General features: G+C 37.8%; 2 protein-coding genes across 2 annotated transcripts in view; both read left to right on the forward strand.

Moving 5' to 3' along the window:
- The window catches only part of LOC127526606 (soluble guanylate cyclase 88E-like), a 123,587-nt gene extending 115,741 nt beyond the window's left edge, over positions 1-7,846 (forward strand). Inside the window, exons 18-20 of the mRNA XM_051922490.1 lie at positions 3,049-3,205; positions 4,473-4,582; positions 7,368-7,846. Of these exons, the coding sequence (XP_051778450.1) occupies positions 3,049-3,205; positions 4,473-4,582; positions 7,368-7,538 (438 nt within the window). The 3' untranslated portion in view covers positions 7,539-7,846. The remainder of the gene's footprint in view (positions 1-3,048; positions 3,206-4,472; positions 4,583-7,367) is intronic.
- A 32,954-nt stretch (positions 7,847-40,800) lies between these two features.
- On the forward strand, positions 40,801-119,823 carry tnfaip8l2b (tumor necrosis factor, alpha-induced protein 8-like 2b). The gene is made up of 3 exons (XM_028793963.2): positions 40,801-41,035; positions 115,353-115,675; positions 118,993-119,823. The coding sequence occupies exons 2-3, from the start codon at positions 115,358-115,360 to the stop codon at positions 119,233-119,235; spliced, it is 561 nt and encodes a 186-aa protein (XP_028649796.1). The 5' UTR covers positions 40,801-41,035; positions 115,353-115,357; the 3' UTR covers positions 119,236-119,823.
- Positions 119,824-122,663: the final 2,840 nt, after the last annotated feature.

Below are 122,663 nucleotides of genomic sequence, written 5' to 3' on the forward strand. Positions count from 1 at the left end.
TTGCATTACTATAAGAATAAGAGTAAAAATGGTTATAAATAATTAAAAGGTTATCACAAAACATAATGTAGAAACAAATGTCATTATCTATCTATCAACAGATCGATCGATGTACTGTATTATATTTTATATATATATATATATATATATATATATATATATATATATATTATATATATATATATATATATATATATACAGTATATATATATATTTTAATACATGCCAGCCATATTCTGAAATATTGGAAAACAAGACAGATTTTGATTTTACCCAGAAATTACTAGGATTTTATTATGAACACATACATGTAAATCCCATTTTTTCCAAAAAGGCGTCTTAAAGGCAAACAATATAAAAGTGTTAGAGGTACTACAACACTTCTAACATTAATACACATCCGTTTATATTTTATAAATGGCTTCAATTAACATTTTTCAAGGGAGTTTTTCCTACATGCAATATAGTTGAGATTTCAGATGTGATTTAATGTTTATAATTATACACTGCATTATGCTGCTTCATTGAAAATACTTCAAACAGGATGTTAAATTATGAGTCATTGCTCCATTGATGCTATTTGCACCAAGTAGGAATAAGAGTGGACATGTGTAGTAGTTAGCACTAAACATGTGGGCATGATGACTGCTTTCTGGAAATGGAACCTTCTCTCCTTGTCTGAAAAGGGTTTTTTTTCCCCATGTCTCAAACATATTCCTATTTGCCTATTTGTCCGATGCCTTTATCCAAGGTGACTTGCAAAATTTATGATACAATTGGTTACATTTCTTTTGGTTTTGCAATTGGTGACTCTACCTTGGCCTAGTGTGAGTGACTGTGGGTTTATCCTGCTATGAACTGGCTACCTATGAAGGACTGATTCTTAACTTGTACCCGGCGCTGCTCCAGACCCCACATCACTGAACCTAAATAACTGATTTCAAAGAAATGGATTACAACTTATGCACTAGAGATCCCTCTAAAAACTGTGTAAAAGGTAAATGCTGCCTGTGCCGTAAATAAATGGTAAATGTTCTCTGTTTTACTTTATACTATTTTGCATTTAATATGTTAGAGTAAAACATGCCACTATTTTGGTTTGAAATAATGTCATTTAGAATTTTAAAATGCACAAGAGCTTCCAAATATACCAGGTATAAATTACCTTAATATGGTGTGTGGTCATCACTCATCACTGGAAGAGATTTCATGTACTTTGGCATAGATACAAGAAGTATACTGGTGGGGGGGATTGGGGGGGGGCATCTTCCATGAAAAATTTGCCATTTTGAACAATATAGGATTGAGCTCTAGTTACTGGACTTTTTGCCCTAGAATATTAAACTACTATCAGGACATAAATTCTTTATAGTAGGATGAACATGAGAGATGACTGGGACTGCACCTTATTAATTGACTTTTACCTTGCCGTGAGAACCCTAACTACAAAGAGGACTATTTCATTTATGTTAGGTAGAATGCCCAAAGGGGACTGGGTGGTCTCGTGGCCTGGAACCCCTGCAGATTTTATTTTTTTCTCCAGCCGTCTGGAGTTTTTTTTTTTTTTTTTCTGTCCACCCTGGCCATCAGACCTTACTCCTTTTCTATGTTAACTAATGTTGTGTTATTTTAATTTCTTATTTTGTCTTTTATTTGTCTTTTCTTCATTATGTAAAGCACTTTGAGCTACTTTTTGTATGAAAATGTGCTATATAAATAAATGTTGTTGTTGTTGCCATCTGAGGGGAAAACAGTGAACCAAAGATATGCCAATAAAACGCACCCCACATCATAACACAGATGCCTGAAACCTTCACTGTACTAAACAAGCATACAGGCCTTTAGATTTGTTTTGGTACATTTGATGTGCATTACACATATACTTTCTGAGAACAATGTGAAGGGTGATTCATCTGGCACAATAGTATTTTTCTATTGTTTGTGTTCATTGTACCAATTACCTGCAAAAGGGCATTTTAGATGAAAAGGAGTTTTTGTAGCAAAACCGAACTACCATACCCATATCAGTGATTGTGTCAATTGAGTGATCTTGCAGAAGTGTTCAGATCCTGCCTTTCAAAGATATTTACAGTCAAATTATCCAGAGGTACTTGTCCATATTTTCTTGCATCTTCAATGTATGAATAGCATCAAGGAGTTCACACATTTGTTCACAGCTCCCCCCCCCCCCCAAATTGATTACATCTTTCCATTTGACACCCATATTAATATCAGCTTAGACACTGCTGAGCAGCTTTCATCACTGAAACCTTTGTTAACTATCATCTCTGTCTCCAGTTACTGAGATCTCTTATTTGAGCCATATAAAGAGCAACTGGGTATGCCCAGCCTTTTTGTAAATGATCTTTAGGCATAGTAGGATTGCTTAATATTCTTAATTGTCACACCACTGTGATGCCTCAATTTGCAAAAAAATAAATAAAAATGATTCCTCTATTACTCACCTGTTTCTTTTACTTTGTCATTTACCTATACGGTATGGAACTATTAAATTATGCAACACCTTAAAATGAGAATTTGAAATGAGCTAATCTTAGTTTTGCATTGATTAATTATAAAATGGATTGAAACAGAAAAAAGTTCAGATGTACTCTAAGTGGGAGGGTTTCCCGTTCTGGTGAGTCAGGAACGGCAGATAAAAAAAAAACCAAACACCTTAAGTGATTTCAAAGTGTTCATTAGTAATTCTTATGAACACAAAAATTTGAACTGTAAACCAGCAGCGACAGTGTTCCTCCAGGAAGTAATTTGTGTTTAAGTGAGATCAAATTAAATCAAAGGTAATAATGTACTACAACTACTATACTATACAATGCTGTATTATGCAATACTATACTATACTTTAGCATTTATTTTCTCAGTATCCTAGTTTTGTCTCTTATTGCATCAACTCATAGCTTTGAATTTGCCATACACAAAATATGATTGTTTTATAAAACTTTTTATAATTATTCTTTATCATTTGGTAATTAATATTGTGTTAAAATTTATTATAGAATAATTTTCAAACATGATTTCTACCCACAGGTGGAAACAATCAGAGATGCCTACATGGTGGTAGCAGGAGTTCCCAACAAAACTACTTTTCATGCCCACCACATCTGTGACATGGCATTAGATATGCTGAGTTCTATTGATCATCTTAAAGATCCATCCACTGGGGATAACATCCAAATACGAGTTGGTATGTTTCAGAGAGCACAAGAATGTGACTTACAGAGAAAATTGTGCAATACAAGCTAAAAAATTTATTATTTGAACAGTCCTATTATAAACACAGCTGTTATACGTTGATCTATCCATTTCTTCCATTTTTACAAGTCCAATAAATCATAACATTGAGGGGTATCTGGAGTCCACACTGTCAGGAGGTTTTCTTGAACCAAATCTTAAGCACTAGTGCTCATGATGGCATTGTTTTACATAATGGGAAGAAGCATGGCCTCAGAGAGAAAACTTCACACATTGAAGTCCTCACAGCCCAGATAGAAGAGCAGTGTTAAGATCAAAATTAATACCTTCTCTTACATGTGATGTGTAAAATGTTTAAATGTATGGTTATTATTTAATTTTTATTTATTTTGACCATACTGAATTTAGGGTATTCCTTAACTATTTAGTAATATTTTATTATAGAAAAAATCGGGAGTGGTCTCCCCTAGACTTTGACGTATACTCAGATATGGAGATGGATATTTGAGGAGTAAACCACAAGACAATGATTATATTTTTATATTATGTACATTAAAGAACCATCAACAACAAATCTAATCAAATTAAAAATATATTGACCAATTATTATAAAGTAAAGTTGAATAAATCAGACTCTGCAGCTGCATGATTAAAAAAAAATCGAGTATGTGTTCAGTGCCACTTCCGGTTGATGGATTTGGCCCAAACGTTAATACAGATCTATAATTTTGGTGTAACAACAACATGACAAATTTCATCAATGTATCTCATTGCGTTTCTGAGGTATTGTGGTTACACACACACACACACACACACAGACATAATTCCAAAAAACAGTATTTTCGGACTCAGGGAGGTCTAAAACATCAAGATTAATCAAAGACTCAAAGTCAAATTTTTTCATTACTACTATACTTTGTATACGATAAAGTAAAAAATGCAAGCCTAAAATTGTACAGGAATAGACAGTGCAGAAGCTTGCTGTATTCTCCCTTCTCTAAACTGCATATGTTTAGCTTTATTATCATGAAAATATTAATACCTTCCATATACTCTTGATTTCCAAGCTACAATTTGAAGACTACTCCATTGGGATACTTTACGATAACACTTACAGACTACATATCAAAATGCATTAGAAAGTCATGCACATCACCTCAAAAGTATTTTAGATGAGTTACACCTATAATTTTCAAATCTTGCAGTGTGGCACATTCTAAATGCATTATAAATGCATTCTGTCAACAATTTATTCCTAGGAATCCATTCAGGCATGGTTGTTGCTGGTGTTGTTGGTCTGAAGATGCCCCGATATTGTTTGTTTGGAGACACAGTCAATACAGCTTCTCGAATGGAAAGCAATGGAGTGGTGAGTAAAAACTGCTGCCAAGCAATTTCAGGCAAAGTCTACGCTGGTGTTAAGGATATCAGTTGTGCCAAATCATTATTTTTATTTTTTATACATGCTAAGTACTTTCTAAGTATTATAATTCATGTAGCTTTTTCAGATTGCACATTTTGACAAAAGTGAGTTCTTTGAAAATGTTTATCAGTTCGGTTCCTTTTTTGTGTAGAAAAGTTCTTTAAGATGCAATTTTCAAAGTAACAACTGGCATGAACCCTACTTAATCCCATCATTATTAAACACATTTATCAAATCAGTCCTTAATGTCTTTTTTCTTAATATAAAAACTTAATATTTTCTCCTAGATTGTATTGTTCAGTCCTGTCTAAACTTTCATCTATGGACATCTATGGACATTTTCTTGTGCTGTTATGTCTAAAGCTGCCCAGTGTATTCCAAAATGGCCTCAAACTTCCATACACAGCTCTAGCATAATATTTTTTGAATTTTTTTGTAGACAGTGTGGGCAATGCACAGTTCACCATTCTTCTTAGTATTTGCCTAATTCTGGATTACACATTTTCTAATGAAGTCAGATGTTTTAAGTTCCTTTTTTAAAGATGTTACATTTATTTAGATTAAACCACATGCTGCCCTATGCCAAAATGTTGGCCAAGTTATTACCCAATTAGGATCTTATCTTTGACTTTAATGTGCTTTCTATGATAAAATCAAATTTCTACACATGGCGCCCTGCTTCTTGTGTTTTGATGATTAGTCTCTCATTATATTCATTGTCAACATTTTTTGAAAGTTAAGGTCACATAATTTTAGATATAATACTATAATTCTTTTTTTGAATCTAAGGGATATGACTAAAATATGATCATCACTGGCGAAATGCGTGCTGGCTATCAACTAACACATTAGTATTGAAAAAGCAGCTGCCAGTCTAGTCTTTAGCAGTTGTAGCCATCCATTGTCTTGTAATTCCCATTAATCTAGCTGGCACATACAGTAGTTGACATGCTCGGCCTACTCAACTGTGATTGAAAGAAGTTAAAAAATAGTATATATGATTATTATCTCCTTCCTATAAATGTTAGATGTTTTTGTGTAACTTATTTATTTTTATTCTCTTTTTTAACCATTACAACACTTTGTTCTTCACGTTTGTCAAATCATTTAGCATTCCCACCATATTGCTTTTAGCTTCTGGCCTGTTATTATTCACAGGTGAACCACGACTGTACATTATAAACTTTATGTATTTCTTTTAACCTTCCTATTTTTGATATACCACCTTCAAGCTTATTCCCTTATAGCACTTAAAGCTGGCTTTTGCATTATGAGCATTATTCTTCTGCAGCTGTCTTTCAACATTTCAGACTTGCTTTCCAGTGTTGTCATGTTCTCATAGATTAATACTAGGGTTACTTTTCTTATATGAAAATTACTGCACATTCAAAGAAGATATTTGTTGGGTTTACAATTATTCCTAATTATTATAATAAACATTTTCTACATTTTATGAAGTATAATTGAAAATCCACCCCTTTGCTTCTGTACCTTGTCCACATTTAAAACTTCATCTTAATTTTTTCAGTTAAAGCTTTATTGAATTGGAGTTACTCACTTAAAATGAAAACGTAATAAAAATTACAGCTAACATTAGAAACTTAATTACTCCGGCTATCTTCCAGCACTGCCAGAATGAAAAGCCCATTATGTATAAAAGCTAAGAGCTTCACATTGAACCAAATGATGCCTGTTAATGATCCACTCAGTAGTAAATAAAGCTGTTAAAGTTATTGGCATTACTTTAAGCTCAAAGCTACTTAGATAAATACACTATTTACTCTACTTTAGTCCATTCATGATGGTTTCACCTTTTTCCATAAATGTGTGCTGCTAAGGTCAAGGAAACAGACTGGGAGATTTTAATAATGAATGTTAAATATCTTTGAGAACTTTTTTTAATACTTCATCCAATTAATCCCTAAATTACAGACATGAAAATTAACACAAAGGATAGTTACAGTGCAAATTTAATCAATAAACATATTTTGTATTTTTGGTTGTGTGCAACTTACTTAGCTATAAATTATGTTAAAAAGAAACCTGAAGTTATTTTAGTACGTCATATTTCACAGATGAATAACTAGTTTAGTGGTGCTTTGTGTCATGGACACCAAAAGAAGACATTTTGTTTGTAATGCAGAAAGTAAAACTGCATACAGCATTACAGATGTAACCTTGTAAGTGCTGCTCAGGTATAACATCTTTATTTTCATTTCAACTATATTTAATGTATAACTAGCCACTAGCGAGCATTACAGTCTCACAGCAGAGTTGTAGGTTGAAATCTCACCCTGGACAACCATTCTGTCTGCATAAGCCTGAATGTTCTTCTCATGTCTGAAATGGTTTGGTCCAGCTACTCATCTCCACCCACATCATAAAGGTCTGTAACATATGTTGATTGAGGACTTTAGATGTTCCCAGTGTGAGTGAGTGTGTCTGTATGAGTGACCACTGCCTACAGCAAGTCGATGTCCCATTTAGGGTTGGCTTCTAACTTGCATGAATAAAAAAGTAGTTTCTGACTCCCAAAGGCCCTGTAATTGAATAAGTGGTTTTGGAATATGAATGAATGAATAGATAAAATGAATTATTTACAAATGTCTGAAGAACTTTTAAGCTCTATTTAATTTAAATTTTTTGAAATCAGTTTTAATTCTGTATAATATTAAAAATGCAAATGAAAATTAATCAAAACCTTAATATCATAATTTCTCTATCACTGCAGGGAATGCAGATCCACATAAGCCAGACTACTAAGGACCACTTGGAGCATGAACCATATATCATCGAGGAGAGAGGCAAAATCTTTGTTAAGGTTGCAGTGGCAATATTTAATAAACAGTTGTTGGAAATTCTACAGAATGTTCCCTTTATATTCTCTTTTGAATTATCTTAAGAGAAAAAATGTACAGAAGTAAACCAATAATGATAAATTTCAAAAACCTCAGAAATCGACTTGGAGACACACCACTTTCTGTTCCTGTGATTTATTTTCTCTGTTTTTCTAAATGAAAATATTCTCTGCATGTCTGTACTGTATGCCTTTTGCAAAGCATGGGAACAAATATCAGTTTAGGTAGCATTTCAGTTTTTTTTGACAAACATATGTACAAGGGTAGGATAAATTTCAACTTTAAAAGAAATTTTAATGAATCTGCTATAAGCTGTGAATAGGCTGATGATTTAGAAGAAAATGCTGATATAATGTACATGTTTGTTGTCAAGCTTTCTGTCCTGAGTAATAGGAACACCTTTTGATAGGAATTATATATATAAATATAAACTATGAAAATGTCAATAATATATGGTATGGATACTAACAAAACCCAAATAAAGAAAACATTTTTCCTCTTTATTTAATCAATGGTACATTCCAGCTTGTATTTGTCGCCTGTGTCTAGCTTCATTATAATTTTTCCATGAAGGTTTTGGTCTTATCTGAGGCTACCAGTTTTGTGTGACATGTACCTGCTTGCCATGCATATTTTTTTGGGAATGATTGGGTTTTATAGACTGCACTAATCATGGTAAGGGTCATTATAAATTTGGTCTGTCTAAAAACAAATATAGGTCTCAGCAGGTACGAGTTCAATTCTGTTTCTTCAGTCCTCCTCTAAAAATGACAGGGTTGCTTCCTTTAGATAAGGGTGAGAGGTTTCCCCCTATTGAACGGAGTTCAAGTATTTCAGGATATTTTTGACAAATCGTGGTAGCGTTAATTGCAAACGTGACCAATAAATCAGTGCAGTAAGAGCAGTTCTGTGAATGTTGTACTGGACTATGGTGGTGAAGCAAGAACTACATCCTTGGATTAATCTTTTAATTTAATAATCAGTCTACACTTCCATCCTCATCTTTGGTTACACGCTCCGGGTAGTCAGTTATAAAATTAAATTACAAGTACAAGTTTGCAAAATGAGGCTGCTGGGCTCACAGGTCATAAACTCAATAACATGGAAGGACCTTGGAGTAGAACTATTGCTCCCTTGGATTAAGAGGAACCAGCTGAGAGGGTTTTGTCACATACCCAGGATGCTCCATGGCATCTCCTATGGGAATTGTATCATGCATGCCCAGCTGGGAGAAGACGTAGGATCATTGACAGGATTATAGTTCTTGACTGGCCTGGGAGGGCCTGGATATTTTCTATGAAGGGTTGGAAGGATTTGCTGAAAATTAAGTTGCTTATTCTGTTTAACTCATTGTGTTAAGCAGATATAAGCCGAATGAACGTAAGGTAGTTAAATATTTTGAGTTTAGAAAAACCTTCACTCTGTTACTAGTTTTTAATCCAGTCTTTTAGCAAAGACAATGCCTTAGGTGCTATTTAAACATCAGGTGTAATTCACTATAATATATGTTTATATTGCAGTTGGAAAAGGAATATTTTTTCATCAGTGAAAATTAAATACTTTTCTTCCAAAGCATTTTATACATAAACCTTTATATCGACGATGTGCAATAATGTCAGACAATCAAATCATTTCTTGATATGATGTGTTGGAAGTTAAAATCTTAGCCCAAAATGATGTGCAAATGATTAATTGGATTAAACATTGGAGGACAATTGGGTCTGCCATATTATCTAAATTCCCCACCATTGTTGAGTTAATATTGTATCTGAGTGCTCCGTCATAGGTTTTTCCCTTTTTCCTTTGCATACTTGGCATTCCCTAATGCAGTTAGTTCTAAGAAAAGTGGCCATTGTGAAATACATTAAGAGCAAATGGTTGTCTTAAACTATGTGCACACCACTCAAGCTTGCTTTCAAGTTTATATTATGTAAGAGAGTTTCCTTTCAGTATTTGCGGAATTTTAAAATTTATTTTTTCTTTTTGTCATCAACAGGGCAAAGGTTATATGAAGACATATTGGCTAAAGGGAAAGAAAGATCTGTCATTTAAAACTCCCGCAGAGCTGAGGTACAGCAGTGAACAAAAAGAATCGGAAAACATAAGCACAAAAAGGTAAATACTTCAGCTTCAATTAAACCTGTTGACAGTAGAAAGATTTTAAGTTATTTAGGCATCCTTATCCTTAATGGATTAATACATAAAGTAGACGGAGAGGGCAGATTCTGTTTGAAAGAGGATAGCATATCTTTACTTTCCGTTTTGTCAGAATATTACCACTGCCTTAAAAACCTTACCTTTACCTTTTGATCACAAAACACTCTTGATACCTTCTTCCAATTGTTCCATCCACACCGCACTCTGGGGGTTATCTCTGTGTCTACTTTTCCATCTTAGGCTACTCCTGATCCTAGATATTTAAATGTATCCACTCTTTCCAATAGCTCTGACTTTTAGCTCTAACTTCTGAATCCTGATCATCATTAAAACTCATATATTTTTTCTTCTTCATATCTATCTTCAACCCTCTATCTTTCAAAGGACTTCTCCATTCTTACAACTTCCTCTACACTTCCTCTTTTCTGGTGCTTTGCAACACAATATCATCAGCAAAAAACATGCACCATGGGGACTTGTGTTTTATTCCATTACTCAACACATCCAAAGAGATAAGGACTTAACATTCCTGGTGAAGACCTAATCTAACTGGGATCTTGTCTGTTACCCCAACACTGCTTTTTACCACTCCTCACACCTTCATACATATCCTGGACAAACATCACATACTTCACTGATACTCCTTTCTCCGTGATGTACCTTGACATGGTACTCTATTATAAGCCTTCTCCAAATCAGTAATCACCATATGCAAGCCTTCCTGTTTTTCTTGATGCTTCTCTATCAGCTGTCTCAATGCAAAGAGTACATCAATTGTTCCTCTCCCAAGCATAAAACAACACTGCTCCTCCCCAACATTGATTTCTTCCTTAAGCCTTTGATTTATAACCCTTTCCCTTTTGTTCTCTGCCCATCAGAAATGATCACATTTTAACATTATTTGCTGGTTTGCTACATCTTAATACTTTATTTAAACTGCAATGAAAAATAAAATGAAATACATAATTGTTTCATTCATTTTATTACTGAAACATGTCACAAGAGCAGAAATAAAGGTGATTTTTTTAAAAATATACAGCAGATAGTATACAAAGCACATGTCCAATTCAGGGGGAACATCTATTGTTTTTTTTGCTAGCAGTATGTATCAAGAAAATATATTTTGTATGTAAAATTGAATAAAAAATTATTTTTATTGCAAATTAGCATAAACTGATATTGATATCCAGGTAATACATGCATTTTCCAGAGGTGACATGATCTTTTTAAAAGATTACAGTGATTCAGAATAATTAAGTAAATATTACTTTAAAAAATTGGGAGTGGTCTCCCCTAGACTTTCTCATATACTCAGATATGGGGATGGATATTTGGAGGAGCAAATAGCAAGACAATGATTATAGTTTTATATTATGTACATTAAAGAACCATCAACAACAAATTAAATCAAATTAATAATATATTGAACAATTATTATAAAAGTAAAGTTGAATAAACTGAACTCAGCTGCTGCCTGAGTAAAAAAGTACCACTTCCGGTTAGCAGAGATAGCTCAAAAGTTGATAAGAAAGCTAAGTTACAATATACATGTATATATAGTACAGATAATGCTAATGGTTCATCAAGTTTACAGTGAGGTAATAATTATAAGTACAAACAGCTCTACTTGGAGCACTTGATGGACTGATTGAATGCATTTATAGTACTTGGGATGAAACTGTTTCTGAGCCTCGAAGTCCATACAGGAAAGGCTCTGAAGCATTTGCTGGATGGGGGAAGTTCAAATAGACTGTGGCATGGTTGAGTAAAATCCATGCAGTTGCTGGTGGCTTTCCTGAGGCAGCATATGCTATAAATGTCCTCCAGGGCTAGAAGTTGTATCCTCTGCTGTAAGCTGTAATCCTCTACACTCTCAACACAACCTGTGCAGCTGTGATATCACACACAAATACAATAAACGGGTTAAAATGCTCTCTTTGGTGCACTGAGAGTAACAATGCTAAAGCACTATTGGAATAGTTTGGCCACTAGTATGCAAAATTTGGTTGACCTAAGTGGAAGCGTATTCAAGTTATCGTGTTTACATACACAAACACACACACACACACCCACACAGACACAGACATAATTCCAGAAAAGGTATTTTCGGACTCAGGGAGGTCTAAAACATCGAGATTCATGAAAATCTGAAGGTCGAATTTTTGGATGATTACAATTCTTTCCCTATACTTTGTATATGAGAAAGTACAAACAGAGGTAAAATTTCCCATCCTGAAGAATCTGTGTATGATCTAATATACTTATGTTAATATATATTTATATATTTTTCAGCTCAAATTCAAGTACAGCTAAACGCTCTACTTCAAATCTCAACAATCCAGTGGATGAGGCTGGAGAGGGCAAACCTTCTGCTGAGCTACAATCTGACTCTCCTCCTGTGCTGGAAGCTGCTAATAATAATCAGCCACTTCTGACAGAGCATCGTGACAAGGAAAGAGGGAAGAAAACTAAGAACAGCAAAGGTAATCGAAAAGAGGTGGGCACATGTCACAGCAACTCACAAGACATTGGATCACCCCTGGCAGGAGCTTCTGACAACACTGACGTACCCCTCTGCATAGGCAAGACATCTCAACGCCATAGCCACCAGCGCTATCTTGGGGGATTGCCTCTCCGCAGCGCCACCTGTAGGCTGCTGTAAGAAATCATTCCCAGGACTCTATAAAGAGGAATGCTTCAGCATTCATTGACTAAGAAATGCAGACTCTTAGGTAGTTAAATGACTGAGATGTTTTAACCAATCATCATGTGATCTTTCTTACATACCTCTGAGATGTGGTAGCAACTAAAGCATGGAAGATAATTGGAAACTTAAATGAAAAGCATTAGGTTGTAAGTACATTGTTTACTTTAGTCCTAATGTTTTTTTGAAATGTAATGATTGTTTTCCAAAATCTAGGTGTATTACTTATTTTAAATAATAAAAAAAACAATTTTGCAAAATGTTGGGTGAATTATTCGACTTGTTTTATTTGACTTGATATTTCATTTCTAACAGTAACCCAACAATATTTTGTCAATGGTAAGATCCTTACATCTGTCAGCATTAATATAAAGGCAATGATAAAATAAATAACAAAAAATACACGCTACAGTACATAATATCTTTACAGATGTTCAAAGGGAAACTCCTTGATTGGTATTTATGTCTTGCTTCTGTTTCAAGTTCTAAAATACATGGAAAGATCAACAAGTAAACTGACAAACGTAGGCTGTTATGGGACTCAACAAGAGAATGATAAGAGTTTAACTTTACGCAATGTGTTTGGCCCTGTCCACTACAGTCCTGAATCTACATCAGACATTCCTGACTATCTCCAAGGGAGACATCACTGCCCTAAATAACCTTGCTGAATTGTAGGCTTCCTGAACAGAAGATGTCTGGCATCTTTTATTTCCTCCTTTTCGGCATGCATTGTGGTCAAGAAGTCAAGGATTTCTAATCACAAAGCTAATGCTCATCTCAGACTGTGCAACGTTTGACTGGGCCCTATAATGGATATGTAGACTGTTCAGTGTTGGTTTCTTCTTTGCGCCTGATGCTGTCAGTATAAGTTTGCATCCCCACTTAAATTAAATTAATCAGTTTTCAGAATGTTATGTTATGTTGCTGCTTCTACAAGACCAAGTGAGACGCAACACATTCACAAGAAATGTAAGGGTCACTTTGATTTGCAGGATCTCCCATTCAATCATAGCATTGCCAGAAGTCAAGTGGTGCTGGTCTGCACATACTTGGCATGGCAAGCAAGGGTTACTTCTCTACAAACCTACACAGCTAATTATATGTGTTACACATGGTCTACAGTATACCAGCAGGAAATCCAAAATTAAACTTCGATATTTATGCATTTCAAAAATTGTAGCACAGAGGACAAACATGTTTTTATGATTACATGCCTGACTCTTCTTCCAAATGCTTGCACTGTAGCTTTCATTATGTGTGGCATTCTTCATCACCTTTCATGTGTCAGTATCAAACTCTGAGGTCATTATTTATAGCTTTGAGGACTGCAGTCCATCGTTTGATGTCATCATCACAGGTTTAATGGGCATTTTCTGGGTTAACCCAAAAAGTTGAAGGTAGTGTTAGGTCTTGAAGGTGAATGGCTGGCAGAACTGTGCAACATCTTGTGTGTTAAAAATGGATTCCTGAACACTGGAAAAGTATTTTAATTATTCCAGTATACAAATGAAAGGGTAATCAACTGTGTGGGTCATACTGTATCAAGCAAGCAAACTTTTGGAGTACATAATGAAAGACGTTGAGAAAGTGCTAGAGAAATTAATACATGATCATGTAAAACTTAACAAAATGCAATTTAGATACGTGTCAAGAAGGATGCAACAGATGCAATGTTTCTTGTCAGGCAAATGCAGGATCAGGAGAAGGAGTTTGACAGGGTGCCATGAGAGGTGGTGAAGTGGGTTTTGAGAAAGTTAGGTGTGGATAAATAGTGACTGTGGTGTGAAAGTATGAAGAAGCATGAATGGTATTCAGAACTAAAGATGGGAATGGTGAAAGTTTGGCGGTTAGGTGGAGATGCACCAGGGGTAGATTCTCAGTTTGTCGCTTTCTATGGTAGTGATGGATGTGATGACCAGAGAAGTGTTTGATGGATTGCCAAGGTAGGTCCTGTAAGCTGATGATCTCATTTTGATGGCAAAAATGGAGCAGAATTGAAGCAGAAAACACTGAAATGGAAAGCTAATTTGGAAGTGAATGACCTCAAGGTAAATGCAGAAAGGACCAAGGTGATGACTATAGGCAAAGGGGCAGGGGGTGTGGAAGACCTGGCTGCATAGCTGTACACATGTGTGGTAAAGGTGTTGGGAAAAACTCAATCCAACACGTTTCTTTCTGAAATGATCTCTGGCAGAGGGGCAAACTTTATTTGTTGAGGATTGTTGAGGGGTGGAGAATGCTTAGTGTAAAATGTAGATATCTGCAATGGAGTTGTTTTGGAGAAAGTAGGGACGTTCTGCTACATAGATGAGATGTTGAGAGCAGTCAGAGGAGCAGGCATAGCAGTGACGGAGCTGGCCATTCTGACTTCTAAAGAAGCCCCTCTGGCATTGAATGGTAAGGTTTATGAAAGCTGTGTGAGGAGTAGTATGCGCTGTGTGAGAAATGGCAGATTATAATGGGACATGAACCAGCTGTGGATGTCAGATAATACATAATATACAGTATAAACAATTAATAGTTTACTTGTGACAATGAGGATGTCAAAATGGAAATGTTACACATTTATACATTTTTTGATTTTCTGTCAAAGAACCTACAGAACAGAATTGGCCATAGAAATCTAGTAGATATAACAGTGGTAACTGCTACATTTTTATTTATTTACTTAGCAAACTCTTTTATCTAAAGTGACATAAAACTGCTACTATAGCATTTCCTACAAGATACAGTCATGTCAAGTTCTTGTACCAACTTCATAAAATAAAATAACATTTTCAGTTCTGCCTAGTTCAGTTCAGGGTTGCAGGAGGTCATAGCTAATTACTACAATAAAAAATATTGCTGCACATTCGTAAGCACTTGGTTAGCTGTCACTGTTACTTTGCTTTACATTATATGACTATAGTAATTGGACTGTCAACACCTAACACTAAATTAATTCTAATTTTACTGATGAATGTTTACTTTCTACTACAGGTAAGTCTGACTACTTTATCCTGAAATTATTTTTTTACTTTAACATTCTCATTCCAAAAAGTTACCATTACATAATAAATCAGGCCATGCATGGCTTCTTCCACGCTGCAGTGCTACATTTGCCAATACTGTTTGTCACCTTGCAGCTTATTCACATATCCTTCTACTGTATGTAATGCCTGTCGGTTGTGGATGAAGGTTAACAATTACAAGGAAGGTTTGAGTCTGGTTAACCACTAACATGTGCAAATTAATAAATCCGTACTTATGAAGACTGTGACACTTCCTTTAAGATGTAGTTTTATGTCTGCTTTATTTCCGCAATCTCAACCTCAGTGGCTCTGAAACGTGAACAGTGTAACCCAGAATTTTTAAGAAGTGTACAACATCAGCACATTTTTCTGCAACTATGTCTTTCGAATCTGCCACTGCTTTTTCCTTTTTGTATATTTTTTATGAAATGATTTCTAGCCAAGACTGCAACCAGATATAATTTATTACTTAATGTTACATGTATTCATTTTTGGTAGAACAGCACAGTAAACCCTAATGCCAAATAGTGAGATCTAAACCCACGCTAAACAATAATGCAGGCCTAATAAAGAATTTATTTTCTGTCATTCTTTTTCTATTTTTCACATATGCACAAATAATCAAGAACGCTCTTTGTTGTATAATTGTAAATCAATGAAACAGGAAATGAAGAGGCGTTTTATGCATGAAGATTTCTTCCATGGAAACTGTATATATTTATTAACAAATTCTAATATCTGCATTTTCTTACTGTAATTCATAAAAAGATAAGTATGGTCAAACAGTGGTGGTTTAGCTGCTGACCCGGACGGGATGTGAATTGTAGGCCAGAGAAGGTAACATGCAACACAGGCACAGCCTTACAAGGCCCCAGTAGAAAAAGTGAAAGACATGCTGGTAAGCACAATGTGTGTTGCCATGCCAGTGTGAGCAGATGACCGCTAACAGGGTGATATGTGAGTGTGGCAAGGGGCAGAGTGCTAGCCTAGGAGACAGAGCCTGGATGGTGGCAGCCAATTTTTCCCCAGGATGAAACTGAATTGGAAAAACAACAGCTGCCAGATTTGCCTATCTCAGTGTTCAGAGTATTATAATTTTTTAAAGAAATTATTATCCCATATCCTTTAGCTCTGTTAGTGAAATTCTGTATCAACAAGTGGGTTTTTGGGGTCATACAATTGAATTACTAATAGTTATATATTGTTTACATCTTTATCCGACGACATCTTTGTTTTTTCTGCCATCGCTATTTTGACCATCAATTGCTGTGTTGTTACTATTCAACAGCCCATGGAGTTGTGCGGTGCTGAGGTATTGTGGTGATGGGATAATAGGTTGGCACTGTGCACTTCCACATAATCTGAATTTGCAGATAAACCTAAAGACTTTGCCTGGTGATTGTTTTTTGATTATTCATTGTTAAGATCCTTCTTCTGGCTTCAATTTTGATTTTTGGTTTAGGATTTAGGATTTAATTAGATAGTACAAATTTTTTTGTTATAACCTTTTGGCTTGTATTTTGTTATCCTAGTCACTTCCGTTATCCTATAAATATGCAATTGCCGTGGGTACACATAACAGATAAATAGAAAGAGAGAAAGAAGGAGAGTGAGGCCAAAAACATCTTACTTATACTAGAAGGCAAATGGTTCCTGTAAGGAAAATATGAAACTGCGCCGTCCTTCAAATTTTACACACACTAGTCAGAGGCTGCCCTGAAGATCTGTCCATTTAAGGTCAAATGGTGGGCTTGAGGGGAGCAGAGACAACATGGACCACTAGGTGGAGTCTAAGCTGTTGTCTCTTTTGCTAATATTGGGTCTTCCCAACCCAAGGAGTTATTCTGGGCTTGGCTTGAAGGAACACTGTAATGGAATTTAAAGGCCTGAGGCCTGCTTAGAAGGGAGTCGGGAGGAGATTTATGGCAAGAACTGATGGGATAAAAGTAAACTGGGATGGTGAGAAATAGGGAAAGAGAGACAGAGAACAAAAGACAGAAGGAAATAAGCGGAGCGCAAGTGAGAGCTGCCGTCAGTAGGCTATACTGGCTTGCCTCTGAATGATCCTTAGTCCATGTTTTTGTAGTTTTTCAGCAGTAAATCATGGTATTCATATTAAAGATGGTGTGGAAGAAACAAAACCAAATTATCCATTAACAAAACAGGAAAAAAAATAGCAAAACTAAATGAAAAATAGCCTGAAGGGGGTGCTAGTGAAATATATGAAAATAGTTTCACTGCTATGCCACTAGATGTCCCCGTTGAGCAGAGCAAAGGACTTTCGGACAGCGTGTGACATTTGCAATGCTTCTGGTAGAAGTGTATGAGATTTCCAGCAGGCACACGTGGGTTTAAGACCCAATTTGGGAGGTCCTGTGAGACAGCGTTTTTATGTGTATTTACTGTCATCTGCTCCCTTTTATGTAGCACTTTCCTGAGTTTATTTGTAATGAACACTACATGTACAAACTTTCTGTTTTCTGATTGATCAGACACCTGACTATAATCCTACAAAATCCCTGACTTTGTGCAAGTGTACCTATAAGAATTGATGCTGGTTTGAAGGCAAAAGGTAGTAACACCAAATATTGAGTTGATTTAGATTTTTCTTTTGTTCACTCACTTTGCATTTTGTAAATTGATAACAATAAACAATCATTATTTATATTTCTGAAAGCATTCTTTGTTTACAGCAATTTTTCACTCCTGCCTAAAACTTTTGCACAGTACTGTATATATATTACAATCACAATTATAATATCATTTGAAAGCAAAACATCTGAGCAACAGCAGCATTTATTTCTACAGGAAGTAGTTTAAAGTGCAAGATATCAAAGAAATAGTTACAAGCAAAGAAAAACATGTTGGAATCAAGTAGGAATAATAATCAATAAATAATGTACAAAAAATAAATCAATACGCACTGAAATAAAATAAGTAGGAGAGGATAATCATATATATATATATATATATATATATATATATATATATATATATATATATATATATATATATATATATACACACAGTATATATATATACAGAGAGAGAGAGAGGTATTTTTTAATTCTCTAAAGATGAGTTCAAAGATAAGATCGGATGGTTGAGCAGGACTGAAAAAAATTTAATATTTCTATAAATAAGCTTGAGAAAAAAACCTTAAATTTGCCGAGGTTCCAAGGCTAAAAGATTGTCCTTCACCCAGTGGGCATTTCACCTAAGATAAATATACTTACTGTAAGTTTCTCCTTATGTTTTTTTAGGCCAGATGATTCAGTGCGGTGGGTCTCAAGGACAGTTGGGGCATCTTCCTTCAATCAAGCATCACAGGCAACTGCACAGGATTTTGATCAGGTGGTCCACAGAAAAAATGGAAAAGAAAGCACAAGAAATGTTAGTAAAGATTGTAAATCCATTAATAATATAATGATTTTATGAATATATAGTCTGTTAGGAATAGCAATAAAATGTACCTACAAAAAGCCTAATTAGAAAGTGTTTTTTTTAAGTTCCACAGTATTAGCCTGATGTATCTCTGTTGTTAAAAGTATTCCATATTTTTGGTGCATAACAGCAAAAGGTTGCCTCACCACTTCTTTTATGTTTAGCTCTTGGAATAATAAGTGGATCACTATTAGATTGTCTAATGTTACGACCTGGAATATTGGGGGACAGGACTTCCAAAATGTAGGAAGGAGCAAGATTATTTAAAGCTTTATACAGTACACCGTTAGTAGCACTTTAAAGAGAATTCTAATGAACATGGGTAACCAGTGTACTGATGCTAAAACTGGCGAGATGTGTTCAAATTTTCTTTTTCTAGTTAAGGCTCTTGCTGCTGCATTGGGATGTAATTGCTTAGATAATCCAGTAGGATTTCATTACAGTAATCGTCCAAATGAGAACAAAAGCGTGAATTCATTTTTCAGCATCTTGTAAAGTTATAGCAGGTGCACATTTTGCAGTGTTCCATAAATGCTAAAATGAAGTCCTAGTAATGTGGTTATGTTCAAAATAGGAAGGAAGTGGTTGGGAAGAACTTTATGTTATATATTTTGGATATTGGCATCCTCTGTCTTTCTGACTTTAGCTGCATTTATAGACTTACAAATGTTTTGCTTCTTGTTTTGGTATTGTTTTCTTCATTTACCAGTTATGATGATTGTTTTCTGTCTTTAATCTGTTCATTCAGCTTCCCTTTTGCTGACATAACACTATATACCTTACTTAACAACACCATATAAAAATTCCACAAAAGGGTGATGGAACAGAATTCAAAATGGTGTCTAAGAAATAGCTCCAAATAGTTATAAATAGTCTAGAATTATGTTCTAGTATGGTACTAACCACTTTATTGAATTCTGGAACCACTGAAACCTATATGGATTAAACGTACACAATAAAATAAACATGCACAGAAAAAATAAGAAAATACCAGCCAAACTGTGGCATAGCATACGCCGCATAATTATGTATTGATGGGTGAACACTTCCTGAACGACACAGTTGTCCAATCGCTGTAAACAGAAGTGAAAACAAAATCGAGCCTGGTGCATTCTTTAACTGCCTTGTGGTGTAGTGGTAGTTTTGCAGTAAGGAGACAGTGGAAGATTGTGGGTTCGCTTCCCGGTTCCTCCCTGCGCTTTGAATACTGAGACCACCACTATATCAATGTAATGAAGTATTATTATTCTTATGCGTCCAGCCCCCCCCCCCCCCCCCCCCCCTCTCTCTCTCTCTCTCTCTCTCCACGTGTTCCTGCAGGCATACGCCGCATAATTATTTATTGACAGCTGAACACTTCCGGAAAGACAAAGTTGTCTAACGGGGTGGGTTTGAGGATACAACAGTAAGTGAATGAAAAGATGGAACTCTGGAGAGAGCAACATACAATTATTGTCCGTGACTGAAAACTGGTTTTGGCAGATACATGCATATCATTTTGAAAGTTTGGCCCTGTGCCTTATTAATTGTCATCGCAAAGGCCAATCTAACAGGAAATTGTCTTCATGTAAAAGTAAAAGGCAAATTATCCGCGACAAACAAACTGTTTTACACGCTGCATACCAACCCGCAGCGTAGCATACGCCGCATAATCACACCGCTTTTTTAATGTTTATTAAGCAGAGGGACAATATTGAACATTTGCAGAATCCGTAATTTAATAAACCACCAAGAAAAGTATGCTACGAACCAACAAACAATCATCGTTCAGTACGCACTGCCTGCTCATGTGCCCGCCCCCAACTCCTGACCTGAGTCGCTGTCGTCTGTGCACCTCTGAGCCACGTTGTCCTTTCATTGTTCTTTGTGGTTCCGGCTGCTTTTCTATATATAATCCATCAAGTCACCTGACCATAGTAGTAGGTTGGGGTGGGGTGCGTACACAGGGCAGGGACGTAACCAGAGCGAGCATATGACCCACACTTACTGCGTATTCCGCGTTTGTGGGGAACAATTGCAACCCCCGGCCCCCATTACAAATGGGGTTCAATGGCTTACCCACACCTGTCAGCGCCGGGTAGACACACATTGATCCATTCAGTGTAGCGCGCGTGCAGTACCGGATATCCACGGGCATCACATACCTGTTAATTAATCTCACGTGGCTGAAAGCCACTTGTCCCTCTAAGAAGTTGGACGCCTACCGCTTGGCGATCGCGTGACCATTTAGCAGTGGGGAATCTCATTCGTTTTCAGAATTAACCAGACTAATTGCTCCACCAACTAAGTCTGGCCATGCAACACCACGCACAGAATCGAGAAAGAGCTATCAATCTGGCAATCCTCTCTGTGTCCGGGCAGGGTGAGGTTTCCCATGTTGAGTCACATTAAGCAAAATTTGTGTGTGGTGAGTTGTTGCATCCGGGCACATGAGCAGGCATTGTGAATGCCTTGAGAGCGTGGGTGGACGCGTGCCGGGGAATAATGAGTATCTATATATCTTCTTAGATATAGACAGAGTCTGATAGTTGTGATGGTTTTACACTCCAGTACATTGTGGTAAACGCTGGTAACAGTCAGGCGGGCAGGCGTTCTCGTCCCATGCTCTTAGAGTTGGTGGACGTGTCTCTCTATCGGTTCGAGTTGTTGGGCGGTGCTCTGTCGTTTGTATCCCATGGTTGGACGACTTGGTGAATTATATATGGAAATGCAGCCGAAACCGAAAGGAATAATGAGAAGTCAACGTGGCTCAGTGGTGCATGTGTACTGTAGCAGAGACGAAAGCGAGTTGGTGAGTTGTTGCATCCGGGCACATGAGCAGGCACTGTGAATGCCTTGAGAGAGTGGGTAGACGCGTGCTCGAATTGGTGGCCGTGAGTTGGTGGGCTGGGCTTTGTGAGTTGACAGACATGGCTATTTTTTGCGTATCCCATGGTTGTCTTCTGGCAGTTTGAATGTCTCGAGAGACAGGGTGTCCTTGTTTGGTGAGTTGTTGCAGTTTGTGAGTTAAAAGCTGCGATGGTTTTACACGCTGGTAACAGTCAGGCAGGTGGGCGGGCAGGCGTTCTCGTCCCATGGTCTTAGAGTTGGTGGGTGTGGCTCTGTGAGTTGTCAGCGTATCCCATCGTCTTAGTGTTGGCGGGCTAAGAGTGGTTTATTTATCGTGCGTATCCCATGTTTTACATGCTGCATACAGCGATTCACATCCGCGATAAACATGCCTCTTCTTAGATGGTCCTGCCGCGTCCACCCTCGTTCTCGAAGCATACACACCGCCTGGTCATGCACCCGCTCGCAAGAGCAACTCACAGAGACCCGCCCACCAACTCTAAGACTATGGCGTGTAAAACAGTTTACGATGGTGGACGCGGTTGTGCATCGTAACCGAAAAGAATAATGAAAAGTCAACATGGCTCAGAGGTGCATGTGAACTGTAGCAGAGACAAATGCGAACGACGCCGTGTTTTGTGAGTTGCTGCGTCCGAGTTGGTGGGCGTGGCTCTGCGAGTTTTCGTCGTATCCAATGGACTTAGAGTTAGTGGGCGTGGCTCCGTCCTGCATGCTTTCATGGGTGTCTTGCTTGCACTGGCGGCGGCTTAGTGAATTATATATATAGATTACCAATCATAACAGTCTTGTTATACATATAATGGCTGGGAACGCCCATTTACAAAGAAATCTTTTTCCTCTTTTTTCGGCTGCTCCCGTTAGGGGTTGCCACAGCGGATCATCTTCTTCCATACCTTTCTGTCCTCTGCATCTTGCTCTGTTACACCCATCACCTGCATGTCCTCTCTCACCACATCCATAAACCTCCTCTTAGGCCTTCCTCTTTTTTCTCTTACCTGGCAGCTCTATCCTTAACATCCTTCTCCTAATATAGTATCTCAGCATCTCTCCTCTGCAAATGTCCAAACCAATGCAATCTTGCCTCTCTGACTTTGTCTTCCAACTGTTCAACCTGAGCTGACCCTCTAATGTCCTCATTTCTAATCCTATCCATCCTCTTCACACCCAATGCAAATCTTAGCATCTTTAACTCTGCTACTTCCAGCTCTGTCTCCTGCTTTCTGGTCAGTTCCACCGTCTCCAACCCATATAACATAGTTGGTCTCACTCCTGTCCTGTAGACCTTCCCTTTCACTCTTACTGATACCCGTCTGTCACAAATTACTCCTGACACTCTTCTCCATCCATTCCACCCTGCCTGCACTCTCTTTTTCACCTCTCTTCCACAATCCCCATTACTCTGTAATGTTGATCTCAAGTATTTAAACTCATCCACCTTCACCAACTCTACTCCTTGTATCCTCAACATTCCACTGACCTCCCCCTCAAGAAATCAAAGGAAAAAAAAGGGAGCCTTACTGGAATATTTTGACTTTACCAAAAGAAAAGCTTAACATCCATCAATCCATTCCTTTTCTTTCCCACAATGCCACTTAATAACATTAGCAAACCTTCAGGCATCTAAGGAATAATTATCTATGGCATGGATATTGTTGTCACCATTTAAAAATAAACTTCTTAATTGTATCTTTTGTGATGCAGTAGTTGCCAGTCTGGAACATTTAAATCTTGTGGTTTATTGCGCCAGGAGGACACTTAATGCTTTCTGTGACTTTGTAGTTTGGATTTTCGTAAGTATGAACACCTTGTTTCTTTTCATAAGGATTATTCTTCTGATGTGAATGAATCTTGTGATGAACCTTTTGAATTGTGTTTGCAAAGATTTAGAAAGAAAATTCAAAAATACTGCTTCCAAAATTGGTGAGAATATACCTCCAGTACAATAGTAGCTTTTCAAAAGGCAAAATGTTATTTCTGAATGTATTTTCATATGAAGATAACTTCCTGATGTATTTCTTTTCCTTACAGGCTCATATTCTTGTGGTGTTGCTATGAAAGCCAGATATTTTTGTGGTAAATAATTTAATGTTATTTAAATATCTGATTAAATGCAAAACCCGATGTATGTATGTTTATTTAGTGGGCGATGCAAAACACTTGCTCGCTTCTGATGCTTGATATTTTTTATTTCTGCAATTTCCATAATCACTGAAGTGTGTCCTTTTTAAAGATTCAGGTTTTAATATTAAAGATGTGGTGTCCTGAATGAATGGGATAATATCTTTTTCAGGACTACCTGGAGAGAATTCAAAAAGAGCATGGGACTAACTCCATCAGCCACAAACCACAGTCTAGGGGGGATAAAACTGTGGTTTTGAAGAACAGCTTCTCCAATGAGGAATTTGGAAAATGTGCAGTAGTACAGTGGAGCTGTCCCCTCCTGAACAAAATCTCTGTATAATCTGCAAAAAAGAGGGATATAATGCCCATCGTGCTGCTGCTTTGGCACTCCAATGCCAGTTCTTAAATTTTATCTTCTACAAAAGTGCTTCAAGCAGATAATGAGGTTATGCTCAGGCCAAGAAGTGCAGGATTAATTTCTAATTGGTTTTGGAATGATTATGCTGGAAGATGCAGTGACCCCAAGGGGTAAAAATAAGCATATCAGATGCTGTCAACAGAAAATCTCTGTAATGAATGCTGATTACTGTGCAGCTCTTGGTTCTGTTCTTGGATCAGAATGGATTTTTAAGAAGGAGTTATTAAGTAAGGAGCCAGCAACTTAAAGACAGACATGTCTGCATAAGGTGCACAGTGGTGCAGTTGTTAGTGTAGCTTTCTCTGAACTCCAAATGACACAACATAAATACTAGTTTAGTTAGTGTCTGTTTGTATTTTTCATTAGAAAATTAGAACATTTGAACAATCTAGATGACAACAGGCCATTCATCCCAACAGAACTCACCACTTCTTCTTCTAAAAAACATCAAGTCTAGGTCTGAAAGTCCATAAAGTCTTACTGTCTACCACACCCCCTGGTAACTTATTTCATGTGCCTGTACTTTTCTGTGTAAAAAAAAACTTCTTCAAGTTTGTGCGAAATTTACTTCTTAACAAACTTTCAACTGTGTCCCCCCGTGTTCTTGATGAACCTTTTTTAAAATAACAGTTTCAACCCGCTATACTAATTCCCTTCATGCACTTCATTCTCTTCAAACACTTCAATCATGTCTTCTATTAATCTTCATTGTGTTATATAACCTAATATTCTGTTTGCCTTCTTAATGGCTTCTGAACACTGTCTGAAAGTCGATAGTTTAGAGTCCACTATGACTCCTAAATCATTCTCATGTACTTTTGATTTTCAAACCACGCATTGTGTATTCAAAACTCACATTTTTACTTCCTATGTGTAATACTTTACATTTACTGACATTAAATTTCATCTGCCACAAATCTGCCCAAGCCTGCATGCTATCCAAGTCCTTCTGTAATGATATACAGTGGTGTGAAAAACTATTTGCCCCCTTCCTGATTTCTTATTCTTTTGCATGTTTGTCACACAAAATGTTTCTGATCATCAAACACATTTAACCATTAGTCAAATATAACACAAGTAAACACAAAATGCAGTTTTTAAATGATGGTGTTTATTATTTAGGGAGAAAAAAAATCCAAACCTACATGGCCCTGTGTGAAAAAGTAATTGCCCCCTTGTTAAAAAATAACCTAACTGTGGTGTATCACACCTGAGTTCAATTTCCGTAGCCACCCCCAGGCCTGATTACTGCCACACCTGTTTCAATCAAGAAATCACTTAAATAGGAGCTGCCTGACACAGGGAAGTAGACCAAAAGCACCTCAAAAGCTAGACATCATGCCAAGATCCAAAGAAATTCAGGAACAAATGATAACAGAAGTAATTGAGATCTATCAGTCTGGTAAAGGTTATAAAGCCATTTCTAAAGCTTTGGGACTCCAGCGAACCACAGTGAGAGCCATTATCCACAAATGGCAAAAACATGGAACAGTGGTGAACCTTCCCAGGAGTGGCCGGCCGACCAAAATTACCCCAAGAGCGCAGAGACGACTCATCCGAGAGGTCACAAAAGACCCCAGGACAACGTCTAAAGAACTGCAGGCCTCACTTGCCTCAATTAAGGTCAGTGTTCACGACTCCACCATAAGAAAGAGACTGGGCAAAAACGGCCTGCATGGCAGATTTCCAAGACGCAAACCACTGTTAAGCAAAAGAACATTAGGGCTCGTCTCAATTTTGCTAAGAAACATCTCAATGATTGCCAAGACTTTTGGGAAAATACCTTGTGGACTGATGAGTCAAAAGTTGAACTTTTTGGAAGGCAAATGTCCCGTTACATCTGGCGTAAAAGGAACACAGCATTTCAGAAAAGAACATCATACCAACAGTAAAATATGGTGGTGGTAGTGTGATGGTCTGGGGTTGTTTTGCTGCTTCAGGACCTGGAAGGCTTGCTGTGATAGATGGAACCATGAATTCTACTGTCTACCAAAAAATCCTGAAGGAGAATGTCCGGCCATCTGTTCGTCAACTCAAGCTGAAGCGATCTTGGGTGCTGCAACAGGACAATGACCCAAAACACACCAGCAAATCCCCCTCTGAATGGCTGAAGAAAAACAAAATGAAGACTTTGGAGTGGCCTAGTCAAAGTCCTGACCTGAATCCAATTGAGATGCTATGGCATGACCTTAAAAAGGCGGTTCATGCTAGAAAACCCTCAAATAAAGCTGAATTACAACAATTTTGCAAAGATGAGTGGGCCAAAATTCCTCCAGAGCGCTGTAAAAGACTCATTGCAAGTTATCGCAAACGCTTGATTGCAGTTATTGCTGCTAAGGGTGGCCCAACCAGTTATTAGGTTCAGGGGGCAATTACTTTTTCACACAGGGCCATGTAGGTTTGGATTTTTTTTTCTCCCTAAATAATAAAAACCACCATTTACAAACTGCATTTTGTGTTTACTTGTGTTATATTTGACTAATGGTTAAATGTGTTTGATGATCAGAAACATTTTGTGTGACAAACATGCAAAAGAATAAGAAATCAGGAAGGGGGCAAATAGTTTTTCACACCACTGTAACAGATTCCAAATTATCTGCTAACCCACCTATCTTGGTATCATCTGCAAATTTAACCATCTTGTTACTTACTTTCTTATTTAAATAATTTATATATATTAAAAATAGCAGAGGCCCTAGCACTGACACTTGTGGAACACCACTCTTAACATCAGCCAACTCTCCTGAGGTTTCATGCACCATAACCTTCAGTTTATGCTCTTAAATAAATAGACGAATAAATTCAAACTTTGGGAATTTGGAGTTCAGTGAAAGATGATGTTGCCCTCTTTGCCTCATCTGACTATGCACTCAAGCAATTTGCTGGCAAGTGTGAAGTGTGATGAGGATGAACACCTCCAAGTCTGAGGTCTTAATTCTCTCAGAAAAGAGTGGATTGCTCTCTTCAGGTAATGGGGGGAACAATTTCCCTTAGTGTAGGAGTTCAGGTATTTTTTAATCTTTTTTATGAGGACACACTTGATGGATTATATCTCTCAGCTTGCTTGGGAACACTTGTGAATTCCCCAGGAAGAGAAATCTCGAATGGCCTGCTGCCACAACGAGATCAAGAAAAGCAGTTTCAGAGAATGTGATGAGATGAGTTCAGTGAATGAGGATGTACAGCAAACGACAGGACATTTGGTGACATTGCTCTCCTACAAGTATATTGATGTTCTTTTGATACTGCATTTGATTTATTATTATCTACACATTGTGTAATATTTTGTTAAAGAAATATTTTGTCATTAGCGTACTGTATGGTCATTTAAAAAAAAGTCGCCCAAACCAATATCCCACATTTATGTTCCAAAAAAGTATTCATTAGGTTTTACATGGAATTTCTGAATATTACATTCATAGTAAAAAATATGCTTACCAAGAACTGTATGTGAAAAGCATTCACAGGAAAATAATAATCATCACACGACTCCCTCTCTTGACTCCTGTAAAACCAACAGAAGGAAATATGCATGGGGCTCCTTGGTCTGAAGGAAAAACTGACATCAGCTAATGTAGCAGATCATTTCACTTTGTGTTGGATAGGATGACACAAGTCGCATGATGGTAGGTAAATGCAATCCCTGTCACTGTCATAAACTGATTGCACAGCCATCCATTTTATGGATCTGTTTCACTACAAGGTCAGGGGGAGCCAAATCCTAGTGTGCCAACACTGTCTGCAAGGCAGAAACCAATCCAGGAAAGATGGCGGTCTATTGCAGGAGTCATAAGAACATAAGAAATCTGACAGACTAGAAGAGATTATTCAGCCCATCAGGCTCATTTGTCATTAACATACACACTGACACTCACATAATGATGAAATTTAGAGTCTGATATTAACATAATATGCATATGATTGGGATGTGGAAGGTCATCACCATTTAGACAGAGGCCCCTATATAGCCAGTAAACTCACATTTATTGTATATTAAGGAAATCACATAAGACTGAAAGTTGAACAAAGAGCTACTTAAAAGTGTTGCAGAGCTTGAATTGGAAAACATAAAGAAAATAAACAACTTTGATCTTCGTTTGCATTTTTAAACTAATAATCAGCCCTCTCAGTCTCAATAAATAACATTTCATAAGTTACAGTTTCTCTGCGCTCTTGTCTGAGATATCACCACTTGATAAAGAGGAAGCTGACAGGAAGCTGTTTGGTTGCCCTTCCTATGGTTGCCTGGGAGACAAAATCATTGCCATCGCTGAAGCAACAGCGAGTGAACGACACAGTCGAAATCACCTTTACTCAGGGGCCTGACAACGTTAAAAACTAAACATGACTAACTGAAAGAATATGAGTGACTTCAAAATCTGCTGAAAGGCATAACCAAAAACAATCAGGAGAATCTTTAGAGCACAGAAGTGATTTCTGATAATAGTGGGTAAGAATGTTGTGGGTGCCCAAGATATATCAGATTGTTATACGCCTAAGATATGTCAGATACTGTATGTTTTCACTATAATTGGTTGATATCATTTGTATGTGTTCCATTTTGTTGTTTTATTTTTCTTTTCTTTGTTAATACATTTTTAGGGGGCTGCTATTTTGGGGTGTAGGATGCTGTGTGTTGCATTGGCATATCTCTGCTATAAAAGATTCTGGTACACACAATAAAGTGTCCAGAGTCCAAAACACAAACTATTAAATGAGTGACTACATGAAAGGTTTTTTTTTTTCTTGGCAACTAAAATGTATTAGAAGAGAGTTTGGTACAACTTTTGTTTTGTTACAGTTTCAACTTTAGAGTAGCATGTGATAGTCGTCTCTGCCTTTTGTTTAAGGGTCTTCCTTGTGTTTTCATAACCACTTTTAACGTAGACAACTTATCTGCTCCCAGGCTTAAGCATATTTTCCATCATTTTGTCATATCTATTATTTTTTAATAATTATTTTTCACATATTTTTGTCTTTTTGTAATTATTATTTGAAAATTATAAAGTGTTAATGTATTGTGTATACTCTGATTAGTCACAACACTAAAACCACTGACAGGTGAAGTGAATAACATTGATTATCTCGTTTCAATGACACCTGTCAAGAGGTGGGATATATTAGGCAGAAAGCAAACAGTCAATTCCTGAAGGTGATGTGTTGGAAGCAGAAAAAATGGGCAAGTAAGGATCTGAGTGACTTTGACATTGGCCAAATTTTGATGGCTAGATGACAGGGTGTACTCCAAAATGACACATCTTTATTTTTGGGTAGTACCTACCAAAGGTAGTGCAAGAAAGGACAATCAGTGTTAGGGCTCGTTTATACTTGACGCTCAGAACGCAGACATGCACGCATCATGGCTGCCACACATTCCCAGCATTCATTTGACGTGTCCTCTGAGCAGGTCCTCAGAAATTAACACGATGCATGCGTGAGTTGCAGTACCAGCAAAAAGTTGGGGGGGTGTAGTGTGATAAAAGTCAGATTGTGACATCAGTGTCTCTGTTTACTATCTACATGTCACAGAAAGCCTCTGTGCGGATCCTATGGGATTGATGTGCCTGCTTCAATGTTTGATGAATGGTTCGATGTGCTGAAGCCAAATACCGACATACAGATGCATTTGTGGTGCTTTTATATTCAAGCACTGCATATTCCTGATCGTAATGACATGATACATTTTAAAAGTCTCACATACCATCTTTTGTGCCGTCTTTTTTTTTTTTTGCAACTTCACAACAGCAACATAATGTACAGCTCTGTATTTGAGCCACAGAGAAAAAAAATTAAGGACACAGTGAAAAGGTGTATTTTGTGATTAAAGTGGAAATTTCGGCTTTAATCTCAAAATGTCCACTTTAACCTCGTAGTTTACTTTATCATTAAAGCAGACCATCGTAAACATCATCCCAGTTTTTAATCGCTATGAGCTTCTTGGACTTCCTTCTGACCTGACAGCAGTGGCAAGCAGCAATAGATCACCACACAGAACACATTAAATATATGATATTCCAACTTTCTGCAAATTTAGAATCTTTAGATTTATACTTGATATCACTTTCATGATGAAATGCATTAAAGTATGTATGTTACATTTTACAGATAAATTGTTAATTTCGTTTAAATAATGAATACTGTTAATAATTACAAACATGGGGGTGACATGGTGGTGGAGCGGTAGCACTGCTGTCTCGCAGGGAGTCACTTCGCTGGTATTTTCTGCTTGGATTCCACAGTGTGCTCCGGTTTCCTTCCAAAGATATACAGATTTGGGGATTTGGTGCCACTAAAATGACTACAGTGTATGCGTGTGCTTGTATTCACCTTGCGATGAGCTGAGGCCACGTCCAGGGATTGTTTCTGCCTCGTGCCCAATGCTTGCTGGAATGGACACATCCCTGGATTGATGGATTTAATCATTAAACATCCTTTTCAGAGATATTGTGGTAAAGTGTCATCAGAATTTAATGGGTGTTCTAGGCAATTCACAACACAGAGAATCCGAACCCGTTCTCACCATGATAATATCTCGCACTACCACCTGCTGGATTCCTCCAGATTTCCGTAAAGTACACGCGCAAGTATAAACAGTAAAACGCTTGTTTAGCAGGAAGGTCCGCTGCATTATCTGTCGCGTCGTGTTGCATGAAGTATAAACCCGAACTTAAAGTCAGAGATGCATGATGGTCATTGACGTGGAAAGAGAGTAAAGGCTAAACCATCTGGTCTGATCCCATGGAAGAGTTACTGTAGCACAAACTGCTGAAAAACATAATGCTGTCCGTGAGAGAAAGGGGTTACAATACACAGTGCACACTGCACAATTTACAAGAATTAATCTGTAATCTGCTATATATTTTGGACAACTGAATAACCATATTGTTCACAGTTGCTGTGGCAATTGCCAGTTATGTGACTCCATCATGACCATGGGTATAAAACATGTGGCACTCTCTGAATCCTAGTTTTGGCATATTTAAAATCAATCTTTTGCTTTTTTGATTACTAGGGATCCTTCTTGTTAGTTTTTGGCTTTGACTTTTCCTGCAATGCTGTTAAAGTACGCCAGTAGTTCAAAACCTCCCTCCTGGGGACTGCCTGTGGCTGCAGGCTTTTGTTCCAACCAGTTTCACAAAAAGAGTAATTTTACTTCTAATTTGTCATTTTACTCTTTTCTTATCCTGCATTTGAAAAAAAAACACATTGGGATGTTTACATTTTTAATATATTTAGAAATATGTGCATTTTTGTGAAAATTCTTAACTCCCTCTCTCTTTTGTTTTCCTATTAATTCACCATTTTCTGTGTAGTTTGCTCCCTTAATTGTATCCTAATGGTGATATTTAAAAATGATTAGAGTAGACAGCAGGAAAATGACACTGAATGGTCAAAGATTGCAACAAGTTTAACGTTAAACCCACAAATGTGCTCATTAATAAATAATGGATAAAATAACCAGAACAACTGGAAAAGCAAAATCAAATCATGTTGAAGGCAAGAATCTTAAAAACATATGCTAATAAAAAATAATTTAGTTTTGTAATTTTTACATTGACTTCAAAACAAAGAAACTGGGAAATAACAGCTTGTTTCATTAGGCTGGAAGTCCAACTAAAAACAGGAGATGCTTGGAACAAAAACTGGCCGTCATATGCGGTCCCCAGGTCTGAGTTTCAGGACCTCTGAAGTTTACCATGAGGGCTAAAAGCAGAACAATGTCATGACCAATTGCCTCAAAAAGAAAAGAACAATAACATGCCTGAAAATATTTTAACAGGGAAAAACAAACAAAGGAGAACTTTGTGCAAAAGAACTCTTACAATGAATGAGTAGTAGTTTGTTTCACACGTGATGCCTGCCTAACACAATCTAGTTCCTAAAGAGAAAAGCAAAACTCCTCCGAACTGCATAAAGAGAAAGGAAAAGTGGAGCAAAAACTGAAAGACAAAAAGGAGCATTAAACAACAGTATTAATAACCAAACAACCAATGCACAAAATTTACACAAATAAAAGAAAAAAGAAACAAATTGCTAAAGAAATGAAATTCTTATTTTTCTAGCAGGATCAGAAGAGCTGATGGCTTTACCATTGATCCAGACATGCTGTTACACAGAGAAATGTAGCTGCCATCTTAAGAGACATGAGCTGACACACCCTACAAATACTTACCGTAGTCTAAATACAAAACATACAGTAACATGCATTTTTATTTGTTAATCTATGTTGCTATATACAGTATATTTACATGATAAAATTAAATAACTGTTTACCTAACTACTATCAAATGCAATTTAATTATTTTGGTTACGACAGTCGCTGCAAAGAATAAGAAGAGCAGCACTGTTGAAATCACTTTGACCTAATGACCAGTAAGAGTTTGTAGTTCTTTTGTGTGTTTTAACAAGTTTATCTGAGGATCTGATGCATCTAACAGGATATCCTTGAACTGAGGATTCTTTTTGAGTAGAGCAATTGTTGAATAATGTTGATCTTGTGGTGTTCCGCATTGTAACTGTTGTCAGCTTGTGGCACAGGTAAACAGAAGAACTGTTGAGATTCAGTGTGATGTGCTGTGGTGACAATAGTGATGACCTGTAATTTTTGAGCCATTTACTTCCATGAAACTGTAGTGTCAGGCCTTTGTAGCTAAGTGATACTTTGCAGGCCCTGGTCATAGTTATCTAATAGAACAATATATCTCAACAGGGTGGTTTTACTTGTTAGATGGTAAGTTGCAAGGTGTTATTTTTAATGTTTTCAAAAGATGAAGATCAAGAAATTACAAATGAAGGAGACAACAGATACGAGTAAACATACCAAGAGGAAAAGAAGACAAATACTTGATGATATGGCTACACAAGAGAAATCTGGCCAACTGTTCATCTGGCTTTTCTGTGGACATTCTAAAATCTAACATGCTAGTGCTCATACATTTGTTAGACTCCTGAAATCATCTGGTTTTACATTTGCCATTAATTATGATTTTTCACACATAGTTCTTGCATGCTTATGATTAAAAAGGTATTATTTGCCCAGGGGTCACTGTTACTGTTAGGATCTGAGTGAAGATCTAAGAATATCCACTTTTTATTTAGGCTGCTTAATCCAATTTATGGTTATGGTGCAAAATACATTTTCATTAAGATCATACAGAGCTACTATATAGTATGTCCTACAATTGTGCAAACTGGCTGATCAGTTGGCATGAAAATGAAGGTGTAAAGAAAACAACCAGTCTTGTAATACAAGGTTTTGCTTAAAAAGGAAGGTACAAATAACCACACTACCAAATGGAAGAGGATTACAATAATGAGAAAAAATATTACAAATGAAATGAATAAGATATGCACACAACGAAACACAGATTAATGTGAGTAAACAATAAAGGATAAAGGACGACAAATAATGGTGTGAATAATCATAATATGTTACAAAAGAAGTTGTAGAGATAACATATTTAACTCTTTCAGGGCTGATGTTGACTTTTGTCAAAATTCGGGGTAGAGGACAGTAATTGGCTGTAAACTATGACAAAACTCGCCCTTATGTTTTAGTTCGACTCTCTTTGCTTGAAGGAAAGTTACGTACCTTTGTTGATTTGACCTCGATTCCCTGCATGTGCATGAGTAGTGAAGAGCAAACAGCCTCTAAAATGGCAGTGACATCTTAAAGCAAACGTGCAAAGCAGAATACTCCATGGATGTTTTACGTATTATTTCTGAATCAGACTTTGACTTTTCGGACTCTTGAGTTTGATGCAAGTGATCTGGAGATGGAAAACGAAAATGAGATAACTGCATCAGACTATTGGTCCCCAGTTGATTGTTGTGCTGAACACATTCGTGTAGCGGATACACCTAGAGCAGCGTTTGCCTAGGAGGACCACCACTTATGATGACAAACTATATTGCATCACACTGCAATTGCCACCACTGCCCACCTGCTTTTCTAAGACAGATTGGTAGCTGGCCTGAAGTACATTCACGCTGGCCATTGAGGTGCCCCTGCACAGCCACTGCTGCCAGAGATGCCAAACAGATGCCAACAGCAACCACAGCACGTAGCAACAGACATTTTATGTTGATTTCTGTGTGAAACCAGTGCATTGTGTTGAGTTTTTTGGAAAAAATATTCAGCCCTCAAAGAGTTAAAAAGTTCATATTGTTACATATATACAGCAATACAGACCAATCACCCAGAGTTCATAGGTGAGTAAACCCATATTCTTCATGTGCTGTTTAATATTATCTGGAAAAAGGGTCCATGTATGGACCCATCCCTCTACAATATCACAGTCTGAAGCCAGTTACAGTGAGGATATGTATGTTCTGACATTATACAGGACTGTATGTATTTTTTCCACAAAGGCAAAAAAGGGCAAAATAAAAATTAAAACCATAAGGCCCAGGTAATAAGAAAGCACAATATCAAAAAAGAGGGGATTACAAAAAGCCAAATTGTTAACAAAAGTTGAAAGCACACAAAAACCTTCACTCCCTAAAAAGATTTTTGCTAGTTAATGCACAAAGGTTTTGATTCCCAAATATCTGCAGGGAGTTCATCGCGGGATGTCATGGGTAACTACTCCTGGCCGTCACATGATGAAGATGCACAAAATGGCGGTGAATGGATTAGAAAACCAAACGCAAAATGTAAATCATGTAAAAATAAAAAACAAGACAGTGCCACAAAAGAGAATATAAAAAAATTCTGCACATTACAAAATCCTAACAGTATGTATATTAACACTACAAAAACTCTTTGGGATAAAATAATTTTACAAGGCAAAGAACTATTATCAGAAAATAAATAAATACATAAATTTTGAAGATCAAACAAATCTAATGATCACTGTTGCAGTCAAGTTACAATTCAGCATATGAAGAATTATGTACATGTACAAAGTAATTACTGTACTGTACATACTCAGATGTAGAAAGACACACTAAATTGTGACGTCTTTGCAAAAATGGTCGTTAGTAGTTAAGATGGATCCAGTTTTTAACAACAATGAATTACACTTTTTTGGTTCATATTTTGTTGTTTTTATTAAGCAAAATAAACAATAATTATCAGTTCTGGCATAACCTGTTTCAATAACAGAGTTATTAATTAATACTTAATTCATAAATTCATAAATAAATAAACAAATAAATAAATAAATAAATTTATTTATTAATTAATTTAATAATTAGTACTTAATTAATAAATCCAAAATCATCAAACTGACTATTTTTACTGAGTTTTGAAATCCAAGTACAATCATTCCTCATTTTGTTTGCTGTTACAGCAGCCATGGAAGAAATGAATTAGAGATTTCCTGCATGCATTAAGAACGGATAGCTTCATGCTGTAAGGCAGACCTCTCCCACAAATTTGTTGCTTCTGGCAAGCGTTCAGGAAACTGTTAAAGTTAAGTTCACACCTTGTCAGTTAATCGACCTTTGGGTCCATTCTTTATGTTGAAAAAATCCAAAATAGCAAAAATGTGAGAATTTGCTACAGTATATTGTCCAAATTCATGGCTGAATCAGACGTGCTTCTGCTGTGCTTAGCTTTAATTTGGTGGAAATTGTAGATCACAAGGAAGCTTGTCTTGGCTTTGCAATATTTTTAATGCAAAAATGGTGAAACCACTTCACCAGAAAGCCTGGCATAAGCAGGAAGAGAAGAGCAAATGATTTGCACCTTGAATCAACCTAGAACTGCTGCGGAGCTGGATTATTAATTCTCAAAATCCTAAAATCAATATTTTTTTCAGTAGGCAAATTTCTAAATTGTATTGTACAAAAATAATCAATGTAATAATAATAATGATGATAACTACTCCAAGGTAACAAGATATGTAAGTTTATGCACCCTTAAATAAAAAATCAATCAATGGGTCTCCTAAAAGGGCTCTAGCCTTCAAGCTGCAAGGCAAAAGTAAAATGATCATGCTGCACATACACACACATGAACAAAAGTCTTCCTAGAACATTCTAGGATTGTTGGCCCTCATCCGTCAGCAGAGAAATTAATAGCTACTAGAGATGTAGTGTACATGGAACACTTGCATTTCAGCCAACAATAACAAAAAGAATATTTAAAAATAAAAATATTTTCTTTCCTACCTTAATCAATTGTATAAATATACCCAGTATGGAGAAGGTGGAATGAATGCACAGTGAGTCTTAAGAAGTGTTGGGATGCCAGTTTTAATTCCAAACAAATGCAAAGCAAAAAAAGCACACAAAGACGCAATACAGAAACAAGAATAATCTATCCTCTACTGCTTCACTAAAGTTGATAGCTCTTAAGAGTGGGAACTCTGTTCTTTGACAAGTTCAGGTCCAAATGAGACACTGACATTTGGAGGTGTTTGAGTTTTATAGCCCTTCAACCAGAAGGGGTGGGGTCAGTCTCCCACTAGGCACGTCTTCTCGCTGGAGCAGAGGAGAGAAAAACTGAGACTGTCAGCAGTGGCGCCCTCTCTCACCCTAGGGGGGTATTGTGCATCTGTTTAACTTGTGTGACATCCAACAATGCAACTACTTCAGCTACTATAAATATGGTAACTATATATACTATATATCCATCCATCCATCCATCCATTTTCCAACCCGCTGAATCTGAACACAGGGTCACAGGTGTCTGCTGCAGCCAATCCCATCCAACACAGGGCACAAGGCAGGAACCAATCCCCGGGCAGGGTGCCAACCCACCGCAGGACACACACAAACACACGCACACACCAAGGCCAATTTAGAATCGCCAATCCACCTAACCTGCATGTCTTTGGACTGTGGGAGGAAACCGGAGCGCCCGGAGGAAACCCACGCAAACACGGGGAGAACATGCAAACTCCATGCCGGGAGGACCCGGGAAGCGAACCCAGGTCTCCTAACTGCGAGGCAGCAGCGCTACCACTGCGCCACCATGCCACCCGGTGATATACATACATATATATATATATAGTGGTCAAATGAAAGAACTTCATATCAACACTGAAAAATGTGCCAAACCAGTTGTCTCAGTTTATTTACTACAAAAAATATTTCATTTAAGTCAAACAAAAATTAGGACTGCTACACGCACCAAACAGAAACGCTTCAAAAGTAGATTGCCATCAGGCTAGGTGATTGCAAGGAAGAAACCCCGTCTTGTGTTGGGTTCAGTGCAAGACTGAACACCTCCACACATCAGCTATAGGATTTATAGCTTGGGGACCAGAAGGGGTGGAGTTAGTTGTCCTTACCGGGTGTCTTCTCTGTGCTGCACTGGGAACAAGAGAGGAGAATGTTAGTGTCAGTGCTCCCTCTTGACATGGAGCTGTATTACATACCTCTGTTGAGCCTGGAAAGTGGTCCATAGACAGGAATGCATGAACATTTATGTATGTATAAATATATATATATATATATATAGTTATGTCCATAAATATTTGGACAGAGACAACTTTTTTCTAATTTTGGTTCTGTACATTATCACAATGAATTTTAAATGAAACAACTCAGATGCAGTTGAAGTGCAGACTTTCAGCTTTAATTCAGTGGGGTGAACAAAACGATTGCGTAAAAATGTGAGGCAACTAAAGCATTTTTTGAACACAATCCCTTCATTTCAGGGGCTCAAAAGTAATTGGACAATTGACTCAAAGGCTATTTCATGAGCAGGTGTGGGCAAGTCCATCGTTATGTCATTATCAATTAAGCAGATAAAAGGCCTGGAGTTGATTTGAGGTGTGGTGCTTGCATGTGGAAGATTTTGCTGTGAACAGACCACATGTGGTCAAAGGAGCTCTCCATGCAGGTGAAAGAAGCCATCCTTAAGCTGCGAAAACAGAAAAAAACCATCCGAGAAATTGCTACAATATTACGAGTGGCAAAATCTACAGTTTGGTACATCCTGAGAAAGAAAGCAAGCACTGGTGAACTCAGCAACGCAAAAAGACCTGGACATCCACGGAAGACAACAGTGGTGGATGATCGCAGAATCATTTCCATGGTGAAGAGAAACCCCTTCACAACAGCCAACCAAGTGAACAACACTCTCTAGGGGGTAGGCGTATTGATATCCAAGTCAAATAATTTTTACTTACTGAAACTTTAGTCTCCTTCAAAGTACTCTCCATGTGAATGAATGTACTTGTCCCAATGGTTTTCCCACTGGTGGAAACATTTTTGGAATTGCTGAAGAGGAATGTTGTCCAGTGCCTGCAGCAATTTTTCCTTTGACTTCCTCCTCCATGGTACAAAAATGCATTCCTCTGAGTTCTTTATTCATATGCGGAAACTATAAAAAGTCGCATGGAGTAAGACCAAGTGACGTTTCCCGTTGTTTGAAATGCAAAAACCACTCGTAGACCTGTGTTTTACTTAAAGCTTCCTCTTTAAAAGCAGTTTCAAGCATCACTACAGTTTCAGCAGCAGTTTTCCCTAAGAGAAAACAAAATTTAATGCAGACTCACTATTCTTTATGAGCACCCATCACAAAAATTGCAGAACATGTTTAATAAGTACCAAGAAAAACTTTACACGGAATGTCATATGAACAATACAGAGCAACACCATTTGGCAAACTGCCACAAAATACTTTAAGTATGCGACACCTAGCAGTGAAATTTGCAACTAAGTTTGGATTGCGCCCTAGTACAGATTCTGGTTATTTTTGGCCACCTCATATATACTGTGTATACTATATATATATATATATATATATATATATATATATATATATATATATATATATATATATACACTGTATATATTGTCAATAAATGGACACTTGAGGGCACTGTTGCCCCATGAAACCCAGCAAACAGATGCAGACACAGGTTTAAAAGCACCAAGAATTATTTTAATTTTCTTCTTTAAAGTGCCCCAAAGCTCCTCCACCACAAAAAACAGGCAATATCTATAATAATCACACAATACAGTACTGAAACACTGGCTCGGTTTGCTGGGTCTCCACCAGTCCTTTATACAGTCCTTGACTCGGAAGTGCTTCTACTCTTCTGTTTACATGACTTGTCAGCACTTCCGGGTCAGATGGAGGATTACATTTTTCTTCAGCCCGGAAGTACTTCTGTCCTTCCATCCCCATGACTTGGGAGTACTTCCGGGCTATATTGGAAATGGACATACCCGTGTCTCCCTGCAGCGTCCCCTGGCAGCACCCACGGTACCCAACAGGGCTGTGAAGCCAAACTCCATCTCCCATAGTGCCCTGTGGGATTCTGGGGCACAGCTAAGCTGCAGGGAAGTCTCCATCTAGCATCTCGGGGGTTTCGGCCAGGTTGAGTTGCCGGTCGTCCATCACAATATATATATATATATATATATATATATATATATATATATATATATATATATATATATAAAACTGCATATTTATATGAAAAGAAACATCCATCCAGTCTCTTACCTTTCTAATCTTGCTTAGTCCAATACAAGGGTGTCAGGGTTCAGATACGTCTAATAGAACATTGTATGCAAGGCAGGAGTTACCCATGGCATGGAATCCAGTCTATTACAGAACACTCTCACAAATTGGCCAATTAAGTCTTCAGCCAGCTTAAGATGTACTATCTGGTAGAAAATCACAGAAGATTGAGAAAATACTCATACAGGAAGAACGTACAAACTTCACACAGGCAGTGACTTAATAATGATATAAACCTGAGTTTTTTTGATGCTTGGATGCGAAAACCTGAAGAATCTAAGAATTTGTTTCACATATTGCTTTAGTGCTGAACAACCAAATGCTAGTTTAGTAGTCATCTTTATTTTCTCAAATTGCCATCTTTTGCAGCCATGCTAGCTTTCCACCCTTTTCATCTTCCACCTTCCCTTTCCTTCTCCATCCTTTTCTCACCAGGTTCTATTGTTACTCCACTCTTACTAAAAACCTAATGAAGTTTCCACAGTTGGAAGCTTGTCTTCCTAACTGTCATATTTTTTCCTGTATGGAATTAACCTAAACAGCCTTTTCAGTTTAATTCTCTATTTTTGCTTGCTTTTTCCCTTTAAGTCCATATTCTTGAGCTGGCTAGAACTCAGAATGACTGTGATATGTACACTATTGATACAGCTGAATACATAACTGGGTGAAAACTATAATAAGAACTGAATCATGGCTGAGGAAGTAGAAATACTGATTGTTTGACAGTATAATATTGAAAGGTGTAAACAGATTAACAAATACAATGATAAACATACAGCATAAGCATAGCTTACTATTAAAAAGAACAGATGTTTTATATTTCTGGCAGTGTCTTTTTTGAGCTGGATGTTAAATGGCTGAGTGTTCTTCTTTCACAATTGTAAAATAAGGCAGGGAGAAATTTCCAGCAATCCTGGCAACATTTGTTACATGCCCTCTGTTTTACTCTTTCTTTCATTTTAAAGAGACTTTAGCCTGTTTTTTCACTCTTCTTTTTTCATCCCCCTCATTGGCAAAAAGGAAAGTAATAAACAGGAATATAGACTCCAAAAAAAGGATTAGCTGAGTGTTCTTGCCTCTGAAATCCTCTCGAGTTGCCAGTAGCAAAATCACATCTAACGTGCTGTACGAGTGAGGACAAGTTTAGAAAGGAAACTTAAACGGGGCTCCAGAAAAACAACATCAGTCTGTAGTGAGTGAAAAAGGGAGTGAGACACACATGCAAAAAAAAAAAAAAACAGACAATGGGCGGGGATTTTTATCAGTTCCTCAAGGAAGTGTAATTCACATTATCTCATACAGAAAAAGAGCAATTTTCATAAGCAACTACCAACAAGGAACGTGCATGCAGTTCTTCTAGCTGAACTAACTTTTCTGGAGGCAAAGTGACAAGGACAACAACACAGGTAAGAAGAGAGCAGTTGCTTATACCTCCAAAGAAGGGCAGTTTGCTACTGATAGATAACTTGTTTTATCGCGTGTACTGTTTTACTCTTATCTCCTTCATCAGTAATTATACCCTGGCCTCCTGATGCCGGCAGTCCTGCAGGTCTGTAAAGCCTTTGAAGCACTGAGTTACTTTCTACTTCAATGCCAAATGACATGAATGGCAGATTTTGCTAAGAAAGAAAGAAAGAAAGAAAGAAAGAAAGAAAGAAAGAAAGAAAGAAAGAAAGAAAGAAAGAAAGAAAGAAAGAAATGTGCTTTTGTGTAACTACAGTTAGCATTCAAAAGAAGCAGGAAATAAAACAATTGTGCAAAAAGTGAAAAATTAGCAATTAAAGTACCCACTGAGATCTGTGATTAGCATCTTCTGTAGACTTCGGGTTAAGGATTATTAAATGTGGCCTAATGATTAAAGTATCAGCCTATTAACCACAAGCTTTTTAATTCAAATATAACCTCCTACTTTACTATATGTGGATGAGTCTATCAAGTATTCACCTGTGCATCAATACTAAAATAAAATCTCTAAAATTATGTGTAATTGCAGCTACTGTACATTAAAAATAGAACGCCTGTTATAAAATAGTATGAATGTTGAAAATAAATATATTACCATTATGTTGTTGTCACGAATATTGACTTGCTTGAAAAGGATGCTCAGCTGGACACATAACGACAGTTTGCCTAAGGAATAGCTGAAGATGAAACACAAGCTATCATACATCTCAGTACACCACATAACTTCTGCATTTAAGCTTTGTTGTTTCCTGTAAGGCTGCCCTTAAAAAAAAAAAAAAACAGAACATCTTGCAAAAAGAGTTTCATGGCAAGCTAAGGAACTTGAAACCACGTGTTAATAGTTAGGTGTGTTAGTATTACAGTAAAGTACACACCACCATAAACTTGTTTTCTCCAGCATACATATACATATACATATACATATACATATACATATACATATACATATACATATACATATGAAATACACTTTTCTAAGAAAAGAAAAAAAAAATCAGAAGATGCTATGCTCATTCTCAGCCTAGGATTTCATATTTGACCAGGTCTTAATGACCAACTAACTTTTTAATCTCTCCCTTCGTCTTTTCTAATGGAAACCTTTTCTCATCTACTCTCACATTTTCTTCTTTCATCTATCCTGACTTTGTTTCCTTCTTCCACTCCTATATTCAGTATGTTACTTGCTCTTTCCTTTTCAGTTGCACACCTGATGAAGGCTAGACAGCTGAAATGTTGCAGCTTTTACCTTCTTTCCTTTTCAGAATGGAAAATGTCCTCTAATTCTTTTTCCTTAAAAATCTACATCTACATCTATATCTGCATTTACATCTACATTTGCATTTACCTATACATATATACAGTACAATACATATACAGATGAAGACACAGATACAAATACAGATGCAGCTACATATACATATCGACAAGGGGAATCATTGTGGTATATTGGTTAGTGCTGTCACCTCGGGAAATCTAGCGACCTGAATATGAATCCTGCTCTAGACTGCTTTCTGGGTACAGTTTGTACATTCTCCTAGTGTGTTCTCTTGGCTAAATAAGCTCAATGTGTCAGTGTGTGTCAGTGGTCCAATGATAATAATAATAATAATACATTTTATTTATATAGCGCCTTTCCCATGCTCAAGGCGCTTCACAGAGTCTTAGAAAAAACAGTGGTCTAGTTCTTCATCCAGGGTTGGCTCCTACTGTGGGGGTTAGGCCCTGAATTGGCTTAGACAGGTTTGAGAATGTTACGATGTAATGTTAAATTATAATAATCAGATTATTAAATTGTACCATTTTAAGTATTTCTGTCTGTGATGTTACAAGCTTTCATTAGAACATTTCAGGTGAAACTTGTTGAATATAACATTCATTGTGATCATCATTGCTGCTGTTGATTAGTCAACCTAAATATAAATTTTAAAAATGTGTTACTTTTGTTTTATAATATTTTGAATAGTCTTTAACAAACATTGTTTCTCTTTAAGATATGGTTGAGGGCTGTACTAGAATTAGGCTGTTACTTGCAGTTGTAAATTAATAATGGAGTATAAGAGGATTCTCAGATACTCTTCGAGCTTCAATATAACAAAGAAAGAAGGCTTGGAATTCCCTACAGTGGACTGGCACTCCTTCTGGGTTGCTTTCTACCTTTTAAACTCAGTGTAGCTGATGAAGGCATTAATACCCAAAAACTCTGAGTTGATCAAAGCAGATTTGAAGATGGATACATGGAAGGATCTGTATGATTTATAATATTGGAACTGGATGATCCTTACATCCTTATAAGGAGGTATATGTGCATCATATTTATTCTTTCTTTCTTATCTATTAAGGGATTCACAGGGACCTTCAACATATTTCACCTGAATTGGGTGCTAGGCATGAAGAAACTTAATAGGAAACCAATTAAAATATCTGTGTGCAAATAGGAGATCCTACACATTTGAGTTTGGGTGTGCTTTGAAGGTGCCATGCAGTGGACTGCTGCTCCATGCACGGTTGATTGGTTACTACATTGTGTGCAGTGCTATAAGGATCTGAATTTTATTAAATTGGTAAGACAGCAAATGGATGATTTAAGCTTTTTTCTGTTTTATTATTTCAAACTTAAAGAAAATTTTCATGTGTAAAAAAGGAGCTCATAGACTTTTATTGTTTTACCAGGACAATATGAACATACCAGTGCAGCACAAATAGTTATATTAGATTTTCTGCTCTGTGCTTTTTGTGACTTTTTATTATGACTTAAAAACTAATACACAAACATTTCTATTCGTAAGTAGCTGTCCTCAGAAAAGTATTTGAATTTTATGTTATAGTATACTGCATCCATTAATGTTTTCCAAAAGATCTAGAGTGGTATTGTCAGGCCCCTCGTAGCTTCATCCCCTCTCAGACACTTCAGACTGTCTGTAGTGTACATCTTTAGATAAGCGTTCAAGCCACAAAGAGGCAGATAGAATTTAAATGCAAGTATTGAAATCAGTCTGTGACAAAAACCACTTTCAAGAGTATATTGAAGCTTTATCTCTTTATATAAATGTGTGTGCTTGATTTTTGACCGATTTTAAAGTAGTCAGCAGTTGCACCCAAAGTTCATACTATGGTTAAGATATGATACTGAGCACATAGGACTTCAGACATAAAAAGCCAACAAATCATTGTTGTCCATGTAATTGCATTAATTAGGCAATGTAAGGATTTATGCAGCAACACCTACTGGCATTCAGGGACATTGCAAATACAGTAGTTAAATAACAAAAAAGTTAACAATCCAAGTAATTGCAAAAGAGCCTGCATTGTAGGAGCTGGTCAGTTGCTTTAATTAATTGGCAAAGAAAAGCAAATACTTCAGATATTTTGAAAGAATTTTGTTTTAAAGACAGTGGAAGAATAAAAAAATATTAACACATAAATAAACAAATAAGTTAAGAAAAGCTGATCATATAAAATCCAGTAAAAATGTAAAAGGAGAAGAGATTTTTGCACTTTAAAAATGGCAATACTAGCACTAGCTCCTGTTATCATGATGAGTATGTAGACATGGTCATATTTTTAAACACTTCTCTGTAGTGCACAACTCCTGTAAGAGTCTTGTTCTGTGCTTGTTTATCAGTAAAATCAGTATTTTTGATACATGTGCCATAACTGAGCCTGTCTTCTTAATTAGCTCATTGATTCGGAGGGTTTCTTTTGAAATGATAGTGTAGAAAATGGCATTGGCCATCGCAATATTAAAGATGATGAAAAGATGTCACTACCCACTTTAAAGGAGTGCAATCTCCTAAGAAGAAATAATTAGCTCTGCCCATTCATGTATAGTTCCTCTGTGTTACGAGACCAGTCCAGCCTTTCATTGACGTGGGTTCCCAAAAGAGCACTTCTTCCTCCACTTCCACTTCTATATAGTTACTGGGTGGAGAGGCTCTTTGGTATGATGAAACTCTAATCAGGTCCTAGCTTTTGGTAATATTGAATTTTATTTGCACTAAGAAACAGTTCTTCTCCAGCTGACTCCTATAGTTTGTCTCACCCACCTGTCAAAACACTCTATTAATGTAAAGTCATCTGAGAATTTCTGAAAGTTACATGTCCTTGTATTATATTTATACTCTGAGATATACAGGGTGAGCAGAAAAGGTAACAGGACCTTTCCTTGTGGTGCAACCAGTGTCTCTCACATCCACATCAGAGCCTCACAAACTGTGATCTGCTGGCTCGTCCACCTGAATATCTTTGAGCTTATTACTTCACAGGATAGCTGGATTTCTATTCAGAAGCTTTAAGAAGCCTAATTATTCATTCATCTCTACATTTTCTCATTTACATTTGTTCAATATGGGCTTATGTGAGCTAGAGCCTACAGGGCACAAGGAAAAATCTAAACTTTATTAGAGGATACCAGTCCATCACAGGGTATTCTTCTTCTTTTCTTCTTTTTCTTTTGGCTGTTCCTGTTAGGGGTTGCCACAGCGGATCATCTTCTTCCATATCTTTCTATCCTCTACATCTTGCTGTGTGACACTCAGCACCTGCATGTCCTCTCTCACCACAGCCATAAACCTCCTCTAAGGCCTTCCTCTTTTCCTCTTCCCTGGCAGCTCTATCCTTAACATCCTTCTCACAATATACTCAGCATCTCTCCTCTGCACATATCCAGACCAATGCAATCTCACCTCTCTGACTTTGTCTCCCAACTGTCCAACCTGAGTCGACCCTCTAATGTACTCATTTCCAATCCTGTCCATCCTCTTCACACCCAATACAGGGTACTCTAATACTCACTAATTCAAACCAGTCTTGTTTAGAGAGCATGGTTTACCTAATATACGTGTCTTTGAGATGTAGAAAACAAGAGGGCCTAGAGAGAACACACAGAGAAAGAAACATGTGCACCTCACATACATTCAGTCTGAACCAAGTGTCATAATAGGCTTCCTGACACACTTCTGGAACTGTTTTTAGTCAAAACCAGTCTCACCTACACACATAACAAATAAGAAACAAAGCTTCATTCTTTGATTAGGAGATATAAATCCTTAGAGCCTTTATTTAACCTGTGGATGAGTCTATCCATTAAGCATCAATTTGAATTTAGAGGTGATCACATATATGAAGGATAAGTTTTGTTACATTTGTAAAGGGTGTGCTCTGAGCAGGCCAGTAGTGGCCTTGTAAATTTACATTAAAAGCCGATAGCATCAGAGCTTTCTCAAGAATATTAAGAGAGACTTACAGTTTATTATTTACTCCTATATGCATTTATCTAAGGCATCTATAGGCTTGCTCCAAATGATATTTCATTGTATTGTACAGTGACAATAAATGTATCTTGCATTTTGCAGTACTATCGGGTGAAATCTTCACAAAGTGTGACACTGTGCACAGACTTATGGTATACCTAGCCAAAGTTTGCTAAAGGTTTACATCATTTTTCACATTTTGTTAATTCAGTGGTCTTTGTCTGCATTACTCTGCAAATCTACACCTAATTCATCTCATTTGCGACAAATGAATTCTTAATGTTTGTTTTCACTGATCAGCATTTTCCTAAAATAAAAGTAATTGCTGAACTCTAATAAAGCTTTAGGAGTAGTATGGGAGCCGTTCATGGAACACAAAGGTACCCCAAGAAGATGAGACAACAACTTTGCAATATGTTTATACATCTCTGCCTAAGAAAACTCTTTAAATTGCTACAATTCATATTCTGTATAATTAAAGAAACATCACTGTTCTGTTGTATTTCACTGTCCTAGTTATATAAATTAGGACTCTCTCTCCAGTTTATGTCACATTATATCTCTGAAGTTCCTGCAGCTTTTCTTGGAACCTTATTTTTTTTTTACTCAGATACATTTCCAGGGGCCTTCTTGGATACGACCTTCTTGGGTGGATCCTTTTTTAGGTTTCTGGTCCATTCCTGAAAGAAAACAGAACATGTTTTGAGACAAATGAATTTCTTCATTATTTACTTTATGGATCTCCCAGTGCTCCAGCTTCTGACCACATAACATAAAAGTCAACATTATCAGAAGTGCTTAATCCGATTCAGGGTTTGGAGAGGACTAGTAGTGTCAGATTCAAGTCAGGAACCAATTCTGGATGGTGTGTCAGTCCAGTGCAGGGCCCACTAAGGCACACACACCCACAGAACCAAGTCAGAAACTTTACAGCAGGGGTCCTAAATCACAGACCTGGAGGGCCAGAGTGGCTGCAGGTTTTTGTTCCAACCCGGTTGCTTAATTAGAAAGCAATTTTTGCCAATAATTTAATTTCATGGCTTGTTAGTGCTTTAACTCTGCTATGTCAGGTAATTTTCATATCCTAGATTTTTTCCCCCTTTCTAAGGATATCATCCAAATGATTTGAAGGCTAAAATGGATGAGTAATTCTCAGTCCTTCACTTTTTTCTCTTCACTTTCCTTCCAAGTATTTAATTAAACGTTAATTAAATGGTAACAAGCTAAATGGAGAAATGCTGGCTACTTTTGTCATTGCCATTTTATTGCTAATAAGGAGCAATTAAAGACTAAAATAAGCAATAAGGGTTCAAAATCTTAATGAGCGAGACAACTAAAGTGACGCAGAAGTGTTACTTGAGCAATAAGTGTTTCTTATTAAGCAAGTGGGTTGGAGCAAAAACCTGCAGCCACTGTGGCCCTCCAGGACCGTGATTGAGGACCCTTGCTTTATAGGCTTGACTTTGGGAAGAAAGTGGGAGTATCCAGAGAAAAATTCCAATGCTGATATGGGGAGAATGTGCAAAATCCACATGGACAAAAACTAGACACAGGATTCAGCACCCTTGATGCCGGAAGCTTTAGGTAGCAGTGCTACTCACTGTATCCTCCTCATTCAAGCAACCTAGGTTTAATTTATATAGTGTCAATAACAGCACACTCAATCACAATTCATTTTGTACAGCAAATTAAATTATAAAACAGCATCCAATCGGTACAATAAAATGAAGACAGCAAAGATAAACATAAACGGAAGAAGTAGTCTCAAGTGTATGCATGAATGTGGTTTGCAGTGTGCTGGTTTCTGCCTTGCATCTGATATTCCTGAGTTTCCTGTGAGAATGCTATGGAAAAATTAGGTTAAAAAATCAATGCATGGATGAGGCTTTACCTATTTTTATTAACATTCATCTTTGTCACTGTATCATTGCTTTTTCAAATGGGTGTTTGTTCACAGCTGATTTCTTTTCAGCAGTCTGCCAGTAACTAATCATCTCACAGGCATCCTATATAATTCTGCTTTGTATTGCCCTTACACACAAAGCATCATTTGTCCTGACAATGTTAACAAGTGATGAATCCAGGGATGAAAGTTGCTCTTATACTATAATAAGCCACTGTAATATCATTATTCTTAAAACCTTTGAAAACATAATTATGCAATATGGTAAAGAAATGTGCTCAACTACTTCTTTTTCTGAATATCCTTATCAGTTATGCACCAGGCTCTCAACTACGATTAAGTTGCAAAATATGTTTTGTTTCTGTCCATGTCAAATCATGGTTTAAAATGTGATCCACTTATCATTTTTAATTAGATATAATATATCAACAATATACTCATCTTCTCTGATCATAGTTCACAAAGCATTTGGAGCCATGATCTTCTAACAAATGCTTATAATTACTCCATCATTCAGGAATACTAACTCTCTGGTAATTTTATATATCCCTATTATTGATTAGTTGTTGGTGGGACTAAAACTCAATAGAACTTCTCTAGTTAGCATTTAAAAAAAGACAAAATAAGTTTTTCAGGAAGGCCTATTAAGAACACGCCACATAGTTGTTACACCCTTAGCCGAGGGCTGGCACCAGGGAAAATCTGTAGGAGGCATCTGCAATTTTGAAAGATGAGTGATGTTTCAGTTGAAGCTTTACTTTCACTTTCAGTCCCAATGAACAGCAAGGTAAACTACAAATACTCCCTATTAAATTTTGGTATAACAAACTTCATCAGATTATTTATTTAAATAACCAGTATTTCATTATCTTATTAATTACAGTACCCCTGCTCAAATAAAATGGAATATGTTTAAATATTTGACTTCCTCCAACATTCACCTTCTTGAACAGATTCATAGTTGCCACACATTTATTAATGTTAATGCCAGATAAACACACTTTGTATGGAATTACCACATCTATATTGTACTTTGGATACTCAAATTCCATATGAATGGAAACAATACAAATTCAAAAAGAAAACAAAATTACCAGTAATAATTGATACATGAACGTAGACAAATTACTGCAAGAGATTTTTCCAAAAGTATGAAATCCTTTGTTTTTATTCCTACTTGAGGCATTTTAATAAAGTGCAGCGTCAGTGATGGTGTGAACTTGACGGATGTGCACTTCTTAGTGGGTGGGGCTAAACTTAGTGGGTGGGGCAGTTCATTATTTGCCTCAGAGTGGTATCAGTAACACAAAGCCGTATGCACAATGCAGAATGAGGTTATATACGGTATTATAACTGGGCTGGGAACTGAATACAGGTCCCTGAAAATGTAAACCTGTAATGAGAAGCCCTATACCACCATCTCTTACCGCTGAGGTGGAGGGTGTTGGAGCCTACATTTAGAAAAGCAGATACAAGGCAGAAACTCTAGATGCAATGGTAAAAGAGAAAAAAAACTAAGCAAAATAACATTTGTCTCTGACTCCATTCATTCATATTCTGCAAGGCCTACCGTCTCACACATGTCAAAGACTCACTTCTGTTCCACTTAACACAAAGCTTTTATGCTTTCTTCTTTTTTACTTTTTCAGAAGTGTCAATTCTTGAGGTTAAAGATCTTTTACAACAATACACCCTATTTGGCAATTCTGGTCTTTTTTATCTTAAGGAACTGATAAAACCTTCATAGTATCAGTCCATAAGTGTTTAGTGTTTATTAGTAAAAAACAATACAATTTCTTTTAAGCCTTAGAACTTCCATAGATAAATGAATGTTTATTCAAGAACCAAAGCACAAAACACATATAAGGCAGTTTTAAATTAAGGTGCTGTTCCAGTTGTTGTCATTGCTTCATTATTTGTTATTGTTTGATAATGAGTTTTTTTCTGTTTAACAGTAAGTAACATATGAAAATATACAGTATAGATAAAGTATATATTGCCCCAGGGTTGCATGTGGATATCATTCTGACAGAGCAGAGGCTGGCCTACTAACAAGGGCCTAAAGTCCTTTCATACATACCAAGTGTCCTGGTAATTACTTCTTTGGAGAGACAAATATTGGATAGTGGCAATGAGGGATGATAAATAATATAATTAACTTCCCCAGACTGCTATAGAGCAGCATGGGGATCCTGTACATTTTCTATTAGACCCTGCAATTAAAGAACTTTCAGGGTGGGTTCAAGTTTGCAGGAACCCCTACAGCCACTAGAGAGGAGTTCAGTGTCAGGCTCCCTAGCGAGAGGAATACTGACCCCCTTAAGTAGTTATGGAGGTTTACCCAATTTAAACCCATACCCTCTGGGAGTTTGTAGTCTGGAGGAGAGTAAGAGAAAAGCCTCGACTACCGGGAGGAAAAGAGGCCAGAATTCAGCGAAATGAGAGACAAAGACAAAGATGGAGGTAAACGTTGGAGTATTTGGTGCATACAGAGTTGGGTTAATGGGCAGTCGCCCTACCAGGTAGGGCTTTACATGTTCAGTGAGACCAAGAGAGGCAGTAGGTATTTTCTATATTTATTTACCTTGTATTGTATTCACTTTCTGTGTATATCTATCTCTCCTATTATTTCTTTAATAAACCTTGCCATTCTTTGGGTTGGAAATGACTAAAAGTTGCTCTTGTGTTCCACAAAATGTTTAAGAATATATCAATTGTAAAGGGATGCATTTGTATATTACAATAATGTATTAAAACTAATAAGTTCATTTTTAACAGAAAACACATATCATGTAAGTGCTTGATAAATAAATTATCAGTCAACATACCTTTTTGTCATGTTGACATTTAAAGTGGAGTCATTTCTTCATGATCATCATTAAATATTGTTTCCTTACAGACTCATTCAGGATACATCTTTAAAGAACTTAAAATCTTAGCAGTGGAGAATGTGCCACTTTCAGTAACATAAAGAATGAAAAAAAAATCCAGCTATAGACAGAATGGAAAAACTCCTTCTAGATCTCTCCTCTACCTTTCACATGGTCGATTGTCAGATTCTGCGTGCCACCTTCTCTGACCTTTGTCCTACCTCTTGGGCAGATCATACAGACAAACACGGGGGTGTCTTAAGGAATGGTCCTGGGACCTCTCCTCCTCTCTCTATAAACTACTTCATCAAGACCCTGTTCTTCCAGTTTTCTCTTATCAGTGCTATGCTGTTGATCTGCTGCTCTATCTTTTGTCCTCTCCAGAATACCACATGGCGTCAGCTAGAATCTTAGCATGTCTCACTGATATTGCAACTTGGATGAAGGAGCACTATCTCCAGCTCAATCACACAACTATAGACATTCTTGTTATGCCATTACATCCTTCTTTTTAACAGCCGAGCTCTGTTCAGATTGTCTCATTATTACTAACACCCACCAAGTCTGTACACAACCTTGGGGTGGTGATAAATGACCAACTGTCTTTCACTGACCATGTCTTATGTGGTCTTGCAGATTTACTCTACACATCATCTGCAGGATCAGACCATATTTGACAGAGTATGCAGCCCAGCTCCCAGTCCAGGCCCTGGTCTTGTCACATATGGACTACTGTATCTATCTGTTGGCAGGGGAACCGGCAGGTGACACCAACAAGCTGCAGATGATTCATAATGCAGCAGCATGTCTGTTGTTCAGCCAGCCAAGGAGGGCACACGTCACTGCTCTTTTCAGTTCACTACTTTGATTCCCTGTAGCAGCAGCACATATTAAGTTCAAGTCCTGATGCTTGCCTACAGAGTAGTCAATTGGTCAGCACCTAGGTACATGGAGAGATCCTATGTTCCTTCTCACCCACCCAGATCTGCTAAATAACGGAATCTGGTGATGCCACCTCTACGCGGCTTCAAATCTCAATCCAAACACATGTAGCTGCCCACCTCCATTTCAAATTCTGACTCCTACTATTTACGAAGTGTTTGAAGACTCTGTTGTTTGATGAATTTCTGACTAATTGATAATGGCTTTGTTAGGTTTTGCAACCATAGGACTATAACTCACTTTTACTTTATCTGAGGTCTTTACTTGTGATAAACAACTTTGTACCTCTGTCCTGTAACTCTTCCAGACTGATGTTTACTTGATTGTGTAATTTGTAAGTCAGTTTCAATAAAAGTGTCTGCTAAGCAAATAAATGTAAATCTAGTTTACCTTCATATACTTAAAAAATCCATTTAGAGAATTAAGATTTTATAGGAATGTTACTTTTCTCTTCCTTGGAAAAATCTACAGAGTTCTCTGTGTTGATTATGAAGGCTGAATAAAAAGTTTCGTCATTACAATTAAGGCAGTTGATTGACAGACATGCCAAGTGATGGTAGTGTACTGAGGTCAGTCGCATTGATTGCTACTTTATTTGTGACCTTTTTTTCAGCATTAATTGTTTTTAAAATGTAGATGTTGGTTTACTTAGTGCCTTGCAACACTTAATACTGCAAAACCTTTCTTTAAAAACTGTTTTACTAACTATTTTTCATTTGCACAAACAGGAGGAGTGAGAGTGCTGTGGGGAGTTTATAATATTATAGTTACTATCACTACAGGACATCCACTGATTTGGTGGCCTGCCATGCACCGCTTACTTTGGCTGTACTGTCTGATACAAAAAGTTGACAAATATTGGAGAACAAAAATGTTTTAGTGTTCCAAATTTTGACTTTAATTTATTTTTGTTCATTATCCATAGTATATACGTATATGTATTTAAGCTAAATAAATATGACTGTGATGAAGAGATAGACCTCGGTTGTACCGGACAAGACAGTGGTCAGTGCTCCATTCCCATTCTTGCTACTCTCTGTATGTTGTTTACATGGTGTCCTCCAGTTTACTCCCCACGTTATATTAAATGTTGACTCCATGTTGTCCCTGCAGTGGATTGATGTGAGATCCATCACTAGTTACCTCTTTTGTGTTTAATTCTCATCTCGTTGCTATCTTTTTATGGATAATATGGGACAGGCAAAATGAATATCTTCATCTGTTTTATTTTGTTAACTTCTTGCTTCTTCACTCACTTGGAAAATGTTAAATGGGGAGTTTAAAAAGCTTAAAGAAAATGAGTATGAAAAATCTCTAAACATTAATGCCTTCCTCTGTAAGCACACAAAAAGAAATATGCACACTAGTAAAAAAAGTGCTTAATAATATTGTAGAGCTGTTTTTTTGTTGTTTAAATTATTCATTCTTTCATTTTCTAATCTGTTTATCCAATTAAGTGTTGCAAAATTCAAAAATTAAGTTTAAACTAGTAGAATCTTTTGTGAGATTAACTTTACTGTGTTTCCGAAAATAATAGATTGGGTCATACACAGTGAAGTAAAGTACCTGGAATTTCAAGAGTTAGCTCACTGCCAGTTGCTGCTGGTAGGGCAAGCTGATACAGGTAACCTTAATTATATTGCAAGGGCAGTGAAGAGAATCCAGCTATGTGAAGAATTTCTGGATCAATCTATAGTATGGAAGGCATTTCAAAGCTGAAATAACAGACAGCACAGAAACGTTAAGGTTTTAGTTTTGCCAGTGTTACAGTTAGACACAGAGGCATTTTAATGTGCTGGTCCAAAATCAGAAGATATCATTCAAGGTGGACCATGCAATTGCACAACAAACAATTCTGATTTATGGGGCAAAAAAGTGGCTGTAAGAAATGCTGTCCAGAAACATAAAAATGGCAGCAAAAAATATGAGCAATAACCAACAAGCAAACATGCTTCATGCAGTGAACAAATTGTTGTTTCACTTCCTTAGACCATAATAATAAATTTTACTGAAACTAGTGATGTGATTTTTAACTTTTTCATTATTCGGCTTACTAAAAAAAATCTTTTTCAACTTATGAACTTTATAGTAGAGATTCATCTCATGGTAGCCCATGTATGAAACCTCTGTCAAGCCACTTCCCTCGGTGAAGGAGATTCTCTATATGTGTGGAATCATCTGATCCATGATCTGTATATAGCAGGGCATCTAAAAATTACAAGTACTTGGATGTTTTTCATGGATGTTCTCTTGGTGGAGGGTCTGATGCTAACTTTATATGTTTGCAAAAGTGAATCCACCTGGCATTAAAACACTTGGTGTATGTCACCCAGGGATAATTCTAAAGGCAGAGATGTTCTATGAGTGACAGGCCATATATGTAATGCAGAATCTCCTTTGATGCCATCATAGTGCTCAAGCTATCCCTCTATAAGGTTATACAGTAGTGAGAATGCAAAGTTTAATACAGCTCTCAGTTTAGTTTTACGTTTGTGAGATCAAAGGAACTGACAAAGCAGAGAACAGGTAAACAGTGCACTAGACAGTGCACGCTTAAATGTGGAGACATGAAAAGTGCAACAAAAACAGAAATTAGGGGAAAAGTCAAAGTTTACATAGTCAGTTCAGCATGTTTAATGAATTTATAAGGTTGAGTAGACCATGGAGCTAACACCCGAGGTGAAACAATGTCTGAAATCTCTGCTGTGAACATTTGTGACCAACTAGAATGTCTCTCCAAGGAAGTCTGAAAATGCAAACCATGCATTAAAGAAGGGTCAATTGATCAGACAAACTTTCAGAATAGTAGTTGTGAGTGCTTTCTTCGGTAATCTAATTTTTTTTAAATTTTACTTTTAATAACTTTTTATAAAAAAGTCATAATTTAATTCTCAATAAGCCTGTAACCACCTGCTTAAATACCTCTAACACATATCAAATGGATGCTGGTGCAGTGGTGGAGCTGCAGCTGGAAAGCATGCCTATGAACCAATGCAAAACTGGTACTGAATGATGGCATGAAAGAAGCAATGAAAATAAGAATAAAAATAATTTTCAATAAAACAAATCAGGAAAAAAAAGCCCAAAACACTCCAAAATACTCTTAAAACAGTTGCAGATTTTGACTTTCAAAACAACAGCAATTCAGTCATAGATAATATTAAAGCTCCTGAAAGCATCAATTATTATCTCAGTTATAACAATAGAACGTGTTTATTGAGTTACAGAAAATAAGTGACAGTGTGCATTACAGATCTGTGGTCAGCACCAGCACTCATGAGGTCATCCAGGTCATTTCTTTATTTATTTTTTTTGGCTGTGATGTTTTTTGCGGTAGAAGAAGCTAAAACATCTACTAAGGTGGAGGTTAATGTTGAAATTATGATTTTATTACACATGCACAAAGTTGTTCTCTTGTGATTAAACCTCTTTGAAGAAATACAAATGTGTAGTGCTACTTTATTCTATGGGCTCGATGAGAGTTATCAAGATAAATTAAATTAAAAAAATGACAAACTCTGTCTGCTGTTTCCCCAATCACTTAATCTCCTAAGTTTTGATTTCTCTAAATGTCCTTCTCAGTTATTTTTGGATATACAGTAAATCTATGTATAACGTTAAGTCTATTTCTCTTTTCCCTCCAGAAAGTAACTTTCTTTTGCTGATGCATGAAATGGTTTATGGTTAGCTTTTGCTATTTCTTTGCCTACTACATTGCTAGGTGTTTTTCATGTACTGTGAATTATGGTATATTTTTCAAAACATTGGTGAATAATTGCCAAATTTTCATAGCCTCACTATGACATTGTCTGGCTTGAGTCTCGAGTACAAACAGACATCTTAGATATAGGAGTAAACCTCACAGTTAATAACAGTGTCAAAAGTTATATGTGGCATACATGTGAGCAGAGAGTATCGTGGATAACCGATGTGGATGTGTGGTCGTAGAATGTATGGCAGTGATTCCCAAGTTCAGTTCTGTGGCTGCAAGTTTTGTCCCAACCAGCTGCAAGTTTTGTACACAATCAGCATGTGATTCCATCTCTGATTGACCCAATTGTGAAACTGTCATTTCTCCTTCTTTTATTCTGCATTTAGAAAAGTACTGTAGCTTTAGGGTGGCACCGTGGTAGCACTGCTGCCTTGCAGTAAGGAGACCTGGGTTTGCTTCCCGGGTCCTCTCTATGTGGAGTTTGCATGTTCTCCCCGTTTCCTCCCACAGTCCAAAGACATGCAGGTTAGGTGCATTGGTGATCCTATATTGTGCTTGGTGTGCCCTGCGGTGGCCCTGTGTTAGGATATAGCGGGTTGGACAATGACTGACTGTAGCTTTATGAGGAATTTTTGTGTCACTGTTTTAAATCTTTAACTATCTTTTAGCACTGTTCTATTACTCCTTCTGTACTGTGTTTCTTCAGAGAATCCTTGGGTACCATTGGTTTGACTTTGTGTCAGATGAGTCCCGAATGAGGCCCATTATCTGCCGGGGGTGATCCGGCTTGCAGGATCCTCTTTGAGGCCAAGGGGACGCCCATGTAACACCTGGCTGTTGCAGATGGATGGTAATTTCCGAAGGGTGAGACTGGACCGCGTGTCTGCTGTGGGGTTGCCAACCGGAATCCCGAGCTGTTTCATTGTGTGGTGGGTCCAGCAACGTGCTGTACCAGCAGTGTGCTATCCATTATGATGTTTCAAAACCAGGTTTGTACTTTACTGTGTTGCAGAGAACTACAACCTATACCAGAAGCATATATTAAACTAGATTTTCTAGTTAACATAATCACACTTGCTTGGCAAATTTACAAACTTACAGATTTACAGAAAATCACACAGACATGAGAATAATTTACAAAGTGCATGAACAGTGGCCAGTTCCAGAATCAAACTCAAATCTTGACATTATGTCTAACCACTGTGTCACCATGAATCAATCTCCATGATGTACAATGCTTTATAGCATCTTATTGCAATATACTATATACTCATATACAGGTAGTCCCCAGGTTACGGACACCCGACCTACAACATACGAACAGGGCCGCAGCTGCGACACATGCGCCTCAGTAACTACCGCTCTGTCATCTTTGGCCCGGGGAAGCTGCAAGCGGTGGCTGGACGGAGGCTGGAGGGGATTGATTTCACTGCTCGCGCAATGTAGTGTCCGTTGGACGGCTCCTGAAGGCAAGCGGTTTCACTGCCTGCCCCCTGCTGCAAGTGGTGACCATGTTGCGGCTGAACGGAAGCCATTGAGGGTGAACGGGGAGGCGGGGGTAGCATTGTAGTGTGCCTCGGATGGCTGCATGTTGAATGGGGGCGGTGGTGCGGTGGGACACTGTAGGCAGCATACTGTAGTGGAGGTGACCGTGATGTGGGCTGGTGATGAACCGCCCCTCGCTGCCCCCATTCATTCTCAATAGCAAGCCTGCTTGTACTGTTACGCACATAGCAGAAAGTTGTCTCTTGTCAGTACAGGGTGGTCCAGATCTAATTCTGCAGATCCAGGTCCTCTGGATGACTTTGATTTATGCGGGGGCGATTCCAGTTTGGCGCAAAGACAATTCTTCGTGTTGTCAGTTCGCACACTTCTTGATGGTCCGGGATTTTTCGGGTGATTTTCTATGTAATAAACTGAGTAAGTTATAGCGTAATGAAAATTGCATAATTAGATCTGGACCATCAGACGTGTTGACGACTGGTGTCTTCCTGCTGTGATAGCGTGTACAGTGCTGTGCAGAAGAGCTCATCTTAACCTTTTGTCTTCACCCTTCAAGAATGTCTCTGAAACACAAATCTGATGCGAGTGCTGGTGCTACAGTAAAGAAGAGAAAAACCATCACCATTGAAAATAAAGTAGAAATAATAAAAAGGTTAGAAAGAGGTGAAACTCCATCATTCATTGGCAGAGCACTTGGTTACAGTCGGTCAACAATAACATTTATTAAAGTAATGTACCTGTTCCAACTTACATACAAATTCAACTTAAGTACAAACCTACAGTCCCTATCTCGTACGTAACCCGGGGACTGCCTGTACAAGAGAAGATGCGAAGAAGGAGAGAATGCTTAACAGATACTCGGCAAAAAAGTAGGAGTGACTATAAAGTAAAATCAAACCCTGTTTGCCTTTGCATTTATTTGCTCTTATGTTTACATGTTCTTACTTGTTGTAGTGTAAACATGACAAGGAAATGTTGCGGCAATCTGGTTTGACTCCAGCTCACTAACATTTGTAAGGTGCAAAATACAGTGTTATTTATTTATTTATTGTTAACTCAAACTAAATATCCACCAACTAAATTCTTCCAGAAAGGAGATATCAAACAACATAAATGCAAAGAGATTTTATTAAATACTAGCTATGTAAGCCCATGCTGTAAAAAGCCTGGGGTCCTAGAAATTGAAATTATCAGAAAAAAAATTGAAATGTAGAGATGTCAGGTAATTGAAAGGGACTACTGTGGGCATCTCTCTCCTAGGAGGTTTTGTGTTTCCGACGTGCTCGCATCACTTGTGCATTAGCAGAGAGAGGAAAAGTAGAAGGGATACCATTTTTCTGAAGTTAGCGGCTAAGCGACTTTGTCTTTCTTCGGAGGTTTCGTTTTGCTGACATGCTCACATCGCTTGTGGATTAGCGGCGGGAGGAAAAGTAAAAGGGTTACTGTTTTGCCGATGTTAGTGGCTAACCAACTTTGTCTTTCTTCTGAGGTTTCGTTTTGTTCTCATGCTGGCCTCGCTTGTGTTATTAGCAGCTAAGCAAGTTTTCCGTTTCCTCTGTGGTGGATCCCTTACCCTGACTTCACCTCTCACTTCTGGGCTGGACAAACACACACACACTTCCATGCGTAGACGCTTATATATAAGATGATGTAAATAAATGAGAATGAGATTAATGAAAAACATTGAATTAAACACAAAATATACCAAAACACTATATACGTCACCATGCATTACCCTAGCATGGTGACGTTCCAATGTACCACAATCCACGCTACAGTACAAGAGCCTGATGAAAAAAAATGTCAACTAAATGTCCTGATGTCAGCCCCCAAACATATCAAACAATTTTCTCCTGTCATTGAAGGTTTTTTGTCACACGCATTAGGATCTATGGATGATTCCACTAAAATCTTGCAGGTTGTTTGTTAAAGTTACTACCCTAGACGCACTGTAACTCCATGTCTGGTCATTTTAAAATCTAACAAAATTCACTGAATTGTCGATCCTAGGGCTTGGTCCAGCAAACTGTAACAAAAATACTCCTTTCTCTTCTTCTTATTCCTTGTCTTTCCTTTTCTTCCTTGTTCTTTTTATTAGCTGTCACTTTTCAAACACTCTCTCTCAGTGTGTGAAATACTCCATTGGCTCCCTTTAGTGCTCTAGTATTGGCTGAATACGGAACTTTTACTCTGGTATTGTGAAATAAACAATTATTTATCTATAGAGAATGTTATTAGTTAGGATAAGTGTATCACAAGTAGTCAAATCGCATTATACTTGGATATGGCACACAACTTTTTGCTTTTGACCAGCATCAGGCAGAACAGCCACTTTTCACAACATATTTCTTGACTAAAATGTCTGTTTTATCATGAGGATAATGATAATTACAATTCACCACCCTGCCAGAGCAGCGCCTCAGCTCTGGTTCGGTAAGGGCACAGAGGGCAGGTCAGTGTGAAGGTGAAGTGGTGTTCCTGTTCAAACAAGAACACTGTTTACAGCACAGTATCAGCAGTTGCCTTCACTTTTTGCTATCTACCATCCCACTTTTCAGCATCACTCAGTCCAAGCTGAGCAGTAAGAACAGTGTGAAACTCCTGTTTGTATTTCTTTGCTGAAAAGTCTCAGGGCTGTTTCTTGAATCCTCTTGATGCTTGTCAAAGGACACACTTCCATTCCTTGTCAGATGGACTGCTACCACTCAAACATCCATCTCCACACTTCCTTGGAAGGGCTCTCTTTCATGGGCACAGAGTGATTCATGAGCACATAGCATGTTTGTGAAATTTATTCCAAGGTACCCTTACAATTTTGATTTTTCAGAGTTTCAGAATGTCAAAAGGGTTAGTTACTTAGATGGACCCTCCGTTATTACTGACCTTGTTCTTGCTGCATTTCCAACAGAGTGTTTGCCCACATTTGCAGAGTGAGTAAATTAAACTGCTACAAATGAACATAAGCAAAATGAATGTTTGCTTCGGTATGAGTCAAATTAAACTAATCTACAGTAAATAATTTCTTACACATAGAAAGTAAAAAACGTTCCAAGTTCTGTAAATCTAATTTTAAGGGATGTCTGCAGGTAGAAAGCATATCTTAAGAGAAGGAATTGGCACTCCTAATCGACTAATCAATTCCATCTACATGGTGACAGTAAATGGAAGCCTTTAAAAAGACTATCAGGATTTTGAATTATGAAATATTTTATGTGGAATACATCTAATGTATGAGAATATTTAAATTGTGTGCGCTATTGGCCTCCTTATTAAAAAAAGAGCGGATACAGGGAATGACTTGTGAGGACTTATTGAAGGAGTTCAATCTTTTTGGTGTAGCCTCCTTAGCATTATGTTTACCCCTAGAAAAACAAGATGAAAACATTGATTTTTTTTGATTTTTTTAAAAAGAAACAATATTATTATTTGTAACAGAATCACGTAAACACTAAAACCTCAACATAAATAGAGTAGGAAAAGTATGTTTATTGTCCGCGCCTGTAGTAAAACACGTCCTTTGTGTTATATGTTTTGAAACAGTCACCTGTCCACATCTCTACTTTGCAGTCCGGACAGTAGAAGCGTGTTTCTTTTGCGCACTTTTCTTATAATTATATTTTTCCGTTGCTTGTGCCTGAGTGGATAGAATATCAGTGTCTGATGATCAACACGTCCATTGCATTATTATAGGCTACCACATCAAAGGCTTAGTGACTTCCACATTTCCCTTTAAATAAACATTGACATTTGCTAAATTATGAATAGTGCTTAGGGGGCTAACGTCCTCCTTGTCCTTCTACTTAAATCATAATCATTTTGCCCTTTTTTCCATGAAAGTACTTGAACCTCGATGAACCTTCACGGGAACAAATTCTGCTGGCATATCACGGCAGTTTGATCATAAAATCCTGTGTACATTGGCTTTACAATCTGCGTCAACATTTGGTGACAATTCACATCGTCACCACAATTGCTTGATTCTACTAATAGTTCAGTTTCAGTTGGTTCTAAAACTGCCTTTACAGCTTTTCACTTATATGCCGTTGTGTTTTTTGTTGAAGGCTCCGCCTGCCCATAAATATTTATGAGTTACTATTGTGATAAATAACCAAGCCTTGACACAAAAAGAGAATTGTGGCAGCCTCCCATATACTTGGAAATGGCTGCAAAAATTGAAGAAGGAGGTTACAAAATAGTTTACAGACAAGTGTCCAAAACAGAACAGAGGAAGTGATGTCTTCAAGGGTGGAACTGGAAGTGACGTTGAAGCACTTAGGTGGAATTTCCAGTATTTGGTCTGCAGGGAAAAAAGAGAAAGGGTCAGTGCACTCTGCCACCCCCTGGTCTGACCGGGAATTACCTTCTTTCAAGCCCTTCAGCTGCCTCCCGTACGCACGTGTGTGACACGATTCAGTGGCAGAATGCATAGAAAAATGTGTTTTTATTTATTTATTTTTTTGCAGAATTTTATTTCACCTATAAAATGGCTGAAGAATGCTGCCTTGAATGTTATTTGGGCTTTACACTCCATATCTCATCAATATATGCTAACTTGAGTACTATTTGGGATGATCCATATTTACATTGAATTTCAGCCTTGAATGATCCTTGGGGTTAACACCAAGGAGGTTGAGCAAAAAGAGGTTAAGAGGTGACAAGACAGAAATGTTGATAATTATGGAAGAAATATGAAGTGTGCAAGCCAGCAGTTACTTTAAAATAAGCTCAACAAGAAAACTAGAGAAGGAATGGGTGCTGGTTAAGTGTAAATTTTGTACAAATGTTAGACAAAAATTTCTTCACACAGAGAGCACTGTAGATACATGAAACACAATAACTAATAATGCAGTTGAACTTATTACCTTGTAGGCCTTGAAAGTGGAGGTGACTAACAAGCCATGTTGGGTTACCAATTGATTTTGAATGTACATCTTTGGAAAGTTGGAGGAAAACTGGAGTGCCCAAAGAAAAACCTGGCGAGCCATGGGGAGAACACACACTCCACACAGACAGTGTTTTGGCCATCCTAGCACCCATTTTAGCATTCTTTGTTTAAACACACAATTAATATGGAACATAGTGAAGTAAAGTTTCTCCTTTACAGTTTTCTTGCATTTTGCAACTGACAAATCGTTCATTTGACTCAATGTGAAACTTTTCTGTTTTATTTGTTCCCACTTTTAGCCGCTTTCATTCACAACCTACTTTTATGCTTTAAATGTCAAGTGCCTTTTGCTACTATCTGTACGTGTGAGACCCCGGACATAGTCTATCACACAGACACTTTCAGTTCTGCTTAAGTGCTCTTGACATAACTAAATCTTTAGAGGGAAAGCAAAGGCACTGTTAAATGCTAATGTTTAGAAACAGAAGGTCAAAGATGCTATGAAACATCAGATATCTCTCTCTCTGTCCATTTATACTCAGTGAGCACTTTTAGGTACATCTTTGTAGTACCACAATAGTCTGGATTCTTTAAGGCATGGATTCAAAATGTTGCAGGAAAACATTCTTTAGGGTTATGGTTTCAGGCTGACTAGATAGCACAATTAAGTTTTTGTCCACTGCTTCATGCTGCAAACCTCGCACTGTACCTCATTCAAAATTTTCTGAAGTGGATTGAGATCTGAGAACTGTGAATGTATTTGGAGTAAACTGATGACATTGTCATTTTCATGGAAGTAGTCTGTGATGATGTATCCTCTGTGATATGGTGCTTCCCCCTAGAAATTTCTGTTCAAAAGAGGGTCCACTAGTAAATGGGAGCATGTGGTCAGCAAAAATGCATAGTTGTATTATAGCACTCAACTGGTATGAAGAGGTCTAATATGCAACAGAGCATTTTTCGCACCGTTACAGGACCTCCAACAGCCAGTATCATTGGTGCAAGGCAGAATCGATCCAGGGATTCTTGTTCTTTTTAGAAAATTCTGATCCTATCATCTGCATGTCTTACAATAAGTAAAGATTTCTTAGACCAGGCAACATTTTTATAATCTTCATTTGCCCAGTTTTTTGTACATGAATGCCTACTATATTCCCGTTTTCCTGTTATTAGCTGACAAGAATTAAACCTTTTTCTGCTGTAGTCCGTCTGCTTCACGGTCTGACATTTTGTACAGTCATAGATACCCATCTCAACACCACTGTTGTAAAGAGGTGTTGCTTGAGTATTTGTGGCCTTTCTGTTAGCTTAAATAAACCTGGCTATTCTCCACTGACCTGTAACATTTCCACAACTATTTCTTACTGGATTTTGCATGTTTATTTACCACACTATTATCTGTAAACTCTAGAGACAGCAGTGGAACATGGTGGAATCACCATGATCAAAGTTGCATATGTTATCCATTGTACTGCTTGAAGAACGACGACTTAACTTTATTTGAATGCTATACAGTATATATATATAAATATATATATATAAATACAGTACACCCCCAAAATTCGCGGGGGTTACATTCCTAGAGCACCTGCAAATTGTGAAAAACCACAAATTTTGGATGTGGTTAAAAAATGCCTATTTTCATAGTTTAAACCCTAAATATGTCCCCAAAACACTTCAATTTAATTTCAAACTCAGCTTAATACATTACCTAAAGTTAAAGAATGTAACGGGAAACCTGTATACTGTACTGCTATGTCTCCCGCAGTGCTAGATTGTAAAATACCGATGTTACCGCTATATGTACTGTAATTCATGCAAGCATTTTCATTGCCAGAAGCCTTAGACGGTGCAGCTTGTTTCAGCGACATCTTGGGGATTTAACCCTTAAACTGCCATATACTTGGGGGTTAATGCATCCCTGGACGCCAAATACTTTTTTGCTGCACTTTAAGTAAACGTCACAATTAACAAAGAAAAAGTGAAATTTTAATGGAACACTTTTTTCATGCAAAGAGCATCACAGTTACTGCAACACTATCATTTTACACACTGCTAATGAACTATTTAAAAAAAACTACTGGAACAATATGTACAAATTGCAACTGACGCCATGGATGTAAATCACTGAGCCAACTGCACTTGAACTGGCTGCACACAAGTACACAGAGGTAAGCGCTGACTCTGGCAGGCTAGTCTTAGTGCAGCTGCAGGGTCTCACGCTTGGGTCACAGAAACACAGGAGATTGTAGAGACAGGAACTTTATTTAAACACTTCAAAGAAACCTGTCTCTTTCAGAAGTAAAACGAGCTCAGTATGCAGTTAGTTATCGATTAAACAATAGACAAACATCATAGGGGAGCACAACCCCCAACAGGAGCAGAGAATATCTGGGGAGGAGAGAGAAACATAGCAATCAGCCAAAAAGGACAGGTGCTGTTCAGGCTTTTAAGTAAATGGAAAACACAAGAACACTCAGCTGGAGATGTATCACAGTCAATCAGCAACAAGGAGAAATGAATAACGCTGTAGCGGTCCAGTGCTGCCAAGATTCAACCATCAAGAAGACAGTGATTTATTTATTTTTATGGTGGAGATTCCAGGGAGGCACCCAGCCTTGACTCGACCCGTGCGCATTCACAAACAGAGACAAAACAAAGCAAACCAGTAATCAAACAGCAAATAAAGAATGTAATGAAAACAAATGAAATAAGAAAACAACGATGCCCTGTTCCCCTTACGGCGATTACACATTAAATATAACAAAGCACAAACAAAACACACACAGTAAAATCATGAAAAAGTTCATGAAAAACGGCAACAGATGAAATGTAATTATGAGAATAGATAGTCCAGAGATCCGCACGTTAAATGGGAATGTAAAGATAGCCCTACCGGTAGTTCCTGAAATGGTGAAGACGGGTTTAGGAGCGCTCCTTTCTTTGCAGGATGGCCATGAATCCACTTACAGTCCTCATGTACACAGGCAGACGGCAGACAGTCCAGACGCACAAAATGATCCAGGACAAAATGAATAAGTACAGGTAACCCAACAGAGGGCAAACAGACAGGAACTTGAAACACAAATTACAAAAACTTTTTTTTTGCTTTTGGTCACCAGCCCCCTTTTTAAAAGCTGCACTGTCACCCTTTGACCTCAACAGCCACAGCACCCTCAGCAGAAGACCAATCAGATCCACTGCAGGGACTGCTGGGAGTTGCAGTTTCAAATTCTATTGGCTACCTTCACCATCCCAAGCCGCGGTTCTCTCTACAGTACAGTATGAGAGTATGAGAGCCATGAAAAAAGCCATAAATAACTAAACAATTATTAGTTAAGGTATAAGGAAAAATCCGTGAATGACTGAGGCCGTGAACACTGAACCGCAGCTTCACGGGGGTCTACTGTATATATATATATATATATATATATATATATATATATATATATATATATATATATATTCATGACATTCGTAGTCTGAATCACAATCTGATTGTATGGGTGGTTACCTACCAGGTAATGCTTGTGGTTGGGCCACAGTGCCCTATTCAGTTGCGAGAAGCAGATCATAGAATGTTGCATAGTTTATTGTCAAATAATGCAAAGAGTACATGACACCTGTTTCCCCCTAATTCTGGGCTCATCAGGCGTACACACTCACTGCACCCCCTCTCGGGGATCGAACCTCAGATGTCAGCATCAGAAGTGAAGCCTCTTTACGTTGCGCCACAGCATGTGGTTCGTTTATGTGACAGCCATGTAGATCGAGGTAATTACATTCATGACATTTGTAGTCTGAATCACAATCTGATTATATGGGTGGTTACCTACTGGGTAACACTTGAGGTTGGAGATTCGATCCCCGAGAGGGGGTGCAGTGAGTGTGTATGCCTGATGAGCCCAGAATTAGGGCGAAACAGGTGTCGCATACTCTTTGTATTATTTGACAGTAAACTATGCAACATATATACAGTATATACTGTATATATATATATATATATATATATATATATATATATATATATATAGTCACAAAAACGACCAAGCCACCTGTATAATATGCCCTGGCTGCAAAAGGTAATGGTTGGGAGTAGTTCACAGGTCAGAGTCCAAAACAGAACTGAATTAGGTTGTTAAAGATGACGGCTTTATATGCCGAGAATGGAAGTGACATCAGCAGTGGAGCCAGAACCAAAAGTGACACCGTCAATGGTGCTGGAACCGGAAGTGACATCATCAGTGGTGCCGAAACCCTGCGGGTCAGTGTACCTTGCCGCCCCCTGGTCTGGCATGGAATTACTATCAGTCAGGCCCTTTAGCTGTTTCCCAATCACACGTGTGTGACAAAATATATATATATATATATATATATATATATATATATATATATACAGTATGTAAAGGGTGTCCCAAAATTCACGCAAGATTTGAATTTGGCACCATTTGTGCGGTAAAGTGTTGCCAATGAAAAAAAAAGACAGCGTGACAGCTCACAGTTCAGGGTTATTAAAAATGGAGCGCTATACGAAAGAACAATGCGTTTTCATTGTTGAGCAATATTTTAAAAATAATGAAGGTTTGGCAGCTACAGTTCGCAATTTTCGTACAAAATATGGTTGGAATAGTGATTTAACTTCATCAACTGTGAAGAGATTAATTAAAAAATTCAGGGAGACTGGATCAATTAGTGATCTTAGACACTCTGGCCGTCCTTCAACAAGTCGTTCAACACAAAACATCGAAGCAGTTCGTGAGAGTGTTGATAAGAGTCCAGGAACATCAATTCGGCACCGTGGTCAAGAATTGAACCTTTCCAGAAGCTCTCTACAGTGTATCGACAAAAGAGTGTGTATGTGCCAGCAAAGCCGTGGAGGCCATTTACCCGATATGCTATTCCATACATAACCCTATACTGTATACTTTATGAATCAATTAAAAATTTGCAATTTTTAATTAAAAACCTGTGTTCTCTATCAAAATTACTTCTTGCATGAATTTTGGGACACCCTCTATGTCTGTGTGTGTGTACTGAGGCACTGCCTAATTAGCTGTTTAAGGGAGCTAATAAGATGTACCGTAAAAGATGGCCACTGACTGTATATACTGATTGGAGTATTCTCAAAGGATTACTTGCAGTATATAACAAGGTTTATTTTATGTTAAAGTTGACGGATTTGTATTAAACTATTTTTCATCTTTGGATTTCAAGTTCAAATTCAATTTAATTAAAAAACCACAAGAGAGCCAAAACTGTTCTGGCAGCCCTTAGGCAAAAGGCAGAAAAGAACTCTGCATAGAAAACTAGACTTGAGCATGTTTATACACATACCACACACACTTGGCTAATTTCTAAATGCTTTAACAACGGGAGGAAAGCAGAATAGTGAGGGAAAACCCATAATCCATGGTCTGAAAGTACAATCCCAGCCCAGACAAGAGACCAAGCTGAGAATCAAACCTACTGTAAATTTCTGATGCAGTAATTCAGAAGATTGAATTCTGATTATTTTCTTGTTCAATGTGTACGTTAACAATAAATTTTACTTATGGATTGTATGTGATTAAAAATATAAATATATAATGAATATTGTCAGTGAACTGCATATTCGAAAAAATAAGTATTTTATACCTAGCTTTAAAAAACATTTGTAATTGTCATCTTCGTTCTAATTTTGTCCCCACAGGTGTTTCCTACATGACCTTTTCTACAGTAATTTTAGACTTTTTTTGCAAATTTTGGTTATTTTCTTTTCACTGTTCAAATCATTTACAGAGAACTCAAAACTATTTTTTTGTTTAGTAAGTCTTGATCCTTCTGTGCAAATGAATGAGATAATAATTTATGTACACAATATAATATACAGTATAATTATTGTACATTATATTTTTATTTGATAAGCTTAGCTTAGCCTTCTGTTGTCTCTTGTATCCTTTATAACCTCATAGGCTCAATTCAAAAAACTTTGATGTTGTGTTGAATTTTGACCTGAGCTTCTGCTTGTCCCCTCCTTTCATACATGTATGTTTCCTTCCACTGAGCCCATTCACCTTCTAGGTGTCACAGTGCAGTAGGAGTGGTGCAGAATAAAAGAGGACAATGATATTTAAAGAAGGCACATTCATTATGCTCTTTTGCCTTTACAATATCCTTTTGTTTTGCTTCAGTGTCCTGCCACAGCAATTCACTCTTATCGTTTCTTTTTTATATATTAATTTCCTCACTGTTTGTGGGAAAATTTTAAATTATTAACAACCATCTTATTTCCAAATTACCAGGTTAAAATAATATTATTGTTGTACTGCTTAGAGCAGGGGAGTGGCTTTGGGAAAAATACTCTCTAGTAGATGGTTTTGTATTCATTGCCGCAACATATACTTGTAGTAATTACATATTATGCTAATCATTAAATATACATGTTGCAGCAGTTTAAAAATATAATTCACTCTTGGTTATTGCAGATGCTGATGCAAAAAATTGACCTTTTTCAAACTTGGATATTTACTGGTTATGTGGCTACCATGAATCGCACAAAGTGGGCTTACAAAATTAAGACATACATTAAGAGATTATTAAAGATTAACTATGTTAGCTAATTTTTATAATACACATAATGAAATAGACAAAAAGCACCTCTCTGTCATTACATTTGCTCTTAGCTTAAAACAATTTCTATATAATTAAGAAGTCATTTTATTATTACAATGCAAATAGCTTGGCAGAACACTGAAGCAGAGATACGAAAGTCTAGCACCTTTAAAAAAACAAAAAAAAAACAGATAATAATGTCATTAGATGGTTACTTCTTCTTTTGGCTTCCAGATGATAGGGATGTTAACATCTGCTTAAACCAGAAGCACATCATTCATCTTCAGATAAATGCAACAGAGTTAAATAAGGCCCTGGCTGTCTGCTAGACCTTTGCATAGACTACATTTCGGGTGAATTTCCTAAAAGCTGAATTCTGATGTGTGAACTGAAATGAAACCACAGACTTGACCTTTCTTCAGAAAGGAAGGAATGCATGTGTGTATTTGTATCAGAGAGCTTCTGTAACCCCGATGAAGGAGCACAGACAAGTTATTGGTGTGCAGCTCTGCTTGAACTGCTTGTTTGCTGTTTCATAGTATGCAAAGTAAGTTGTAGCTCTCTTGTGGTCAACTTGAAAGTAACACCCATTTCCTCTCAAAGACGTTTGCAGGAGCCTTTCACAAAGAATTGCAGACATCATTTAAGATGTTAAAAATGTCAACTGTACTGACACTACATTTCTCAAAGCACTGAAATATTGAACAGTATTTAATGCCCATGGTTTACAATCATATTCTGTTGTGTACAGGATGTGCAGCTTCTGTTCACAACCATAGAATGAACTACCAGCTTTGATGAATGTTGGTTAAAAGAAAAGTTGTTACACAAAACTATTCTAAATAATGCAGATTTATAAGACATGTTAAATGTCAACAAGTCAAAAAGATGAAGAGGGTTACTTTTTAGAGAAGAGCATCTCTATTTATCAAGCAATGAGACAATAGACTCATACAATAAAAATATAAGGCATCAAGATTCCTTGGACATTGCAGAAAAAATAAATCAATTTGCTTTCTTTGAACTTTTGTATTCAAATCCCATTCATTTATTGTCTCATTTATTGGTACCTCCTAGGTTGGCAAATACTGTATATCGCCTGCATGTCATTATCAAGATTAAAATCTCAGCAATTATATCTATTTATTTATTTTTGTATAGCACTATTAACTGAATGCAGGCTCCGAGTGTATCAAGTTCACAAATAAATGCAATTACAAACTTTACAAATTACTACTCATCGAATCTTACTCATTATAAATAACCCGAACACTGGTGCACAACATTAAGCTTCACCCACTGCTTGTTTTATTACTCCCTGTTTCTCTCCTCCTGTCCCAATTTCCAATGTTCCTTCTCTAGCCCATAATTCCTGTTTTGTTAAAGGAACCTTACCCACTTTCCAACTCGGACACCAAAAAAACAAAGAAATCTCATTAGAACAAGGATGATAATTATACATAATTTTCAAATAAAGGTGACCATCAAATAGTCAAATGAAATAAACATGAGAACACTGTCCCTATAACTTTCATCCAACTGTTTTCACTGTTGTCATGAATTAATGTACAACAAAATCTTTAAGATATTCCGGTGGTCTTATAGTCACTCTCCTTGGGTATCTTGGCTCCCAGAGTCTGATCCTACTTGCTGCAAGGGATCTTCAGAAGTATTGCGGTCCTGCTCACTTTTTATCTCTATTGGGGGCTCCGCCCCCTGCTCACTTCGCTTGCCCACCCCCAGGTTTGGTTTACCAGATATACAATTTAAAGAGATTGTTATTTTCATGGTAATTGTTACATATGCATTATTTTCACTTTAACTTTAAAACTTTTGTAAAAACAATACTTGTCCTTTATTTCCGGCCCCTGGCGTGGTTACATCTCTTTCTCGCAGGACGTATAACGCTGCTCGCGTTGTGAAAGGGGTGTGGTTGAACGCACGCTAAGGAGATGCCATCGGATCATCTGCTGTCTTTCTGCTGCTGGCAAGCTGCCTGTTCTGCTTGTCTCTCTGCCCGATCATTTCAAAGCCTGTACAGCAGCTGTCCTTTTGCCACTTCGTGTCTCTGCCGCTCGCGTTGTAAACAGAAGTGGGGGGGGGGGGGTATGTGATTAGGGTGGCTGAACGCACGCTAAGGAGAAGCGGTCAGATCATCTGCTGGCTTTCTGCTGCTGGCGACCTGCGTGTTTTGCTTGTCATTGTTTTAAGAGCTGGGAGCACATGACGCGTGTCTGCCAAAAGCTATCCAACAACTGCTAGGTTAGATGTCCGTGGACTTGTTTTAAATGATGGCTCACTGCCTTGTCTCACGTGACGTTGTAAAAACAATACTTGTCCTTTATTTCCAGCCTCGGGCATGGTTAAATCTCTTTCTCGCAGGACATATAACGCTGCTCGCGTTGTGAAGGGGGTGCAACTGAACGCACGCTAAGGAGATGCCGTTGGATCATCTGCTGTCTTTCTGTTGCTGCTGCTGCTGTTGCGCTGCCCATTGATCATTTTAAAGCCTGTACAGCTGCTGTCCTTTTTGTCTCTGCCGCTTGCATTGTGAAGAGGAGGGTTAGGGTGGCTGAACGCATGCAAGGAGAAGCGGTCGGATCATCTGCTGGCTTTCTACTGCTTGTGAGCTGCGTGTTTTAAGAGCTGGGAGCAAGTAAAAAGTGTCTCTCATGGGACTTCAAATTGTCTTCTGAGAAGATCACATCTCGTCTCCCTCGTCTGCCTCCCCAAGATTTTTTTATAATAGAGAGATAGGTTCAGATTGAGGAGGAGTGATAGTAGATTTATCAGTAAAATCGAGCACATCTGGCTGAGCTACTGCAGGGCATACCTTTTTGAAATGTGTTATATTTCTAGCCACCACACACTTCCCATGCTGTGCTATAATCATTGTGCCTTTGACTGCAGTTGCTCTGTAGGGGTCCGGGTGAAATGGGGATTGAAATTTGTTAGTAGGACGCAGTCATCTTATTAATACATAGTCTCCCACAACCAAGGTTGGAGGGGATTTGCAGAAATGTTTATCATGATATTCCTTCAATTTTTGTTTACTTTTTGTGTCTTTAACCCTTATGTCTTCATCTGAATTTGTGGACGAGAGGCTTGGTAATCTTGTATGGACTAATCTTCCAAACAGGTTTTCCATTAGAGAGCAGTGTGGAGTTGATCTGTAAGCTCTTAAGAAGTGATAGATGGAGGGTTTTTGCATAATGTCTTTTTTTATTGTCTGCACAAATTGTTTAGCCTCTTCATTAGCTTGTGGCTAGTTTGAGGTGATCTTTCTGTGAGGAAAACCTAAATATGCAGCAAAGTGTGAGTAGTCTTCTGAACTTAGACGAGGTCCATTGTCACTTTTGACAGCCTCAGGAATGCCATTTATCCAATTTTGGAATTGCAGCCTTTTTCAGATGTGTTAGAGACTTTCTCTACCTCTGGGAACCGTGAGTAATCATCCATAACCACTAATAGGTATTCACCGGAAGGTAGTGAACAAAAATCAACGCTTACTTCTGCCCATGGGGCAGTTGACAGTGAGGTTTATTGTAATGGGGCATGAGAATGGGCAGTGTTGATCACTGCCTGGCAGGCGAGACAGGTCTTGATGTGGGCTTGCAGACATGGGTCAGACTCTGTTGCTGCTCTTAGCTCTTGTAGTGTCATGGTGGTACATTGATTGACAATGAAATGCACGAGCCTCAGCTAACTTCAGAGTGTGAATGTCTCCAGTGTCTTGTGCAGTTTCTGGGTGTCTAGAGAAGCAGTCAGATGGATTTCCAGAGCCTGTTCTATTCACTACAGAGAAATTAAACTTTTATAGTTTAAATAGCCAGCACTCTATTCTTGGAGAGGGGGTGGGAAGAGGATGTTTTTTTGAATATTGACACCAGAGGCTTATGATTAGTAATGCCAGCAAAAGAACTGACAGGTAAGTAAAGTAGGAAGTGAAGATTGCCCCAGATGACAGCCAGAGCCTCCCTCTTTGTTTGTGTGTACCTCTGCTCTACTGGTGACAGTGCTTTGCTGGCAAAGGCAAGCGTGTATACCTTTCCATCTCAGTCAGCCTGTGTCAGTACTGCCCCCATGCCTACTTGGCTTGCATCCACCATAATTTCTGTATGCTTTGACACATGAAAGTAGGCCATAACAGTCTCGCTGTTCAGTTTGTATTGAAATATGTGGAAGTGCTGCCTGATGTGCTCGAGACCAATTCCAGTGCTGGTCTTGTTTTGTAAGGTCTTGCAGGGGTTGTGTCAAAGTAGACAACTCAGGAATGAAATGACCACAATATGCAGCAAGGCCAAGAGAACTCCTAACTTCCCCTGGATTCTGTGAGGCTATGGCTTCGATTAGTGTTACAACTTTCTTGGGATCAGCGGAGAGAGACAGAGAGAATATATAATTATTTAATAATTAAACTAGCACTTGGCAGCATTTAACGTTAGGTTGTTCTCTATGGGTCGTAGCAGTATTTGTTCCAGATGCTCATCTTGTTCTTGCTGGGAGGTGCCGTAGACCAAAGTTGGGAAGTAACGAGTTACATTTACCACGTTACATTTACTTGAGTAACTTTTTTCAAAAATTGTACTTCTAAGAGTAATTTTATTGCAACATACTTTTTACTTTTACTTGAGTACATTTGTGAAGAAGAAACGCTACTCTTACTCTGCTACATTGGGCAACACTCTAATGGTGACTTTTTTTCCATTAAATACGCTATGTTTTTGCCAGAGAGAAGCTGCCAGTGGATCTACTGCATGACTGTTTCACCAATCAGACGTAGCAAAAATAATCACAAGACTCTGTTTCACCAATCACACGTAGCAACAATAATCACATGGCTCCGTTTCACAAATCAGATGTAGCCTGAATCAGTCACATGACCACACACAAACTGTGGCGGCATAGTGGCACAAACTTCTCACAGACAGCGGACAGGGAAAGAAAGAATACAAATGGAACCTCAGTTTGCGAGCATAATTCGTTCTGGAAACGTGCTTGCAATCCAAAGCACTCGTATATCAAAGCGAATTTCCCAATAAGAAATAATCGAAACTCAGATGATTCATTCCACAACCCAAAACTATTCATATAAAAATGATTAATGCAAAATATAAAGTAAAATTACATAAAACAAATTAACCTGCACTTTACCTTTGAAAAGAATCATGGCTGGTGTGAGTGAGTTTCTAAACTCTTGTGGGATTTCACCCAACGGGACGACACACGGAAGAGCGTCCCGAAGCAACTGTAGTTCGCCGTAAAAGTGAATCCGAAAAGATCGCGGTCATGCTATAAGCACCTGCCATTGATGGGTGATAAAAGGAACAAGGAACATTATAAATCCGCAGGGCACAGTATTACTTGGCCACTAACCTGGGCATGACCCTGCCTAACTGCTGTGTCTATGTATAGGAGAGTGGCAGATCCCGCTACAATAAATAACTGCTCTATTCCCATTTCAAGCTGAATAAAGATGGTGTTGCTAAAGTATTGAGACTCAGCTTTGTGTTTTGGGGTGCAAGACGGGAACTCACACATCACAGCACACACATGGTCACAATGCTGTAGTAAAGAGTATACGCTCGTACGGATGTTGACTATATGAGTGAGGCACGCTGATTGACGATTGCCCACAATCCCGCAGTGAGAGAGAGAAGAACCATCAGCTCAGTTGTGATCACGTGACGCTCGGCAGGCAAAGCGTATACAAACTACTCATATTGCAAGACCTCGCTCATTTTTCAAGTCAAAATTTATTAAAAATTTTAGCTCATCTTGCAAAACACTCGCAAACCAAGTTACTCGCAATCCAAGGTTCCACTGTACATGAAAAATGAGAGCCAACTCCTACTGAAGCTTAACCATCACTTCACTGAGTGAAGAACAAGCACGTTTTAACCAAACATGCACAGACACCGACAGTCAAGGTAAAGTGAGACTTCTTGTACGTTCACAAGCTGCCTTGTTCTAATGTTATTTTCTATCAGCTGTGCTATTTGGAGGGCAAGTGAATATGCAGAATTATACTGTCAGTGTACAGTATATATTGTCACTGTAAGTAGTTTGCACTGTTCAAACAAACATGTTACCTACTGTAGGTATTGGCTTCAAAACCTTTGTTGTGAAAAACTGAGATTTGGAACTTTGTGTTATTTGTGCATCTTTATTTTGTAAAGATGTTATTTATTTTTACTCATTTTTTATTTTATTATTTGGAAATAGAATTTGCACATTATTTTATATTTTTGTCTTATTACAACATTTCTAAAAAATAAATAATTTATTATGATCAAACAGTTACTCAGTACTTGAGTAGTCTTTTCACCAAATACTTTTTTACTCTTACTTGAGTCATTTTTTGGATGACTACTTTTTACTTCTACTTGAGTAATATTATTTTGAGGTAACGCTACTCTTACTTGAGTACCATTTTTGGCTACTCTACCCACCTCTGCCATTGACTAACAAGTCATCACTAATGCTCAAGACACCTGGAATGCCAGACAGTGTCTCTCTAATAATATTTTGAATAATTTCAGCAACTGAGGGAATTCCAAAGCTGAGGCACTCTTATTGACGCAGTCCTATATGAGTGATGAATGTAGTCACATAACGAGAATCAAGATGTAGCTCTACCTCATGGTAACCTGCTGTGAAATCAAGGGAAAACATTGGCACTGTTGGGGTCTGATATGATGTCATCAATAGTAGGGGGAATGTGCCTCTCCTGCTTGATGGCTTTATTTGGATCTGTCATGGTGACAGAGTCTTAGTCTGCCTGGTTGTTTCGGCTTCCACATCACTACAATGGATGACACCCATGGTGTTGGGACTTCTACCTGCTCAATAATATCTAGAGCTTCAAGGTCCTCCAGTTCCTTTTCTACCAGTTTTCTCATGTGGAATGGGATGTGCTGATGTGGCAAGGCAAAGGGTTGAATAGATGTGTAGTTTAATATGATAATTTCTAAGTTTGACAATATCTTTGAAGATTTCTGGGTATTTAGCTTGAAGTGCTGCTGACTTAGCAATATTGTTTATTAGGCGTACAAAGTCAAGAGCAATTTCTGCATGGAAGCTTAACCCTGGGGACTCCATTCTGTCAACTACATAGAATGTATCTGTAATTACTTTGTCCCGAAACTTCAGATGTGAGTGAAACTATCCACGCATTGGCAAAGGTGTGTTTGAGCCATAAGCTTAAACTTTGACAGAAGTGTCTTGTAGAGGTGGAGTTTATGGGATGGACAGAAAGGTGAAGAAGTCCATGACATTTAAAGAAGCACCAATGTCCACTAGGAAATCAACAAGGAATTCATTAATCCAAATAGTTTGTCACAATGTATTTAAAGAGTTGTTCTGGATGGATCAATTAGTGTGAAAAGGTATTTGTCTTACTACGTGTGTTTGCTAAAGTGAAGAGTGTCAACACTGGCATTTTTTGAGTCCTCTGGCTCAGACATGAGAGAGTTAATGTGTTGCTTTAGCTGTGACCTGTAGCAGTACATGTGCAGGGCATTGCCCTTGGTGCGAGAATGGCCTTCCCAGTTAAAACATACAGACTTTTGTGTGATTGCTTTTGCTGATGGCCACTGAGGTCTAAGGCTTTTAGTATCCTGCTGTTTTATCGCTAACACAGTGGTGGGAGGAGTATCTGCATACCACTCCATTTCATGTGCTTGCCTTTCTGATTCTTTGTGCAATCTTGCAATTTCAAGTAATCTCGTTAAAGTCATGGTAGTGCCTGTGACATCTTATTTATGTAATTTATTTGACATGCAGTTCTGGACAATCTGTCATTTAATTTCAGTATCCATGTCTGTAAATTCATAGGACGAGGCTAGCATGCGTAAACATACGCAATATTTTCCCATTGTCTCAGTCTCTGACTGGGTAGCTTGTCTGAACTTGTAAACCTTGAAATCTATGTTTCTTTTTTGGGGGAAAAATATTGTCTCAGTGCTGATTTGGCTTTGTCAAAAGTATCAAATACCTGTTCACTGGCGTAATGAAGTACCATATATACTCACGTATAAGTCGGGTCTTAAAATTCGAAAAATCGATCATAAAATCAAACCCTGACTTATACACCCGTTCTTTTTGCCTCCTCCAATCTCGCATCAGTTTCACAGACACATCAAATTTTGTTGCAGCAGTGCAGTTACCAATTTCATTTGCTTCTTCAACAACATTTAATTTTAAACCAGCTTCATATTTTCTTCTGATTGAACGCTCCATCGTAGATAAAGGATGCTCTTACGATAAAGGTGTATGAGGGAGTGAGATTCAAAAAATACAAATCAGTGCAAATGTTGCTTCGGAATAATTTGGATATTACCGTGTGGTCACGTAGGCACAATAGAGAGAGAGAGAGGTTAGGAGCACACGCTGATACAGCGCATTGCCGCACCCACAGAGAAAAAAATGGCAGTGAGCTCTGTGGTTACTCTCTCAGGTGGGGTTTAGCATATCATAATCTCTTGGACCAATAGTGTGAGTTTTTCACATTTGACTTATACGACCAACATTATAAAATACCAGAAATGATATGGTAAAATCAAGCCCCGACTTATCCGCAGGAGAACTTATCCGCAAGTTTATAAAGTAGTATGCCATGTTTCCTAGTATTGTCTCTAATGTCCAGTGATGTGTAAAGAGATGTCAAAATGAGAAAACTACTTTTCCCATTTTTGACCCAAAGTGCCTGGAGCTCCACCATGAAAGTCAAAATCTGGGAATGATTCTTTTCCACTTGGAATCATGTTTGTAACTCGTTCGGTTATATGGAGTCGTGACAGTTTAGGCAAAGGCACAAACAGCTCATGTAATTGTTCGCTATAACTTATAAATAAGAGTCCTCTTACAGTTATGCTGTTATTAAAGAAGAAAATCCACAGATCCTCATTGGCATTCTCATCTTACACATTATAAATAACCCAAACGGAGGTGTACAACATAAAGCTTCAGTCACTGCTTGTTTTATTACTCCTTTTTTTTTCCTCCCATTCCAACTGTGCCCCTTCACTAGCCCAAAATTCCTCTTCTCTTAAAAGAACTGTACCCACTTTCCAACTCAGACATCACACTACGTACTGTACTTAATGCATATGCATAAAGACACAGATTTGTTTCAGCAGTTCCATGCTCATTAACATATTTGGGACCCAACAATATCTATCTGTTAATCATTTGTTGAACTATGGTCAATTGACAATGCAGGACAGGAAAACACATTCTCCAGTCAGCAGCCTCTCTGTCCACATCACAGTCATTTATAACAAAGACAGAGTTAGACACAGTTACCATCCTGGAGACTTCAGCCAACTGGTGGCCTACCCTGCCCTGAGCATTCTACAGTAAAGTCTGTGCCAGGCTGTCTGTCATGACAGCAGAATCTTTCCTTCCATCGTCTCTCAGGTGTCTTTCCATGGGAAGAAAAATAGCTTGGAAAGGGAGCAATGGAGTGACACAGCACAGCACCAAGAAGAGAAACAGAATAGAGAAGGGTTAGTAACAGTTCATAATGATTGTATTACTTACATTTTTGTAGAAGCATATAACAAACAGAGAAGCAATATGTGTAGGTAATCAGCAGCTTTAGTCGCTAGTCACTAAACTAAAGTAGTGAGTTTACTGATGAGACTAAAGGGCCATCTCTTATATAAGCAGGCAGATTGTTCCACAGCTTTGGGGTCCTGTAGCTAAAAGATTGCAGATAGTTTTAAAAGGCATTCTGATATTAAAGAATGTGCCTAAATTGTGTGCTGATTCAGTAAAACTTAAGGGTAGTCCAGCTGAGTTAAAAAGACTCACAGAATATTTTTTGTGGTCTGCCTCACTTCCCCAAATAACTAACATTTCTGTTTTTTTCTGTATTCTGAGACTTGCAGTTCTCATCCATCCACACTTTTAACACAGTGGCACTATCTGGTCACTATCAGAGGAATGTTATTTGGTCTAAAATAAAGCATTTGAATGAAAATGAATGTAAGCATGTAAAGTGAGTACAGTAAAGGTCTGATTGTTTAGTCTTGTAGGACACCATATTTAACTTCTGAATATAATAACACTATCATCACATTTCTACACATAATGAAATCAATTTGATAAATATGAATTGAACACACAAGGACAGTGCTTGAGAATCCAGTATAATTTTCAGTTCTATATAATCAATGGTGTCAACAGCAGAATAATAAGTGTGGAATTTCCTTCAACAGAGGTAGAGTGTTGTTTATAAATTGAGTTAGTGCTATTTTTGTATGGTGATTGGTGCTGAAGTCAGCCTGGAATGAATGTATTAAGATGAAACTGAAGCTATGTGGTGACTATTTTTTCCAAGTATTTTATGAAGAAAAAGTAAATTTGAAAGAGGTCTTTAATTGTTAAGCATATATGGGGTCTAGTTCTGTTTTTTTCAGTAGCAGTTTGATAAGTGACACTTTTAATTTTGTAAATCTGTGCAATCTAAATATAAGATTTATAATGTAATTAAAGAAAATGAATTATATCTTTGCAGGATTTGCACATTTTCCCTTAGTCTGTGTGAGGTTTTCCCTGGGCATTCTTCTTACCTTCCCCAGGATAAAAATGTTAGGCAAATTGGGAACTGTAAATTAGGCCCAGGATGGGGGACGTGCAAGTGTGTGTGGATGAGTGGGCCCTGTAATGGACTGATGCACTGTCCAGAGTTGATGGTAATGCTGATGGAATTGCCTTCAGCTGCCCAACAGCTTGTAAAGGAGAAAGCAGATTCATTAAATAAGCCCATTTTATCTTACATCATTTTCCATTTTTACGTAGCAAAGAGATCTAAACATTTCAGAAGTGACATATCATTGTGATTCCCTTTATAACAGGAGTGACCTATTGCAACTTGCATTGACCTCTTACAGTTTGTGAGTAATTTAAAAATATGTTTCCAATCATCTAAATTGTACACAACTATAGGGGGGTCCAGATCTAATTATGCAATTTTCATTACGCTATAACTTAAGTTTATTACATAGAGAATTCACAGCACCTGCCTTGCACATAGAGATTTCACTTAAAATTCTTTTTGTTGCCGATAGATGGCAGCACCTGCCCTGCATTCCAAAATGGCGGGGAGACGGTCAATCGAACAGTTGCATAATTAGATCTGGACCACCCTGTATGTAACTTTATAAAGTAAAGAGAGGGGATATTTTAACGGAATGAAAGTTTTGCAGTATTCTAAATTCTTTTGAAATGTTTATTTAAACATCTGACCTTGCACTTAAAACCTGAATAGGCTGAAAAATGCTCCTTTTCATCATGTAGGCAGCTATTCAACTCCATGAAAGTGTAGGTAGTGTGTTTTGTAAGTTTCCATTGCTGACATGATTGTTTGGGTATTCACTAATCTGATTTAACTTGTATTATTATTATCTGTTCATGGGCTCACTCACATTCAGAAAGCTAGATTGGCACTCATCATATTGTTTCTTGTTCACATTGTAATTTGTGTCACAGTGGCTACTGCTGCCCAACAGAGACTGAGCGTGAATTTCAGCAGCTAATGGTGTGGCATTTCAGAATTTCAGAATATCTTTATTGTCATTGTAACAAATACAATGAAATTAGGTGCAGTCCCTGCGGTGTCAAAATATAAATAAATATAATTAAAAAAGGATAAGAAAGGATAAGAAGAAATAAGGTAGAACACAAACATTCAACATAAGACCTTAATTGCACATGAACACTATTGCACAAGATGTCATCTATTGCACTGCTGTATTGGAGGTGATTAGGTGGCAGTTCAGTGCCCTAATAGCAACAGGGTAGAAACAGTTATTCAGTCTATTACTATATTTAGTGTATTTGCATGTTCTCCCAATGTTGGTGTGGTGTTTTTCTCTGCATGCTCTAATTACCCTCCCATATCCTAAAGACTGGCACCTTTGTTTCATTTTTCTACTTCAAATTGTTCCTGTTTGTGTGTGGCTGTTGGCGTAAGAGGAGAATATGAACTACTGGCACCTCCCTGGATCAGCTTTGACCCACACAACTCTGATTTGGATTAAGAAATGTTTAAAAATGTTCTGTGATGTTACTTATCCAGTATAAGCATTTACTCCTTATAGCCTATCTCAGCTCACAGTGGATCTGACATACTGAATATCACACTTTGAGTATAATACGAGTCTAACAGGAGGTCTCTTCTTATTCATAATCACTCATACCTACAGGATAATCCTGTAGGCAGTTTACTACAGTCAGTTTACCTGAACAACTTGCATTAAATAAGAAAAACTAGAACATGTCCACAAACAGTCAAGAATACATGGAAATGCAAACATTCTATGCACCCTGGAATGTTAATGGAGAACCACTGAACACTGTGAAGATCATATGGCAGATAATGTGCAGGAGAAGTTCATCCAGTGTTTTTCATAAATATATTTGGCAACATCACACCTCTGAAAGCCATGGAATACTTCAAAAGTAAACACAAAACTTCACCTTCAGCCCTTAACTTCTTTGACCCCTCTAGTTCAACTTTTATTTGTGAAATGAATTATTATTCTTGGCTACTCTTTCCATAACATTCATAATTATTCTATGAACCCAAAGCAAGACATAAGACATTGCAGGGTACATCAACTAGTGTACAAACATTTAGTGTCATTTACAGTCTCTCTTTGTCCTAACATGAAGGCTTTTGGGATATGAGAAGGAACTGGAGCAGCTGAATGAAACCCACATGGACATGAGGAGAATGTGGGAACTCACTGAACTGTGAGGCTGTTGTACTAACCACGGGACCCCCAAGCTCCCACTTCATAACAGGTGAATACAGACATTAGTACAGGGAGACATTATTGACACACATGAAGGAAAATGAATAGAATAACAATAAAGAATACAGAGTAATAATAATATAAAGAAAAGAGAAATGTGTAGTGATTAATAATAATCAATAATCCAATTTTAGGGTTCCTTAGATTCAAGGTGAGAGCCCACCATGGACAGTCAGCCACACTATAATGGACATTGTTTTAAAGTGCTGTGCATTATTTAAACAATTTATCGATTAGTATATTAGTATATTATATAATAAAGTATATAATTCATAACTTAATTAAAGGTTGTAAACACAGTATTCAGATGCTGAAAAAATGTTTTCAATAAGAATTTTCTAGGGTCTTTCATTTTTTTCTAAAAATGAACACAGTGTTAAAAAGCCAAATATGAAGCAGGAGAGCACTTTACAGAAAGGCAAGGTCCCAACGCTATGAGTAGAATTTTAAATAATATAAAAATCACCTGAAAATGAAAAGTTGCAACCTTTATGAGAAAATGGACAGTAGAAGAGGCCAATTCTAACTTAGTGTATGTCAGTTTCATGCAACCCCAAATCAGAAAAAGTTGGGACGGTATAGAAAATGCAAATAAAAAAGAAAATGTAGGGATTCTTAAGTTTATTTTAGATTTTTATGTTATTGCAGACAGTATGAAACCAAGATATTTCATGTTTTGTCTGGTCAAATTCACTACATTTGTTAATATACAGTACATCCATTCCTACATTTTAGGCCTGCAACACATTCCAAAAAAAGTTGGGACAGTAAAGCATTCAGCCCTTTGTAATGTCACCATTCCTTCTCACATCACTTAAAAGATGTTTTGGCATTGAGGATACCAAGCGATGAAGCGTTTCAGGTGTTATTTTGTCCCATTCTTCTAGCAAACACGTCTTAAGGCATGCAAGAATACGGAGTCGTTGTTGTCGCATTTTTCATTTCAATATTCTTCACACATTCTCTACTGGGGACAGGCCAGTCCAATACCCATACCCTCTTCTTCCACAGCCATTCTTTTGTAATGTGTGCAGAATGTGGTTTTGAATTGTCTTGCTGAAAAATGCAAGGACATCCCTGAAAAAGATCATCTTGAATGCAGCATACTGTATGTTTTTCAGCATTAATGCTGCAATCACAGAAGTATAAATGACCTTTGATAAGGGCACTGACACAACCATGACGGACCCTGGCTTATGGACTTTTTGCTGATAACAGTCTGGATGGTCCTTTTCGTCTTTAGTCCAGAGCACATGCTGTCCATTTCTTCCAAAAAAGATCTGGAATACTGAGCAGCCTGACCATAATACACATTTCCACTGTGTGACAGTCCATTCCAGATGCCTCCAAACCTAGAGAAGTCGATGTCACTTCTGGACATGGTTAACATAAGGCTTCTTTTTTGCACAGTAAAGTTTGAAGTGGTCATGGGTATTCAGCTTATGCTTGTGTCTTTGCCCTTTATGCACTGAAATTCTTCCAGATTCCTTGAATCATTTAATGATTTTATGCACTGGAGAGGAAGAAATATGCAAATCCCTTCCAATCTTTCTTTGAGGAACATTGTTTTTAAGCCAGCCAGCCATTATCCAACCTACTATATCCTAACTACAGGGTCACGGGGGTCTGCTGGAGCCAATCCCAGCCAACACAGGGCGCAAGGCAGGAAACAAACCCTGGGCAGGGCGCCAGCCCACCGCAGACATTGTTTTTAAACATTTCAATAATTCTCTCACACATTTGTTGGACATTTTCTGCTCATCTTTGCTCTTCAGAGACTCAGTCTTTTATGGATACTGCTTTTCTACCAAATCATGATTATAATCACCTGTTTGAAATCAAATCATTATTTAATCATTTTACCTCATTACCGGCCCTAATTTGCTTCTTCCCAACTTTTTTTGTAATGTGTTGCAGGCCTGAAATGTAGGAATGGATGTATATTAACAAATTAAGTGAAGTTGATCAGACAAAACATGAAATATCTTGGGTTCATACTGTCTGCAATAAAATAAATGTAAAAGTAAATTTAAAAATCACTGGTTTTTTTTTTTGCATTTTGCATTTTTCATATCATCCAAACTTTTTCTGATTTGGGGATGTAAATTGGTGCAACACAGAATATTTCATACAATAATTACCTTGATTATAACATGACTGATCACATGTACATTTTTAGAACATTAAAAAAGATAAGAAAGGATTAAGCCCATCTCTGCTTAATTTTTACAATAAACTTTCAGAAGATTTGTGTGAAATCAGGCCTTAACCAATTTCCATCCATGTCAATGCTCTCTTCTTGAAAATCTCATTTTAACAGCTGGCATCTACTATATAACATCATATCCCTTTATAATATTAATCAGTTCCATCATGTCACCACTTAATCTCTGCTTGATTAAAGTGTAAAGATTCACATTTTTTTAATCTATTCTTGTAGCTCAAATCCCACAATTCTGAAATCTGCCTTGTAGCCTGTTTCAGGGCTGATTTATTTTATTTCTAACATGGATACATCAGATCTTTACATCATATTCTAGATAAGGAGTGTTGTACAACTTAAGAATACCGTCTCTTGACATATTTTCTACACATCATGCAATGATAAAATTTTTGATAAATTTTGACCATCAACATCAAACAATGTGCCCCAGTATGACATAAAGATAATAAAAAGTCCATTTAGGAAATTAAAACAGAACATAATATTTGGAATATGAGTTGCTTCCAGTGCTGGTTGTCTTTTTGACTGGCTTACTGAACAGTAGCTCTTTATGCAAGGCTTCAGTATCCATCCATCCATCCAACCCAGCCAACACAGGGCACAAGGCAGGAACCAATCCCGGCAGGGTGCCAACCCACCGCAGAAGGCTTCAGTATGTAATTTTTAAACTTGCTCAACTGCATATACTGAGTAGTCTTGTACCTTTGTTGCTGTTATTGCATAGGCCCAAATTCTGATCAATATGATTCACATCCTGTATAAAATGGGGAAAGCAATTGTACAATCACGACCAGTGGTAACACTTCCTTCCTGGTATTTGTGTCACAGGAGCTTGGCTTTGTAGTTTCTATTAATGTCACCCCCATCTTCATATTAAAATATTGCCATTTAATTACTTTATAAAGTGATTGGGAACATATCCATATCACTGAGGATGAATTTGTTTATTTTCCATGTCCTCTTAATACGCTACACACTTGGATGGGACTTACCAAGGAAAATTGGGAGGAAAGGTAGGGATGCCGGTCCAGTTACTGACTTTGTGCTATTTAGTGTTATCTTTTAACCTTATATGTGCTTCTTTGGGTGTCAGAAAAAAACATAGTCCTCAGAGAAGATCCAGGACAAATATAATGACACTACAACAACAAAATAAATTTCTATAGCACACTTTCACTCAAAGAGCTTTACAACATGTCAAAGAAAAAGTTGCAAGAAAAGAAAAATAAATTAAATTAGAGAAGAATATTGAATAAATAACATACACAAAATAAATCAATACACAATTTCATAAAATAGACATATAATTAATAGAAAATTAAATTCCTTCTATATACAGTCAATATGTAATTCTCTAAAGATGAGTCCAATGATAAGGTCAGTTAGCCGTGAAGGACAAAACAAAAAATATAAAATACTCCAGATTAGCTGAAGGAAGAACAAAATCCACACAAGTCCCTAGGCCATGTGGTATAGCAGGTCCGAGGTTTAACAAAAGGTGGTTAGTTTTTACCATACCCAATTAGGCAGCATAGTTTAAAGGAGCCTTCACAGGACAGAAGGAGGAATGACAAGAGAAAAAAAACTAAAACAAACCAAGCCAACAACAACAACAACACACACACCACAAGGAAGACCAATCGGAAGAGAACTGAAAAGAAAACAGATTGAAAGGAAGGAGAGAGTGAGGGCAGGCGGGCAGCCAGCCAGCCCGAACGAAGTCCCTCAGAAAGCGTGCAGCCGATGCTCAGGGGCAGAAAGAAGTCATTCTAACTGAGTGATCTAAGAACTGGAGTGACTGATGCGCTGTACTGATGTAGCAACTCCATGTAAGGCCAGGACAAAGACAGTGTAAGCTGCAGGTGTATCAGAAAGTTTAGTAAGGCGTCCTGCAGGGGCACAAACCTGGCAGAGGCAGTCGGAGGCTTAGTGTGGTGCCCTGCTTGGGCCACAGAATGCAGCAGGGGCCTGAGCCTAGGAGCAGCGCACAAGATTGGCATAACTGCAGATTAGGTGCCTTCTTGGCTGCAAGGACCCACATGGGGTTAAACTAAGGAGATGTCACGTTTAAAGATTTGCACTGGGGTCTGGAATTTTAAATAGAAGATTCCTGCCTCATTTTTATGAACATATTTATTTGGTCTTAGCCTCCACCAATCACTTGTTTTTATGCTTTATTTATTTATTACGGATTGACCACTATTTATTTGGGCACTTTTCGTTTGATTATTTTAATAAAAGCACTCATTCATTTTCACACTTAACCTTCGCTTTGTGTGTTATGTCCTCATTTGCTGGCTCATCTCTTGGGTATGTTACAGACAGTGGAGGGGCGGGTTCAGGAGGCTCCAAAGAAGGACCCAGTAACATTTGGCCGACCCGAACTGTTACAGGCCAAAAGACTGCTCTGCCCCACTGAGCATTCTACCTAACATAAATGTACTCAAGTTGTTTTCAGGCTTTTGACTTAAAGAATTAAACACATTGGGGTATCCACTTTCGCTCAGACATCACAGACAGCTGCAAAGTGCCTCGAGCAAGTGTTGCTGAAGCAAAACATCACCCCAGAAAACAACGGAAAAGGCAGAGAAAAGCATAGTTTAATAATGAATGTAAATCCTTTAAGAATATAATTCTGTGCATGTATAGTCAATTAGGAGTATAACTAAAATGTAGCTAAGAAAATTATTTTTGGATTTTTTAAAAATTATCCTTAGTATTAGCCTAGCCTATCTATATTGTTAAAGTATTCCAGACTTATCATGCATAACAGCGATAGTCCTCCTCATGACTTCTTTTATCCTTAGCACTTAGAAAAATAAGCAGACCACGATTAGAAGCTCTAAGGTTAAAACTTGGAATGTATTGGGACAGGCATTCCAAAATATAGGAATGAGCAAGATTATTTAAAGCTTTATATACCATTAGTAGTATTTAAAAGTCAACTCTAAAGAACACAGGTAACCAATGTAATGAGGCTAAGACTGGTGAGATGTGCTCAGATTTTCTTTTTCTAGTTAAGATTCTGGCTGTTGCATTCTGCACTCATTGCAAGAGATTGATGTCTTCCTTAGGTAGTCCTGTTAGGAGTTCATTACAGTAATCTAGTTTAGGAAAATGAGAAATTTATTTGATAGGTTACTGTAATTATCAATTTTGCTGGTAATTAATTAAATAATTTAGTCCTGCTTTATTTACCTTACCTTTGTCTGTAGGAGGGGGTCTCTGGCTGTTAAACATACGTCAAGGTAACTGAAGCACTCTCATTTTAGGAAACAGAATAATTCAATTTATTGATATACAGTACATAAGGATTATAGACACATGATAACTGCATATTTATCAAACTAGAAGATAGGATGTACAAATAAGACAGATGAGCATATTGTACAGAAGAGGCTGGCTATTTAGAAATTTAATTTGTCTTAGCACATTTAAACATCCATCCATCCATCCATTTTCCAACCCGCTGAATCCGAACACAGGGTCACAGAGGTCTGCTGGAGCCAATCTCAGCCAACACAGGGCGCAAGGCAGGGAACCAATCCCGGGCAGGGCGCCAACCCACCGCAGACGTTTAAACAGTTTGACAATACCAAGTCTTTAAGCATGATGTCCAATTTTGTGTGGAATTGTTGCTGTTGTTGCTTCGGGTTCAAGTGGAGAATTTTCTTTGCATTGAAGCACACTCTTTCTTTTCTTACCTTGTCTTTTGTTCGTTGGTGTGCTGTGATGCTGACTTTCTCAGCTCGCTGTTATTCTCTTTGCTGTGTCCTCTCCAATTATATAAGGAAAAGCATTGTCTCTGGCTGACGTTCTCTTCATGAAGTAATGGCTGCTTCTCAAACTTTTCAGTATAGGCTCTGTCACAGGTACAGATCTTGAGTGAATTTTGGCTTTCAGCTCTCCAAAGAGAGATCGAATCAGCTTTTTATGTAAGAAAGAGAGAGAAGAGATGAGCGTCGGTAGTTTTTGAAGGAAGGTGTAACCTCTGGTGATTGGATCACAGTCACTTTCAGTTATAGAACCAGTGCGAGTGCACAGGCATGTTATTTTGTCCATCACATACAGCCAAATACAGTTCAATCACAAGACTAAAATGAATTTCCATTTGGTGCCATTTTGTCTGAAGGGTCCTCTTACATCTTTGAAATCAGATGAAGTACAGGGCTTCCCAAAGTGTTAGTATGATCTGCAACCATTTATAATGGTATGCAGGTGGGGGTGCAAATAGCTTTCTGTATTCCTGAGTTCCACTAAAAGCCTAGCAAAATGACAATGCTCACTTTGTCCAACACTAGTTGACTAAAAACAATGTGTAAATTAATTACGTAGCAACTTACAAAGTTGTAAGAGGTTTAACATTTGCAATGTTCCTTAAATGGAAAAATGCAGTCCTAGTACACTCCTCAAAAAAATTAAAGGAGCACTTTGAAAATGCATCAGATCTCAATGGTAAAAAAATCCTGCTGGATATCTCTACTGATATGGACTGGGTAACATGTTAGGAACGAAAGGATGCCACATTGTTTGATGGAAATGAAAATTATCAACCTACCGAGGCCTGAATTCAAAGACACCCCGAAAATCAAAGTGAAAAAAATGATGCAGCAGGCATGTCCAGTTTGTCGAAATTTTATTGTAGCAACTCCAAATTGTACTCAGTATTTTGTATGGCCCCCACTTGCTTGTATGCATGCTTGACAACGCTGGGGTATGCTCCTAATGACACAACAGATAGTGTCCTGGGGGATCACCTCCCAGATCTGGACCAGGGCATCACTGAGTTCTTGGACAGTCTGAAGTGCAACCTGGCGGCGTCGGATGGACCAAAACATAATGTCCCAGAGGTGTTCTATTGGATTTAGGTCAGGCGAGCATGGGGGCCAGTCAATGGTATCAATTCTTTCATCCTCCAGGAACTGCCTGCATACTCTCACCACATGAGGCCGGGCTTTGTCGTGCACCAGGAGGAAGCCAGGACCTACTACACCAACATAGGGTCTGACAATGGGTCCAAGGATTTCATTCCAATACCTAATGGCAATCAAGGTGCCATTGTCTAACCTGTAGAGGTCTGTGCGTCCATCCATGGATATGCCTCCCCAGAACATCACTGACCCACAACCAAACCAGTCATGCTGAATGAAGTTACAGACAGTGTAACGTTTTCCACGGCTTCTCCAGACCCTTTCACATCTGTCACATGTGCTCAGGTTGAACCTGCTCTCATCTGTGAAAAGCACAGGGTGCCAGTGGTGGACTTGCAAATTCTGGTAATCTATGGGAAATGCCAATCGAGCTTCATGGTGCTGAGCAGTGAGCACAGGGCCTACTAGAGGACGTTGGGCCCTCAGGCCACCCTCTTGAAGTCTGTTTCTGATTATTTGGTCAGAGACATTCACACCAGTAGCCTGCTGGAGGTCATCTTGTAGGGCTCTGGCAGTGCTTATCCTGATCCTCCTTGCCCAAAGGAACAGATATCGGTCCGGCTCTCCTAGAGTAACTTCCTGTCTCCTGGAATCTCCTCCAAGCTCTTGAGACTGTGCTGGGAGATACAGCAAACCTTCTGGCAATGGTAGGTATTGATGTGCCATCCTGGAGAAGCTGGACTACCTGTGCAACCTCTCTAGGGTCCAGGTATTGCCTCATGCTATCAGTAGTGACACTGACCATAGCCAAATGTAAAACTAGTGAAAAAACAGTCAGAAAAGATGAGGAGGGAAAAATGTCAGTGGCCTCCATCTGTTAAACCATTGCTGTTTTGGGGTTCGTCTCATTGTTGACCCTCTAGTGCACCTGTTGTTAATTTCATTAACCCCCTCTGCTACTTAACTGACCAGATCAATATCCTAGAAGTTTCATGTACTTGATGCTATACTCTGATTAAAAAGTGTTCCTTTAATTTTGTTGATCAGTTTATTATGTCCTGGGTATGACGTTCAATTGCATCCAGCATTTCAAGCGGGGTTGGTGGATTGGCACACCAGCCACTGTAGAAAAAACCTCACGCAGCTCTGAGACTACAGACAGGACTCCTTTCTACTCTCCGTGGGAGTAGCTCTGCTGTAGCCACCCATAGGATGGCTGGCTGCTCGCATTATGAAGGGAATGGGGAAAAGCCCTTGGGAGTCCCATCCTAACCATTGGAGAGCCAAAGGAATCAAGCCGGTTGATGATCAGAACTGGTGTGGTGTTGAGGCATCGCCTGCTGCATGTGTGGTGGGTGTACCAGTGCTCTCCAACATAGTATTATGGTTAATTTGCAATTTTTAGTTTTTCGTTTATTTCTAATGCCCTCATTAATTCCATTTTTACCAACAACTAATATTTCAGTTTTTGTCCTTATATAGCTTGAGGAAATTATTACTCATTCCATTCATAAACAGTAAGGAAGCAAGACATTGGATCAGAGGGCTCAGAGCATCTGGGTCATCAGGTGCTAAAGATAAGTAAAGCTGCACACCATCTGCATAACTGTGGTAATTCACCCTGTGTTTCAAACTAGACTGGCCTAACAGAAGCATGTAGATTAATAATAGCGGTGGGCTCAGAACAGATCCTTGTGGAATGCCGAATAAAATATGGGTTCCTGTAATACAATCACTACAGCTAAGAAATCATTTTTACATGTTCAGATTGGACAGAAACCAATTTTAGATGCTGCCAGAGAGATCTACCAATTATCGAAGGTGAATTACAAGAATGCTGTGGTCTATGGTGACAAATCTACACTAAGATTTAGGAGAACAAGAACAGATTTGTGGCCTGTGTCAACAGTTAGCCACAAGTCATTAACTACTTTAATCAATGGAGTTTCTGTACTATGATTTGTTCTAAAACCTGACTAAAACTTAACACTAACATGACATTGCAGGTCATCTTTCTTAATCTTCTTGGGGCAAAAATGAGGCATACATTGTTATTTTTCAAGCATGGATGCTTGTTACATTACACCCTGAAGATTACCAACACCTAATTTATGATCTACAATGAAAATATTATTTTCAAATGAAATCTGTGCTCGGCATGTCTTTCCCTCTGATCCTCCACTACACATTTACAACTCTGTTTGCCTTGGTACTCCATCTCATTCTCGATTTATTACATGTGCCAAGTCTGCTATTGATTTCTTTTAGCACACATCAGTGCTAATCTTTGACAAAATTTTACAATCATTATTTGCGCATGTGAGGAATAAAATAGCATATTTGAAGAAAAACAACTTCACATTTAATATATTTAACACCTTATAACCTCAGATCACAGGGTGCTTTACTGAAAATGTGTCACTCTAAACTTTTTTAGTTAAACATTACTTACTGCTATACACATAGATTAGGCTGATGACAGCCGCATAACTCAAATCAGTACCTTGAGTGGAAATTTGTTTTCATAGTCTTGTCCAAATGTACTTGACATTTGCAATTTGTGTGAAAGCATTCATAATCTAGAGACCTGCGAGCAGCTTTGATTTAGGGCCGTGCAGTATGATGAAATATGAAGTCATTGCCTATAACTTGTGAAGTGTTAGTTTTACAAGTCAATTTATATGATAACAAATCACCTGTGTAAGGCAATATTTCTGAATTTCATTTACATTTATGGCAGTTTCAAGAATTTAGCTGAAATTTATGAGTAAATGTATTCTGTGGTTAAAGCTGCATTTTGTTTCCATATTGTTTTCTTTTGAATTTTTAAATCAACAGGGATATTTGCCAGTATTATTTTTCTTCTTTGCGTTAATCAGTATGTATAGATTAATTTGTGTTTAATATACAGTAGTACAGTATGTGTTTACATGTACTCTTCATTTCATTTTTTTTTTATATCATACAGAGAAGCTGACATGCAGGTATTATGATACTCATGTTACTTTTTTATTCTATTGCCTATCAATCCTGCTGTACACTTACAAATTTGAAATATAGTGTGCATAACATTTAAATTTTATTAATAGCATATTTTACAGGTTAAAACATCAAAAATCACTTTACAAAGAACACAAAATTCAAATAAGTAAGATAAAATAAAGTGGGTACTATGGCACAGTAGTTAGTGCAGCTGCCTCACAGTTTCCGAGTCCCACTCTTGGTCACTGTCTCTGTTTTGTGAGCACCTTCTCCCCAGTGTGTGGTTTTCCTCTCCCATCCCAAACATGTGCTAATAAGAATAATTTGTGGCTCTAAATTGGTTACATTAATAGTGACTGATTATGTGTGTGTGTGTGTTTATGAATGACTTCTGTCCAGTGCTGCATCCCATCTGGTAACGGGCATATAGAAGATACAATAAGAAGTACAATAGTTCTGACAATCAATGCTTTCACATGTTTTGAAAATAAAGAATATGCTAGTATGGTTGGTAGCACTGGGACCTTCCTATATGTATATACTTTTAATTAATTTGTTTCACATAATCAATGTTTACAATTAAAAATAAACTGAACAAAAATTACTTCTTGGCAAAAAATGTAAAATGCAACACTTCTCCTGGGAAGCAATGCAGCGTGATTTTAATGACATGACTGCTGCAGAGATTCAGTCCCCAGACTCAGTGGGTTCAGCTCTTCAGAAGGTCAACATTTATGTGTTTTAAAGAAATAATCAGTACAGTATTTCTTTATCTACAGTGAAATGTTCTTACAGATAAATATTAAGTCTGCTGTGCATTAAAGGTGTTATTTTAGTAGCCTTATATAGCTGTATGCAGTGGCAGTCTAAGCCATTGCAGAGTCGATATTGAGGTTTTACAGTATGTCTGTTTATTTTTTTTATTTAATTTAGTTTTATTTTATGATCTTCAGTTGCAAAAGTAATGCTGCCTGTTGAGTTTTCTGTGAGAGTGAACCCGTGTGCTTGCAGCTGAAATCTTATGCACATTCGACTGATACAATCTTTGCTCGGCATTGGGCTTTGTGAGGAACAATGCTAACCTGCACTGCTGTATTGTCCAGAAGTTCTGTTTTGCTTTAGTCTGTTGTGTATGCAACTCCCAGGCATACTTGCTGTGAATCAAAAATACTGTCTGTTGTATTTATTTTGTAATCACACATCCCACTGCCACGTGAAAATCAACACACACTTGCTAAACTTTTTCTGTCACCAACTCTGTATACTCGTACCAATGAAAAATCAAAAACATTAATGTGCCCAGTATTAATTAAAATAATATGAATGCCGGTTGATATGGAAATGTCACCATTTATCTAAGTGTTTGAACAAATCAGACAAACAAAATCAACAGCTTTCTGCTTTTCAACAGGTATTTATCCATAGCAAGCTTTCAAGAAGCTGGAGCTGAAATGAATTCCACTAACACTGTGGGACTGAAAGCATTGACCCTTTTGTAACGTAATATGAGGCTTAAACTTTTATGCATTAAGGGTTTTTTGGAATTATTGAGCTTAAATTACATACCAAAAATTAAATGGTTATTATTCTGCTTATGTAATACAGGAGCTACAAATGACTGAAGAGTAGTGAGTATAACGCTCCAAATTTTCAAAAAAAGTATTTATATGATTCAAAACCTTTTTTTACACCAATATCAGCTAAATAAAATACAAAAAAAGGGATTTCTCTCCACAACACTGGATTTTATAGGACATAGCCAAGACATTTTATGATGCACAACCCTGAAATCAATTTCCTTTTGTCCTCCATTCTGTCAGCTATTATTGTACCACGTTTACTTTTCATATTGCATAGCATTGCAAAGTTATACTGTTTGGAAACATTTCGCCTCTTGCACATAATAAAGCTCACAAAATAGGTATTGTAGTAGCAGTTATACTTTTACATTTATTAGAAATAAAAATATATATACACACACATACACGCTATATACAGTATCTCTCTGAGGCAACAAGTAACAGTGTTTAAATATGCACGTATAATTATGTATTCATCCAAATCTTTACTTTCAAAATTATTTTTCATGCCAATCCTTGAAACAATATCTGTTTAGCACTCGACGGAAAGAAACTTTATGTTTTTCACAATAGATTGGGGTTTTTGTGCTGCAATTTACACATCTTCTCCAGCTTTCTTTTGCAGTCGCCCCACAGACGTTTAGTGTGTTTTCATTTGTTTATTTATTCTTTGTTGTTGCTTTTTTCCTGCATTTCACATCTAGAATAACCTCAGTAAATGCATACATTTTCATAACAGCTTCTTCCAGTGTTGGGTTACGAGAGTGAGGACAATTACTTTGCTGGAAGTTCTGGGTGCAGGGCAGGAAACAGCCTGGACCAGATCTAGTCACGCACACCACACCCAGTGGCATAGCTCGAGTTCGTGTCACTCTGGGTGGGGCAGTGTTTCAATTTGCCAACCTCCAACATATTTGAATATGTTGACCTATTTAAATAGAAAATTAAAATGACATATAGAGAAAAATTAAGATAAGTTTTGCATAGATTTATTTATAGAAACAGCAATACTTTTTCACATATAATTATTTATAAGTATCAACTAGACAAGAATATAGTATAGATGCACTGATAAGCCGTGTTCTAATTATTAATTTTAATATAATTACACTGCGAAAACCAGAACCAATGTAGTGTACAAGTGATAGGTGGGGACGTTTTCTGCGCAGAGCAGGAATGCATTCGGATTGATAGTGAAACAAAATTATAAATTGTAAATTAGTTGTTTATCTTCCTAGAAATTATTATCGTTGTAAAGTTTATATTTATTTTTGTTATTGCCTCATAAATTTCAACTGCTGCGTCTAATGCCGTCACAGAAGGACAGTCTGAAAATTATTTTTGAAGCATTTGTGGATAAAAATCAGAGTTTTACTTTTTTCATTCATGAGTGATATTTTTCTGAGCCCTGCTGCTTACACATGAATTTTACTGAGCCTTTAAATAAAATCCTAGAACTCCTTCTGGGACAAGCATTACTCATGCAAGTCACCTAGTAATTAACTCTTTTGTGGCACCCAATGAAGTTTTTGACAATTGAAATACATCCTTTGTAACATTTTTGTGTAAGTATTTGGAATTAATAACAAAAACCTGCCACCAAATCTGTTAAATTTTAATATTGTGCTGTTATTTTAGCAGCTTTGGCACAGCAGATATACTGCCGAAGCTACCTGTTGGGGTCTTCAGTTGTCTCATTGCATTTGTCTCACTGTTTGGTGCAGTTTTACGTTGTTTAATTTTGTTTGATAGTGATGTGCCGTTGATTTGAGGGATTCAAGATGACTGTAAACTCTTGATGTTATGGGGAGTGGACCCTCATTAAGACTTGATTTCTGACCAATGAATGAGGTTTGAAGTACTTCCTGGTCATCCACTGTTCTGACTTCCAAATGTATTCATTTAAAAATATTATAGATAAAAACGTAAGCACTTTGCACATTGTTCGTGTACGACTGGATAACTGACATAAGGATTATGCGACACGAGTAACTTGAAATTTTTTTCAGTGGATATTTTAATATCGTTAGCTGTTGTTTATTATTGGCCCCCTGCCAGCTGCCATTGACACAAGTTATATCATAAACTTTGTGATCTCATGACAATAAAAATGTTCTCAGTTACCACTACAAACAATACAGGGTAAGTAACGGATAAAAAAAAAAATTGGGGGTGGAGTATTTTCTTTAAGGACATATTTTTACGAGAACAGTTCACTTAGCCCAACATAGCTCATTACTCTCTGCTTATCTATTTCAAAATATTGCTCTGTCAGCTGTGGCCATAAGGGGGTGCCAGAAAGCCCCAAACCCAAGACACAGTATAATACCAGATGTATTATATTGTAAAATGTATTTATTCACACCAAGCACCTTTCCAATGATCACCTCTCCAAAAATAGCCACTGTTACAATAAAATAAACTATTCCACCTCCATCTGTCCTTGGCTGAGTGTTGCCTGTTGCCTCCCGACTCTGACTCCATGATATGAAGCATTGGGATCTCTTTTATGCCAGACCTGGGTTCCCTTCCGGTGCCATGTCATTTCCTCCAGGAAACACTTCCGGGCCATAAGAAAAGTAGGGTGGTCCTCCCCCAACAGCACCCTCTGTCAATCCCCAAGGACCCTGACAGGGAAGCACTTTTGGACTCCATCTCCCAAGCACCCCTGCAGGTGCCCTGACTGGATTCCCATGCGAGGACCACTGCCACATTGTGTGTAGGGGATGGAACCACTCTAAATCCTCAACTTTTCTCAGTCCGTCTGCTTACTGGCTGATTACAAATTTATTTCCTTGTCCCTCCAGCCAATTTGCTTGTGTCATCACACTTGGCATCCCATCCGGGTAATGGGATATCCTCCGATTCGGCTGGGATGCCCATTCTCCATTTAGGTCCCTAAAGTACTACTACATACTATACTGCTTCATAATGTACAGTATTCCATGTATTGTGCTTGTCTAGGTGCTATAATTTTCATTTCACTTTCTTTTCTTTTTTTCTGATTTATTTGCTTGAATGAAACCACTAAGTTTATCACACATCATTTATTTTTGTAGTTAAATTCTTGAATGCCCTTGATTCTCATTTCTCTACCTGTAATATACTAGAAGGGTACACCACACTGGCAAGAAATGTAACAGTGGGCACTCTAATGTTATACAATAGAAACCGTTAGACACAATAATCAAGTTTAAAGAATATATGTTGTTTCTAGATGGATAATAAAAGTTTATAAAAAGCTTTTTCAATCCACAGTTCACAAGATTAATATTTATGTTTTAAAAAGCTTAAGTCATAGTCCAGATAAGGAGAATCCTGAACCGTCACAAAACCTTGTGAAAATAATCTTTCAGATTCGAGACTATCATTGAAACCTTGCAGGCCACAAGGCTCTCTAATATGTATGATGAAGTTACATGAGCTAAAATGGTTAATAACAATGGCAGCAAGCCATGGGCAAGAACACAAGAAAAAAAACATTTTAAATTTAGTACAGTTGAGAACCAGCAGATCTGTTTTTTGAAAAGACTTTTTTTAGGCTTTGAGGGAGGTCCTCGGTTCATCACAGGGACATTCACACACACCCACATCCACCCAGTCTTATGCTGGTCCAAAAAAAACTAAGACTGCCAGGCTAAAATAATCCTACATAGTTTTTATTATTATCCTGCACATCAAGTAGTTGTTGTAGAGATAAAAATATGAAAATGATTCTTATCTTTTACCCGTTGTTGATTCACCCCTTCTTTTAGGGATGGCAAACTAGCTCCAGTATTGCTCCTTCATACTGCCTTTGATCCCATTTTTTGCTAACAACTGCACAATGATATCGATCTGTTTATCACTTGATATCAGCATTGATATGAGAACCATACAAGTAGTTAAATGAACATGAAAATCAAGGTTGGAATTTATAATCTTCCAGAGGCCATTTTTTTTCTTCATGAACACCTTATTAAAGAGAATCCTATTCTGAGGAAATTGAGTGAATGATATTTCATAATTAGGATGGGGAAGGCATAAACCAATGAGACTGTGGTCAACATCTTCCCCTCTCAAGCCCAAAAGATATTTTGTCTCAGAAGTACATCTCCTCATGATTTGTGAGATTCACTTATGTGAATGTGAGTAGTATGTGAGCACATTTAGGTAGCTGTGATGCCAGGAATCAGCATTTCCATTTTATAATTTGTCTGTCTATTTAAAGCAAAGCATGTATAGGCCTACTGTTTTGCTGTAATTTGAGTTTTGGAGCCCATTTTTCTTGTTTTCTGCATTTTTATGAGGTTCTGGATTGTTTATGCAACCCTCAAAATATTTTAATGTTATGATAGTGACACCAGCTCAATGCCATCCTGCTCTTTGCATTTCTTTTAAGATGCAACCCTAACTACAAAGAGGACTATTTCATTTATGTTAGGTAGAATGCCCAGGGGGGACTGGGCGGTCTCATGGCCTGGAACCCCTACAGATTTTATTTTTTTCTCCAGCCATCTGGAGTTTTTTTTGTTTTTTCTGTCCACCCTGGCCATCGGACCTTACTCCTTTTCTATGTTAACTAATGTTATCTTATTTTAATTTTGTATTTTGTCTTTTATTTTTCTTTTCTTCATTATGTAAAGCACTTTGAGCTACTTTTTGTATGAAAATGTGCTATATAAATAAATGTTGTTGTTGTTGTTGCTGTGCTGTACTTCTTTTGCATCATTATGTCCTGTGGAATAGCAGGTCTGCAGCTTAGAAAATAAGGGCTGTTTTAATAATTAAGTAATTAATTAGCCGTCTCACTCTCCGTGGGTATGTATGCTCATGCAGCTGCGGGGGGTTGGTGGGAGTAATTGGGGTGAGAAGCACCTGCACGTTAGGGTGTGGTCTGTCTCAATTGCTTCATCAGCTTCCTGCAGTGTGCCATTGAGATGCTGCGTCCACGGAGGTGTATAAGAGAGAGCTGGCAAGAGAAAAGGAGTGGAGAATTGGAAAAGCAGAGGAAGAAAAAAATCAGAGGTTGAAAGACGAGAGAGAGAAGGGCAAGAGCGCAAGGAAGCCTGTGTGACAGAATGGAAGCAGGTAGACGGGAGTGGAGCCCCAGGGAAAGGGGCATGTGGCCTGCACTCGAGGAGGTTGCTCCTGTTGAGCTTGGGAGCAGGAGCAACAACAATACTCTAAAGCAGTGGTCCCCAACCTTTTTGACAGCAAGGACCACTTTATTAGATGCAAATTTTTCCACGGACCGGTCGGGGGGGGGCAGTTTTATACACAATTTACATAACATTTCTATTATTATTAAGTTATTAAGCAGTTCGTATATTTTTGCAACCCGAGATTTTTCTTCTTTTTTTGCATATAACAAAGACATATGCTTTGCATTTGCCATTCCAACAGACTGCACATCACAAACATTAACACTGTTATCGTTTTTTTCGTGTCTGCCGTTTCTATAGGAGGGTGACAGTTAAATTCCAATGGATGTTTTTCAGATGTTGACAAGCAATAAGCAAAAGGTATCACTGAAAACCACAGAAAACAAAAACATCAAAAAAAAAACAGTACGAGGAAAGTTCAAAGAAAGAATTTTTTTTACAATGTTTCTGTTTGGGGATCGTTGTGTAGCCTAAATGTGTACAACTGAGCTGCGGCCACAGATCTAACTGCTCTGTGGATGATTCATTCAAGCATTTCAAGGTCACCTCGTTGTAATGAAAGCATCTGCTGAATGTACTTCGTAGTAACGAGATTTCTATAGTCTCGTGTCATATGGGGAAACTGTCGGGACCGTAGAAATACTTTGTTGTAATACTCTCTCACCTCGGTCTCTCTCTTCTCTCTGCGCCGCTGCAAAGCCCAGCCCACCAAGCATTCTGAAAAGTCTGAGTGAGTCTCCATTGCCGGAAGTTCTCTCGCGGCCCGGCTGTCAGATGGCTGCGGCCCGGTAGTGGGTCGCGGACTGGTGGTTGGGGACCCCTGCTCTAAAGGACTCTCCTGCTAGGCCAATTATGGCAGCGGGAGTCGAAAGGTAGAGGGGTCAGCGGCACCCTGTGGAATGTCAGGCGATTGGCAGTGGGGACACAAGCTGGTCTGAAGGGTGTCTGCGCCTTAGTTGGTTGACTAAGTTTTAACGGTGTCACACTTGGGTCACAGATTTGCACAGAAACACAGGAGGTTGTAGAGACTGGAACTTTATTCAAACACTGCAAAGAAACATGTCTCCTTTTCAAAAGTTTAAACGTGCCCCTTGACAAGACAGAGATGACAGTTCCGTCTCACAATTAAAAGAATGCAAACATATCTTCCTCTTCAAAGGAGTGTGCGACAGGAGCAGGGAAGGTCAGAGAGAGAGAAAAGTAAACAATCAAAAATCGACAGGTGCTTTTTGGACTTTTAAGTATATGAAGTACTGCGTGGATCGTGTGGTAGATTGGCTGCAAGTAAGCCCAGCAAGCAAGGGAGCAATGTGAAGGTAGTCTTTCAGCGTTTTTTAACCTGTAAGGGTGCGATCAGCCCCCCAGCTCACAACGGGAAGCTCTGGGGACGGTGATTTTTCTTTTAAAGAAGAGACTTCTGCATGTTTTTAACTCCATTTTAAATTGATTTATTTATGGCTTGTTTTTAACCTCCACCAGCACCATTTTATTTTAATGGATAATTTATATATGGAACATTTTGTTGCACTGCACTATTTATTTGTACACTGTTTTGGATTCTGAATTGTTTTAAATAAAAGCACCAAGTACTTTTATGCACCTACCCCTTGCTTCCCCTTTTCCAAGAAGTCTTTAGTGCTACAACCTTGTTTTGCCTTGTTCTTTCTTTACAACTTTGGTTTGTGTTTCCAATTAGTCTGCTTATATTCTCCTTTTTCTTGGTTTTAGATATCTGCCTTCTTCATGTTCATAACTGCCAGTCTCATATAGTGCCATTTCCCAATTACACTGCCTTTTCTTCCCGAAATCATAATATTTGTCTATATATCAAATATATCTATCTCAATATATATATATTTATTTATTGACTATTATGAAATTTTCTTTGGGATGAACTTGTAACTGGAAGTTAAAAAATATAAACATTTCAGAATTTTTACATCTTCTAAAAAGATTTTAACATTTCGTGTCATTCTGGTCAGTTTTGACCCATCTTTGACTTTAATGGATTTTCCTGGACATTTAGGGTGCATTGTTTGATTTTTTGTTTAGCTTAGAAATGTGAAAGAGCCCTGATTTTACCAAAAACAAAAAAGTTTCCAAATGTCACATTTGTGTACAGCTGCTACACAGTTTGAACACGACCATGTCTTTTTTGACCCACCATTTTTGGAGTTGGTAATGAGGATGGTTAAGAGTGTGCTCAACAAAAGAATCAGGAAGAAGAATTTTTGCCATAGAAGGTATATAGGAGATACAATACAATACAATACACTTTATTTTTGTATAGCCCAAAATCACACAAGAAGTGCTGCAATGGGCTTTAACAGGCCCTGCCTCTTGACAGCCCCCCAGCCTTGACTCTCTAAGAAGACAAGGAAAAACTCCCAAAAAAACAACCAAGTAGGGAAAATGGAAGAAACCTTGGGAAAGGCAGTTCAAAGAGAGACCCCTTTCCAGGTAGGTTGGGCATGCACTGGGTGTCAAAAGAAGGGGGTCAATACAATACAATACACAGAACAGAACAAATCCTTAATAAAAAATAAAGAATAATAATTTTTTAGATTTACGGAGCAGAAATTAACAGTAGATGATGTCATATAATTTTAGACTCCCGGAGACATTATTCAAGCTGCCTCCCCCATTTGGCCATTCCACGGCTGAAACAGTGTTGGGCCAGCCAATCTGCCAGCCAATGAAAGGACCCCTCTTTCTCACGATTCCTGCGATCCTCCATCAGGGATGACTTTACCTTAGGCAGGCAAAACAACTTTGCAGGTGGTCCGTGGCACCAAGTGCCACATTTGAGTACCGAGGTTAGAGTACCGGTTTGAGGTTATAGGTTTGAGTACCAGGTTAGTATCCAATTCTAACTATCCTGTTACTTATGTTTTAGTGCTAATGACTAACAACAGAGATGCAGTCTGTACAGTTAATCAGCAGCTCTAGCCAGGATTTGCTAAACTGAAGTAGTGAGTCTTCAGCCGGGATTTAAAAGCTGAGACTGAAGGGGCATCTCTTTTAGATACTTTTCCCTTTTCAGCTGACAGATTTCAGATAATAGACCTTATTATGAAAATCTTTTTAGCTAAAAAGGAGTGCAGTGTATACTGGAAAAAATGAAAGGCAAAGCAGGATTCAGGGTGTTTTGCTTAAATAGAAAGTGCAGCTTTTAATTCCCATGGGAATCTAACTTGAGGTGGTATGATAATTACTCATTACCTTTTTTCTGTGTTTTGAGAAACTATAAAAATACCAGCCACCCTGCTGTAAAAAAGAAAGTCAGATGTGTGGTCTTATTTTGGGTGCTGGTATGCCAAGGACTATTAGAAGGAGTTCTGATTTTGTGTACTTATAGCCAGAATTGGAATACCTCAACCAAAGAAGTGATGTTAGTTCTTAACTGTAAGTGCCACCAAGATAGCCAGATACTGAATTGAGAGTAGAGCTGGAAAGTGATTTGGAGCAAGTACTCGCTGCATGTGTTGTAAAGTAAAAAAGTAGATTCCTGATGATTAACCTTTCAAAGTGTACAACGGAGTAAGGAACCCAAACAGACAGATAGGGACTATAGGTCTGGTATACACTGATAAAAGATGCTTATTTCCTGCTATACCACTTATATCTTGGACAGTCAACCACCTGTCAGTTTGTCTGCTGCCAGCTTACAAGCAGAAACTGAAGCATGAAGATTCAGTAAGAAAAGTAATTCAATGCTGGACGAAAGAAACACCAGTAAAAACTCCAGGACTGATTTATTGTATAATAAAATAGAACATTTTTAAAGAATTCTCATCAGATATGGATGAGTATGCCAATGTCGAAATAAGATTCATTAGAATATTTGTAGATGACTGTGTACCAATGAAAACCATTTAAAATAACCTGCATATTTCCTAAAAAGAAACCTTGCATCACCAGTGACTTCATGGTAGAAGGAATGGCAGAAATACAGGTACAAACTCAGAAGAGCAATTAATGTGGCTAAACATCACTACAGGGATAGATAGATAGATAGATAGATAGATAGATAGATAGATAGATAGATAGATAGATAGATAGATAGATAGATAGATAGATAGATAGATAGATAGATAGATAGATAGATAGATAGATAGATAGATAGATAGATAGATAGATAGATAGATCTTTATTTGTCCATAGAGGGATGTTTGGCTTTTTACAGAAGCTCTTTAAATAAATAAATACATAACTAGGTAGATAAGTAAGTAAGTAAGTAAGTAAGTAAGTAAGTAAGTAAGTAAGTAAGTAAGTAAGTAAGTAAGTAAATAAATATACACACACACTTTGGTCTGAACACACACCGGAATGACTATTAAGCAAGAAAATTATAAGGAAAGAAAAGTTCCAACTTGGCTGTTACTGTCACAGTGAGGCATTATGCAGACATATTGCTGTTGGTATAAAGGAGCCCCAGTAGCGTTTCTTGACACATTTCAGCAGAATAATTTATTGGCTAAAAGTCCTCAGTGTTAGTGTTCCAGAGAGATGATGTGCAGAATTGTTCATAAAGGCAATTCTCTCCTTTGCTAGTACTTCTAGGGGCTCCAGAGTATGTCCCATAAGTGACCTTGTCCTTTTAACTAGCCTGTTGATTCGGTGGGCCTCTCTTGAAGTGATGTTACCAGGCCAGCACACCACAGCATAGAAAGTCACATTGGCCATCGCAGAGTGAAGGGTGTCACTTCCCACATTAAAGGAACGTAGTCTCCTAAGGAAGAATAGCCTTCTCTGTTCTTTCTTATATAGTGGATCTCTAAGTACTTGTAGGAATGGACCACCTCTACATCCACTCCTTGAATAGTGACCGAACATAGAAGCTGTTTGATCCAGTAATAATCAATAACTAGGGGCCTCATGTATAAACGGTGCATATGCACAAAAATGTTGCGCATGCCCATTGCCACCCTCACTTTGAGATGTATACGAACTAAACTTGGCATAAAGCCACGCACATTCTTATGCCAGCCTTACCCAAGTTTCCACTTGGTTTTGCAAACTGGTGGCACCCAGCGTCAAAGCAGTGCTACTGTTCCTGTGTGGTTTCCCATTCATTTTTAGATTCACATCCCTGACGCGGCTTTATCAAATACACTGATATTAACTGCATATTGTTTTTTAGTTTAAGGTATCTGATTGCAATCAACCTGTAACCATATAATAGTGCACAGAATGGCCAAACTATTCCAAATACCTCAGCTGCTTTAGACATGTTACTCTCAGTGCACCACTCAGAGTATTTTAACCGACTGTATCTGAGTGTGTGTACAGCAGCTGATTGGAAAGCTGTATGGCGGGCTGTGTCGAGAGTGCAGAGGATTATCGGGATACAGCATCTAACCTGGAGAACATTTATAGCACTTGCTGCCTCAGCCATGTGCACAGTCTTTTTGAACTTTTCTCATTCAGCAAACACTTCAGAGCCTTTCCTGCATGAACCTCAAGGTTCTGACACAGTTTCATCCCAAGAACTATAAACACACTCAATCAGTCCATTATGTGCTCCTGGTAGAACTGTTTGCACTTAAAATTACAATTACCTAACTGTAAACTTGCACTACAGTTGTAATATTGCACAACTTGTGCCACTTTATGAACCATTTGCACTATCTGCACTATATGTACATGTTTATTGTACTTATGCTTTCATATTGTATAATTTTCATTATTTTGTATTGTGTTATTATTATTATTTTTATTACTAGTATTGTTATTTTATATTTTTTAGGAAAATAAGTTTATGGAGGATCTACATTGTGAATCACATTGTACCATACATTAACAATAAAGGAATTAAATTCAGTTCAATAGAAGAGAGGGCGTATTTACAGATGATGACGACTGGCTTCTAAGTCTATTTAGATTTCCAAGAGCTACAGTATCTTCTTGGAGCTCTTGATATCATTTTTAAGATGAAATACATTAAAGTATGTATATTGCATTATACAGATACATTTTTCACTTAATTTAAATGATGTATACTGTTAATAGTTAAATGTGTGGGCACGGTGGCACAGCAATAGCGATGAGCTGCTGCACCGTCCATTGATTGGTCCTGCCTCGTGCTGTATGCTTGCTGGGACTGGATGGATAGATGGATGGAATTATTAAACATGTACTACGAAGATATCTCAATGTTCCTTAAAAGTTTTGAAGAATCTGCATTCTAAGCTAACAGATGGCTTGATATTTATTACAGAGCTTATTGTGTGGCGATTGGTTACGTGGAGAAAGAAAACAAAGGACAGGAATTGGGGGTTGGCATGTTTGAAAGAGACAGTACTGATGCATTAAAGTATTTCATCGAGGGTCGAGCATGTCCCAGCAAGCATCTTGAGGGAGGCAGGAACAATCTTTGGCGCCAGCTCATCACTACCACTGTGCCACCATGCCCCAATGTTTAATACATGCTTTAATTTACTTCATCATGAAAATGATAAAGTATACATCTTAGTATTTAAGATGTTCAGAGAGCAGTAATATCATTAATTTAATGTATTCTGTATTCTATTCTGTCGGTGTAAGAGAAAGCCCATTTAAGAAGCACATAGTGATTCACACACATAGAGCACATAGAAGAATACATAGAATATGAAGCATTTAATGCGCTACTTTAGTTACGATGGGATCTGAGAAACTCTAGTAAAATTAACATTGATTTTAAGATTAGGTTTTTTGACATTTACTTTAATGAAAAGTAAACTATGAGATTAAAGTTGACATTTCAACCTTTTTTTTCACTGTGTCCCTATTTTTTTCTTTTCTCTGTATCCTAATATGCTTCCATTTGACACTCAGACGGTGGGCTATCACTCGCCTTTTCACGGTGACTTTGATATTTGACCACTTCTTTTTTATTTCAGCACTGTGTGACTTTCTGAAGTTGAGCTTCCGAGTTTCTCTACCACTCTACATCACTCGATCAACTTCCTTTTGTTGTTTATACCACTGCTTAAGCCAACAAATAGTACATTTTTCCTTGCCTCCACTTTGCATTCGCTGAAAATTTGTTTTTTCACATGCTTTTGCCAGGGGATGGTGATATTTATATTTATTTGCATATTAAAGTATGCAAAATTCTGGGAGGAGTCAGGGTGGGACGGCAGGCACATGCATGTGCGTTTCTTTTCATGCTGACTACGATTTATGGAGCTGAAGTGCATGGAAATTGGCTTAAGCACGGTTTTGTGCATCTGAATTTTTTGTCAGTACACACATTTACACTTTTGTCCGTATACCATGTTTTAGTGTGAGTTCTACGTACAGTGTTATGGATGATGCCCCAGGTTCCTTAGTCTTGCTGATGTTAAGATGCAGAAAATTTTCTTTGCACCAAATAACAAACTTCTCCCCTAACTTGTATGCTCTGTGTCATCTCTTTTATCAATACACCCTTTAAGTGCAGAATCATCTGCAATGACCTGGATAAATTGTAGACAGAGTATAGTGGTAGTAACAATGATACTGAGCTTAATGTCTTCTGCACTTACTTTTAGTATGATAAAAAGTGGCCCATCATTCAATTGCCTTCAGCATCATATGATTCATTCTCCTCCATTTTTGCACATGACTTAAGGAGGACTTTAAATTAAATGAGATAATTCCATAAGGCATCCATTGCAGAAGAAATTTGAGGGAGCATTTTAAAACCAATAATGACAAATTTAATGATGTCTTTAATAACATCTTTAATTTTTCCCTGCATTGGTGGCCCCGGCCTACTCCAAAAAGACATTTAACCCTGCACCTAAGAAAGTGAACTATCTGAATGACTGAATGGCAGCCACTCCAATCAAGATGAAGTATTTTGAGAGACTGTTAATAGGACAGATTAAACAGAATATTCCAGATAGCCATGATCATCTCCAGGTTAAACATTCTCAGAATCAGTCTACAGAGGATGCCATATTCCTTGCACTCCATACCATCCTAGCATATCTGGATAAAAAAAACTGCTATGCTAGATTCCTGTTAATAGGCTATAGCTGAACATTTAACATTGCTACACCATCCCAGCTGACCACCAAACTCCTCAACTTCTGAATTAGTGCCATCCTCTACAATTATATTTTGGACTTTCAAGCTTGCACACTTCAGCTGATTGCCATCATGGGCCCTGTACAGGGTAGTGTGCTGAGCCCCCTTCAGTAATCCTTATTCATATATAACTATTTGGCTAGCTCCAAATTCATCACCATTTTTTATTTATTTTTTTGGTATTTGGTATTTAACAGTAACACCAACATCATAGGCCTGATAAGTTAGCATACAGAGAGGGGGTTTATCTGCTGACACAGTGGTGCCAGGGGATAGCAATCTCACCGCTAACAAAGCCATGAGGCCTCTGATAGACTGTGATAGACTTTAAGAAGCCGAAAGCAGACCACACTATCATGTGCATCAGACGAGATGCTGTTGAGACTATGAGCAGCTTCTTGAAATGACTATCATTGATGAACTGATTTGAGCACAATACATTTCAGCTGTGGTAATAAAAAAAGTTTACTGGCATCTTTCCTTCCTCAGTCTGTTCTTACTAACTCTACAGGTGTGACATCCTGGCAGGCAGGATTGTAAAACAATGCAGAAGGTATTATGAAGGCAGAATAGAATATTATCAGTGCTCAGCTGTTCAGAGAAATACAGCACACGGTGCCTTAAAGAGGGCAAACGATATAATTAAAGAACTCAGGGCCATTGGCACTCACACCACTCGCGTTCAGAGACAGTTTCTATCCTCAGGTTGTATATGTGTATATTATATATAGAGTATGTTGCGCCCTATGCACGCTGCTTATTTTTATTAAGTAATTTATTGTTTTTTTTTTTGTTTTTTTTCACACATCATGGAACTTAAGATGGTTAAGCTCTTTTCCTCTTCTGTCATGAATCACTACCATTTCCTGTCCATGACTACTTTTCATCTCCTCTTGAGCACCTTCTTTTCTAGATAATTCAGTCATTTAAATGCCTCTAGCTGCAATTCTTCTCTTGTCTTTGCTATTATGGCCAAGGCATTAGCAAAAAGGAGGGACTTCTCTCTAATCTTCCAAAATTCACATCAGTCATTCATGCAAACAGGTACTGTATGTGCTGAGTACTGATTCACTGCTCTACTGCCCATGGAAAAGTCATCTCAGATAAAGGAGCACTGGACTCATTGTGTAGAAGGGTCCTTTCATCAGATTAGCCGGAGCAGCACTGACTCAGCTATAGAAAGGCCAATATCGGTGAGGTGGCTTGTTGGCGGAGGTCTCCAGGACTCTCACAGTGTCTGGCTTGTCTGACTCCTTTGCTACAATCTAGCCATGGTTCTGTAATTAGCTGATGGACAGATATTGTTGTTTTTCATTTATGTTAATTAGTTTCTACTTTGTTTTTGATGTATTTTAACAAATCTGTGTTCTTATATGTGATAGTTCTGTATTTAGTAAGAGGTATAATATATTCTTGCATCTTGCCTTGAGTGATGTCGCAGTGCTCTGTGCCTGCACTTGGTGAGGAGTGCTGTGCAAGAATAAAGTAATTTGGACTTTTATATTGTATTTCTGTGGTAACAATGAGAGATTGGCCATCAAGCTCTGTGAAAGAGGATTATGTGCATTCTGTTTTATATATTGTATTTATCCCATTGCATGCCCAATCTACCTGGAATGGGGTCTTCCTCTCTGAATTGCCTTTCCCAAGATTTCTTCTATTGTTTTTTCCCTTACGTGTTTTTTTGGCAAGGCTTGACAGGCTGCCAGAAAGTGTCCTGTTAAAGCTCATTAATCCATTCCTTGTGTGATTTTGGGCTATATTTTGCTGTTGTTGTTGATCTTTGGACTAAATCGACCTTGACTTCAAATTCTTTCATAGTTCCTATGGGTGACTGTTGTCATGTAATCTTCATTCATAAATTCTATTAATCTGACCAATTTCTCCTTCTAAGGCAGCAGAATATGAAATGTCTTGACTGTCTATCATAGGCTACTCCCATATCTACAAATTAATTATTTATTTTTACATAACACAGCATTTTCAAGTCTGATTAATCGAATTCAATCTTGCAGACACAAGACAGAAAGCAGCCCTGAAAGGGTCACAAATTTATCATAGGGTCTAGTCATACACATCAACAGTCACATGGTGCAAACTTGCACAGCAAATTAATGTTATCAGCACATCATTGGTTAAAAACAAAAAGACAGGACTACCCAGAGCCAAACTCATGCAGTTATGGGGGAAAAACTAAGATCCCTGAGAAAAATCTGCACAGACAACACAACGACAGTAAGCAGGCTTGGATCTGAACTCAAGATCCTGGATGTGTGAGGCAGTAAGTTGACTACTACATAACCTTGCTGTCCCACTGATTGTAACCTTTCTATTAGAAAACTCTTGTGCATTTATAGTTAACAAGTTTACTTAGTAGCTTCTGTGTATTCCTGACTAAACGTGGTCCTGTTTCCAGCTGGATTAAAAGTGAAAAAAAGAAGAAACAAAGAAACGTGAACATTGGCTGGAGGAAATTAACCTTAAATATGCTGATGTTTTGCAAATTCATGCTCTAACCACATCACAAAAATTGCAACAGTCTGATTTCCCTTCTACTTCAGGAGGCCTGTAGATTCAAGAGCTTGATACTGTTTGGTTAGAAAATAGTCAGCATTTTGAAAAAATCAATATGTCCATCAGCCAGACCACTTCAGAACAGACAGTACTCCAGATATTTTAATTTATTGTGTATGCAATACCAGGAGGGGATAAGAAGCAGAGAGCTCACGTCTGCAGAGGTGCTTTCTGCATACAGAGTGTTGGCATATGTCCAATGGAGCACCTGGAGGTATCTATTCTACACAGACCTGAAACTTTCAGATTTCATTCTTATTCCCTTTGAGTTCAAACGTGACCACTGTACTCACAATAGTGGCAGGAAGTGGTATAAATTGTGTCAGATTCCTTCAGTGCAGTCTATTGCACAATATTTTAGTTTAAAAAAAGTAGTTCAGAAGTAACGTACATGGTTGAATTGCAAGAATAAAGCATTGTGTAATCCATTTAACATGTAAAGATCAAAACTGAGAATCAATTTTGTCATAAAGGTTTATTTCTCTGTCTAAAATTATAGATTGCTTTGTTGAATTTCTGTAACCACAGAGCAAGAACAGACACCACCAAAGTTGGGGATCTCGACCTGGCAATTCCTTTCACTTCTCCTTAAGGCCGATTGCATAGACCCAGTTGTTCATTCACATGGCCAGTCACTAGTGACATCAGGATGTCTGTGGCAAATCTGCTCAGTTTGAATGTGCCCAACAAGCCACACAAACTCTCTTCTTCAACTGTCCATTTGTTGAGGATCTCCATGGGTACACTGTTTTCTTCAGCTCAATCAGAAGAATGACATATGCCAAAGAAGGTTCACTATGTGAATCAACTGGAGTGCATCATTGTTGCCTTCGCAGATATTAGCCATGCTGCCTTCCTGGGCTACAAAATATTTTATATAGCTAGTTCATCAGGTAGGACAAGCCACACAGGGGGCAATAAGCAGACCCAATCACAAGTATGAAATGAATGTTACTCAGGTTAACAAGCTGAAAAATTGTATATTTTTAAATTCTTTTTCTTAAAGTAATTCGAGTTACAGCAATAGACTTCCTAATTTCTATTCCTGTTTCAGGTCTGAGGTTAAACAGAAGATTAATTCTGCTTCCTAAGCACTATAGTTGTGTTCAGTTACTACATTAGATGGCAAGACTGAAGTTCACTTCTTCTGAGCATTAGAACATTAGAACACTCTAGATGAGAACAGGCCATTCAGCCCAACAAAGCTCGCCAGTCCTATCCACTTATTTCTTCCAAAAAAACATCAAGTTGAGTTTTGAAAGTCCCTAAAGTCTTATTGTCTACCACAATACTTGGTAGCTTATTCCAGCAGCGCTGGCACTGACCCCGTGGAACACCACTCTGAAGAGGTTCCTCGCACCATCATCCTCTGCTTCCTGTGTCTGAGCCAATTCTGCACCCATCTAAAAACATCACCCTGAACTCCCACTTCTTTTAATTTGATGCCCAACGTCTCATGTGGCACCTTATCAAATGCTTTCTGAAAGTCCAGATAAATAATATCATATGCTCCACTTTGATCGTATCTTTTTGTTGCCTCCTCATAGAATTCCAGCATGTTAGTAAAACACAACCTCCATCTTCTGAACCCGTGCTGACTGTTCCTAATAGCTCCTGTCCTTGACAGATGTTGCTCAATCTTATCCTTAATAATTCTTTCCATTAATTTTCCTGTGATGCATGTTAATCTTACTGGCCTATAGTTGCTTGGATCTGCCCTGTCACCCTTTTTATATAATGGGATGATATTTGCCATTTCCCAGTCCTTTGGAATCTCTCCAGTGCGCAGTGGCTTCCTAAAAATATGTGTTAAGAGTTTATATATGTACTCGCTAGCCACCTTAAGAACTCGAGGGTAAATATTATCTGGTACTGGTGATTTGTTTGATTTCAGTTTATTTAATCTGAGCAGCACTTCTCCCTCTACAATTTCCAAATCCCTCAGTACCTCCTTAGTAGTCCCTGTTACCTCTGGGAGGTTATCCACTTGCTCAATTGTAAACACCTCAGAAAAATGTGAGTTTAGAGCATTTGCTATTTCATTGTCTGTATCTTTTAATTCCCTTTTACTATTTCTGATGCACTTGACCTCCTCCTTGCCTTTTATTTTACTACTAAAATACTGAAAGAATCATGTAGAGCAGTGAAAGACACTCCTGCTTGTACAGTTAAAACATTAGATTATTAGGAAAGTGATGAATACGGGCCATTCAGCACAACAAGACTCACCCATCTTATTCATCTAGAGTGTTCAAAATAACATCAAGCCAAGATTTGAAGGTTCTAAATATATCTATAGACTAGGGGGCTTTGCCCCCTGCTCGCTTCACTTGCCAACCCCCGTGTTTGGCTTTCTGGATACACACTTTTAAGATTTTTTTTTCTTTGAATTGTTGCTATTTCATTAGTTTCACTTTTATTTCAGAACTTATGTAAAAACAATATTCGGAATCTTTCGGGTCCCAATATGCTGAATCTTTTAAATGAGGTCAGTGAGACATGTGTTAAATGACTTTGCACCATAATTGAGGATAGGTTTCTCTGTTTGGAATTTCAGCACAGACAAAACGATCAACATCATCAGCAGTTAATTATTTTTTTTGCAAAGTAACCAATAAATGCATGTGAGGTAAACCCCGTTATTGAAATTCTCTGACTTAAACTTCATATTCTGTATCTCGCTCTGCATGTGTTTTGCGCATACATTTTTTTTGAGTCTTTTGAATTCCACTGTTTTCATTATCTATAACCTGTTCTGCATGTGTTTGGTCCCCTTGTTTTTTAACCTCATTATGACGTTTTACTTTGTTTTATACTCTTTGTCTTTTATTTCTGACATTGCTTTGTCCTGCTATTTTTTTCGAGTAATAATTTCCTTTTGTTTGTGCTAATGTGATCTTTATTATCTTTTTTGATTCTGTAGCGACCTCCACGTCAGGCTCGAAAAGAGAAGAAGTAAATGCTGACTTCGTAACCCCAAACACAACCTTCTAGCACCCTCTCCAACCCCTCCTCCCGTCCCTACCCCCTCCCTTACCGCATCAATCAATACCCCGCTGTCAGTCTTCCGTGCTGTACTCCGCCCTCCCTCATTCTGACCTAACAGTCACACAAAAAAAAAAGGCTTCAACCTGCCTGGGATGCTACAATACTTTCGAATTTTACTGCTTTCATAGTCTTTACCTTTCTCTGAATGTGTATCGCACCATTGTTTTTTTTTTGAGCCTTTCAAATTCCACTGCTTTCATAATCTCTAACCTGCTCTTCATGTGTATAGCGCCAACATTTTTGAACATCTTTTTGAAAATCTACTTTTTCTTTTACTCTTTGTCTTTTGATTCTGAGTCCGATTGGATGTGCTTTTTTTTTAATTCCACTTGTTCTGGGCTGATTATTACTTTCCTTATTTTCTGAATTTGCACCTCGATTATTCTTTTTCTTTTTTGCATTTTTTTCTCTCTCCAACGCTTTTGAGTCTCTTTTCTCCACGCTGCTTTTTCTTCTTCGCTTAGTCATCGACGTTTTATCTTTAATGTATTGTCCTTATATGCTTTATATGCACCGAGAGTCCTGGATCTGCGTGTGCTCAAAGCCTTGACACGACTGAGTGTTTTGGTGCCCGGGTCTGATTTGATATAGGTTGTAAGTAGGGCGTGTCTTGCAAGAATCTCATGTTCTTCATGCCCGTGAGACGGTCCTGGGTCAATCTCTTTTGTCTCGCGGGTCTTCTAAGTGTCTTCCATGATCTTCACGTGAAGATCACATCTCGTTTCCCTAGTCTTTCTCTAGGATTTTTTTTTTATTATATATTTATGTTTTATATATATATATATATATATATATATATATAAATATTTTTTTTTTTTGCCTTTGGTGGTTAATTGTGGAGAAAATTTTCCAAAAGATTGTATTTGTCCACAGGAATAATTAAAATATTTTTATTTAAAAGGAAAAAGCAGACAGCTGTAGTTCCATGACCTCATTGCTTCACTTTCATAGACTTGAATCCCATGTCTGGTCATTCATCATGTGAAGTTTTCATGTTGCTAGCATTGGGGCTTTTTCTCTGGATAATGTGACTTTCCTCCTCCATCCTTTAAGGAGCATTTTCAGGAGTACTGGCAATTCAAGACTGGGCCAGGATAAATGAACCCTGTGATAACGTGGCACTCTATTCAGGGCTATTTCTACATTATGCTTAGTGTCAAGAGAGGGTCTCCCTGTGAACTCTGAATTGTATTAAGCAGGTTTGAGAGATCACCATTTAAATATTTTTACATCATGTAAGAGCCACCCAGCCTCCATATTACAAATGTTACAAATTTTTAACCACCATTAAACCAGGCACACAGGCTTCCAACAATTTTGTATCTGAACGTCCATATTATATACTAATTTCCTATTTTAAGCAATAGATGCCTCAGGTAATTGTTCATATTGTAAAAGTACTCCATAATTTAAGGTCGCTGAAGTAGCCAGGAGGTTCTCTGGTAACCCATGACTCTGAATTGGATTAAATGGATTTAGGAAATGGATAGCTGGATGAACGTTTGTAGAGAGTATAAGCATATTTTTCAATGATTCCTTGCCTTATTGTATGAAATTATACTTGATTAAATTTATACAGTTTTGGTATTTTGCATTACTTACTTTATTATATTAAATGTACCTTTTTAAATTTACATTGTAAAAATTAAGTACAGTGATGCCTTGGTTTGCGAGCATTGTAGCCGCCGAAAGAATAAGGTGAGATCAAGCACATGTAAAACGCGTGTCGAAAGAAATCTCTCAGTCCAAAAGTTTGTTTTAAAAATATTTAGTGAAAGTTAAAAGCAAATAATCCACACAAGAATAAAAGGAAAAATAGTTACACACATAGAATAAAAGCCAAAAAAAAAGAAAAAATGTACTGTATCTTCTCTAAACTTAGCTTTTCTTGAGAAACTTTAGTTATTTCTGTACTTAAAAGTTCTTTACTTCTTCTTTCTATACTTAAAGATTCTTAGCTTCTTCTTCTGTACGCTTTAAACGTACGGTTTTACGCTTAAATAAGCACGAGTTACTTCACACACTCAAACGCCCCGTTAGCACGAGCATGTGCCCAGGCACGGTCACGGTTTAAAACTATATACCTCTACACCTTACACATGGCAAGGCTGTCACTAACTGAAGAATAATGTTTACTCAAAGCTGTCAGAAATGGCAAGAATATACCAATACAATTCTACTTATGGGGGTTTTAGGAACCTCCCATAGATTATGCATTGTCATCTAGTAAAATATTTATGAATCTTATATAACTAGGAAAATGACTCTTACAAGCATAATTCATTCCGGAAACATGCTTGTAATTCAAAGCACTCGTATATCAAAGCGAATTTCCCCATGAGAAATAATGGAAACTCAGATGTTTCGTTCCACAACTCAAAAATATTCATATAAAAATGATTAATACAAAAGCTAAAGTAAAAATACATAAAACAAATTAACCTGCACTTTACGTTTGAAAAGAATCATGGCTGGTGTGAGAGAGACGAGAGAGAGGAGGAGCAGGGGGGTTATTGTGTAGGACAACTTTCACTGTAACTAATGGAATCCCTGCTATCTGTTGGCTCACTGGAATCGTTTTCTTTTTTTGCGACTTTAACAAGGAACCTATCCAATGACAGTTGCTTTTGCTTCCTTTTTTGGGATTTTGTGGAAAAGTGACATTACATTGTCATTAAACAGATTCATCGCTCGCACTGCTACAGCCTTATTTGGATGATGCTTTTCTACAAAATTTTGCACTCTTTCCCGCATTTTACACATCTCCTTAATCTAGTACAGATACTAAAGAACAGTCACTACACTTGGACACAAAATAAAAAAATCCTTTAGGCACACACATGTGGTCACAATGCTTTAGTAAACAGTATACGCTCGTACGGATGTTAACTATATGAGTGAGACATGCCGATTGAAACTGAACACGGGAGATGATTACCCACAATCCCACAGTGAGAGACAGAGAAGAACCATCGGCTCAGTTGTGATCATGTAACGTTCGGCAGACAAAGCGTATACGTACTACTCATACTGCAAGACCTCGCTCGTTTATCAAGTTAAAATTTATTAAAAATTTTTGCTTGTCTTGCAAAACACTTGCAGACCAAGTTACTCACAATCCAAGGTTTTACTGTATTGTGGAAATGGCACTCATTATGCTGACATCTACTAATCTCATTGACAGTCACGTGTTAGGATTTGTATGACATCAGACTATGTATTATTGTTACAACTTGTGTTATGAATGTATTTATTAATTTTTCACCTTTCCTAATTTTTAAAATATTTTCCATCTCCAGGTGGAATGGAAACATTCAGCTCAAAGGATCTAGCCATGCAGGCCCAGAAGAAGGTTCTGAGTCGCATGGCTTCCAAGTCAATGGCTCAAATGTTTATTGATGACACCAGTAGTGAGATTATGGACGAGCTCTACCGGGTGTCCAAGGAGTACACTGGTAATCGTAATGAAGCCCAAAAAATTATGAAGGACTTGGTGAAGATTGCAGTCAAAATTGGTGTACTCTATCGGCACAACCGTTTCACTGAGGTGGAACTAAAACTGGCAGAAGATTTCAAGAAGAAACTGCATCAAGGGGCCATGACTGCAATCAGCTTCCATGAGGTTTAAACTTTTTCTCATCTACTGTGTGATTTTAGTGTACAGCAGATCATTTAAAGTAGCATTTTGGAGTAGACAGGCAGGTTGGCACTGAGATTGGTAATGCTGATGCTTCATAGCTCAAGTCCTGCCATCAAAATATGGATCTGACACTGTGTGGAGTTTGTGTGATCTACTAAAATATCCCAAATATATGAAGGTTAGATTGACTACAGGGAGCAACTTTGCATAACTATGCCAAGGCCCACAGATGCCTGCTAGTGGTACTTACCTAATAAAGAGCAGGTGTGGTTACTAAATAAGAAAAACAGAAAAAGCTATGAATAAATTAAATTAAATTAATTAAATCACAGCAGAATTTTAGTTTCACCTGCATCATTAAGCTTCATGACAATCATAATTACATTTTTATTAACCCACAATTCACATACTATTGTGAGGTAGTGAGTGTAAAAAAGAAAAAACATATGCTAAGAGTATATATAATTCCTATATGTCTTTTTACAAATGATGTATGAAAGGAAGTTTTCCGCCATTTCTGAGTGAAGTCGTTATTACAGAAGGAAGAAGGGAATTGAAATGATAAGGCAAGCTGTCTAATATGGGCATTATTAATAGCATAAAGAAGAGCATAAAGAAAGTCAGCATTGGGGATCATTGTTTCAAATGATCCTCCTCTAGTTAGTACGCATTTTTATTACTTTTCCAGTTCAGGGGCAGAAGGAAAATGAGCGTACAAAATATATGTTTCTTCACAACCTCACAGGATAAGAATTTCGCTATACTCTACAGCTATTACTTTAAGATTTATGTGTCTGAACATGTGCTATGACTTGGCGGATTATCTTAATGTAATAGTTATTGAATGCTGTGTGTCTCTTTTGTCAGTTTTATTGAAGGTATTATAGGATTTCTGATTCCCATGAAGCCCAGGTAGAATACTTACGCTTTACCATTAGGCTTAATCAAAGCCTTGTCTGTTTTGGTTTCAGATCAATTGTACTTATAATAACATAGCATCACATTATCACACTTATAAGACAAAATTCTCAAACCCACATAATGTAGTCTCAGGGTAAATGATGACTGGAATCTGTCCCAACAGCCCTGAGTATAAGACATGAACCAGCCCTCAACGGGATGCCAGTCCATTGCAGGGCTTACTCATACACGACTTCACACTCGTACTACACAGGAACAATTTGTATTATCCCTTTATAATTAATGTTCAAGTAATTCGCGATAGATAGATAGATAGATAGATAGATAGATAGATAGATAGATAGATAGATAGATAGATAGATAGATAGATAGATAGATAGATAGATAGATAGATAGATAGATAGATAGATAGATAGATAGATAGATAGATAGATAGATAGATAGATAGATAGATAGATACTTTATTAATCCCAAGGGGAAATTCACATTACTGCTGTGGCAGGGTGTAGGAATGACAAGTTGAGCAACAAAGAAAAATTGTGAAACCAGCCGTTTAATGCAAATGTCCAAAGCAAAAATGATGCTTTTAGTTGATAAGGAAATGGCTACTCGGGCACAATAATAAACAAAACAAAAAGCTCTTTCAGCTGTCAAAAGCTCCATCCGGTGGAACGCTCTAAATGGAAAGTGACTCCTGCTTTCTGAGCAGCCGGGCTTCTTGTAGTGCACAAACCCGAAGTGGCGGGGCTAAGTTCCATCACATCTTCTGCGGGTAAAGAAGGAGGCGAGAACAGCGATGACCCTGGCAGGTTATTACATCCGTCAGTCGAGCCCGTGAGGAGATCCTCCGACACGCACGTTTGACGTCATCCAATTATTTATTGGAACATTCATTTGTAGTCATGCTTATAAACTCTGAGCATGTACAAGTGTTAAAAGAAACACAATCATTTTAAACATCTATCGTTTGAACTGTTCTCAGAGTTTGCTTTCTCCACAGGACCGGTTTACGGAAATTTCGCCTCTCACATTTCGCTCCAGCACATTTCGCTCCCAGCACGTTTCGCCCCCACTACATTTCGCCTCCATGATATTTCTCCCCCACCCCAGTAACTTCTAATACCTACACCCAGACATTTTGAGTGTTGGAAGTTTCTAGAAAAAATAAAGTGAATAATCGTTCTCAGCGTTCAAAACTGACTTTCCTAATTTAAACGTTTTTGTAGCAAAATGATAAAAAAGGCAGCAATAGTGCATTATCAATCCATCCATTATCCAACCCACTATATCCTAACTACAGGGTCATGGGGGTCTGCTGGAGCCAATCCCAGCCAACACAGGGTGCAAGGCAGGGAACAAGCCTCGGGCAAGGCGCTAGCCCACTGCAGGGCACGCACACACCAAGCACACACTAGAGACAATTTAGAATCGCCAACGCACCTAACCTGCATGTCTTTGGACTGTGGGAGGAAACCCACGCAGACACGGGGAGAACATGCAAACTCCATACAGGGAGGACCTGGGAAGCGAACCCGGGTGTCCTAACTGTGGGGCAGCAGTGCTACCTACTGTGTCACCCAATAGTGCATCACTTAAATGAAATTCTCTGTAAACATATGTAAATTTTGATTTTGATTTCGATCTAAACGAATCCAAACGATTTTACAAAAATTAATATCACATGCCGTTGCGAAAAAACACTACCTGAGTGAACTTTTTTTATTTTCAATGTTGGGTAAGGTTCATTAAATTTTTATTTGCATTTATAGATATGTACATAAATACCGGAGGAAAAACAAAGCAGTGGCGAAATGTGTGTGTTGGGTGGGTGGGGGTGAAAAATATCAGGGGCGAAATGTGTTGGGGGCGAAATGTGGGGGGCAACTTATCCGGACGTCTACAGGACCTGTTGGATGCCTGAGCTTGTTCAAATTATTATTTTAGAAAAATTGAGAATGGGATTCTGTACACAAGATTTTGATTACCTCTGCCTAAACTGTCCCAGATTCTATAGCACTGGAAACCCTGCATTTATTCTCTAACCTGTTGATCCAGTTGATTGTTTTTGGGGGGGGGGGGGGGGGTGCTATTGTCTATCACTGACTTTTCTGAAACTTAATTACAACAAAGAAACACAATAACAATATAATGAAGAAACCTTGTATATTTTACATATCTGTAAGGTAGATGTAGTGCAGCAATTATTTCAAAAGTTTCTATATACACAAAAAGTATACATTTTTAGGAAAGGCAAATACTTTGTGGGAAATACCCTAATTTCTACTTTGGATTATGACTGACACTAAAGATGGAATATAATTTTCTATTCGGTTCTCTATTTTCTAATCTAACATTCTTTTTTGATCTTTTTGTTCAAGGTGGAATTCACATTTGACAAAACTGTCATATCTGAAATTCTGACTGAATGCAGAGACATGCTTCTCAAATTGGTTGACAAACACCTCACACCCAAATCTCATGGTCGCATCAATCATGTATTCAACCATTTTGCAGACAAAGAGCTCCTTGCCCAGCTGTACAATCCAGACGGACCCTTTCGAGATCATCTCCAGAAGATATGTACAGGCATGAACAAACTTATCGAAGAGGGAAAATTATGATGGGATAACGCAATAAAGCAAGGAGACCTTGATTTGAGGACAGACATGACTTAGTTGATGTTCTACGTGTTATGAGACTTTACCTCCGAAACTGGGCTGTACAATCTTCTCACATTGATTGAACAAAGGACTGCATTCTTTTTGTATTTTCTTATATTTTTGTTTTTTCTAAATGTTTTTGAAATAGATCCTAAGAAAACGGACAAGAAGAATGTGTGAGAAGAGCATGGTGCCCTCTTGTGGACAAAAGGAAGCAATATAATAGCAGTGTTCGCCTAAGAAACCAACAGGCTGTACTTATACTTAAAATTAATATTTTTTTAATTAAAAATACATTAAAATGGACAGACATTAAGAATGTGCACATAAAGATAATTATGAATGTTTAGATTGGATTGTCCAAGTTCTCAGGAATATTTGGGGGAATTGGATATTTTCAATGCAAAGTGTGATATCTAAAGTGCAAACTGGTTTTGAAATGTGACCTTACTTTTTTTAGCGTGTTGTAAAATGCAATGAAATTAATCTGAAAGCATGAATAAAATAAGTGAAAAGAGAAAAGGTTTGGAAATATTATGGTACTAAATGATACTAATAAATGAAAATCAGTGAAGATATATGAGTGGTAAGGGAGTTATTGAGAATCATCAACTTCACAGTCACATAGTGTGGATTACCAGCGTGTGAAAAGAGCTCTTTACTGTTAACCTCACAAATTATTATAAAAGGTTTCTGTTTCCTGTTATTATTTATCACATGATCATAACTGCTGTAGCAGAATCTCAGGAGTGTGTGGGAAGTTGTCAGCTCATCTGAGAAACTTGAAAGTGTAGTTTAAACAGGCAGGGGAAATTGTGTACATGCTCAGAGGGGCTTACAATGAAAATTAAAATCATTGTGTTAAAAAAGAGCATCAGCTTTGAAATTTAGCAAGTTATTTTTCTGATCATCTAGATAAAAGACTAACAGCAATATAGTGCAGAAAATGCCTGATTTATTAATTATTATTATAATAAACTTGAACAGGATGCATCTTTTATTTGTGAACAGCAATGCAGCATGTGTCCTCACACTAGTTGCACCTAATTCTACAGGATATTAATCAATCATTAAACCTGCTTAATCCAGTTCTGGGTCACAGGTTCCAGAATTTACCCCTGGCAGCATTATTTGCTAAGCAGGAACAGATAAATTGTAATGCAGGTATAAAACTTGTATTATGAAACAAGTAGAGAATAATGAAGAAGACAAAGAGAGAAAAACAGAAATCAAGTGCAGTAAAACAATGTCAGACAGTTGGAAATTGCATCTGATAAAAACGATATGAACATTGCAACATTGGCTGTGCTCATATGTGTCAGGCGGGACCAATGACTCTGTGAGAGGAGTTAGGCAGCCAGTACAATCAAGGAATAAGCAAATAGGAACAAACCTTTCACTGTCATTTCCTATGATGTTACACATTTCTCTTAAGGATAGTTTCAAGAGATAGTTATTTGTGAATTGTTCAGCTGGTCTTGCAAAATAGACAAGTTAATTTTTTTTATTATTCTATTGGATTTTTGTTCTCTTTGCACCATTTTAATCAAACTGTAACAGCCCTAGGCAGGGTCACCTCAATTTGTAGGGAGGACCCAGCTGTTAATGTGAAGACAAGACAACCCAGGCACTTTCCTGCTTTAGAAATCATTCAGAAAAATTGGGAAAAGTATAGAGAGAGAGGTTGGGAACCTGCACTGATACAGCAAGTTGCCACAACCACCAAATGACAAACCACTACAGGATCCCAAATTTGGACCTGAGTGACACCTCAGCACCACAATAGTTTGAATGGAATGGAACAGTATGAGGGTTTTTTACAGTGGCTGGAGTGCCTATCCTACCACCAATCCCCCAAGTTTCCTTACAAGTTGGAGGACCTGCTTACAGGGCTGGTTGAAGGTAATGTCATACCCAGGACCGAGTAATGGTAGGTTAAGGGCCTTGCTCAAGGGCCCAATGGAGTGGAATCACTTCTGGCAATTACAGGATTCAAACCAGCAACCTTCTGATTGCTGGTGCAGATTCCTAGCCTCAGAGCCAACACTCCACCTAAAGTATAGATTTTACTGAAACTTTTCACTAGATGTTTTTTAACAAATAGATTGATAGTTGCACTATTGAGATATGCTGGGCAGTCGGCAAGATCATACATACTCCATGTTCAACTGTATGAAATGTCTCAGGACCACTGGCTGAACTTGACTCACAGGCTTTGTAGTCTGCTCTAGCCTCCTTGATAACACCATCGCTCAGGCTTTCTGTGCTCCTGCTTCTCCTTCTTGTCCTCATCCATGTCTTTTGTAACAATTCTATCCAGCAAGCCTGTTAATACTGCATTTGTCTGTTCTCTTTTTTGTTTTCTGTTCTCTGTACCAAATGTGTATTTCCTGAACTTGTCACAGTCCCTGCTACCAGAGTTGGATATTTTGAAGACATAAACACTCGGCAGCGTAGTACAATACAATACAGTTTATTTTTGTATAGCCCAAAATCACACAGGAAGTGCCGCAATGGGCTTTAACAGGCCCTGCCTCTTGACAGCCCCCCAGCCTTGACTCTCTAAGAAGACAAAGAAAAACTCCCAAAGAGAGACCCCTTTCCAGGTAGGCTGGGCGTGCAGTGGATGTCAAAAGAAGGGGGTCAATACAATACAATTGCAGTACACAGAACAGAACAATTCCTCAATATAGTAAGAAATAAAAAATATAAATTTTAGAAGTGCAGAGTAGAATTTAACAGTAGATGATATATCCCATAATAAGATTTGGATTTGTGTAGAGTCCTGGAGACCTCATCCTTCAAGCTGCCTCCCTCATTTGGCCATTCCACGGCTGAAACAGTGCTGGGCCAGCCAATCCGATGAAAGGACCCCTCTTTCCCACGATTCCTGCGATCCTCCATCTGGGATGACTTTTCCTTAGGCAGGCAAAACAACTTGGCAGGTGGGCCATGGCACCAAGTGCCACATTTGAGTACCGAGAAGAAAAACAGAATAAGTGAGGGTTATTATACAATTATAACTGTCATGTTACTTATGTTTAAGTGCTAATGACTAACAACAGAGATGCAGTCTGTACAGTTAATCAGCAGCTCTAGTCAGGATATGCTAAACTGAAGTAGTGAGTCTTCAGCCGGGATTTAAAAGCTGAGACCGAAGGGGCATCTCTTATAGTAGCAGGCAGACCATTCCACAGTTTAGGGGCCCTGTAACTAAAAGCTCGACCTCCCACTGTTATTTTATTAATCCTTGGAATCATAAGCAGACCGGCATCTTGAGATCTTAATGTGCGCTCAGGTTTGTAAGTCATGATAAGTTCAAACAAGTAAGCCGGACCTCGACCATTTAATGCTTTATATGTTAAAAGAAGGATTTTGAAATCTGCCCT

The sequence above is a fragment of the Erpetoichthys calabaricus genome, chromosome 2 (genome assembly GCF_900747795.2).
Source record: "Erpetoichthys calabaricus chromosome 2, fErpCal1.3, whole genome shotgun sequence".
NCBI classification, from domain to species: domain Eukaryota; kingdom Metazoa; phylum Chordata; class Cladistia; order Polypteriformes; family Polypteridae; genus Erpetoichthys; species Erpetoichthys calabaricus.

Bases quoted from the DNA above. Each gene is read 5' to 3' on its own strand.
- tnfaip8l2b (XM_028793963.2), top strand. From the start codon at position 115,358: ATGGAAACATTCAGCTCAAAGGATCTAGCCATGCAGGCCCAGAAGAAG. The intron at 115,676-118,992 runs GTTTAAACTTTT...TTTTTGTTCAAG, and splicing joins CTGCAATCAGCTTCCATGAG to GTGGAATTCACATTTGACAA.